The sequence below is a fragment of the Coptis chinensis genome, chromosome 1 (genome assembly GCF_015680905.1).
Source record: "Coptis chinensis isolate HL-2020 chromosome 1, ASM1568090v1, whole genome shotgun sequence".
In the NCBI taxonomy this organism is placed as follows: domain Eukaryota; kingdom Viridiplantae; phylum Streptophyta; class Magnoliopsida; order Ranunculales; family Ranunculaceae; genus Coptis; species Coptis chinensis.
In genome coordinates, this window is record NC_141456.1 from 26,182,026 (window position 1) to 26,326,204 (window position 144,179).

The following is a 144,179-nucleotide window of genomic DNA, read 5'->3' on the forward strand; positions in this document are numbered from 1 at the left end:
TTCTGTAGAAACCTAACTTTTCCAAAACCAAGAAAGAGAGAGATTATAAGAGAGCAATTCTATGTGAGTTGAGTGTTCATTCTTTGTGAGTGAATTGAGAGACTTGTAATCTGTTACTCCGGACATCTAGTAAAGCTTGGAACTCACAGTGTGGAAGTAGACAAATTGCTGAACCACGATATATCTCGTCTTGTGGTTTGTTCTTCTTTTACATTAATTGTTTTACTTTATATGTTTGTTATTTGATATTGAAAAGTGTTGGGATATTGCTTGGAGGGTGTTGAAGTCTTGTCTATTGAGAATGATCGATCCTTGTGTTGGATTGATCCGTTTGTTGTGGATAACGTTGTTTCCGCAGTTATTTATTCACAACAATTGGTATCAGAGCATAGGTATACAACCAATGATTTTGAGTTTAGTGCTCGAAATTTGTGTAGACAAGGTGTTCGATTAAATTCCGAAGTGAATTGTTTTTTGTTTTGGGTTATTGTGTGTAACTTGAAAGATGGCTCCCAAGATGTCAAACGCAAGGTTTGAAGTAGAGAAGTTTAATGGAAAGAATAACTTTGGGATTTGGCAAGTCCAAGTAAAGGACATCCTCATCCAACAAGGTTTGTACAAGGCTTTAAAGGGGATTAAATCTAAGGCGGCGAATATGAGTAATGATGATTGGGAAGAGTTCGATCTTCAGGTTTGTTCATCAATCCGGTTATGTCTTGCTAATGAGGTCATGTATAGTACGTGTGATGGGAGAAAATACCGTTGCCGATATTTGGCTTAAACTAGAGTCTATGTATATGACCAAGAGCATGACAAACAAGATGTACCTTAAGAAGCATCTTTATCGGTACATGATGGTCGATGGTTCAACGATGCAAGAGCACGTTAGTGAGTTCCGTCAACGTCTAACAGATTATTTGAATATTGGTATGAAGATGGATGATGAGAATCAAGCAGCATGTTTAATATTCTCCTTGCCAGAAAGCTATGAGCATCTAATGACTACATTTATGAACAGAGAAGTCGTCGATCTTGACAAAGTTCAGAGTGCACTTCTTTCTTATAAGTTGATAAAGAAGACACGTGTAGAGAATAGCATTGATGCAGGTCAGAGGCTAGTGGCAAGAGGAAATTCGTATGAACAGAATTCTACAAGTAATGAGAATTCTATGTCCAAGTCAAAGAAGCCTTTAAAACATGTACAGTGCTACAATTGCAATAAAAATGGACATTGCGCAAGTAATTGTCCTCACCCGAAGAAAGAGAACAAGAGAGATGGTCAGAATAAAGGTAATGCAAAAATTGAGGCAAGTTATGCTTCAGGCTCTGAAGAGGATGAGTTCAGTCTCTGTGTGTCCACACAAGACTATATGACCGAAAGGTGGATTCTTGATTCCGGATGTTCTTATCATATGTGCCCGAATAGAAAGTGGTTTACTTCTTATGAGAGCATTGATGGTGGTTCTGTTTTGATGAGTAATGATGTTGCTTGTAAGACGGTAGGAATTGGAACTATACGGGTCAAGATGTATGATGGTGTAGTAAGGACTTTAACCGATGTGAGACATGTTCTTGAGCTAAAGAAAAGTCTTATTTCTCTGGGTACCTTGGATTCCAAAGGCCACAAGTTTGTGGGCGAAGGTGGAGTCATAAATATTGTTAATGGATCTTTAGTTGTTATGAAGGGTCAAAAACATGGAACCTTGTATACTCTAATAGGTAGTACGGTGATAGGCGATGTAACAGCGGGTGCATGTAGTAATGATTATGAGTGCACTAAGATATGACATATGCATTTAGGGCATATGAGTGAAAAGGGTTTGTCTGAGTTGTGCAAGCGAGGGTTCTTGAAGAATTTGAAGAAGCCAAGTATGGGGTTCTATGAGCATTGCGTCTATGGGAAGTAGTGCAGGGTCAAGTTCAAGTCAAGCAAGCACACGACAAGCATCCTTGACTATGTGCATACGGATGTTTGGGGACCCTCCAGGGTGGCTTCAAAGGGAGGTAACAACTATTATGTCTCATTCATTGATGATCATACTCACTATGTGTGGGTGTATATGATGAAATCGAAAGATGAAGTGTTTGAGACATTTAAGAAGTGGAAGGCAAGGGTTGAGAATCACACAGATAGGAAGGTAAAGACATTACGATCTGACAATGATACTGAGTATACCTATGGACCTTTCCAAGAGCTTTGTGCGCAATAGGGAATTGCTAGACACTGGACAGTCAGGGGCACGCCACAACAGAATGGAATGGCAGAGAGGATGAATAGAACCTTGCTTGAAAGAGCGAGATGTTTTTGTCTAATGCCAGTCTAGGCAAAGAGTATTGGGCAAATGAAGTGTCCATGGCGTGTTACCTGTACAATAGGTCACCAGTACCAGCTATAGATTGCAGGACACCTTATGAGGTGTGGTCAGGTAACCCAGCTAATTATAGTATTTTGCGAGTGTTTGGATCGACAGCTTACTACTATGTGAGGGAAAGCAAGCTAGATCCTAGAGCTAAGAAGGCCATATTCTTAGGCTTCGCAAATGGGGTAAAGAGATACAAATTGTGGTGTCTAGAAGACCACAAGTTCCTGGTCAGTAGAGATATTACCTTTGATGAGACTTCCATGTTATCTTTCAGTAAACCGGAAGTAGCTGGGCAGAATGGTGAGTCTATAGAAGTTCAAGCTACTGAGCTTGAGTTGTCTGATGCAGCAGATGATTGGTTAGATCATGATGAGGTACCAAATCATGAAACCACACAAAGAACAGGAAGAAGTGCAAGAGCATCCGCGAACTTGTAGTAGTCGACCCAGGCCAAAGAGACAAGTTAAAGAAGTACACAAGTATGGGCACGAGAAGCCGGTGAAACACTATGGTCAAGTGGATTTAGTGGCATATGCACTGAATATCGAAGATGATGAGCCAGATAGCTTCAAGGAAGCTGTTAGAGATGTTCATTACAGATATTGGTTGGTAGCTATGCAAGCAGAGATGGAATCTCTTGATAAAAATCACACATAGGACCTAGTTTTATTGCCAAAGGGCAAAAGGACTATCAGTAGTAAATAGGTATTCAGAAAGAAAGAGGTCATTCCTGAGTCCGACAGTACTGGGTACAAGGCAAAAGTGGTAGCAAAGGGTTTTTCACAGAAGGAAGGAGTCGACTACAATATAATGAGGTATTTTCCCCGGTGGTCAAACATACGTCCATTCGTGTGTTATTGAGTTTAGTTGCTCACTTCGACTTGGAGTTAGAGCAATTTGATGTGAAAACTGCTTTCTTGCATGGGGACTTGGAGGAAGAGATCTATATGAGACAACCTGAAGGGTTTGTTGTTGCTGAGAAAGAAGATCATGTATGCAAATTGAATCGGTCACTGTACAGGTTAAAGCAATCGCCCAGGCAATGGTACAAGCGCTTTGACACGTTCATGATGCAACATGAGTACACCCGAAGTAAGTATGACTGTTGTGCCTATTTTAGAAGGCTTCGTGGTAATGACTTCATTTATCTCCTGCTTTATGTGGATGACATGCTTATTGCTTCCAAAAGCATAGTGGAGATAGACAAGTTGAAATCTCAACTTAGTTCTGAGTTTAAGATGAAAGACTTAGGTGGAGCCAAGAAGATATTGGGCATGAAGATTGACAGAGATAGGCAGAATCGACGGATAGTTGTATCTCAGAAGAAATACCTTCAGAAAGTACTTTCGTGTTTTGGTATGGAGAATACAAAGTCGGTTTCTACACCTTTGGCTGGGCATTTTCGGCTTTCAGCTAAGTTCTCTCCTAGTTCGGTGGATGAACAAAAGCATATGGCACATGTTCCTTATGCTAATGCAGTGGGCAGTTTGATGTATGTTATGGTGTGCACACTCCCAGACATTTCACAGGCAGTTAGTGCTGTAAGTAGGTATATGGCTAATCCTGGGAAGCAACATTGGGAGACAGTGAAATGGGTATTAAGGTACTCGAAGGGTACCTTGGATGTGGGATTAGTTTATGGTGGAAGAACTTGTTATGTCAGTGGATATGTGGATTCCGATTATGCAAGTGATATAGATAGAGTACGATGATCGACTACTAGTTATGTGTTTATGATGCATGGTGCACCAGTTAGTTGGAGATCGATGTTACAGCTCTGATTGCTCTATCTACTCTTTCGAAGCGAGTATATGGCGATGGCGAGGCGATGAAAGAGGCATTATAGCTTCGAGGTCTTCTGGATGATATGGGTATTGAGCATAATAGTGTTGCTTTGCATTGTGATAGTCAGAGTGCTATTCATTTGGCGAAAAACCAGGTTTATCATGCTCGGACCAAGCATATTGATGTCCGTTATCACTTTATACGGGATGTCGTTGAGGATGGTGATGTAGCACTTGAGAAAGTGGACACCCATGACAATCCTGCTGATATATTGACTAAGGTTGTCACCAGAGTTAAGTTCCAGCACTGTTTGGATTTGCTCCAAATCCTACATGCTTGATAGAGCCCTTTGTGGGCATGGCCTTTAGGGGCGGATGGACTGCGAGTTTCTGGATGGATGTGTTCTTGCTGGATGTGTTCGGCTCGGTTTTATGTGTTAAAACCTCACCGAGGTGGAGAATTGTAAAGAAAAAGACGTTTTTTTTTTTCCATTTTGGTGTGAAGGGAGCGACCCACGCTCCATTTACACCTGGGCAAGGTGCGACCCGCGCTCATGCTTTGGTGACCTCCAGTGATTTAAGCGCGACCCGTGCTCCACCTTATTTCAGCACGAATTTGCCCTTTTTCGGAAGTTTTCTGAAATAGTATAAATATAGGTTTTTTCTGTAGAAACCTAATTTTTCCAAAACCAAGAAAGAAAGATTATAAGAGAGCAATTCTTTGTGAGTTGAGTGTTCATTCTTTGTGAGTAAATTGAGAGACTTGTAATCTGTTATTCCGAACATCTAGTAAAGCTTGGAACTCGCAGTGTGGAAGTAGGCAAATTGTCGAACCACGATATATCTAATCTTGTGGTTTGTTCTTCTTTTACATTAATTGTTTTACTTTATATGCTTGTTATTTAATATTAAGAAGTGTTGGGATATTGCTTGGAGGGTGTTGAAGTTTTGTCTATTGAGAAGGATCGATCCTTGTGTTGAATTGATCCGTTTGTTGTGGGTAACGTTGTTTCCGTAGTTATTTATTCACAACAAAGACGTTGGTGATTGTGAAAATTTCGGCCATCTAGAAATAATCTAGGTGGTGGTGGAAGAGTAGCATACCTGTTTTCGTTGCTGTGTTTGGCGGTGGAACGGTGAACGTGGTTCCATTGGATCAGATCTCTCTATTTATTTTTTGAGGAAGATTTTTTTTCGGTTAACTAATTTTGCAACGGTCAAAATTTATAAGTAATTGTATTATAGTCAAAATTGACAACGGTCAAAATTTGAAATTAGTTTACTTTGTTTGCCAAATCATCAAATACATATAAATACTTAATAGCGTACATAACGAGTACCCATATTAGTAATATTTGAAATATATGGTACTCTATTTTGCAAAAAAAATAATACAGTACCCATAATGTAAAATCCACTATAGTTCGGTACCCGGCCAAGTCAATAATTTTTTCTAAAGCTAATGTTGCGTCTTCTCTCATGTTTTGGTTTTTTTTTCCTGTCTCCTTGTTTCTCTTATTCAAGAATTTCAGTTTTAGGTCCGGATAAACAAAAATTTCGGTTTTAGGACAAAAATTGCCTGAAATGAGCAGCTATCATTAATAATTTCGGTTTTAGGTTTTAGGACATTTTTGAGTTAACGTAAGTAATTTATTTTTGTTTAATACCAATTATGACATTCTTCTCCATCTAGCAAAAAAAATTCAAACTATAAACTTGTAAAAAAAATTGAGATCTACTTGTTTCCATTTTAAGTTAGTTGATTTGTGTGTTATGATTAGTGATTTAAACTATAAGAAAACATCTTATTCTCTCATGACAAACACTCTTCTCACTTAATTTAATTTGCATGCAACCTAATTTTCACTTTTCAATTATAGATTATTGATAATTGAAGAATAATTTGGTAGATTTCGGCACCGGTTCAACAAGCAATTAAACAACAATTAAATTTCTTTTTTCAAATCCTCGAATCTTGTATGATTTATCTCGATTTCGATATTGTTATCGTCGATGATATTTTAAGTTTGGAGTAGTAATCCGATAAACATGCAAACACGACTATGTATGTGTACAACACACATATATACAAACACCACGATGCATGTATATACAAACATGCACACACCATTATGTTGTATATGTGTATAACACATATGCAAACATCACTATGCATGTGTGCAACAAACATGTACACACCACTAAGTATGTGTACAACACTATGGCTGTCAATGGATCGATTTGGGTCGGGTTCTGAAAAATCCGAACTCGAACCGATAAGAAAGTTAGGAACCCGAAACCAAACTGAACCAATAAGAAAGTTGGGAACCTGAAACCGAACCGAACCGAACTGATAAGAAATATTGCAAACTGAACTTGAACCGACCCGAACCAAAAACTATAAAATCAATTAAATCTTAAATTAAATCAATTAATTTCAACCACACAATTGATAAACATATACAAAATTAATTATAAATATTACTAAAATGTCATCTTATCGGTTTGGGTTCATAACGGTTTGGTGGAGGGCAAACCCAAAACCAAACCAATATCTTATCAGTTCGGTTCAGTTTCGGGTCGGTGGAAAGTAAATCAAATTACCAAAACCCAAACCGTTTTTTATCGGTTTGGTTATCAGGTTATTGAAACCCATTGACAGCCCTATACAACACACATGCAAACACCACTATGCATGTGTGCAACAAACATGCACACCACTAAGCATGTGTACAACACATGCAAATACCACTATACATGTGTGCAACAAACATGCACACACCACTAAGCATGTGTACAACAAACATGCAAACACCACTATGCATGTGTGCAACACACATGCAAACACCACGATACATGCATATATGAACATGCAAACACTACGATCCATGTGTATACGAACATGCACACACAATTATGCATGTATCTAACACATTTGCAAACACCACTAAGCATGTGTACATACAACACACATGCAAATATCATGTACAACACAAAGAGAAAAGATAGGAAAGGAGAGGAGAGAGAGAGCGAGAGAGAGAGAGGAGAGAGTGAGAGTCAGAGTCAGAGTCAGAGTGAGAGAAAGAGTGGCTACGTATGTCATTTTTTTTGTTTTAAATTAAAACACTTAAAGGGGCAAAACTATCTTTTTACATTTTTGTCCTAAAATCATAATTCCCAGCCGCACTTGTCTAGAGACATAATTCTCACCCAATTCTGTGTTATGGGCCCGATTTCTGATAAGATAAACGAGTGTGTGTTTGATTTTCAACTTGGAGTTGTATTCTTGTTTTTCTATTGGTTTAGGTGGTTCCATAAATATTAGGCCCAAAGTCTAAATCCAGAACATTATACCCATGGTCTAAATCCATACCAAATCCTTATCCCCCTCACCTTCTGTATGCAAATTTGTTCATAGTTCAACGTATCGATTCCGACGAGAATAACACTTGATATTGCTCTATATCAACTGACACCAAAAAGACGAAAAATGTCGACACAGGTGGTATCAGGCTGTCGGCACTGTGTATCAATCCAACATTCGACAGACACAGGGTCGACCAACTAGAGCCAACAGGGCTAGCTAGTTGGTCAAATTTTGGGCCCCCAAGTATAATTTTATACCCATTAGGCCACATGTAAATGTTGTTCAGTCTAGTCAAATTATGTGTAGTTCAATGACTTCGGTCCACTCAAACATTGGGCCACAACCCTTTGTATAAAAGACTTGTTTTTTTTCTCAATAATATAGACCCATTTTAAGAAACTCGCCTTGGCCCTCAAAGTTCAGGGCCGGCCCGGACAGACATTGTGATATATTTTATAATACTTCATGGCAAGTCTTTTGGGCCAAGGTGGGGGATAATCTTCTTAGCTTCTCGGATCATATTGTTATTGACTATTGATCAAGATTTCAGTCCGTATTGGTTTGGGCCGGATTTTTCTTAAGATTAACAATGGTGAGTTTGTGACAATATTTTGAATAGAGAGACTCATTTTTAGGGAATAGGTAATTGAATCTAACAGATTTGATTCAACTTTCAGATAAATTTAATGTCTCATAAACCTTTAATGCTTTATTTTCCAACTTCAGCATTTCCAAAGCATATGTTCCATTCTTTTTTCTTTACTTTCAACGGCATAGCAGTCCCTACAAATCAAATGGCAACTTAGTATGTACTATCTAGAACCGTTACAATCTTCTTGTGGTCTTGGGACAATCAATCTCGTTCTTGCTTTGTTTTCAGGTTAGGAAACACACCGCGTTAAAGCGGACAGAGTGAACTCGGTGTTGTTTTCCAACAAGGACTTCTGTGTTTGTGCCTTTCAGGACCATCAGTGCCAGAAGATTTTACTGCAAAACTCGGCCAAACCCCAAAGACGTGAGTATGGAGTATGGAGTATGAAGACACTTATATTTTCCTTTCATTATAAATTTATAGTCATACTTTTTAATGATATATATATAACACGTAGGAGCATTTTTCATGAATTCGTTCATGAATTCGGTAGCATAGGGACATTTAATTGGGTTTGCTAATGAAAAGGGGATTTTTTTTTTGATAAAATGAAAAGGGGATTCGGAATGCCTATTTCCACTGAAAAAATCAGCTTGGTTCGTGGCCCAAATTAAAATCTGGTCCCAGAACTGCAGGTTGCAATGTTGCGTACCTACATTGTTATATGTTGACACTTAACATAATCTTGTTTTATTAAGGAAATGGGGTGCTTGAAAAAAAAAACTTTGAGGAGATAATTTGATGAAAGGGTAATTGCCTGAATCGGCTATAATAAATACACATTGTTCTCCAACCGGCCATGCCATTCAATTTTGACTAATTCAACGGGTTTTTTACCCTTTTGCCCTTCCGTACAACATTCTCTCTCCTCATGCCACACTTTCTCTTTTGCAACATACTCTCTCTCCTCTTGTACTTTTGATGTTGACATGCATAGTCATATCTATCCGTTAGATTCTCTTAGCGATACGTACCAGCGATTAATGACCGTTGGATTTCAACCCAGCAAAAATAAAAACGGGCTTTAGCTATTGTGGGATCACTTTAACGAACCAGCAACTTATGGATCTACTATCAACAACTTTCTGGCTTGTTTTTGTTGTACGGACATGAGACAACGTTCACCTCGATTTTTGTGCCAAACTATAAAAGTGTTTTCAAACCTCCAAAGCTTCCAGTTGTTTTACTTCATCTTCTTGGTTATCCTGTCCTTCGTGATTTTGGTAAGGTTTTTCATGGAAAACAAGAACACAAATCTTGATAATGGATTTTTCTAAGGTTCATCTTCTTGATTATCCTCTCCTTCTATGGTTCTCATTGTTTATTGAAATATTTTGAGCTTTGGTTTGTTGTCTTTAGTGTTGGTTTCTTTCTAGGTCGTCTTGGGTTTGTTTTTACGTAGTAGTATATAGAGTTTTTTAAGATTTTCATAGTTGTGTTTACTATTTCCATGTTGATTTTGTTCTACCTTTGTTCTTGTTGCATGGAGTGAAGAAGTATGTAACAGGTGAGGTGAAATTGAGAGTGTTTGATGTGTATATTTTCTTAGAAGGATTCATGTGTCTAGTGGAAAGTTTGTTGATGTACTTGATGAACAAGTCCCTTTCTAGATCGATGAAAAAATGGATTGAATACTTGAATATGATTCAAGGATTCAAGGCATGATTCAAAAGCAGAAGAAAACAACTGAGCAGTCATTGTGGTGAGCTTGGATTGCCTTTTCAGTCGGGGTTCTGCCAGGTTTTAACAATGAAGACTCTTTGGATGCCACCATAAGCGACACTTACATGTACCGTCAGCAACTTGGGTTTGTTTTTACGTAGTTGTGTATAGAGTTTTTTTTTAAGGTTTCCATAGTTGTGTTTACTATTTCCATGTTGATTTTCTTTTTGCATGGAGTGAAGAAGTATGTAACAGGTGAGGTGAAATTGAGAGTGTTTGATGTGTATATTTTCTTAGAAGGATTCATGTGTTTTGTGGAAGGTTTGTTGATGTATTTGATGAACAAGTCCCTTTCTAGATCGATGAAAAAATGGATTGACTACTTGAATATGATTCAAGGCATGATTCAAAAGCAGAAGAAAACAACTGAGCAGTCATTGTGGTGGGTTTGGATTGCCTTTGCAGTCGCAGTTCCGCTAGGTTTTAGCAATGAAGACTCTCTGGATGCCACCATAAGCGAAACTTACATGTACCGTCAGCAACTTGGGTTTGTTTTTACGTAGTAGTGTATAGAGTTTGTTTAAAGTTTCCATAGTTGTGTTTACTATTTCCATGTTGATTTCGTTCTTTTTGCATGGAGTGAAAAAGTATGTAACAGGTGAGGTGAAATTAAGAGTGTTTGATGTGTATATTTTCTTAGAAGGTTTCATGTGTCTTGTAGAAGGTTTGTCCAAGCGCATGAAATTGAGTTTTTGCCTTATCGGTCCGCGAGTTTAGCCGAGTGTTTAGCAAGCAAAGACTCTGTGGATGTAACCATAAGCGACACTTACATATACCACCAGGTTTCGGCAACTTGGGTTCCTTTTGAAATCTCACTTCCACTTCACTTCACAGATCACCTTATGGAGTTTTGGAAATGTTTCACTGTATAGGTTTGGGCTTGAATCGATGTAATGGTATTTTGTGGTTTGTGAAACGGTCGGTTCATCAGGCTTGAGTGTCGACCGAGATGGTATTAATGTTCATATGTTTTGTTTGTGATTATATCAGGTGTACCCTTATATCATTGTTGTTGTTTATAAGGAGATAATGATACCCTAATAGAAAGCAATCTGTATGGAAACTCAATAAGAAGAAAAAAGAAAAAATGCATTTAGCATTCACAAAATTGGGCTGGACGTGTTATTTGAAACGGAGGTAATTGGCAGCGTTTTATGTATGATATATCAGTAACTGAAGCCATAAACAAGAACATAATTGAGACTATCAGGTTGACTTTAATATACACCTATATCTTACGTACAAAATATTATTATCCAATAACAAGTTAAACAAAAGTTAACTTTGATAAGTTTATTCAACCCTTTATTCAATATCAAGTAAAGCAAAAGTGTAGCATTTAATAACATATACTGAAGTTGAGAAGTAGCATCTCAGTGCCATATTTCACCATTGTTCACACCCAACTCAGTTACAAGCTTGTCCGTAGTTTAATCTTTAAAAAAAATTCTTATACAAATAGCCAAAATGTTAGGAAGCTAGTCCCACCCTTTGTAAAATGACCAGACTCAACGATTCGATAGTTAGAACGCATCAATAATATGTCTGTACTAAGATAAACTGGTGATATGAAGAATCTAGTTAGGGCGGGAAAAATCTTTGACACGTGTTAGGAACGATACGATAGCATTAATTATTCGCCGAACAGTTGAAAAAATGATGGTTTTTTAACCTTTAACTGGCACGTGTCGGTAGTAATATGTTTGAGCTATAAGGATTGTTCAGTGTTCATTTCCAGACCAAAAAAACCGCCCAAATTGAATACCTTGAATCCCTAATTTTCCGACCATTTCCAATCTTTCAAAAATGAGAAAGCTTAATTTGACTGTTCGTATGTCACTCGATAAAATGCATAAATTGTTCAAGACATTCACTACTGAAGAGGGGGAAGATTTTGAGAAGTCTTGCTTCGGTAAGTTTTTAAACATTAACGAGAGAATGCACACCACTACTACGCTAGTGTATGCTGTTTTGGGACACCAAGTAGGTAAACTTTGCTACCGAATCGGTAAGAAGGATTTGGTGTTTAAGAAAAGTGATGTTGCTCTTATAATGGGTCTTAGTGTGAAGCGGTTTCTAATTCATTCTACACGGCAGACATCAAGATCCCATCCCAATTTCGTGCAAGGTTTTTTAAAGGAACCACGGTTTTTGAAACAGAAATATTGGAAGCTAGAAACTTGGCAAAATCAAGTGTTGGTGAAGAAAGTCAGAATGATGTGTTTAGGCTGAATAGGTTGTATATACTATTGCAAGTTGTGCTTCCAGGATCTGCTAGGACAATTGATGGGAGGTATATTGATCTAGCTGAGAATTTAAATGCATTTAACAACTTTCCTTGGGGCACACCTCTGTTTGAAATGTTGGAAGAGTCTTTGGAAGACATGTCTAACCTGGTGAGTGTTAGAAAGGATTCTTTCGCAGTTTATGGTTGTTTAATTTGTTTTGTTATTTGGGTATATCTTCACATCCCATCTCTTAGGGCTCGGAGACAAGTTGATGGTAGGTTCCCCAGAATACTAGATTGGGTAGACCTGCCTTCCAGAAACATACATCTACATACTTATCAGAAAAGCTTCAGCCTCTTAAAGGGAAGGCAGTGGTGTTGGAAAGTCTAGATCTTTTTGAAGGAGAACTGAATGAAGAAGTGCTAAAGGATGCTTTGGGGCAAACAACCCATGCAAAGTGGTGCAGCAGTTTCAGGGACATACAATAATGAGGAACTTTTTCAAAGACAGGCAAAAGTAATTAAAGGCCTTGTAAGTAACTTGTTTTCTTTTGACATTTCAAGTACTCACATAATCTTATAATGTTATAGAAGTTGTAATATGATAATGGAATTACAAATGTTGTTAGGACCCATGTTGTTAATGAAGCACTGATAATGTGTTGTTATTAAACTGCATGTTGCAGCATTGTTTCATATATGAGGCAGTAATATGTTATTGTACCATGAGTGAGCTATAGTGAAACTATATACGTCAGTAACTACAATGTATAAATAGTGAAATGGGATCTTGCATGTTAAACCCAGAATGATAATAGGGTACCCATGATAATATATGGGTAACTAGTTTGACATGGCTACCCTTTTGACATTTGAAGTACTCATATAATCATATTTAAAAGTTATAGAAAGTTGTAATATGATATGGGTGCCCTATTATATAGTCTTGAATTGGAATTGCAAATGTTGTTAGGACCCATGTTCTTATATGAAGCACTGAGAATGTGTTGTTCTGGAACTGCATGTTGCTGCATTGTTTCATATATGAGTGAGCTATTGGGAAACATGATATGTCAGCCACTACAATGTATCTGTAGTGGTTTACAAATAGTGAAGTGGGATCTTGCATGTTGATCCCAGAATGATAATAGGGTACCCATGATATGGGTAACCAGTTTTTGACATTTGAAGTACTCATATAATCTTATTTAAAATGTTATAGAAAGTTGTAATATGATATGGGTACCCTATTATATAGTCTTGAATTGAAATTGCAAATATTGTTAGGACCCATATTGTTATATGAAACACTGATAATGTGTTGTTATGGAACTGCATGTTGCAGCATTGTTTCATATATGAGGCAATAATATGTTAATGTATCATGAGTGAGCTATTGCTAAATATGATATGTCAGCCACTACAATGTATTTGTAGTGGTTTACAAATATTGAAGTGGGATCTTACTTATATTCTTTGTTATGTGCTCTGATTAATCTAAAACAGGTCAGTAAGGAGGTTAGGGTTGTTGGGGATATACTCCAGAGTGAAATAAAGACTGGCATGGAAAAAATAATTCAAGAGATTGCTCATGGTGGGTTGAAAGGTGGTATGGAAAGTTCAGAGGTTGAGGTTGTGAAAGGGCCGGAACAAGGGGTAGAACAAGGAGTAGGAGTAGAACAAGGAGCAGAAGTTTAAAGGTTAAGGTTATGAAAGGTGCTAATGCTAGAACAAGGAGTAGAACTAGAAACCCAAGCCCAAAGAAGCCAAGCAATCTAGGCTCTGATGCTAAACTGAAAACACCAACAAGGTCTTCCCAGAAGAAGTCTACCCCGAAGAAGTCTTCCCAGAAGAAGGTTCACTCAGAACCTAAGAAAGGGAGTTCATCTGTTTCTAAGAAAGTTACCTTTGAGGTTTCTCCTAGTTCCTCAAATAAAAGAAAAAGAGCATTGGACAAGGATCAAAGCCTTGAAGTTGTGGGAGATACTTCAGTACCTGCTCAGTATGAAATAAAGAAAATGAAAGTGGTCAAAGTTTGTGGTACTCAAGTTCAGCCATCTACGGCAAGCAAAAATGAGGCTATAAAGGCTAGTGAGAGGCAAAATTTGAAGAAAAAATATCAAATCAGTGAGAGAACAAGGGAAAGGGAGCTGAAGCTTAAGGAAGCTGAGACACCAAAACAAAGAAGGAAGTTGATCCAGGCTAAATCAGACGAAGATGAAGATGTTGCACAACAACAAAGAGGGCAAAATGATTTGGAGTCAGTTGCTGCAAGTGCTTTGCACAAGATTAGTGAGGTCATACCTAGAGGGACATACCAAGAACATAGTGTGGAGCTGGAGGAGGTCCTGATGGGGGTACAGACTGCTATAATACGTTATGTTGAATCTTCAATGCTTGATCATGTTCCCTTTTACTCTTCTTTGTCATCTGGGGATCTTGATGGGGTATTATATCCTTTGGCATCTGTTTTAGTCCATCCTCCTGGTGATCTTGTTGGGGAAGCAGTCCTAAATAGAGAAATGGAAAAATTCAATTTTGTTTCTCTATTGGCTGGAAGTGTAGAACTCTCTGACATAACTGAATTGCCAGCCCTATCACCATCAGAAGGAGTAAGCACTGAACATGATGTGGCAGCTGTAGATGATGATGATCGAAATCGATGATCGGCATGATGATTTGGTGATGTGGAGGACCCTGATGTGGTACTCATTCACACTCAAATGGAGAAGAAAATGGATAAGAAAAGTGTAGAGAGTGGCCGTAGAAGAAGGAGGAGGGAGAAAAAACTGGGAAAAAAAAGTACTAGTTTATGGGAAGAGAAGATGGGAAAGGACTGTGACTCATTAATCAAGGTTGCTCTGTTATCAACCTTTTACAAGAAAACAACTACACAAAGGTGAGGTAAATGTTGTCAATTATTCTTGGAGAAAGTCACGATGGGAAGAAGAATCAACAGAACTCTCCAGATATGAGAGTTTTTGGGTATGATCAAGTTATTTTAGTGCATAATTTTAATTCGTTACATGGAAGACAATGGGTGGATGGTGAGATAATGAATCTACCATTAGTAATTTGCTCTAAAACTATCAGCAACTTGGTATTAAAGTGCAAAGTAAACTACTATAGAAAGTTAATTGTTACTAATTCCTATTTGATTATTTTATAGGTTCTCAAACTTATATGTCAAGCTATTGATAAGGTGGTATAAAAGACCTTGTAAAAGAATATGCCATTTAGGAAGATGAAGTGTATCTTGTTGTGGAGGATGTTTACTTTCTTTGTGAGTTCTCTATACTTTAATACTAAGTTTCATTTGAAGCTTACTCACTAATCTTACTTAAGTTTGATAAGCTTAATCATCACTTTGTGGATGTAGAAATTCATGATAAGAGAGTATGGGATATTCAAGAATAAGCTACAAGACCCAAGTTTTCGATGCGCAAGCCCGAGAGGAAAGAGTGGTTAATGGTTTGTACCATACAAATGAAATTGTGAAAGAGTATTTGGACCCGTTGACGGAAGAATTAGAAATCAACCGCACCCAAGGGGTAAAGGGAGTAATTATACCTCTTCAAGTTCATGGTAGTCACTTTGGATTGTTGATGTCTTTAACTTTAAAGAGATGAAAGTGTGCACCTATGATTCTCTTGGTGCAAAGCAAATTTTGATGAACAACTAGCTTTGGAGAGAATGATTCCTTATGTGCTCAGGTGTGTTGATCCAAGCTCCACTGTTGATTTGAACACACTATGGGCTTGTGAATTTGTTAGTGTCACACAACAACCAGATTCCAACAGCTGTGGGTTATATTGCCTTGCCTTTATTGATAGTCTTCTTAGAGGTGTTCCTGAGAGGGTAAACAATATTGACATGCAACCATTTAGAATGCGGCTGGGGATTGGAATTGACATTATATCCTGTGGATTAAATCCAGATGAAGTGGCTAAGAAGATAACATAATTTGAAAAGAGGTTGACAGAAGAAAGTCAACACCTAGCAGTAAGGGTGGAATTCGAGCTAAACAAGCCGAGCTTTACCATGCTCAAGCTCGGCTCGCTAATTACACGAGCTTTAAATTGAGCTCGAGCTCGGCTCATATAGTTAAACGAGTGAGCTCGAGCCGAGCTTAAACGAGTCAAGCCCAAGCCGAGCTCCGAGCCCTCGGTTATTTTACACTATAAATATGCTATTTGAACTAAACGAGCCGAGCTTCATCAAGCTCATTTGTTACACGAGCTTTTATTTGAGCTCGAGCTCGGCTCATATAGTAAATGAGCGAGCTCGAGCCGAGCTTAAACGAGCCAAGCCCAAGCCGAGCTCCGAGCCTTCGGCTCAAATTCCACCCTTACCTAGCAGCTACTGGGACAGAGGTACTGAAGCATGTGTCCAAGGATGTAGCAGCTACTGGGACAGAGGTACTGAAGCATGTTTCCAAGGATGTAGCAACTACTGGGACAGAGGTACTAAAGCAAGTTGACATTGGCCTAGAGCTAGAGAGTGAAGCAGATTCAGCTATAATTGACAATGAGCTCAAGGATCTTTGGGCACTCTTGAGATAAAGGATGATAAAAATTTGGTGAGCAAGTGGACAAAGATGTTGAACCTGCTACTCTGAACCAAGTAGAGATGTAGCAATGCCAGCAAAGTGAAGCAGATGCAGCTACAAGTGAGGAAGTGCAGGAGGATGTTGAACCTGCTACTAAGTGGGTCCAAGTGGGGACCGAGCGGTGCCCACAAAGTGAAAAGGCCCACAAAGTGTGTGAGAAGGAGGATGTTGAACCTGCTGCTGAGGAGGATGTTGAACCTGCTGCTGAGAAGGATGTTGAACCTGCTACTAAGGAGGTTGTTGAACCTGCTGCTGAGTTGGTCCAAGTGGAGGCTAACCAATGCCAACAGAGTGAAGCAGATGCAAAAGCTGGAATTGAGCAAGTGAAGGAGGATGCAAAAGCTACTACTGAGGACCAACTCAACATTGAACCCGATGAAGTGAATCATGATGAAACAACTGGAATACAGGTACAGTTGTAGGATGCCAAAAACAACAAAGGTAAAGATGTTGAAGATGGGTCTGCTGACCAGCAGGAGGACATAGCTGAAGATAAGAACTAGGGGACATCGAAATGCTTTCATTTTCAAATGTTTGTTCTTATTTTGTTATTATTTTGGGGGTTAGATAGACTTACCCCCCCCCCCCCATTACTAGTTGTCAATTAGTGTTACCCCCCCATTTTCAAAAATATTAGTGATACCCCCCCCCCCCATTTGTAAGATCCAACGGTCAGATTTCTTCATCTGAAAAAAAAAACATCTCGTAGCCATTGGATCTTGCAATTGGGGGGCTATCACTAATATTTTTGAAAATGGGGGTAAGTCTAACTAACCCTTATTTTGGAACTTATGTGTCTAATTTCGCAGTGCTCTGTTATGATAAACATAATATTTTGAAGTCAGTGGTTTGTTAAGATAATGTATCTAAACAATAGACAAAACACCAGAATTTAGTATTTGTTTAGATAATTTTCAAGTTACAATCCTAAGTGTTTCAATTGAGGCGTTAATTTTATAGTATTTTTTATAGTATTTGTTTTTTTTTTTTGCTACCATACATATTGATAACTTCAATAGACAAAACACCTGCAAGTATAAACAACAAAATACCATTACATTGATTTCCAAATAACTTACATAGTCATTGAAAGGCAAAAGAAAATCCAAATAACATTATTTTGAAGGGGTTTGAACTCAGTAGTTTGTTTAGATAACGACCCTAGAAAATGTCTCTAATTTTCAAGTTACAATCCTAAGTGTTTCAATTGTAGCGTTAATTTTAACCCTTAATTTTATAGTATTTGTTTTTTTTGCCTACATATTGATAACTTCAATAGACAGAACACCTGCAAGTATACCCAACAACAAAATATCATTACATTGATTCCCAAATAACTTACATAGTCATTGAAAGGCCCAAGAAAATCCAAATAACATTATAAGATTAGTTGCTGATAGTACTTATATTCGTCGCTGATGGTTAACTTAAATGTTGTCTTCGTTGGTAAAATCAGTCGGAACCCTAGCTGAAAAGTCAATCCAAGCAGCATCATCTATCGCATTAGGGCAGGTTGCTTTGTTGTGTCCAAGGGCATCACAACGGCTGCACCTTCTCCTTTGCACTGGCACACCCTCTCCTTTAGAACGTTTCCTCTTTTTTTGGGGCACGCGGACATTACCTCCTCATCGTGGGAGGACGAACCATGATGTTGTAACTTCCCCAATGCCACTGTTCTTTGCCTTTCTTCGGTGTCCAATTCTCTTAATAGGTATCCATCATCGTTTCCTTTGAGTAGCACGGCAGGCAGAAGTCATATACATAAAACCGACCATCGTCAATGGCCTTCATTGCATGGCTGCAAGGAATACCAACTTGTTGAAAAAAAAACCACATGTACAACATTTTTTTAGTAGGTCAATTGTATCCGTGCGCCCTATGCTGGTAACCGAGTATACGTACTCACTAGCCCTTATTGTAGTGAACGGCCGACTAACATAACAAGAGGAAATGATTACATCCTCAGCTGATTTCGTCAGTTTTGTCTTCAGCTTCGAAGCCATGACCCGATAATCATAAAAGTGCCTCATAATGTTCATTCGAATACCATTTAGTAGAGATGTAATTGGCATAGCTCGCTCAGGCATAATCATCTTATTCCAACTCTCGATATGATATATATAACAAATTCCATACCTTCTCATTTCAGCATAGGCAAATGACCACTGTTCCTTCGAAATCTTTATTATTTTTGCGTAACCTTTACTATCACTACACCAAATGCGACACATAATTCTCACAAAGTCACCTTTATCATAAGTTTCTGCAGCGGCCTTAACTCTCCCTTTGGTGTCTTCTTTGCTAACATTGTTGGAGATATGTTGTGCACAAAAGCAATAGTACGCATTTGGAAAAAAAATTGGCACTGCTTGGAGAATGCTTGTATGCCTATCTGATAATAAAACAAACTTATCTGTAGGACCAACTACAACATCTCTGAGTTTTTGAAGAAACCAATCTTAATGTTTATTATTCTCTTTTAGGACTACACCAACTGCAATTGGAAAGCAATGACTATCTCCATCAACAGAAAGAGCAGTTAAGATGACAAACTTATATCTGCCCTTCATGAAAGTTCCATCGATAATAATCAACGGACGAAGGCACCTTCTGTAGGCACGAACAGTTACGCCATCACTCAAAAACAAACGGTCAAACATGTGCTCGCTTGTTGTTATTATATCAGTGTGGCAATTTGGATCAATTTTCTTCAGTTCTTTAAAATAAACTGGCACCATCTGGTATGATTGACTGAAGCTGCCCCTTATCTACATCGAAACAAAATACACCAGCTCAGGTTACATATGCCTAATAATTACACGCCATGACAAATACAAGTTAATCGAAAAGATGATACATGTTCTTCATAGCATACTATAAAGAATAATTTGGTGTACATAGTATACCCTAAACAGAGAATTCTACTAAGACGTTATATATTGCTACTAGTTATCCTCATAGTTGATGACAGTTACAACAGTACTCTGACCTTTTTCTAACGCAATTTCTCTGGCCCTCTACGCAACTTTATATGTCACATTAGTTAGTTGTGACTGTTTCACCTCCAACTGAAGGTTCTTTGCAGTCAGTTCTTCATTGTCCTTAGGCTTGGACATAACAATTTCTGAAACCCACTTTGTGTCTGCTTGTGAATTTTTTGAAACATCCTTATGTTGTGCACAAGTGTGTGCATCTCTAAAAGTTATAACCACCCACATATCAGACCCAGTTGTAGGTTTTGCATACAAATGAAATGGACAGTTAGTTGTCTTGCACTTGATTACCAACTTTCGGGAGGTAGTATTGCAACGACGTAAATCAAACATGTGTGCAATTGCATAAGATTTCATGTCTTTCACAAGATCATCTCGAGTGGCGTAGTGCTGACCTACTTTAGGGGGTACAAACTTCAACCCCTCATTACAAGGATTTACAACCTCACTTTGGTTCGTAGTGGTTTTTGGACGATGAGAACCACACAAAGGATCATATCCTTGATGTAGGTCTTCAGAATTCAGATCTTTAGCACCAATAACCCTAGCATCAACCATTTCCTCCAATTCTAAATCAATCTCACCTTCCTCATCGCCATCATTCACAACTATCTTAGGTGTGTCCCCCCACAAATACTCTTGACTTCGATTCGGAGTCGACCATATATCGCCATCATCACGATCGTATTCTTCAACTTGATCATCTTTATCATCTTCAACTACCACAACTTCACCCGCAGCAGCATCTTCATATTCATTTTGAAATTCAACATCCTCATTACTTTGAGAACTGCCGATTATGTTTTCTTGAGGAATGTCAGCTATATCAACTAAATCATTTAGTATTTGAACTTCATTTTCATATTCATTTTGAAATTCAACCTCTTCATTACTTCAATAACTGCCGATTATGTTTTCTTTAGGAATGTCAGCTGTATCAAATAAATCATTTAGTATTTGAACTTCATCTTCATTTTCATTTTGAAATTCAACCTCCTCATTACTTCAAGGACTGGCAATTATGTATTCTTCAGGAATGTCAGCTGTATCTCCATATGGATTTTGAGAATCAAACTCTTCATAGTCTGGTTGATCAGTGTTTCGACCAAATATAATCAAAACACTAAGTGGTGACGAAAGAGATGAAGAACGTAGAAAAATAGTTAGAAAAGTGATGGTGATCGGGGGAATGATGAGACTGTACCTTGCGGTTGCCTACGTACCCAAATTATCAGTGGGATCAAGTCTCAAGAACGTAGTTCTTTATGAAAAATAGTTTGGTATTTATATAGGTAGAGTAGAAAATCCTTGTAACTCAAGTATTCTTGTAGCTTGAGTAATTGTGATAGAATATAAATCTCAACTGATAATTATCTCTTTGATAAGAAACGAATCTGGACATAAATCAACGTACATTCATGGCAAGCCATGTAGCTAAGGTTCAACCTTAGACACATGAGTTAATGGGCATGTACATTGATCCATGATATTGCGAATTGGGCTTTAGCCCTGTCGATTAAACAAATAAAATGGAGACTCCTACCAATGGACGTTTGCCATGTAGGTGGGGGTCGAAACAATCAGCATCTTCAATACCAGTGGGATCATCCTCTGCATTATAATAGGTCAACCATTAGTGCACGGACTATCAGCGACTCAAACTATAATTATCCCCTGTAATGTTTATACTGCCCACCTTTAATGACAATTGGAAGAGGTATCCTTTCTTCTATTGATTTGCAACTACCAACTGCACTTGAGCTTCCCTTTGGGAACAAATCTAAAATGGTTACTAAATGTGAGTAATTGAAAAGACATTTATGCGTAACTAACATATTTACAGGTGTACTACTTGTTCCCCATCCCTCACCTGCTATGACCTTTTCGAACGTCTCCAAGCTGTGTGGGACATTTTCAACGACATTTTCATTTTCCACATCTTGCAATTGACGAGTTGCAGTTGAAGGTTGTTCTAGCGGACTGTCTGGGGAACACAGTGTTTATAACCGTTAGCAACCAAACCATTTACTGGAACTAAGAATAACTAAAATAAAATTAGTGATTTACCTATTGGTTCGTCCACAAGTTTAAATTGATTGAAAGAATGTTTCTATCGAGCTAACACTTTTTCTTTCAAAAAAGATTGTTTCCTTAGAGAATCAGTAATTGGAATTTCTTCATTGAGTTTCTTCTTAATACAATGTTCTCCACCACTTGATCCAGGATAAGCACTCTTTGGCAGCAGAGAAGGTTTAAACGGCTCACTACAAACTTGTTTCTTCTTCGTACTAGGAATTCCATAACTTGATCTAGGCCGGACTTGCACTTCTAACAATTTCTTGTTTAAATAGCTCACTACGAACCGGTTTATTCTTCACTCTTGGTTGTCCACCACCTTTTCCAGGAGTAACAATATCTGTTTTAAACAGCTCAATACGAACTTTTTTGTTCTTCACAGTAGGTTGTCCAGGACTTGATATTCTAATTTGTCCCGCTCCCATACCACATGGTGTAATGACGATTGCTTCATTGATAACCCAAACTTTCATTGCTTTTGTTGGAGTCTTCTTCTGCTTCTTAATCATGTTCAAGTAATCGGTTTCTTCATCGATTCTACAACGGGACTTGTTCATCAAATACCTAACAGAAAAACCCAATCTTATGTGTGGTGACACAGCTTCAACAAGACACATGAATCCTTCAAAGGGAGTATCCACATCAAACACTCTCAATTTCACCTCACCCCCTAGATACTTCACACACCATGTTTGTCAGATTTCATCTCGCCATCATAATAAATAAGCATATCGAATGAACCTGAAAAAATACAAATTTAGCACAATAAAAAGTATGAGCTTTTAATAAAACGACAGTAAAGCTCTTTCATTTATTGTTCTACATTTATGACATTGTATAACCCTTGTATAAATACCATAACTATGACAACAAAATCAACTTGGAAATGGTAAACCACCATGGAAACCTTATAAAAAAACACTCACACTTCTACGTAAAACTACAAAGAAGCAAACCGAAACATAAACCTACATAGAAACAAACCAACACTAAAGACAACTAAACAAACATCAAAATTGACCATTATCGAGGTTTGAGTTCTTTTCATCCATCACAATCCTTAGAAAAATTGAAAATAAGAAGACAGAGTAGAAGATCAAAAAAGAAGAACCCAAAGTAAAAAGTGTAGCTTTGGAGCTTTGTAAAAACTTTTTGAGGTTGGCACAAAAAACGAGGTAAATATTGTCTCGACTTTGAATTACAAAAACAAGCCAGAAAGTTGCTGATAGTAGATCCATAAGTTACTGGTTCGTGATCCCACAATAGCTAAAGTCCGTTTTTATTTTTGCAGGGTTGAAATCCAACGGTCATTAATTGCTGGTACGTATCGCTAAGAGAATCTAATGGATAGATATAACTGTGCATGTCAACATCAGAAGTACAAGAGGAGAGAGAGTGTGTTGCAGAGGAGAGAGAGTGTGGCAGGAGGAGAGAGAATGTTGTATGGAAGGGCAAAAGGATAAAAAACCCGTTGAATTGGTCAAAATTGAATGGCATGGCCGGTTGGAGAACAATGTGTATTTATTATGGCCGATTCAGGCAATTACCCTTGATGAAATGTCCCTTCTTCCGAGCAAATTGACCCTAGCTACAATTACAATCATAAACGAATAGTATACACTCATAGACAAGCTTTGAACACTAGACACTATATTTGCATACGCACCATATACTAGTAGAGTTATTATACATAAAAGTTAATCTGATAGACCAATTCCTCAGGTTAACCCGACTTTCTTTTAGATAAAAAAAAATGTTTTGTGGCTGCGGGAGTGGATGTGGTGTTAAGGGTGGATGAAGAAGATATTTTTGTACTATGATGGTGGTCTTTGCCCTGTATGCAAAAAGAGTAGATTAGATGCTTATAGGGACCATGCAGTACATTATAGACATTTCTCGGGTTTTAAATACCGACATTATCATGTTAGAGACATTTTGTGTGATATATTTTGGAGGGCTGGAGTACAAGTGAAGAAAGAAACTCCTGTTAACTTTCTCACTGATCCGAATGAAGGCAGATCAACACTTCGTCCTGCGAATGTCTTGATCTACAGTTGGTCTGAAAGAAAACATGCATGTGTTAATGTAATTGGAGACCCTCCGTTAGTAGGGTTGGGTAATGGTGGCTTTGAGGTAGGAGAAGCAGCTAAGATAGCAGTGATAAGGAAGATAGAGAAGCATAAAGAAGCTTGCAGAGCTAACCAACATTTTTTTATTTCGTTTAGTTTCGACACTTTCGGTTTCTTGGAACAACTAACAGTCTGTTGAGCTCCTCAAACAACTTCAGAAAGTTATGGACAATAACGTTATGACAGTTGGTTCTAACGAGTTTGTTTTTAAAATGATAGGATTTGCTATTCAAAAAAGACTTACGGCACAACTTATTGCACATTTTTCCTAATTATTTGTAAAATTCGTTATCATATATGAGTGAGCTATTGGGAAACATGATATGTCAGCCACTACAATGTATCTATAGTGGTTTACAAATAGTGAAGTGGGATCTTGCATGTTGATCCCAGAATGATAATAGGGTACCCATGATATGGGTAACCAGTTTTTGACATTTGAAGTACTCATATAATCTTATTTAAAATGTTATAGAAAGTTGTAATATGATATGGGTACCCTATTATATAGTCTTGAATTGAAATTGCAAATATTGTTAGGACCCATATTGTTATATGAAACACTGATAATGTGTTGTTATGGAACTGCATGTTGCAGCATTGTTTCATATATGAGGCAATAATATGTTAATGTATCATGAGTGAGCTATTGCTAAATATGATATGTCAGCCACTACAATGTATTTGTAGTGGTTTACAAATATTGAAGTGGGATCTTACTTATATTCTTTGTTATGTGCTTCGATTAATCTAAAAGCAGTCGATTAAGGAGGTTAGGGTTGTTGGGGATATACTCCAGAGTGAAATAAAGACTGGCATGGAAAAAATAATTCAAGAGATTGCTCATGGTGGGTTGAAAGGTGGTATGGAAAGTTCAGAGGTTGAGGTTGTGACAGGGCCTGGAACAAGGGGTAGAACAAAGAGTAGGAGTAGAACAAGGAGCAGAAGTTTAAAGGTTAAGGTTATGAAAGGTGATGATGCTAGAACAAGGAGTAGAACTAGAAACCCAAGCCCAAAGAAGCCAAGCAATCTAGGCTCTGATGCTAAACTGAAAACACCAACAAGGTCTTCCCAGAAGAAGTCTACCCCGAAGAAGTCTTCCCAGAAGAAGGTTCACTCAGAACCTAAGAAAGGGAGTTCATCTGTTTCTAAGAAAGTTACCTTTGAGGTTTCTCCTAGTTCCTCAAATAAAAGAAAAAGAGCATTGGACAAAGATCAAAACCTTGAAGTTGTGGGAGATACGATTGCACTTTCCAAGATGAAATAAAGAAAATGAAAGTGGTCAAAGTTTGTGGTACTTTCGAAGTTCAGCCATCTACGGCAAGCAAAAATGAGGCTATAAAGGCTAGTGAGAGGCAAAATTTGAAGAAAAAATATCAAATCGGTGAGAGAACAAGGGAAAGGGAGTGAAGCTTAGGAGCCTGAGACACCAAAACAAAGAAGGAAGTTGATCCAGGCTGAATCAGATGAAGATGAAGATGTTGCACAACAACAAAGAGGGCAAAATGATTTGGAGTCAGTTGCTGCAAGTGCTTTGCAGAAGATTAGTGAGGTCATACCTAGAGGGACATACCAAGAACATAGTTGGAATTTGGAGGAGGACGATGGGGGTCTGATCTGTTATAATACCTTATGTTGAATCTTCAATGCTTGATCATGTTCCCTTTTACTCTTCTTTGTCATCTCGGGATCTTGATGGGGTATTATATACTTTGGCATCTGTTTTAGTCCTTCCTCCTGGTGATCTTGATGGGAAGCGATCTAAAGAGAAATGGAAAAATTCAGTTTTGTTTCTCTATTGGCGGAAGTGTAGAGCTCTCGACATAAACTGAATTGCCCGACTCTATCACCATCGGAAGGAGTAAAGCAGCGAACATGATGTGGCAATTTGTAAATGATGATCGAACATCGATGGTCGACATGATCTTTGGTGATGTGGAGGACCCTGATGAGGTACTCATTCACACTCAAATGGAGAAGAAAATGGATAAGAAAAGTGTAGAGAGTGGTCGTAGAAGAAGGAGGAGGGAGAAAAAACTGGGAAAAGAAAGTACTAGTTTATGGGAAAAGAAGATGGGAAAGGACTGTGACTCATTAATCAAGGTTGCTCTGTTATCAACCTTTTACAAGAAAACAACTACCACAGGTGAGGTAAATGTTGTCAATTATTACTGGAGAAAGTGCAGTAGGAAGAAAAATCAACAGAACTCTCCAGATATGAGAGTTTTTGGGTATGATCAAGTTATTTTAGTGCATAATTTTCATTCGTTACATGGAAGACAATGGGTGGTTGGTGAGGTAATGAATCTACCATTAGTAATTTGCTCTAAAACTATCAGAAACTTGGTATTAAAGTGCAAAGTAAACTACTATAGAAAGTTAATTGTTACTAATTCCTATTTGATTATTTTATAGGTTCTCAGCTTATATGTCAAGCTATTGATAAGGTGGTATAAGCAGCACTGTAAGGAATATGCCATTTCGGAAGATGAAGTGTATACTGTTGTGGAGGATGTTTACTTTGCTGTGAGTTCTCTATACTTTAATACTAAGTTTCTGTTGAAGCTTACTCACTAATCTTACTTAAGTTTGATAAGCTTAATCATCACTTTGTGGATGTAGAAATTCATGATAAGAGAGTATGGGATATTCAAGAATAAGCTACAAGACCCAAGTTTTCGAGCTGCAAGCCCAGAGGAAAGAGTGGTTAATGGTTTGTACCATACAAATGAAATTGTGAAAGAGTATTTGGACCCCGTTGACGGAAGAATTAGAAATCAACCGCACCCAGTACAGGGTAAGGGAGTAATTGTACCTCTTCAAGTTCATGGTAGTCACTGGATTGTTGATGTCTTTAACTTTAAAGAGATGAAAGTGTGCACCTATGATTCTCTTGGTGGAAATCAAATTTCTGATGAACAACTAGCTTTGGAGAGAATGATTCCTTATGTGCTCAGGTGTGTTTATCCAAGCTCCACTGTTGATTTGAACACACCATGGGCTCGTGAATTTGTTAGTGTCACACAACAACCAGATTCCAACAGATGTGGGTTATATTGCCTTGCCTTTATTGATAGTCTTCTTAGAGGTGTTCCTGAGAGGGTCAACAATATTGACATGCAACCATTTAGAATGCGGCTGGGGATTGGAATTGACATTATATCCTGTGGATTAAATCCAGATGAAGTGGCTAAGAAGAGAACATAATTTGAAAAGAGGTTGACAGAAGAAAGTCAGCACCTGGCAGTAAGGGTGGAATTCGAGCTAAACAAGCCGAGCTTTACCATGCTCAAGCTCGGCTCGCTAATTACACGAGCTTTAAATTGAGCTCGAGCTCGGCTCATATAGTTAAACGAGTGAGCTCGAGCCGAGCTTAAACGAGCCAAGCCCAAGCCGAGCTCCGAGCCCTCGATTATTTTACACTATAAATATGCTATTTGAACTAAACGAGCCGAGCTTCATCAAGCTCATTTGTTACACGAGCTTTTATTTGGGCTCGAGCTCGGCTCATATAGTAAACGAGCGAGCTCGAGCCGAGCTTAAACGAGCCAAGCCCAAGCCGAGCTCCGAGCCCTCGGCTCAAATTCCACCCTTACCTAGCAGCTACTGGGACAGAGGTACTGAAGCATGTGTCCAAGGATGTAGCAGCTACTGGGACAGAGGTATTGAAACATGTGTCCAAGGATGTAGCAACTACTGGGACAGAGGTACTAAAGCAAGTTGACATTGGCCTAGAGCTAGAGAGTGAAGCAAATTCAACTATAATTGACAATGAGCTCAAGGATGCTGAAGCAGCTACTGAGATAAAAGATGATGAAGCTGGAAGTGAGCAAGTGGACAAAGATGTTGAACCTGCTACTCTAAACCAAGTAGAGATGTAGCAATGCCAGCAAAGTGAAGCAGATGCAGCTACAAGTGAGGAAGTGCAGGAGGATGTTGAACCTTCTACTAAGTGGGTCCAAGTGGGGACGGAGCAGTGCCCACAAAGTGAAGCAGATGCAGCTGTATGTGAGAAGGAGGATGTTGAACCTGCTGCTGAGGAGGATGTTGAACCTGCTACTAAGGAGGCTGTTGAACCTGCTGCTGAGAAGGATGTTGAACCTGCTGCTGCGAAGGATGTTGAACCTGCTACTAAGGAGGCTGTTGAACCTGTTGCTGAGTTGGTCCAAGTGGAGGCTAACCAATGCCAACAGAGTGAAGCAGATGCAACAGCTGGAATTGAGCAAGTGAAGGAGGATGCAGAAGCTACTACTGAGGACCAACTCAACATTGAACCCGATGAAGTGAATCATGATGAAACAACAAAGGTAAAGATGTTGAAGATGGGTCTGCTGACCAGCAGGAGAATATAGTTGAAGATAAGAACTAGGGGACATCGAAATGCTTTCATTTTCAAATGTTTGTTATTATTTTGGGGGTTAGATAGACTTACCCCCCCCCCCCATTACTAGTTGTCAATTAGTGTTACCCCATTTGTAAGATCCAACGGTCAGATTTCTTCATCTGAAAAAAAAAACATCTCGTAGCCATTGGATCTTGCAATTGGGGGGCTATCACTAATATTTTTGAAAATGGGTAAGTCTAACTAACCCTTATTTTGGAACTTATGTGTCTAATTTCGCAGTGCTCTGTTATGATAAACATAATATTTTGAAGTCAGTGGTTTGTTAAGATAATGTATCTAAACAATAGACAAAACACCTGAATTTAGTATTTGTTTAGATAATTTTCAAGTTACAATCCTAAGTGTTTCAATTGAGGCATTAATTTTATAGTATTTTTTATAGTATTTGTTTTTTTGCTACCATACATATTGATAACTTCAATAGACAAAACACATGCAAGTATAAACAACAAAATACCATTACATTGATTCCCAAATAACTTACATAGTCATTGAAAGGCAAAAGAAAATCCAAATAACATTATTTTGAAGGGGTTTGAACTCAGTAGTTTGTTTAGATAACGACCCTAGATAATGTCTCTAATTTTCAAGTTACAATCCTAAGTGTTTCAATTGTAGTGTTAATTTTAACCCTTAATTTTATAGTATTTGTTTTTTTTGCCTACATATTGATAACTTCAATAGACAGAACACCTGCAAGTATACCCAACAACAAAATATCATTACATTGATTCCCAAATAACTTACATAATCATTGAAAGGCCCAAGAAAATCCAAATAATATTATAAGATTAGTTGCGGATAGTACTTATATTCATCGCTGATGGTTAACTTAAATGTTGTCTTCGTTGGTAAAAACAGTCGAAACCCTAGCTGAAAAGTCAATCCAAGCAGCATCATCTGTCGCATTAGGGCAGGTTGCTTTGTTGTGTCCAAGGGCATCACAACGGCTGCACCTTCTCCTTTGCACTGGCACACCCTCTCCTTTAGAACGTTTCCTCTTTTTTTGGGGCCTGCCAGACATTACCTCATCTGTGGGAGGACGAACCATGATGTTGTAACTTCCCCAATGCCACTGTTCTTTGCCTTTCATCGGTGTCCAATTCTCTTAATAGGTATCCATCATCGTTTCCTTTGAGTAGCACGGCAGGCAGAAGTCATATACACAAAACCGACCATCGTCAATGGCCTTCATTGCATGGCTGCAAGGAATACCAACTTGTTGAAAAAAAAACCACATGTACAACATTTTTTTAGTAGGTCAATTGTATCCGTGCACCCTATGCTGGTAACCGAGTATACATACTCACTAGCCCTTATTGTAGTGAACGGCCGACTAACATAACAAGAGGAAATGATTACATCCTCAGCTGATTTCGTCAGTTTTGTCTTCAGCTTCGAAGCCATGACCCGATAATCATAAAAGTGCCTCATAATGTTCATTCGAATACCATTTAGTAGAGAAGCAATTGGCATAGCTCGCTCAGGCATAATCATCTTATTCCAACTCTCGATATGATATATATAACAAATTCCATACCTTCTCATTTCAGCATAGGCAAATGACCACTGTTCCTTCGAAATCTTTATTATTTTTGCGTAACCTTTACTATCACTACACCAAATGCGACACATAATTCTCACAAAGTCAGCTTTATCATAAGTTTCTGCAGCGGCCTTAACTCTCCCTTTGGTGTCTTCTTTGCTAACATTGTTGGAGATATGTTGTGCACAAAAACAATAGTACGCATTTGGAAGAATTTTTGGCACTGCTTGGAGAATGCTTGTATGCATATCTAATAATAGAACAAACTTATCTGTAGGACCAACTACAACATCTCTGAGTTTTTGAAGAAACCAATCCCAAAGTTTATTATTCTCTTTTAGGACTACACCAACTGCAATTGGAAAGCAATGACTATCTCCATCAACAGAAAGAGCAGTTAAGATGACAAACTTATATCTGCCCTTCATGAAAGTTCCACCGATCATAATCAACGGACGAAGGCACCTTCTGTAGGCACGAATAATTACGCCATAACTCACAAACAAACGGTCAAACATGTGCTCGCTTGTTGTTATTATATCAATGTGGCAATTTGGATCAACTTTCTTCAGTTCTTTAAAATAAACTGGCACCATCTGGTATGATTGACTGAAGCTGCCCCTTATCTACATCGAAACAAAATACACCAGCTCAGGTTACATATGCCTAATAGTTACACGCCATGACAGATACAAGTTAATCGAAAAGATGATACATGTTCTTCATAGCATACTATAAAGAATAATTTGGTGTACATAGTATACCCTAAACAGAGAATTTTACTAAGACGTTATATATTGCTACTAGTTATCCTCAAAGTTGATGACAGTTACAACAGTACTCTGACTTTTTTCTAACGCAATTTCTCTGGCCCTCTACGCAACTTTATATGTCACATCAGTTAGTTGTGACTGTTTCACCTCCAAATGAAGGTTCTTTGCAGTCAGTTCTTCATTGTCCTTAAGCTTGGACATAACAATTTCTGAAACCCACTTTGCGTCTGCTTGTGAATTTTAAAAACATCATTATCTTGTGCACAAATGTGTGCATCTCTAAAAGTTATAACCACCCACATATCAGACCCAATTGTAGGTTTTGCATACAAATGAAATGGACAGTTAGTTATCTTGCACTTGATTACCAACTTTTGGGAGGTAGTATTGCAACGACGTAAATCAAACATGTGTGCAATTGCATAAGATTTCATGTCTTTCACAAGATCATCTCGAGTGGCGTAGTGCTGACCTACTTTAGGGGGTACAAACTTCAACCCCTCATTACAAGGATTTACAACCTCACTTTGGTTCGTAGTGGTTTTTGGACGATGAGAACCACACAAAGGATCATATCCTTGATGTAGGTCTTCAGAATTCAGATCTTTAGCACCAATAACCCTAGCATCAACCATTTCCTCCAATTCTAAATCAATCTCACCTTCCTCATCGCTATCATTCACAACTATCATAGGTGTGTCCCCCCACAAATACTCTTGACTTCGATTCGGAGTCGACCATATATCGCCATCATCACGATCGTATTCTTCAACTTGATCATCTTTATCATCTTCAACTACCACAACTTCACCCGCAGCAGCATCTTCATATTCATTTTGAAATTCAACATCCTCATTACTTTGAGAACTGCCGATTATATTTTCTTGAGGAATGTCAGCTGTATCAACTAAATCATTTAGTATTTGAACTTCATTTTCATATTCATTTTGAAATTCAACTATTTCATTACTTCGAGAACTGCCGATTATATTTTCTTTAGGAATGTCAGTTGTATCAACTAAATCATTTAGTATTTGAACTTCATCTTCATTTTCATTTTGAAATTCAACCTCCTCATTACTTCGAGGACTGGCAAATATGTATTCTTCAGGAATGTCAGCTATATCTCCATATGGATTTTGAGAATCAAACTCTTCATAGTCTGGTTGATCAGTGTTTCGACTAAATATAATCAAAACACTAAGTGGTGACGAAAGAGACGAAGAACGTAGAAAAATAGTTAGAAAAGTGATGGTGATCGGGGGAATGATGAGACTGTACCTTGCGGTTGCCTACGTACCCAAATTATCAGTGGGATCAAGTCTCAAGAACGTAGTTCTTTATGAAAAATAGTTTGGTATTTATATAGGTAGAGTAGATAATCCTTGTAGCTCAAGTATTCTTGTAGCTTGAGTAATTGTGATAGAATATAAATCTCAACTGATAATTATCTCTTTGATAAGAAACGAATCTGGACATAAATCAACGTACATTCGTGGCAAGCCATGTAGCTAAGGTTCAGCCTTAGACACATGAGTTAATGGGCCTGTACATTGATCCATGATATTGCAAATTGGGCTTTAGCCCTGTCGATTAAACGAATAAAGTGGAGACTCCTACCAATGGACGTTTGCCATGTAGGTGGGGGTCGAAATAATCAGCATCTTCAATACCAGTGGGATCATCCTCTTCATTATAATAGGTCAACCATTAGTGCACGGACTATCAGCGACTCTAACTATAATTATCCCCTGTAATGTTTATACTGCCCACCTTTAATGACAATTGGAAGAGGTATCCTTTCTTCTATTGATTTGCAACTACCAACTGCACTTGAGCTTCCCTTTGGGAACAAATCTAAAATGGTTACTAAATGTGAGTAATTGAAAAGACATTTATGTGTAACTAACATATTTACAGGTGTACTAGTTGTTCCCCATCCCTCACCTGCCATGACCTTTTCGAACGTCTCCAAGCTGTGTGGGACATTTTTAACGACATTTTCATTTTCCACATCTTGCAATTGATGAGTTGCAGTTGAAGGTTGTTCTAGCGGACTGTCTGGGGAACACAGTATTTATAACCGTTAGCAACAAAACCATTTACTGGAACTAAGAATAACTAAAATAAAATTAGTGATTTACCTATTAGTTCGTCCAAAAGTTTAAATTGATTGAAAGAATATTTCTGTCGAGCTAACACTTTTTCTTTCAAAAAAGATTGTTTCCTTGGAGAATCAGTAATTGGAATTTCTTCATTGAGTTTCTTCTTAATACAATGTTCTCCACCACTTGATCCAGGATAAGCACTCTTTGGCAGCAGAGAAGGTTTAAACGGCTCACTACAAACTTGTTTCTTCTTCGTACTAGGAATTCCATAACTTGATCTAGGACTTGCACTTCTAACAATTTCTTGTTTAAATAGCTCACTACGAACCGGTTTATTCTTCACTCTTGGTTGTCCACCACTTTTTCCAGGAGTAACAATATCTATTTTAAACAGCTCAATACGAACTTTTTTGTTCTTCACAGTAGGTTGTCCAGGACTTGATATTCTAATTTGTCCTTCTCCCATACCACATGGTGTGATGACGATTGCTTCATTGATAACCCAAACTTTCATTGCTTTTGTTGGAGTCTTCTTCTGCTTCTTAATCATGTTCAAGTAATCGGTTTCTTCATCGATTCTACAAGGGGACTTGTTCATCAAATACCTAACAGAAAAACCCAATCTTATGTGCGATGACACAGCTTCAACAAGACACATGAATCCTTCAAAGGGAGTATCCACATCAAACACTCTCAATTTCACCTCACCCCCTAGATACTTCACACACCATGTTTGTCAGATTTCATCTCGCCATCATAATAAATAAGCATATCGAATGAACCTGAAAAAATACAAAGTTAGCACAATAAAAAGTAGGAGCTTTTAATAAAACGACAGTAAAGCTCTTTCATTTATTGTTCTACATTTATGACATTGTATAACCCTTGTATACATACCATAACTATGACAACAAAATCAACTTGGAAATGGTAAACCACCATGGAAACCTTATAAAAAAACACTCACACTTCTACGTAAAACTACAAAGAAGCAAACCGAAATATAAACCTACATAGAAACAAACCAACACTAAAGACAACTAAACAAACATCAAAACTGACCATTATCGAGGTTTGAGTTCTTTTCATCCATCACAATCCTTGGAAAAATTGAAAATAAGAAGACAGAGTAGAAGATCAAAAAAGAAGAACCCAAAGTAAAAAATGTAGCTTTGGAGCTTTGTAAAAACTTTTTGAGGTTGGCACAAAAAACGAGATAAATATTGTCTCGACTTTGAATTACAAAAACAAGCCAGAAAGTTGCTGATAGTAGATCCATAAGTTACTGGTTTGTGATCCCACAATAGCTAAAGTCCGTTTTTATTTTTGCCGGGTTGAAATCCAACGGTCATTAATTGCTGGTACGTATCGCTAAGAGAATCTAACGGATAGATATGACTGTGCATGTCAACATCAGAAGTACAAGAGGAGAGAGAGTGTGTTGCAGAGGAGAGAGAGTGTGGCAGGAGGAGAGAGAATGTTGTATGGAAGGGCAAAAGGATAAAAAAACCCGTTGAATTGGTCAAAATTGAATAGCATGGCCGGTTGGAGAACAATGTGTATTTATTATGGCCGATTCAGGCAATTACCCTTGATGAAATGTCCCTTCTTCCGAGCAAATTGACCCTAGCTACAATTACAATCATAAATGAATAGTATACACTCCTAAACAAGCTTTGAACACTAGACACTATATTTGCATATGCACCATATACTAGTAGAGTTATTATACATAAAAGTTAATCTGAGTGACCAATTCCTCAGGTTAACCCGACTTTCTTCTAGATAAAAAAAAATGTTTTGTGGCTGCGGGAGTGGATGTGGTGTTAAGGGTGGATGAAGAAGATATTTTTGTACTTTGATGGTGGTCTTTGCCCTGTATGCAAAAAGAGTAGATTAGATGCTTATAGGGACCATGCAGTACATTATAGACATTTCCCGGGTTTTAAATACCGACATTATCATGTTAGAGACATTTTGTGTGATATATTTTGGAGGGCTGGAGTATAAGTGAAGAAAGAAACTCCTGTTAACTTTCTCACTGATCCGAATGAGGGCAGATCAACACTTCGTCCTGCGAATGTCTTGATCTACAGTTGGTCTGAGAGAAAACATGCATGTGTTGATGTAATGGAGTCTCTCCGTTGGTAGGGTTGGGGAATGGTGGCTTTGAGGTAGGAGAAGCAGCTAAGATAGCAGTGATAAGGAAGATAGAGAAGCATAAAGAAGCTTGCAGAGCTAACCAACATTTTTTCATTTCGTTTAGTTTCGACACTTTCGGTTTCTTGGAACAACTAACAGTCTGTTGAGCTCCTCAAACAACTTCAGAAAGTTATGGACAGTAACGTTATGACAGTTGGTTCTAACGAGTTTGTTTTTAAAATGATAGGATTTGCTATTCAAAAAAGACTTACGGCACAACTTATTGCACATTTTTCCTAATTATTTGTAAAATTCGTTATCATTATGAATAAAACTTTCACTTATTAAAAATTAAAAAAGAAAAAAAAACCCAATTTTGCACGCTATCAACCGCATAGTGTATGCTAACAGTGACAATACCTCTCTTTCGATGCTGCTTGTAGATTTCCAGAATGCTTTCAACATGGTTAATCGGACTACCATGTTGAGAGAGGTTCAGATTGATTCGTTTGACTATTGCCCCTTGGGTTGAGTACTTGTATTGTCAACCTGCGAGGTTATATATGGGGGATGGCTACATATGGTCTGCTACTAGGATCCAGCAAGGCGACCCTTTGGGTCCCCTTCTATTTACACTGGTGTTGCATCCTCTGATTATGCGGATCCAGTCCAGTTGTCAATTGTTGCTACATGCTTGGTATCTAGATGATGGGACTCTGATCGAAGATACAGAATAGGTGGCGACAGCTTTGGGTATGATTCAGGAAGAAGGACCTTCTTACGGGCTGGTTCTTAATGTGGCTAAAACTGAGATATTTTGACCATCACTGGATCCACGTCGCTCCACTCCTGGTCTCTTTCCTTCAGATTTGTCCCGTCTTCAGCAGGGAGTCAGGTTGCTTGGAGGTGCGGTCAGCACTGATTCATCCTTTGTCATGGACCTTGCTCGCAAGCGTGTTGAAAAGGTTGTGACTTTGATGGATCGTTTAACTATATTGGAAGATCCACAGTGTGAGTTAGCTCTCTTACGTGCTCGTGCTGGGCTCTCTAAGTTGGTCTTTGCGATTCGTACTTGTCCACCTTCCCTATTTAGAGAGGCAACTAAGCCTTTTGATCGGCATCTCTGCAGTGTTCTCCAGGGTATTATGGTTTCTGATGGTCCTAACTTCGGTGATTTGCAGTGGCGTTTATCGACACTCCCATTACGTCTTGGTGGGTTAGGTATTTATTGTTGGTCTTTGCGATTCGTACTTGTCCACCTTCCCTATTTAGAGAGGCAACTAAGCCTTTTGATCGGCATCTCTACAGTGTTCTCCAGGGTATTATGGTTTCTGATGGTCCTAACTTCGGTGATTTGCAGTGGCGTTTATCGACACTCCCATTACGTCTTGGTGGGTTAGGTATTTATTGTGCCACTGATGTCTCTACTTTTGCTTTTGTGGCCTCCCACTGTCAGACTTCTGAGCTTCAGAACCACATTCTTAGGAGTTGTGGGCTAGTGCCTTTGGATGAGATTCTTGATGTTGCTAGCAGTGCATTGAATTTTTGTCTACCCAATTTTGACCTCAGTTTTATGGCTGTGAATGCTACCGTCCCCTCAAAACCACAAAAAGTTTTGGCGGAAGCGTTCTATGGTAAGATTGTTGCTGGTCTTGAGAGGGAGTTTGTGTTATCGCTTTCGTCGAAAGCGGTCATTGGATGCTTACAGTCAGAACACGCAAAGGATTTCCTACTTGCTATTCCGATAGAGGGACTGGGACAGCGTATGTCGTCGGTGGAGTATCGTTCTATTCTCCGGTACCGTCTCATGATTCCTTTGTACTCTGATGGTGGTTTATGCCCTGTTTGCAAAAGGAGTAGACTAGATGCTTCCGGGGATCATGCAACACATTGTAGATATTTTTCAGGTTTCAAATACCGAAATGATCATGTCAGAGATATTTTATGTAATGCATTTTGGAGGGATGGGGTATAAGTTAAGAAGGAGCCTCCCATGAATTTTCTCACTGATCCAAATGAGGGAAGATCTACACTTCGGCTTGCGGATGTATTGATATACAATTGGTCTGAGGGGAGACATGCATGCGTTGATATAACTGGAGCCTCTCCGTTGGTAGGGCTTGGGAATGGAGTCTTTGAGGTGGGAGAAGCAGCTAAGAGAGCAGCGACAAGGAAGATGGAGAAGCATGAGGAAGCTTGCACGACTAACCAGCATTGTTTCATTCCATTTAGTTTCGACACTTTCGGGTTCTTGGAACAACAATCTGTCGAGCTTCTTAAGAGACTTCAGAAAGTTATGGACAGTAACGTTATGACAGCTGGTTCTAACGAGTTTGTTTTTAGAAGAATATGGTTTGCTATTCAGAAAGGACTTACGGCGCAGCTTGTTACACGATTGTCCTAATTATTTGTAAAATTCCTTATCAGTATCAATAAAATTTCCACTTACTAAAAAAAAAGGATATTTTGGTTAGATTTTATATTTTGGTCAAATAAATATCTAAATGTATCAAATCATACACGAGCCCGTTATATGAACTCCAAATGAACTCCACCACCAAAAGTGGATTATAAAATGAATTGAGGGCTGATTTTTTGTGAAGATAGTCTTCTCATAATAGAGAATCTTTCTATAAAAAAATTAGCCTAAACGAAAATGTTTAACCTTGTCAAAAGTTGTTTTGAAATTTGAAAATTTTGGACTGTTAAATAATTTTATAACACTGTAAGCAAATTTTGATACGTCTAGACATCTTCAAATGTATTAATTTTTTCTAAGGATGATTTATATTGTGGGAAGAACATCTCCACCAAAAATCAGCTTCTAATTCATTGTTTTTCATGGTAGAGTTTCTTTGAAGTTCGTATAAGTGGAGTTCATATAACGGGCAGGAATCATAAATAATTAAAAATTCATGGTACTCACCGTTATGGAAACCAAACAGATTGAGACAGCAAGGGAACTAAGATACTCAATTGACGCAAATTGAGAGTACATAGTACTAATAGATGAGGGGAAAAAATCCATATACCATTTAGAAAAAAAGAATGAAAATTCGTAGTACTAAATAGTTATAAACTCTAATTCTAAAATTCTAATTCAAAAACAACATTTAAGTCCAACAAACTCAAAAACTCTTGTATTCAATTAAACTCACAAACCAAAATTACTCATTTAGAATTCACCTTCATGAAAACCCATAAATTTCTCAACTCTCTGGAAATTTGTTTGAAATTTCAGAATAAATTTGTGGACAAGCAACTGTTTGCTGTCCACAAGACCTCAGTTTTTTATTGGTGGAGTGGCTGCCCAAAAAAACTGTGCCTACTGCCCAAAAAAACTGTTAAACTGACCGAAAAAACTATTAACCAATAGAATTGTGTTGTTTGTGGACAAGTCTATCCACAAATTCGGACTCTTGAAATTTTTATTTGAAGTTGAATTTGAAGTTTGAACTTCAACATTTTTTAAGAAGGTAAACTGGGTTTTAATAATGTTGAAATGGCTAGTGTTTGAAGAGCTTTGCTCTATGAATTGTGTTCTTAAATTGCTTATCAACTGCTCTCCAATTGCAATTGTAAGAGATCTCTATATTGTGAGAAGAACTGAAGAATACATATAGGTTGTTGATAACTTGATACATTTGAATGAAGGGAGAGAAAATTTTGGGTAATAGTATAAAACAGATAGGAAGAAGTATGTACCAGAGACGTTCAAGGATTTTACTGTTTGTTCCTTTAGTCCTTTTTTCTTGAGTACATGATTTTATTTTATGTGGCCAGCTGGGAATCCAACTCAGCATTTAGTTGCCTGGATTTTAAGATGACAGCCATTGATTTTTTGGCCTGAGGAATTTTTTGGCCAACCTTTCTGTATAAATGTATAATAATTCAATCTAGTAAACTACCTCCGAGGAAGCTTAAAGACCAAGTATCTGCGAGGTACAAATTGACCACTATTTAATTATGGTGGGCCGTGGACTACACACAATTTTGACCATCTTGACATCTTCATTTGTCACTACCAAGATTAATTCAAAAAGTGCTTTACAAGTGGAAGAACAGTAAAATCCAAAAGAAGACCACTAAGAAAGGGAACACTGTTTTTGTAGTTTTGACTTTTTGGCGAACAGATGTGAGATGTCTAAGTTGATCGTTTTTATTAATAAATTTATATATAAGATTTTATTAGTAAAGTTGATCGATTGTTAATAGGTGGATTAATAATTTGTTCGGTTAAATTTGTTAATTACTTTCATGGAGGTGCCTAATTATGGGTCAATAATTGAGAATGGTGGAAGGCAAGTGGAATCTTTGCTTTTCAACTAACATATTACATATCTGATATCCCTCGGGACTTGTTCAACTAAGCTTCTTTGCCAAACTGTTGAGACTTAAGATTTCCTAAATATCAAATCAAATTGTACTAATAGAACCTGATAATTTAGTGATTATAGTGTCCAATTTTATACTTCGTTTTTATTATTCCCTATAGAATTGTTTTTTTTGTTTAAGGCGCTCGCTAACTCACGTGCTTCCTTTGACTTAAAAAAATGCATGTGGTTCTGTACTTCTGTGCATGCTTGATGCCAAGCGGAAGTTGCATATTAATTTAACCGGCATTCCAGTTCAGCCCCATGCCCCCATGACAACATCTAGTCAACCTGGAACAGCTACGACAACTAGGCAAGGGAGCCACACTAATTTATTTCCTTTGTTCTCTTCTAAAACTTTTATTTCCTTATATTCTAACTTTTTTTTTTTCATATAATCCAAATTTATCATATTTTATACCTACTAAGAGCAAGTCCAATAGAGAGCAGCTATAATGGGCTGCTAAAAGGTGTTATATAGGCCATTTAGCAGCCCCAGTCAAATTTGGCATCCCAAATTCGAAAAACTAGTCCAATGAAAACTTTTAGCAGCTGTTAAGTTCGGGATACGAACGACATAATTTCTGCCGTCTGTAAGTTAAATTGCAACGGACAGCATAAACTCTGCCGTCTGTCTAGTCCAGACATCCCAACGGCTAGAAAGGGTTAGTTTTTCTGAAATTGCAAATTTATAGCAACTACTTCATATAACTCTCTCACCATTTGCTCCCAATTCTCATACAATTTCTATCTACTTCAACAACAACAATCACTACTCCAAGTATAACAATGGATCCAAATGAACATGCAACCACATCAAAAAGAAAAAAAATATACAAGGTCCGCCAATTTTTCAATTCAAGAAGACGAAACTCTTTGCAAAGCGTGGATATATGTTAATGAAGATCCAATTGTTAGTGCGGGGCAACGAGTCACACACTATTGTGAGAGAATATTAGAGAAATTTCGAGAGAGAGTTGGCGAAAACAACAAGAGAAACAAGGATTCGGTGTCCACTCGATTTGGACACATCCAAAAAACTTACAACCGGTGGGCGGAAATTATCTCATTTTCGGAAAGAACCGCAAGAAGTGGCACAACGATCCAAGATCGGTTAGCCGAGGCAGAAACAGCATATATATTGGCTCATAACACACACTTTCAATTTGAGCATTGTTGGGCCCTCCTCAAGGATAGCCCAAAATAGAATGAAGAATTGGAGAGTCGGTCCACAACTACATCGAGAAGACGAACCAACGTCATTCTCGATGTAGATGACGAAATCGTGCCTTTAACACCCACAACGCCATCAGCAACTCTTGGTGGCGTTCCAATTGATCTGTTTCCTACACAAGTTGGGGATAGAAGTGGAAGTGGGGGTAGAAATAGAAGTGGAACCAAGAAAAAACGACCACCGGGAACAAGGGGTGAGAAAGAAAATATGAAGAAAGAATGAGAGAATTACAAGATTATGGAAAAGTATTTGGCACAAATGACGAATCCCGCCACCGATAGGATGAAGATGATGGAGCTCAAGAAGTGGAAAAAATACAACAAAATATTAGCACAAGATACTTCTACTCTTGAGTCGGAAGTTGTCAAATACCTCAAGACGATGAAAATAAAGATAATTCGCCAAAGGAGAGAGAGTGGAACGTTTGGAACTCCAAGTGGTGCTTCTAGTGGTGGTGGTGTTTCTACTACTTAGATTAATTTTAATGTTGTTTTAGTTATTTCATTTCCATTGTTGTTGATAGTTCATTTCCAATATTATAATTTCAATTTTAATTTGAATTTAATTTGAATTGTCTTGAAATAGCATAAAGTCAAACATAGATAATACTTCAACTATAGAACAAATATAGATAATACTCAAACTACAAACATAGAAATACTCATACTACATTCTGTGATCCACACAAAATTGCCAAAGGTGATTGGTGAGGTCAACTCTTAGTTGAACATTAGTTTCTCTGCTTTGAATGTGACGAAGTGTGTTGAGTCTTCTTGTAATTTCCTCATTTCGATTCCCGACAACATGCAATGCCACTGGTGGCTCCTAATCCATGTCAATTTGCCAATTTTCGATATCAATCTCTCGTTCATCCTTGACAATCATATTATGTAAAATTATACACGTCTTCATTATCCGATTAATATCATCCCTACTCCATATTCGTGCTGGCCTCTTGATTATCCCCCATCTAGCTTGTAAGACACCAAATGCACGCTCCACATCTTTGCGACACGCTTCTTGCATCTTAGCAAAGAATCCCTCTATTTGAGTTGTTGGGTGAGGGATTGTTTGTACAAGTGTAGCCCATTTAGGATAAATCTCATTGGTTATATAGTAACCCATTTTGTATTGGCGATCATTCACGGTGTAATTGCAATGAGGAGCATCACCACGCATAAGATTGTCAAAGAGGTGAGAATGTTGAAGCACGTTGACGTCGTTGTTCGAACCCGCCATACCAAAAAAATTGTGACAAATCCACAGGTCTTGATTGGCAACGGCTTCCAAAATGATTGTAGATTTCTTCTTATGTTCTACATGTGTACCTTATCATGCCGTATGACACATTTCATATTGTCAATGCATACAATCCAAACTTCCAAGCATACCCTGGAAGCCACGATATTCACCTTGTGCAAGTAGACGTTGAATGTCTTCTTCGTTTGGAGCCTTCAAATATTCTTCTTCAAAGACCGCCAACATGACATCACAAAAATGCCTCAAGCTTTCGAAAAGGGTTCTCTTTGCGATTTAAACGTATTCATCCCACGCATCCGCACCACACCCATATGCAAGCAAACGGATGCAAGCAACCACCTTTTGCATACCCGTCAAACATGGTTTTCCAATGCCATAAACCTTGTATGTGAAATACTTGTCATGGTCGGAGACGGCTTTCAAGATTCAGAGGAAAAGATGGCGGTGCATCCTATACTTCCTACGGAAAATATCAAGGGGATAATTCGGGTATTGCACGAAATAATCCCTCATAATTCTATTGTGAGCGTCAATTTGATCACGATAAATGTACTTTCTACATGGGACCGAGCCTCGATGATCACGAGTAGCTTCGTGCATGTCTTGCAACAATAAGAAAATAGGTACGAACATGTTCTCATCGTCATTCATCATGTTCTCATCTTCAAATGAGGAGCTTGATTCAACATAGCGAGAAGAATAAGCCATTTTGAATGTGAGAAAAAAAGTTATAAAGTTGAGAATGAATGTGAGAAGAAAGGTTGCAAAGTTGATAATAGTAATGCAAAAAGTGTGAGTGAAGGCAAAGTTGAGAAATTTGTGGTATATAAAGTTGACACAAGAAATGAGGTTGGTGGTTGAAGAGTTAATGGTTGAGGGTTGAGGCTTTGATGACAAGTAAATGCATGTGAGTGAAAAATTAGTTAAATTTAGCTAAGTCTTAATCGTGTTGTGTGTCTGGAAGGTACGGACAGCACAGTGTCTGCCGTCCGTCCATTTAATTAAAACTAAAGACGCATAAACATAGTTTCGTAGATGCATGCGTAAAAACCAATGACGGGTAAAACAATATCGTCCGTCTCCCGAAACTTATTATAGCAGCTGCTAGCAAAAGTCTTAACTTTGGCTGGGTTTTTAACTCCTTTCAAATTTAAAACCCTTTTAGCAGTCTTATTAGAATGACATTTTTTGTGATTGGAGTGCTGTATTTGTATTTAACATTCCATATAACCCCATTTGACTTGTAGAGTTATAGTCTTGTAGAGTGGTATGGGCGTATAGCATATGGATTACTGCCATTACCTCATTTGTGAAGCGAAAAGACAAAGGATTACCTCATCTTCATAAATAAAAAAAGAAACAAAACAAACAAATTGACCTAGCTCTCAACATTTTGTGTTTAAACCAAAACAGCTTACATTTTCAGCTTAAACTCTAAACCAAAGAGAAGAATTTGTGGGCATACAACAAAATCCAGTCTACGGGACAGAAGAACCTAATTGGTCCACTCAACACCACCACCACTTGGACCAGTCACTTAATACTTCCTTTTGACAAAAGAAAAAGTTTAACAAAAATCAGTAATATACACTTTTTTTCTATTCTTAAATACAGTCAAATGAACTATTCATCTCCTCCATGATGAGCTTGAATCCTAATTTTTCTCAACGCAAACAAGAATTTCTTTCTCTTATACACCTGTACATAAAATACAAGTTGGATTTGTTCCAAATGTGGAAGATGTTTTTCGTCTGAAAATTTTCATCAATTTCTAGGATAAATGAATGGTGTCATGGAAATCAAAGACCAAACCTACAAAAGTATACTTGAAATTGATGAAAAAAAGAGAGAATATATAAACAAAATTGAACTATTTAAATAGATTTGGTTAAGATTGGAGCATATATTCAACAAAACCAGCAAACCGCAATTCGAAAAATCAACTTCATAATAATTGTGAAGCTATTGGGACAAACAAACAAGATAGAGTCATAGAGATACGAAATTTCCATGAAAAATATCTAATTTTACTAGAGAGAAAAATGCGGTGACCCCCTTGATAAATGATGATGAGTAATTTAGTGCTTAACCCCCATTAGTAATTTAGTATCATCATGTTTGTATAGTCCAATAATACAAAAGTCAATTTTGGAAAAATTAAAAAGCTATCATCCTAGGATTCCTAAGTCAGGGATTTGGTAAGTAGGCTTTCTCTTTCTTTCTTTTTTGTTTTCAGGCAGCACAAATTTTAGCTCGCAACACTTGGTGAGGCCGTGAGACAAGATCACGAAAAGCTCTGGTGCTGGAACAAGACCAAACTGAGAGACGGTGTAAATGTGTATTCCAAAGTTCCCAAGAAGTTGCATTGCGTAGATGGTTGTTTCATTTGTGCATAGACATAACCATAGCCTTGTTGGACTCATAATTCTTGACCGATTTAAAAATGAAAAAAAAAAAATCAGTGATTTTGAAAGAAATTTTCACTCAAAAATAGGTGTGGGACCAATTTCTTGAAAAATATGTGGGTTTAAGAGTGATTTTTTACTGTGTTTTTTGTCCGTGAGAGTTACTCTCCGTTTCACAAGGGCTTTAGAAACAGATTAACAGACTTAGAAAAACCAATTTTGTAAATATATTGAAAAACAAGGTAAATATCAACATTTCATCAGCATTCAGCATATCTAAACTTGAGCTGCAGACGACTTAGTCTTCTACCCTTCTTTCTCTCCACTGTGCAACAGCATCAGCTCACCTTTACCTTTCCAAACCAAAAAAAAAGATTGTGAAAAAACACAAACAAGATGGGCAGTGGTGGGAAAAAAAGATGGAAATTCTCATTCCATAGAACACCATCATCAAACACTTCAAAACCAGAAACAGAACAAGCACCTAAAGAATTCATATGTTCAATATCAGGCTCAATGATGGCTGATCCAGTTATAGTTACCTCAGGCCAAACATTCGAGGGGAACTGTGTACACGTTTGTAAAAATCTGGGGTTTACTCCATTACTCTCAGATGGTACTAGACCAGATTTGACTTCTCTAATACCAAATATAGCTTTCAAATCAACGATACTTAATTGGTGTGACACTCATCGTGTCGATAGGCCAGTACCTATTGCTGTTAATGTAGCGGAGAAGCTTGTTATGGACTTAATGGAGGTACAGAAAGAAAGGGTAGTCATTAAAGATAAGGAGTTTGTTAAATCGGTTACTGAGTTGACTCGGTCTCATTTTTATTCTAGTTCTGAAGAATCGGTTATTACTACCCCATTACCGTTTTCGACTCGGCCGGCTTGTTATTCGTCTTCATCTTCAATTTCATCTTCGGAAATAGTTTCTTCAGATGAGTCATGTTCTGAAGAGGAAGAGATAGTTATGAAACTTAAGAGCACACAGGTTTTTGAACAAGAAGAAGGGGTGGTGTCATTAAGAAAGTTGACAAGAATGAGAGAAGAGCTCAGGGTTTTGTTATGTACACCCCGGTTACTTTCAGCCCTTCGATCGCTTATGGTGTCCAGATATGTCGTTGTGCAGGTAAATTCAGTTGCTGCTTTGGTTAATATTTCGTTAGAGAAGAGTAATAAGGTTAAGATTGTTAGGTGTGGAATTGTTCCTGTGTTAATTGATGTGCTGAAAGGTGGATTTAATGAAGCGCAGGAGCATGCGGCTGGGGCCCTTTTTAGTCTAGCTCTTGATGATGATAATAAAATGGCTATTGGTGTTTTAGGTGCATTGGAACCTTTGGTTCATATGCTTAGATGTGATAGTGAGCGTGCTAGGAATGATTCGGCACTTGCATTGTATCATTTGTCATTGGTGAATAGTAATAGGGTTAAACTTGTTAAGCTTGGAGCAGTGAGTGTGTTGTTGAGTTTGGTGAAAGTAGGGGAATTAGCGAGTCGAGCGTTGCTTATTTTGTGTAATTTAGCTGTTTGTGATGAAGGGAGATCCGTTATGTTGGATGAAAATGCTGTTGAGTGTTTTTTTGGAATGTTGAAGGATGGGGATTTGAAGTCCGCATCGTCGGTTAGGGAGAATTGTGTGGCGGCATTGTATTCGTTGAGTTTGGGAAGTTTGAGGTTTAAATCTTTGGCAAAAGATGCTGGAGCGAGGGAAGTGTTGGTGGAGGTTGCAGAGAAAGGAAGTGATAGGGCGAAGGAAAAAGCAAAGAAAATGTTATTGATGCTGAAAGAGAGGACCGGAAGAGAAGGAGATGAAGAGATTGATTGGGAAAGTGTAATGAATTCAGGTGTGGTGAGTCGAATTCATCAGTATCGGCTTGGGGTTGGGGATTGTGCTAATTCAACTGGGTTTTGATGTTTGATTGTTTGTGATATATAAGTTATCCTGATTCCAAGACTAGTTTACTCCAACATTTGAGCTGATTGCAACTTTGTGTATTACTACTGTGCCTCATTCCAGATATTGGAATCATGTACATAACATTGTGTAGGAATTGTGTTTATTGCTGAAATCAAGCAGAATGAGCTTTTATTACTTTTTGGTCTTCCTTTATTTAATGGATTAGTGGCACAAAAGAGCAGTATCTAATGCAGTAGTTTAAAAGATTAGAACATTTAGTCTCTAGCAGGCCGGGTCTGGATTCTCTGGCATGGGTGCTTGAAGCCTTGAACAAGATTAAGAGATGCCTGCGCGGTTGCGCTCCTCGGCATGAATGAAGTGCATCTCCATTGTAGATCTATTCAGATCTTAACTGAGTTGGTCTTGGTGGTTCATTTCCATGTCCCAAAACATGTTTGCCGATTCTGTAGTTGAATGGTGTAAGATCTCAATTGTTCATCGTCCTATTTTCCTCTTGACAGACTTCCTGTTACTTTGAATGAATCAGTTTGGTAATCGATATGAGAACTGTGATATTCCCAGAGCCTTATTGATTTTTTGGCTCAAGGGTCCTATGAAGCTATGACATTAGAATCATTTTTCATGTGCATGTAACAAAAGGTTGGACAGAACTTATCAGCATCTTTCAGTGCGCAAAGGCTAAAGAAAGTGGCAAACTGGAAACTACTTTCACAAACTAAGGAAATGGGTATCGAAATAGGGCGCTAGAGGAGTAGAGCATCAAAGTATGACATGAAATCGGTGATGGTCCATTTTTCAGATGACGTTCAGGCATTCAGCCCATGAGGGAACATTTGTGTAACTCTCTTGATTTCTTTAATAATTTATTATCATCTTCTCTACTGAATGTTTTGCATTTTGTATATTCTTCGTGGCATCACTGAACCCCTTTGGAATTGGATTTTAGCCTAAGCCCTAATGTAGTAGTCTTTGGGAGATTTGGTTTTAGCACAAGTTTTAATCCCCATTAAAGCTGTCTACCAACTCCAGAAACTAATCATTTTCAGAGATACTTTAGATGGACCTCAACTTCCATACGACTAACTCCAACCGTAGCAGTACTTGGATGGTATTCCCCAAATTTATGCAAATACCCCTTAACAATATTTACCAATATACCCTTATGAAAATGGTCCACTAACTAAAGTGTAACCGACACGTGTCTTAATCAAAACGGTCCAGATCATAACAATCGAACGAATACAATTTAATCTAAGGAAATACACTTGATTTCATCTGGACTGTCCTTCTAACCCAATCTAACCACTCCTGCTCTCCCTTAATTAATCACTATTCATCTTCATCCTCCAAGTAATACAGGCTATACATTTCTCAACAGTTTAGAATTACAACCTCACCAAAATGAATACTTGACACAAAATGATCAACACTTTTGAACTATGCACATAGCCACATAGTAGTTGATGTTACAAAATAAGTGCCAGTGCCATTGCAATACATGGAATCCCAAATCCGAGACCCCAGTTCAAGTTATCCTGGATGTATTTCAAGACAAAGATTGTAACGGCTGTACCACCACATAAACCAAAATACCATCAGTTGAAAAATGAGCTCTTGGACTTGCTCTCAACTAAGTGTCGTCTGTCAAATTGATCAGCTCCAAAAGCCTGTACACATGGTTTATGCCCTGACTGTGCAATTGCTACTAGATACAAAGATGAAAAGAAAAAGAAGACTTGGAAAGAATAAGGGGATGCACAGGAGGTGTTGCTGCTGCCACTGTCCAAGCAGTCAGGTGAGCTTTGTTTGGGAAGAATAGCTGATAGTGTTAACAATGCAAGACCCTGTCACTCATGCAAGGTTTAAAACAATTGAGTAAAATTATACAGTTACCTACTTACTTTAAGCCTTTAGTAGATATAGATGCAACCTACAATGCAAGTTAACTCTACAAGTAAGAAAACCAACTAAATTTTACATATTATTCTTTTTTCATTGCCTATTATTTGTTTAGCATGTTGCTATAACCCAAAATCTTAAGTGATAAAACTGAACCCAACACACAAAACCACCCACTTATAGGTGTTGCCTATTACTAGTAATCAACCCAGGCGGCGGTGGACTTCACAATAGTAATCAACCCAGTTGATGTTATCCATTTCGGATGGATAGTAGACTTGACACAGTAGTAGACAAGAAGAAGATGAATAGTAACCATAGAAATAATAGAATTTCGAAATCGAAATGTAATGGAATTTCAAATCAAAATGAAACAATAGAATATTTTGTTACAATTTCACGTGCAAGTCACAAGAAGGGTAAAGTTGTCATTTTGAAAAATACATACGGTGGAGTTAAAGTTGACTGATTTAACTAACAGAACTGGGGCCAAAAACGAATTTAGGAACTTAGGAGAGCCAAACGCTAATATCCATATATAAAGTGGGGCCAAAAGCTAAATAACCCTACAGATAACTATATAGCAATTTGGTCTCCAACACTCCAAGTCATGTAGAGTGTGGGACTGCGACCAGTTTGCTATATTGCCAAAACTGGCCATATATTTGACAACCGCATACATGGCAATTAGATGCTCCGTTGGAGTTGGTCTAAGACTCTAAGTTCAAGTCCCCTTCCGATGTATAACTCAATCCAAATTCTAGCCACCTACCTACCCAGCCAGATTTAGTTCAAATCCCATCTAACGCACATCATGAAACGTACAGAGTTACAGACCGATGGGGGTGAGTAATGATAATAGGCTCCATCACTCCTTCAGAGTAGTGCATCCTACTACTCAGCTAAGAAACAAATTCATGTGCTAGTGTCTCACTCAAAGAAATTAAGAATCTAGATTTTGTTCCTTCAGATATTGGTCTTTTTATCCCTAATAAAAAAAACGTGCCCTTCAGTGGGCCGAAATCACTAGTAAATAAATAGTGGCCCAAACTTGGGTAGTGCAAACTACGAATGAAGCCCAATTAAACTTGTGAACGTAAATAGGCATTTTGCATGTTAGCAACTTGGCAAGTTTGGTTGGAGAGAATTTTTCCAGCAAAGATTTCTCCTCGTCCTCTTAACCGACTTTTCATATTATTATTCTCCAGTCTCCACTGCACATTACCCATTTCAATCAAATCCTAGAACGTGGGTTTTCTGGAGTTGCATCAGTGAAGCCTTACTTGCCACCCCGTCCGCTTCATTATATTCCAAGGTATTTTTTGCTGCTTGTCTTGAATATGTAAGTTCAGTTTCTTTATGCAGCTCAATTATTTTGAAAACAGGTTTTTATTTAAAAGTGGGATTGAGTGCAGGGAAGGAGGAGGGCATGACACAATGTGCTTGATGTCGAGCTTTTAAAAGGAATGGACCTATTTTCTGAACATGGTATTTACTCTAATACTCTTATTCATCCATGTGTGTTCTAAATTTACTTGTTTCATATTATTGTTATTACTCGTGTGGCCTTCATTTGTGCATATTCTTAATAGTGATATACTGATATGGATTTTTTATGTAATATATATGGTTTCAGTTTAGCCAGATGCTGCAGCTTTGGGTTTCTTTTGTTTTTTTGGTAAATATAAATATTTGTACTTGGGTAGAAAGGGGTATGCAGGATTAATTTGCTGTCAAACTTTGAACTGCCATGTTTGCTTTACTTGCAAACTGTGGAAACCTTTTTAGTTCTTTGCGTAAAATGAAGTATCTAATTACTGGTCATGGATTGCGTATCAATCATTAGGCAGCTGAAACTTAATTATATGCTATATTTACTTTCATTAGCCTAGGAAGATAAGGCCCTGTATAGATAACTGTGAAACATGTGGATGTTTTACTCTATCCAATATTTGTCAAATCATTACCTACTTGATCGTATATTTTCTATATTATAAGTTCATATGGCTATTTTATTGAATACATGCATGCACGAAATTGCATATGTTTCTAGAATCTCAAATGTCAGGCACCGATAAGGTATCCAAGACACAACTACACGACATACAAGTTTAGAATATTCAAAATGCCAGTGTGCGAATAGAACATATGCCCATATTTGGGTGGAGAACAAACAGGATAAACAAGTAAAATGTTCAAGTAGTGTGCTGAACCTAGAAGTGATAGTTTATATATATGTCTAATCAAGTTTAATAGCAACTACGAACTGAAGTGTCCAAATGTAACTTGAGGCTTCTGAGGAAATTTTCTTGATCTCTTTAACGTTAAATGTTGCATATTCTTTGTGCAGTCTAGTATCTAAAAGTGGTGTTACGGTCTTCAATGTTGAACTGCTGCAGGTTTTTCGTGCTTTAGGAAGTGAGTCACTGAGTTGTAAATATCTCTTAGGAAGTTGCTTAACAGTGGAAATGTGGAAGAGATTGTTGCCTGGTAAGATGGCACAAATGCACAGCGTCAAAATAATTGTGTGTCAGTGGTTTAAAAGATATATACTAGATTTCTGAATGTTTTCACAGATTTTTATGTTCTATGGATGGAGTTAAGAGCTATTGAGGTATATGAGCTGTTTGCCCTGGACATTTCGTCAGTTAGAAGTTAGAACAACACCCACGCGGAAATAAACTCACTACAGGTTATCATTAAGTGTAGCATTATATGCTTGTCTCCAACATAATTCTCTTCAGTGAACACATTATTTTTTAAGCGCATTTAGGACAAGTTATCTGAGATCACATATATTCCTTGATATACATTTGGATTTAAAAGAAAGCATTCAAGGACCTTTGAAGTCTTTCATTTTTTTATTATTATTATTTTTTTGTAGTACTATTGAACATAAACTAGAATTTCAGGTTAGAGACACATCACTACAAAGACACTTAGTAGAAAACGAGAGGACCGTACATGCATACAGTATGTTGATCAACTAAACTAACCCACCCCCACGCTATGTTCGTATCAAATTATGTTTTCCCACCTAAATATAAAATCTTCAAGTCTAATTTCTTCGAACTCCCCTAAGTAGTGTTAAATCCCTGTTGTCACTTTCGTTCCATATCTCCACCAAAATAACTGCAGCGACTCCTCCCAAAGCCTAGCTTCGCCAGGGAAGAAAGCCTCATTAATCTGTGTACTAGGCCTAAATAATCGGCAAAAAAAGACCCCTAAGAAAGTGCTTGGTACATTTACTAAAAGATGGACAAGGAATTCAATCCAGCCCGCAATGTCCTCATCACCTTAGCTGGAGCACCTGAAATTTTCATGGGAGCCTTTGTTCATATGAGTTTAGGTTCCCTTCATTTTGAATTTAGGTTCCCATCATTTAGACCTCCTGATCATGCCTGAAAATATCTATCATGACATCCAGCCTTGTATGCAACTATGATCTATCTTTTATGTATTACTGGAAAAAATAATAACAAAGAAAATAGAACCATATTCTCTAATCAATCATAACAATGGTAGCTTCCAGCACCACTGGGGCTGACTGTCGAAGACAAAAAACAGGAAAGAAATAACTTCATGATTACTTATATCCCCCCTCCCACAGATTCATTTTTTTTTTTCTCAGTAAGCAAAATTTTTGTATTGAAGAAAGTGGGGTAAGGGGGATGGAGTACCTAAGTACAGGGGATACTTACAGCCTACACATCACTGTAGCACCATAAAAAATTAACAAAACCTATAATAAACATGCTCTGGAACCTCCCATTTGGTTATCCATGGGGGTTTTACAAGAAAGCTAACTTGAACATTGTCTTGAATATTGACTGCGTACATTGCCAATTGGTCTACTGTAAAATTAACTTCTCTCCAAACTGGAGTCAATTTGCAGTAATCTAGGTGTTCTATGCATCTCTTCCATCACTGCTTCATACACAGATTCCTTGTCTTCTTGAAGAAGCAGTGAAATACACACGATGAAATAACTTCGGAAAATTGTTGTGTTGTGTGAGGCATGTTATAGTTCTCTTCTAAAAGATCTGTTGCTATGGCTGCTACTCTGCTTATTTCTGTGGTGATGCATATTAATACCTCCTGCGATTGATTAATATATATATAATATAAATTTGAACACGTAATGCGAGATACAACTTTGTAGATAGCTCTTTTATGTGCCTAAGAAGTAGGTACAACCTAGTATCTCTGCCCTTAAAATTATATATCATAGTTCCATTTCCACATATTTGGCTAGGATACTGAAAAACCGGTTTTGAACAATAATTAAATATCGACTCGGTGGGTGAACACTTTAGCTCTTATACATAGAATTCATGCGACCACCGATCCAGCCTTCTGGCTGGTAATATCAGTCGACGGTAGACACATTGGATTCCTTTGTTGTGCTTTATCGGGAAGTTTCTATGAGTCTCTTTGGATCCGCCTTTTACTTAGCTACCTGATAATTTCAAGACTAAATTGAAGATAGAATTTTCAATTTTGGCATGGATGATTGGTAACCTTTCCTTTTGCTGACAATGACATTAGACGTGAATTGTTCGGCAAGTTTTTTTTTTTTTTTTTATTTCTTCTTGGTTTGCTTGTATTTAACTTGGTCAATCTTGTACGTCCTTCTGTCTTTTTACTGCTTGCAGAAGCCTAGATAGGTTGTAAATGTTGATATTCTGTTGTGATAATCATGGTTCCACTCTTGATAGCTAAGTTTATGAAAATTTATAATATCTTTCGTATGTTATTTGTTTTTAGTCATTCTCACTTTATATTGTTCTTCGAATTGCGTAGGATGTCATCATTGTTAGAATGGATTCAAGGTGATTTTGTTCTTGTTGTCCACATTCAACGACACAATTTTCAGGTGAATATATGAATAATCAGAACCATTATCACATGAGATGTTTGTCAAATAAACTAATAGTGGGATTCAACATATTTGTATAGGTATTTCAAATTACAAATGCCATCTAATGGAAACCCAGGGAAGCTGACAGGAAAGGTACTTTCGTCTCAATGAAGACATCCTTTAACATTTTAGTTTCCATCTGAAATGTTTGCTTGTTATTATTTATTTATGAGAACTTCCATGGATGTACACCAAGAAAAGGAATAACCTGTGAGTAAGATAATACAATTACGGCCATATAAAATTCGTGCCGCACTTACATATATTAAACAACTGTTGTATCCAATCTAATTGGCACATAAAGTCAAGATTATCATTCTTAGATTTTTATTTGTAAATGGGACTATCTAGACTACTGGAAAAAAAAATATGGATGAGAAAAGATTTGGGGTGACTCATTGATAGGGCCACTATTAGATGCTCTTATCTCGAAATGAATTTAGATGAAATATATCAATCAGCAAACCAACCCACCCATCACCATATACCAATTCTTTTTTTACTATGTTACTTAAGATAATGAATGGTTGATGACTAGCACGCCTTCTTAGAATTTTTCCTTATACAATAGAAAGCAAGAAAATAAATTACAAAGACAAACAAAGTGGGAGTTGATGAGAATGAGAGAAGGCTATTGGTGAGAAAGAAATCTACCAATAACGGATCTAGTGAGACAATGAAATAATAACACAATCCCAGTGTTTCTATCATGTTCCAAAGCTATGCACAGTGGGGTCCAATTAGAACAACTGTCTAACACAAATGCTGCTTATTTATTCAATAATAGGAGCTGATGACTTCATTCGGCTTTAAACCTATGCTTTTGGGTATAAATAATGAGTTTCCAAGCTCTAAGAAGATATGCCAAGATCTTGTTTAAGACCTTAATAAGTTTAAATGCTGACATCATACCACTTCTAATATTCCATCAGGCAACTACCCCCTTTTTTTAAGTTAAATAGCATCCTCAAACATTAGTCTAAAAATTGACAGTTTTTAGTTTTTTTTTAGATGCTTGTGATTAAAGATGTTACATAGAAACTTCATAATGTGCTAGATCACCACAAGGCTACAGAAATTGAATGTGTTAAGATATTTTTTGTATCCATAATTGTGGATGGGACTTGGCACCAACAGCCAACATGCATGGCGTCTATCGTTATATATATATATATATATATATATATATATATATATATATATTATACGACAAGCTAAGCTAAGGAAGATACATTAAGCCAATATATATATATCACAGTAAATGGTCAAACAAAATATTATTAAAAACTCGATTAAGTACAGTGGAAGATATATCACAAAGTCTAATTGCCTTCCTTCATGGTTATTGCATTCCTACCTCATTTGACTTTATGGATTATCCTTAATCTAATATCATGCTTTCCTCTTCAAGTGTGAATTATGTTCTTAAAGGCCAAAGTGGTGCTAATACAGTTGCTTGAATTGTGAACATAGATCATAAAGTACTAATATAAATGTATTTCTCATAATAAAACAAGGCTGAATCCTCTGTGACAGAAAAGTTGATGCGTATCTAGTATAATATACAAAAGTTTAAACCAATATCACACGACGACTATTTGGTGCGACTATTTTTCTACTTTTATTGACTCATTCGGTATGTTTAGATGCTATTCATAGTTTTTAAACCAATGCAGTTGAGGTGCAATGCATTGTTGGCCTGAGTGAGTCATCTATAAAAGGCAGAGGGGTCAAACAACTAAGGTACATCAGTTCTTTAGGACATCATAATCCACCCCTTTAGTGATGGAAAAAGGAGGTTGTGATAGAACTAATATGGTTTCTCACAGTTGGGATGGTGATAATATCCTCAATGTCAAAACACATGTAGCGGAGAAGAAGCTCCGGTTGTTTGGTTTTGAGTTGAATCCTCACTCAAAAGAAACCGAAGAAGGAGATGAAAGCGTGAATTCCTCAAACACGGTATTATCTCTGAGGGAGAAACCTGTCAAAGAGAAAAGCCCAGTGATTGGTATCGAAGATAAGAAATATGAATGTCAGTTCTGTTACAAGGAATTCGCAAACTCACAAGCTTTAGGAGGGCATCAGAATGCTCACAAAAAGGAAAGGCTGAAGAAAAAAAGGCAGCAACTTCAAGCAAGAAAGGCGACTATCCATCAATATCTTCAGCCTCTCCAGAACCCGAATGCTTTCAGTTACTACGGATCGCCAGCTTGGTTTTATGAACCTTCTTCCTACAGTTCAGAGTTCACATTCATTGACGAATCTCAGATTAGTTTTAACCCTTATGATCAAAGTGCAAACGCTAACAGGTCCCTCCATTCACAGTCATATTCATTACCTACACATCTTCCAGACCAACAAACTTGTAAGTTTAGCCTTCTACAAGCACACGGCTCACATGAGAACAGACCAGCTATCATCAGACCGTCCCCTTCTCTTCCCAAGAAAAGCTGTAAAACTTTGGATCTTCACTTAGGCCTTGATACATTATAGCGTAACAGACTCCACAAAAGATGAGAAAATGGTAAGATAGATGTTGTGATAAACAGCTGCCAGGAAGCCACAAAAATAGCAATCTTCTCTCATTAGAGACGATACCCTGGGACCAGTTCGAGGCTCTGACTTCCACGATTATTATGGGAAATGCAATGACCTCCGTAAAACTGATTGTGAAAATATATCGTACAAGGATGTAACCATTTTTTCGTAACCAGACCACATACCAGATGAAGAGTTAACTATTGAGTCTGTGAAGCAGGATTGCCGCCAGTGCAGACAGAATTTGCGGTCATTTCTTTTGGTGTAGCCAGATGTTAAGTTGTTTCTTGTTTTGTTGCAAGTTACCTATTTTATTAATTGAATTAGATTAAAGCTAAAATGGGACGTCCATAGTGTAACCATGACCATATAATAAAAACATGACAGACAAAACTACCTATATTTTTCTTATTGTTTCTTTATTTTATGAAAAGGTTTATGCCAAGGTTGGTGTACATTAGCTCTTCATACAATGTTACATAATGTTAAATCTACTTGGAGAACTGAGAATAATAGACAGGCCTGCAAAAAAATCAACTGTACATCAAGGCAAAACTCATACTGAACCCAAGAAAAGCTGTTGTTGATCTACTTCATAGCCTTCTAAGGTTCGGCATCTCATACCGGGCTGTGATCATAAGCCCCTAGACTTTGTTCTTTGTATCAAAAGTGAAAAGAATTCAGCTCATCTCCTTCACTTGAAATGCATCATAAGGTCGTGTTAACCTATGTGTCATCAAATTATATTCCCTCCATAGTTCCATAAGCTCTTCATTTTTACTTCATAACTCTATCCTTGCCAAGGGTGTACGTGGAAAAAACCCTAGTGCTCCCCCAACTGGATAGCACTCCACCCTGCGAGGTTTTCCTATCATCCGTCTTGTTTTTTCAGTCTCAAGTAATGAAGAAGCAATAGCAAGTGTGCAAGATTTTATCACGATGGGTATATACAAAAGAAAAAAAATCAAATCAAAGAAATCATGCTTTACATGCAACTTAATTATACACGATATGGCGGCATGGCGCCCTTTTTTTATAAAGAAAAGTTGCTAAAAAATTACCACGATGTTCATTTTAAGTTTTTACAACCATTCCTACAAATTACAATAATTTGATATCCAACTATTTGATAGATTATTTGTTGAGTTTAACTTCGAAATAACAACTGCAGAAGAATGGTTTTGCAAAGCCTGAAACACTTTGACAGTCTTCACATATCTGCATGACCTTTTTTTGGGTGCAAGTAAGGCTTTTATTAATTGATAAAAAGAATGATGCAGAGTATCTACATGACACCCAACTACCCAAGTTGTCAATGAAGGAACTAAAAGGCGCTCCAAGTACTCATTGAAATATATTGAGTGTGGAGGTGAAGATTGTTTCATCATTTATTAGAGTTTGGGACCACAATTTTAATGGGGTAAAAAAAGGATACTGAGAATCAGGCATCGCAACATCAATGACCATGTAGACTATAGACTATAGAGCCATTTAATATGTAGAGATGTATCTCTTTTTGTCTAAATTCCGTAAACGTTCCTTGTCACGATCAATTTTTAAAGCTGTGTTGCAAGTTGGAACCCTGTGATACTAAGCAGACTCTGTTTTTGTTTGTCAATTCAGAAGTGAAGTATTATCTTATTCCCACTACATAGAAAATTATGCAGAGAAAATGATCGTAGGGTATAAAGGAAGGTGCATAAGGATCATTCAACAGAACTCCCCGGTCTGTTCAATGGACTGTCAACTTCATACAGAGCACAGAGGATTGGTGATTAACATACTGAAAGCCATTTCAAGTAGGAAGTACAACCATGCTAACCATCTTTGTAAAGGCTAAAAAGACCCTAAATCTGCCGGAGCAGATCCACAAAGGTGACAAAGATAATAATTATAAGCATTTGCTATACTGAAACGGAAGATAAAGATAACAGTCAATGGACGGAAAGAAACACGCCATGTAAAGTTAGCATGAAAAGATATTCTGAAAGCAATCTCTTGCTGATTATTCTTGTTTCAGGCAAAACAAATATTAAGTTACAAATGACTCATCAGTACAATCACACTTAAGTTACATTACATGCTAAGGAGTAAGGCCTCAGGTTCTGAACTGACCATCAGGCATCACAACTTGAATTGTCGAGGAAGCCGACCACTGCGACTCTGCGCTCTTAAAATCTCCTTTGCAAATGCTTGATTTCCAGTCAGTAAAAGCCCATTCAAAACTCGATTGAAAGTAAATCTCCGAGGCATGAACCCTCTATCCACCATCTCCACCAATAACTTCCCTGCCAACACCAAATCATCCACTTTCTTTCTCACAAACATTGCGCTTATAAGGATGTTATAAGTATCCAAATTAGGCAAGCAATCCCCACTGCACATCTTCTCAAAAATCTCTAAAGCCTTCTCAAGATCCCCTGCATCAATAAAATACCGAATCACAACATTATAAATCTGTAGATTCGCCTCACACCCATCATCTTTCATTCTCTCCATAAACTCCATTGCCCTATTCATATCACCAGCATGGCACAAACCTCTAATGACCACAGCATAAGTCGTAACATTAGGTACATACCCTTTTCTCAACATCTCCTCAAAAACAACAATAGCATTCTCAACATTGTCCTTCTTACACAAAACTTGAATAAAAGCAGTATAAGTCACCACAGAAGGTAAACACCCCTCCTTAATCATCCCATTAAACACCTTCCTCGCCTTAGCAATCTCCCCCACAACACCAAACCCATGAACAAGAGTAGTATAAGTAACAACATCAATCACACAACCCCTTTTCTTCATTTGCAAGAAAAACTCCCAAGCTTCTTTAATCTGTCCAGCTCTAAAAAACCCTTTAAGCAATATATTATAAGTGGAAACACTCGGTTCATTTCCTCTTTCCACCATTTCCTTCAATATCTCCAACGCCCTCGGCGTCCTCTTGACTAAACACCACCCATTAGCAATTATATTATAACTAATAGTATCCGCTCTAAACCTGTTTCTAAACACTTTAAAAAACGAGTACGCCATTTCAACTCGTCTAGACTTACACAACACATCTAATAACGTATTAAAAGAAGGCAAATCTTGAACACACCCATGTTCATGCATCGATAAAAATACCTTAACCGCTCTATCCGGCTTCCCTACGGACACATACCGTTCGATAATTACAGCAAAGGTTTTAGGTGTGGGGCCAATGCGGAGGGAGCGCATTCTAGATACTAAGTACCATAACGTCTTGTAATCACGCAACCGAGCGGATAGGTCGATGGCGTGATCGTAAGAGGTTGGGCAATGTGTGTAAGTAGGGTGGTGCGTGTCTAAGTGTTTGAAGAAATGCAATGCTTTGGGTCCATCGTTCCATAGGTGTTTGAGGATATGGTTAACTAAGGGTGGTGACCATTGTGGGTTTAGGGAGTCTAGGGTTTGGGTTAGGGTTTTGTGGTTTTGGGTTTTGAGGATTAGATTGATTATTGAGGAATGAGGTGAGGTGGGTTTTGGTGTTGGGGTTTGAGTGTGGAGTGTCAGATGTTGGGGTTTCAGGAATTGGTCTATAAAGGGGAGGGAACATTTCATATTTGAATGCATTTTATCAAGGCAAAAATTGAGTTCAATGAGTTCAATCCAATTAACCTGATTTCAAGATTTCGGTACTTATTTCGGGAAATTTTATGTTTTTTCTATTCACCTAGAAATATAATATGTACAGGAACTATCCAATGTACGATCACTTAAATGATCAAGGCAAAAACGTGATGATGGACCCGTAATGAACAGGTTAAGTGATGATTGAATAAGGCATGAGTTAGGCACTTAAGTGGAAAAAGACCTTAATTTAAATATGTCAATTTTCAGATTTTTTTTTTTTTCCGATAACAACCACCCTATCTATGTATTTAATCTCAATTATAGAGTTGGAAATACTAAGGGCATCTTCAATATAGGGTGTAAAGCGTATAATGTGTGAAATTTACACCTCCACTTTAAAAAAACTCTTTCGAATGGAGGGTGCAAACTGTATGCAATAGTTATTAGTTGTTAAAATTTGGTGGAAGTTCCCCTCCCAGTTTATTAGTTAATAAGAAACACGGACGTAACTTTAAATATTGTTGGTGGGTTTTTACAGTTCGGACGTCGCTTCAACAGATGTGGTACTTAAAATATTTCATTTGTAACATGACTGTTGCTACTCTTGTTTCCAGATTTTTAGAATACGGACGAGAGTTAAAGTGACATGCGTTCTCCCCTTAATTTTTTTTTTTGCAAACTTGCAACGGTTAACGTATGTCGTTTTACTCTTTATTTCCACACCACCACTGGAAGAGCCATGAGGTATATATTTATTACTTTAGAAATAAGGGTGTAAAATCCTATTGGCGCCTACATGGAGCCTATGTGGAGGTATAGATTTACACACTCCATTGGAGATGCTCTAAGGGGAAGTTGAGTCCATGAGGCTCTTTTTATAGTCCAGGAAGCAATCTCATGTGCCAATTTAATTCCCAGATCGCTTGATCCAACAAAATTTGCAGTCAATATGTCAATTTCTAGGTGAGGCATTAATTCTTGTATCTTAGAGCTTGTGGGAAGCAAATAATCATAGCAAGACAAATAGGTATTCTGTCTCTCTCCAATCTACAATCCCAAGTGTATGTATATATATATAAAAGCACATATACTAGAGGATAAAAATGAACTACTCCGACAGCTTAGTTGCTTACAAAAAAATACAACTGGCTAATTTAAAGGGAATTTATATCCAGTAGTATTTAGTGGGGTGCCAATGGGTACCCGATTATTCGGAACCGAAACCGAATATTTCAGTTTTGGGTCTTAAAAAGTTAGACCTATTTAAAATTGGGTCATTAAGAACCGTATCGATAAATAACTGAATAGTAAAAAACTCGTGGGTACCAGAACCAATTATTATGATTTTGATATATAAATTTTAGTACTATATTATATTTAAGATAATCAAACTCATACATTATAACATAAAATATATTTGTTACATGTAAAAGTCTATTAAATATATATAACATAATAATGAATGTGTGTTGTTAAATATATATTTTATAACTATATGTTAAACAAGTGTATCATAGATGTTAATAATAATGTCAATGTATATATTATGAATTAAATAATATATTTTATATTTATTAATTTATGCATATATATATTTAAATATGATATACATGTTTGATATATTGTGGTACACACACTTATTATAAACCAATATATAGTGTTCATGTTAAAAATTAGTGATAAGATGTAATTGTAATATGCATGTACTCACATGTTCGATTTAAAATGCGAGTTATAATACACGTGTACAAATACATGTGTATGTACATAAAATATATCAAGATAACAAAGTAAATATATGTGATTGCACGTATACACAATCGAGTTAATACAATAAAACAAATGTATGTATATGCACGTAAAAAAAATTAAATTTTTAGGGTTATGATATTTGATTATTTTAATTTCTACGTGTAAAAGTCTATTAAATATATATAACATAATAGCGAATGTGTGTCGTTAAATGTATATTTTATAACGTTACGTTAAACAAGCGTATCATGTATGTTTTTTTTTTTATGCAACTCATACTACTATATATTAACCAAAATCAAACGACCAAAGGGCAGCAGTTTGAGGCCACTATACAACTTGAAAGATCTGAGCTTCCTAACTGCTTTTGGATCCATGCAGCTAGCAAGTCAGCATCCCCATTAAAGTTCCTACTGATCCAACTAAACTCATAAGATTTACTACCAGATAACAAGGAGATTATAGAAGTTTTTACAGCCTCACATTCCCATCTGCAAGAGCTTTGTTGTAAAGCTCAAATAACTTCCAAGTTATCCCCTTGGATCACAAAAGCTTGGCTTCCCAGATGCTTTGCCAGAATGGCTGCCACTTCTGCTCCTTCCAATTCAGCCGCTGCTACCTTCAAAGCCTTGAACCTCCTAACAGCAGCCCCCACTATACATCCTTCCTCATTTGTTGCAATTGCTCCTGCTCCAGCCCATCCAATTTGCCTGCAGAAATATGCATCAAACCTTATTATTATGCTGTCATTTGGTATGTTGTGAAAAACTTCCTCAAGCTGAATAATATCTATATTTGGAATAGATTTAGGGTTAAGGAATTCTTCTCTGTATGCCAAGTAGCATTTTTCAGCTCCCCCTCTGCTCTTCCTGATCATCCCTTCTCGATTTGCCTTTTTTTTTCTCAAACTTGATTTCATTCCTGGTTTGCCATATTTGTTGGAGCATGAACATGAAGTGGGTACCAGCCAACCTTTTCTCATTGTTCTTATTGCAACACCACCTCACTGCCTGATCCAATCTATCTCTGACTGACATCTTTTGCTCCTTGTGGATTCTCATCCCTACTTGTGCACCAAACCAGACAGTTCTTACCCATTCACAATTAAAGAATATGTGCTATGTAGTTTCCAGTTCCTTGAGGCAAAAGGGACAAGAGAACTCTCCTATCATGTGCCTCTCAGCAAGGGTAGCTCCCATAGGTAGCACATGCATATACATTTTCCATAGGAATAGCTGTATGTGTGCTGGGACAGGGGCTTTCCAGATATGCCTTAGAGTGATAGGATTGCAACTGAAACTTTGTCCCACTTCTTCCTTAGAATGGAGAAAATGGTAGGCAGATTTCACAGTGAAACTGCCATATCTGTCTTTTGCCCATCTTAGCTTATCAGCTGACTCCACTTGTGGCCTGATATTAACCTCCAGGATCTTTTTACATATAATAGGATCCAGGTGTTGACTAATCTTAGTCTCATCCCAGCCCCTCTTGTCTATACAAAACAGATCAGAGACCACTTGGTCTTGCCAAGCTGGTACCTCCACCCCTAACTCCTCCAATGTCATAGGAGTACCATTACATATAAGCCATGGGTCCTTCATAATAGAGATGGAATTCCCATCACCAATGGCCCAGATGAGCCCACCACTTATCTCATTAAAGGTTTTATGGATGCCCTTCCAAAAATATGATGCCTTGTCAGGGGGTTTTTTCACATCCCCTATCCAGCCTTTCCCATAAATACTGAACATTGTCCTCATCCAGAGAGAGTTCACATCAGTGACAGCTTTCCATGGCAGCTTAGCCAACATTGCCTTATTCATATCTCTAGCTTTTCTCAAACCCAAGCCTCCAGAGCTTTTTGGTTGGCATATATGCTTCCACCCTATGGTGTGAGCACCTTTTGTTTGATCCTTTCCAGACCACCAGAAATCTCTACATGCCTTATCAATCTTCTTGCATGATGCCACAGGAAGCAGATAAGTTGACATGGCATATAGAGGGGTGGCATGGATCACAGCTTGGATTAGAGTTGTTCTCCTAGCCTGTGATAGGACTTTGGCCTTCCACCCTCTAATCTTATTATTGATTTTATCTATCAGATAATCAAAGTCCTCTGACTTTTTCCTAGTCAGCATGATAGGTACCCCAGGGTACTTTTCTTTAGTGGCAAAGTTTCTAACCTTCCAAAATCTTTTAATCCTTATCTTTTGTCTGTAGGAGACATTTCTACTAAAAAAGATATTGGATTTCTCATAGTTAATTTTTTGACCTGAGGCCTCACAATAATCATCTAGAATCCTTTTAAGATTCCCACTTTCAGCTATGCTAGCTTTAGTAAACAGGATAAGGTCATCAGCATATAACAAATGAGTTAGAGCAGGAGAGTTCCTTTTTATCTTTATACCATGTATCTCCTCCCCTTGCTCAGCTCTAGCCACCATCCTAGATAAAGCTTCAGAAACAAAGATGAATATATAAGGGGATAAGGGATCCCCTTGTCTGACCCCTCTTTCAGGGCTAAACCTATCCAAAGGGGACCCATTCAACATGACTTGAAAGGACACAGTAGATACACATTGATGTATCATATGCCTCCACTTTTGGTTAAAACCCATCTCAAAAATACCATCAATAAAGGACCATTCCACCCTATCATAAGCCTTGGCCATATTTAGCTTGAGAGCAATCCACCCTTCATTCTTATTTCTCATATTTTTCATGTTGTGGACGACCTCACAAGCTAGGCCCATATTATCTCCTATACTTTTGCATTTGATAAAAGGCCCCTTGGAAAGGGGAAACAATTCTATTTATCATACCTTTAAGTCTATTGGCCAGAAGCTTGGAGATGATTTTGTACCCAAAGTTACAAAGACTTATGGGTCTGAACTTTGGAGCATGATCAGGATTCTCTATCTTAGGAATCAGCGTGAGGTGAGTCTCATTCATACCAAGATTCAGAATTCCTTGGATGAAGAAGTCCTAAACAAAGGCAATCACAGCAGGCCCTATGATGTCCCAGCATTTTTGATAGAAAATGCTTTGGAACCCATCAGGCCCAGGAGCCTTATGACTCCCCATCTTCCTAACCACATCCCAGATGTCCCCACTACTGGGTATAGCTGTGAGAATCTCATTTTCCTTATCTGTCACACAAGGCTGGAACAGCTCAAGGATATGCTCATTCCTCTCAGGGTGATCTGAGGTGAAAATGTCTCTGAAATATTGATTTAAAGAAGCTCCCACCTCAATCCTACCTTCTGTCCACTCCCCTTCATTATTCCTGATCTTAGTAATGGTATTCTTTCTCCTTCTATAGATGGTAGAGAGGTGGAAATATTTGGTATTCCTGGCCCCATCTTTTAGCCAGGAATTGGAAGACTTTTGTTTCCAGTAAACCTCCTATTTATTATACCACTCAAGAAGATCATCTTTAAGCCTTTTTGCTTTAGTATAATTATCAATGCTGAAAGGCTTAGTGAGCACATTATCAAGCTTAGCTTGGGTAGCTTTGATATTAGTAAAAATATTATCAAAAACATGTTTATTCCACATAGATAAGTCTAGCTTAGTCTTACCCAGTTTTTTCACGAGATTCCTGTCAGGGAGATCATGCTTAATAGAATTTCAAGCTTTCTCAATGACCTCCAGACAGGTCTCATGCTGAAGCCACATATCAAAGAATTTAAAAGGTCTAGAGAGTTTTTCTTCTTGTTTCTCAAGATTTATGAATAAGAAAATATGATCTGAAATAGCATTGGCCAAAGTTCTGATCTGGGCATTAGGAAATGCCACAAGCCATTCAGGGGTTGCCATAGCTCTATCCAGCCTTTCCATTATATGATCTTTTGGCTTTCTATTATTACTCCAAGTATATTTGGGGCCTTTAAAACCTAAGTCTACTAGGCCCAAATCATTTATGAAACCATTGAAGTCATGCATGCTCTTAGTGATTCTGCATTTCCTTCCAATTTTTTCATCCAGACTTGAGATAGCATTAAAGTCCCCAAACATACACCAGGGGCCTGGAACTAAAGGGGCTACCTCCCTCAGTTCATCCCACACCTTGTTTCTGTTATTAGCAATCGGTTCTCCATACACAAAAATAAAATACCAAGGATCATTATGAAAATAATTTGCAAGTTTACCTGTCACTTGATTGTGAGATGCTCCCAAAATGTCCAGCTCCACACCTTCCTTCCATAGAATAGCTAGACCCCCACTTAAACCTCTGGTTGGCACCGCAAAAACTCCACTAAACTTCAACTGCTTTCCTATCTTTACTATGTACTCCTTAGTGGCCTTAGTTTCTGATAAGCACACTATATCAACATCAAACTTCCCTATTAGGTCCTTTAGTTGTTGAACTGCCGTGGTGGTACCTATCCCCCGACAATTCCAAGCGTGTATCGTCATGGATACCAAGATAGCTGTGATGGGACAGCCACCGCGAACCCTGGGGGAGACATGCACAGACCCCCACTGCTAGATGCTTCCTCCTTGCTTTCTCCACTCATATCTCTTCCATGGGTATTTTCCCCTTGCTTTCCTTTGCTGCTGACCTCTTTTTCTGAAAACTCCTCCTCTGAGCTCCCATCCCCATTGTATCCACTTGAGTTACTTATGCCCCTTATCTTGTTTCCATTATAATCATCTTGTTCTCCTTTACTCATTTTTTCCCTTATAACTGTAGAATCATCCATGGCCAGCGGTGTTGGTTGCTCCATACAACTTCGAGATACTCTCCTTTCAGCTTCATACCCACTCCCATATGGACTTCCATGAGTCAAGTCCAGAGGAGCATTCCCACTGAGACCTCGTCTTGGGAATCTGCATTGAACACCACCATATCCATATCTTCTTCTTCTGTTGGCTCATCCTCGTCTTCATCTGTGAAAGCATCGGATGGGATGTCCTCCTCCGATATTTCTGGACCCCATCCTTCTTCTGATTGTCCACTAGAGCTCAAAGAATTATTTGAAATATTTGGTTCCACTGACTCCCTTGAGTCACGAGATATATCTATGATCGGAGTTTCTTCTGGAATCAGCAAATGTCCTAACCCTTTTTCTCTCAAGTCATCTGCCTCTCTATTGGCCCTTTTTGAGTGTCTAGCCGCCACTCTTAAGCTGTGCCTTCGCCATTCCTCATCATCCATCCTTGCCACAGATTTTTCCAGCTCACCACACACTTTCCTCTTACTTCCCACACTAAACCCTTCCACTTCTCTCACTCTTCTCTTAGATTTTCCTTTGCTCTGTCATTTTGAAACAAGAGTTTTATATCCCCTCCCACGTTTTGGTGACCCAATAAAGATGAAGTTTGGTTTCCCATAACCTGTTGGTGCAGACACGTGATCTCTCCTATCAGCTTCACACTTCTCTATATTGGGAATGATTGTTTGGGGAAGGGGGGAGCCCAAAAACGGAGAGGCATGATCCACTAAGAGATTTTCTCTTTTTCCCACATAGACACCCTTCATAGCTGGCCTCCCTAGCACGACAGCTTGGCTACTCACCTTTTCCTTTTCCTTATTGCAACCCTCCATCTGATCTCCTTTTCCCAACAAACCCGATACAAAGGCTATTTCCTTATGGCTAATATCTAGGTCCATTTCCGCAGCCCCAGATGCTGGGCTCCACACCACCACAGCTCCCCTATGGGTATCAGACCCACTTAACTGCTCTGGGCTAAGGCATTTTTTTTCCTTTTCCTGGGCTTGGGTCTGTCCTACTTGTTTTTGACCTTCAGTTTGCATCAAAAGGCCTCCATAATTTAAACCTGCCCCTCCAACGGTAACTAACCCTTCCACCTCAGCTTCTAAACTAGCCGTTCTATTCTCTCGTACTTCATGCTCTCTGACCTCCGTACTCCTGCCCCTGACATCCGATGCACTTTCCACTGTTCCCATTGATAGTGGTGATGTCAACACTCCTCCTCCATACCATAGCATTTTCCCCGGTAAACTTCTATTTCTGGGCGGAATTTGATCTGGTCTTGGTTTTCTTGGGGTTCCAGATATAGTAACAGAAACTGGCCCTGTGCTAGCCTCACCATTGAAGAAGACATTGGCTCTCAACATGAAAGAGAAGTTATTTTTAATATCTCTGGGGGATCCTCCTTGTTTGCGCATCTCTATGCTATATGTCTCTTTTTTATTGCAGTAGTGAATATCATGCCCTATGCATCCGCAAAAATAGCATAATATCTCCAATTTTTCATATTTGAAGGTCAATGGGATCACTTCCCCCTTCTCTGTTCGCAGATCTATGCCTTTCATCAACCTTTCCTTTATATTCATGCGTACCCTTACCCTTGCTACCGGAGTCCGAAACTCCTTTTGGCAGCCTAGATCCATAGCCTTTACTTTGCCAAGTATGTCTCCCATCCTTCGAACATTTTCTTCTGTTATTCGCTCTCTTGGGATTCCATAGATCTGGATCCAGAAATCCACCAAATCAAACTTCTTTGCACTTGCCACCTCGTCGATATGAATCCCTTTATTAACTGAAAATATGAACCATTGTATCAACCAAGGGCCATTTTCCTTAACATGGTCCAATTCCTTTTCTTCTTCAAACTCCATCTTGTAGTATCCTTTTGCTATCAGCTCTATCTTTGTAGGCCCCTTTATTTGCCAACATTGATGTAGCTCATCTGCAAGATCTTGTAAAGAGATAGCTTTGCCTCCATACAGCTTACCCATCAATGTGCGCTGTTCAGCGGTGTTATCGTCGTTATTCTTACTTACAATCTCTACTATTCGTTTTTCTTTTGAACAGAAGAGATTACCCATCTCCACTTGGAGTTTCTCTATCTTGGCTCTAGCCAGCCCATCTTGTTCAAACATATCAACCATATCTTCTACAAGATTTTCTCTTAACATCTTAGTTTCTCAGAACCCAGTGAAAAAAACCACTTTTAACTACACTTAGTCCCCAGAAAAACACCCCTATGCGGGTATTATCGGAGACAAGACTTGTTACCAAGCTTGTGAGAACCTCTAGTCCCTCGAAAGGACCAAGAGAAAGGTAAAGGTGGGAATCAATGGGGAAGGGGAAACAAAGGATAGGGGAGCTGCTTTTAGCTGCAGGAGAGCTCTTTGTACTTTAAAAAAAGAAAAGTACTCATAATGTCAATGTGTATATTATGAATTAAATAATATATTTTATATTTATTAACTTATGCACGTGTATATTTAAATATGATACACTTGTTTGATATATTGTGGTACACACACTTATTATAAACCAATATATAGTGTTTACGTTAAAAATTAGTGATAAGATGTAATTGTAATACACATGTACTCACATGTTCGATTTAAAATGGCGAGTTAATACACATGTACAAATATATGTGTATGCACATAAAATATATCAAGATAACAAATATATGTGATTGCACGTGTACACAATCAAGTTAATACAAGGAAACAAATATATGTGTATGCACGTAAAATAAAAATAAAAATTAGGGTTAGGATATTTGATTATTTTAATTTATATATTAAAACTTGAAATTATCACATGAATGGTAAATATTTTAACGTGTATAATTGATATATGTTCATATATTGATGTAAATATGATTGTTGATACATCACTAATTATACATAAAATATTATCATGTAGTAAAAGAAAAAAATAAAAATAAAAACAAGTTTTAGAATAATTGAAATTATTTAATAATCATAATAAATAATAAAGATCCGAATCCGTTGGTTTTTATAGTTTTGAATTGGATTTTATAATTCTCATACTAAATTGGTGAGAACCGAACCCGATAGAAGCATAAATAATAAAATTCAAACCAAAACTATTAAAACCCAAATATAGCATATGTTTTGTTCCCATTTATAGATCTATCCGGTTCGGTGTTAGTGCAAACCTGCGAAAATAAAAAAAGACAGTTTTGCGTGTAAAAAAGACCAAAAGCATCGATGCGTACTACGCACCTCATTTGAAATTTCCCCATCCATTTTCTCTGTTCTTGTTGGATGAAATGAGAGTAGGAATTGTTTGGTTGTAGGTCTGAAATAAAGGTGAAAATGCCGGGGCATGGGTTTGGTTCCAAGAAGAATAGTACTAGTAGTACTAGTGAAGCTGCCAAAGTAGAAAGAAAAGATCCATATCAAGTTCTTTCTGTTTCTAGAAACTCTACTGACCAAGAAATCAAATCCGCTTATCGCAAATTAGCTCTCAGGTTACTTTTTCTTCTTAAAGTTTCAATCTTTTCTTCAATTTGTTAGTTTTATTAGTGATTTAAGTGATGTTGTGTGTTCATTTATTCAGGTACCATCCTGATAAAACAGGAAATGATTCTGAAGCAGCTGATATGTTTAAGGAAGCCACATTTTCTTACAATATTTTGTCTGATCCGGATAAACGCCGTCAGTATGATACAGCTGGCTTTGAGGTAATACTACATTTCATTTTTAATCCTTTTCGTCATGGGCAATTTTTTTTTACTCTCTAATTACTGTCACATAGTAGAAATGACAATGAATGGAGTTTGCATAGATAAGTAAATAAGGCCATAGGACTCATGAGTTAGTTGCTTGCTTGAGTGTAATTTCCGGATTAAAAGTGTGTTGATATAGGGGTTATCCTAATACCCCATTTTCTATCAAAATAGGCTTATATTTGGCCTTGATTTATCAATGGCATGTTGATTCAGAGTTGCTTCCGCATTTCAATTCACATCAATATTGGACAAGGTGATCCCCCGATCTATAATGATTTAGAAATGAAGAATGGATCTCCTGCCCACTACAGTAGAGTTTATGATTCAAAAAAATAACATTTAAAAAAAAAAAATGAAATTCTGAAGATTAGTTCATGTTGTGAAGGATTCTAAATGTCATTCCATATTCCTTCTTAGACTATGCAAAAGGAATTTGTTTGTAGGTCTATGAAAGTACTACATTTTCTCATAGTGTGCATCAGAGTAAATTGTTGTCTTTGTCTGTCATGACAGAATTCTTGTCATTAGCAAGGAGATCTGTTAGAACATACATCTTAGTTTAGTTCATTAATTTAAGTTTCATAATCCATGACGACGATAAAAAGGTAGAATGGAGTGGTGATGTTGGAGCTTCAACTAGGGTGCGGTGGCAACAGGTGGTGGCGAGGTGCAAGGAAGGGAACGGACTGGTGGAGGAGGTCAAATGATCAGGATCCATTGGCAATACTGGAGTTTCCAGTAAGGAGGGCTTCAACGGAAGTGCCGACTTCAATTCGGATTGGGTCAAGGGCGCGTGGATAGGTTCCATAGTTGATAAGGAGGCAGTTGAGTTAATGAGATAAGATGGGGTGTAATGGTGTATAAGATTGGTTGTATTGGGGGTATGATATTGGGTGCATTGGGGCGTGGAATTTGGTGTAGGGGAAATGGGACCTTACACCTTCAGCTTCTTGCTGATGTAATCTTTTGGTCATCTCATCTCCATAAACTTACCTTTTAGGACTAAACATATCAACGGTTGTGAAATTAGTTACATATTTATATTTTGTGTTGTTTTGTTCTATGAATAGTAGATCTCCATCATGTTCAGAATAGTTTGTGGTTTGGAGGAAAAAAATGAAAGAAAGCTTGTTTCTCTTAAATTTATGTAGCCAAGTACTCTAAATGTCATTTCCGTGATCCTTCTCAGACTATGCATTTGATGATACAAAAATATGATTTTTTTAGAATTATGCTTCTACTTTGTTCGTCTATGAGTTTATGACATGTTCCCGCTTTGTTCGTCAAAGTTAATGGTTATCATTTGCTTGTCGGGAAAAATACTTTTTGATTTGTAAGGAGGTCTTTTAACGTATATAGTAGGGGTGTGCATAAATCCGATATACCCGACGAAACCGACCGACCGACCGACCCGACCCGTACCGTAGGGTCAGTTAGTTGTTTAAGATCGGTTCGGATCAGTTAAATATATGGTGTAACCGACTAGGTCGGTTTGGTACTCAGTTTGTATTTGTGAAAACTGAAAATAACCGACCCGACCCGCAATATACTAGTATGTTAGAATATAAATATTCAATTTAATGTAAAAGTATATATACTAGAAGAAGCTAACACCCTAACCTAATAACTTATGTTTACACTTCATTTACAAGGGCTAGCCGCCACCCCCTCCAAACCAAACCTCCATTTCTTTGTATTCTCATTATTTTGTTTTTTGATATTTGATTGACTCTTGCCCATTTGATCTAATGGTTCTTTGATTTATTCACTATTTGATTATTTATTGGAATGATACTTTTTCGAAAACCTATTATTTGTTTTTCCTGGATTTGATTTAATGGGCTTGAATCAATATATGTTTCTTTCCGAAATTTGGTATTCAAAAGACCCTTTCTTTGCCCTTTAATCCTCTGATTGTTTTCTTTAAAATGGATCTGATGAACTTTTTTATTTAGTTTCTGTGATGAATTTTCTTGAGAAAATTTCAGTAGACTTTAAGCATTGTTTGGATTTTTTTAAGTTCTAATAATCGTTTGGATGCTTTTAAGGATTTGGGGTTTCCTTGTTTCTTGTTTCTAGAACATTAATGGGTTGCAGGCAAGAAGATGTTGAGTTGGCAAGAATGTAGCCAAAGCTGGCACAAATTCATAAACAGTCGTATAGCAGTTGAGATATCGAGTCGGTTAAGATTGGTTAAATCGTAACACAGTCGGTTTCGGATCGGATATCGGTTGTGTGGGAAATTGGTCGGATCGGTTAAGTCTAGGTTATTGGTTCGGTTCGGTTACTGATACACACGAACCGACGGGGTTGGTTTGGTGGTCGGTTTTAACCCTAACCCGACCCGAACCGACCTGTGCACACCCCTAGTATATAGTGTATATTTTGTTGTCACATATATCTACACGCGGAAGTATCTTTTAGCGTTTTTGGCTAAGTTACATTGACACGGACACGTGTGTCCAAATCCGACATGGATACGGAGTGTCTGACACAGCGAAATATCAAAAACTAAGGTATATCACACACAATATGTGTCCGTGTGTGTCCGATACGGATACGTGGATACGTATCCGACACGGATTATTTTTGAAATATGGTGTGTCCATGTAACAATCAGTGACACAGATTATTTCTAATCAACTAGTGAATTTTTAAATTTGAAAAAAAGTATTTCCAAAACTTGACGAATCTTACTAGACAACCAGTTTTCCAGTGTGGATGAAATCAATGAAAAGATTTATTGGCTGAATACTGTTCTATGATCCACTGCGATATGGCAAAATGTCTTTTAAGTTATTAAGTAATTTTAGTATGTGTATAGATTGGTTTTATTGCATAGATATCAATAATTGATGAAAATACTAATTTGAAAGATCTTGCCAGGCTATTGAAGCAGAAAGTCAAGAATTGGAGCTAGACCTATCGAGTTTGGGAACTGTCAACACCATGTTCGCTGCACTTTTTAGGTGAGGTTATTCTTTACTGACTGTTGTGCACATTAGGTTGTGGTGAGTCTCATATGTCCGAACCATCTGGGATGCAAAACAATTAACTGATTTCAGTTTTCACATTCAAAAAATGGCAGTAAGCTAGGTGTGGCAATAAAGACTACTGTATCAGCAACGGTGTTGGAGGAAGCACTGAATGGTGCGGTGACTGTTCATCCACTTCAGCTGGGACAATCTTGTTCTAAGAAGGTTGGTCTTTAATCGTGTGATATATCATATGTCTTGCTTTAGGTCTAATGAAATTAAATGCCTCAATGCTAGCAGATGCACCTAAACATTGCCTTCTTTTTCACAGGTTGAGAAACAGTGTGCTCACTTTTATTCTGTCAACATAACCGAACAAGAAGCACAAGCAGGCCTTGTTTGTCGAGTCCAATCATCGGACAAGAGCAAGTTTAAGGTTTGTATATTAATGGTATTCAAATATGTTTAATTAAAGATTATTCTCTTTTGCTTTTGTGCTACTTATATTTCCTCATGAATAGTTGGAATATGGATTATATACAACAAATTTGGCGTTAATTTTTACCGTTAAGTTAGAAAAATATGCTTGTTCGATCAGTTAAATAAACTAGACTCAATTACTTGGTTTCGTTTTTCCTTTTTTTATTGACTAGGTTTAAATTGAGATGCGAGGAAATTGTTTTTCAAGATATGTATTAAATTCATATTGTTTTTATTGATAAATGTTAAACTTTCAAAGCATCCAACTCAACCATTTGGTGATGAGTGTAAAGGCCCAATAACTTACTGATTGTCACATATGAGCAAGATATGACTTTGAAACCGAATTCCAAGGCCTATGTCAATTTATGGGTTCAACAATCTTGTTCCCTACGAAGAACACAAAGAAATGATCTGAGAAAACCTCAACCAACAGGACCTTGATTCGATGGGTTGGTGCCCCGAAAAGAAAGAGATCTTTTCTACCAAGTCGTTCTACTTTGCTCTTCGTTCTTGGTATCCCCCAAGCAATGTGATTGGTTCCATTCCCCATATTCCAAGTTCATGAATTTGGGGTTCCAAAATCCCTATGAGAATTGCTTTCTTTGTTTGGTCTGTCGCTTTAGAGCGTATTCTTACTGTTGATAATCTCAATAAAAAAAAAATTGCCCATTATGTTCAATGGTTGAGGAGGTGGTTAATCATGTGCTTTTGTGGTGTTCTTTTTCTTGGATGGTTTGATCTTTCTTTCATTGCGAGTTTGGGTTGGTTTAGGTATGTCCTGGTCGGGTGGTTGATCTCCTTACTCAGTGGCATACAGGTTCATTTTCATCTAGAAGGCAAAGGATATGGAACATGCTACTGTTTGCGATTATATGGGGTATTTGGTTGGAACGTAATAGACGCATCTTTGAGAGTACAACTATGGTGATCCAAAAAGTCATACTAGTCATCAAAGGGTTTCTTTGTTATTGGAGTAAAATTTATGTGAACCTAAGAAACATTCGCTTTGAACAATTTGTTATTATGTATAGAGAGTCTTGAGTAGGGCGATTGTTTTACTTTTGGGTTGTTTTCATTTTTATTCTATGTAATTGTAGGTTATCTCGACCTATGTTTTTTTTTATCTAATAAAATTTCGATCAATTATCTAATAAAATTTAGATGGTACCGACTAACAAAGTCGGTAAAACCTTTGGGTGATGATACTAGAGGTCTGGGGCTCGAATCCTGCCAGCATCAAAGAATTACTGATCTCATTTAAAACAAACTTACCAATCAAAAAAAAAATCTAATAAAATTTAGCCTTTACCGATAAAAAAAAAGAAGAGAAAACCTTTCTTTAAACTCCTAAAATTTTATTAAGCTACAACTCTATTTGTAGACCCAAGCAACAATTGAATTTTGAAGTTGGACTTTTAATTCAATTAGGAAACTAAAAATAACAAATTTTCAGGATGAAAATTCAACCTAAAAATAACATATGCTAAAACATCAAAATAGCAATCAAACATGCTTCTAAAAATCTCCAATAATACATAGAGTCATAGACCATTATAGGAATAAAATCAAGGGTTAAAACCCTGGATGCATCACTTATATCCTACACTACACTACAAGGCTTTAAGCATCCCATGTGGGATTATAATAAACACTCAACACGCCCTCGCACATGTGGCGTTATTCGAGCGTAATACGTGGACAACATAACTTGGGTGACGTGGGACTATGCTAAACATCTAAGCTGTAAATTAAGTGAGGATGGTGTGAGATAAAGATATGAGTTCTACCATTGTGTCGTGGCTCCTCTCCCATTAAATATTCCGAAACCCCCAATATATGAAGTCAAAGTTGTTTGAGTATTCAGCTCTTGTAATTTAGAAGTTAGAACTAGTTGCCAAACTACATTGTTTGTCAATGAGCAAATTTAATTCTAAAGGTTACTCTTGAGAGCAGAGCTTTAAACAGTTTCATGTATGGTCTGCCACTACAAGTCTACAAGCAAATTTCAGAAGTCTCTGTACTTAAAAACAATGCTTCCTATTTTGATGGGGTCGTGCCATACGTTTTTACTGCATGGTCTGTGTAAGACAACAAAGACCCAAGTATGCACTTATGCACCTATTTGAAAATCAAGATAGGTAAGCAAAATGTTTTTCGAGTGCAACCCAAGCAGAAAATGTGATTGCTTCTTTCAAGCTTATCAGTTCTACCTCTAAAGCATTGTTTAGCGTGCCCGTATTGCAGAAGTACTAAGTTTCTCAAGTATTTGACTAATGTCTGTTTGATGATTGTCTCAAGAAACTTGCAATTGTATTTTGATCTGATGTATTCACCTTTATCTTGTCATTAACATTCCCATGCAGCTATTGTATTTTGAACCGGAGGATAACGGTGGATTGAGCCTGGCATTGCAGGTAATTAACAATTATAGGGTTGTCATTTTGAGTATTGTTTTTTGCTCAAGATGCTGTCCTCATCCCCTGGGAAGCATTGTTTTGTGTGTTTCTGCTTTTTGTTTTTTCTATAGTAGGAATTGATTCATTCAATAGGACTTGGGTGCTTTCTGAAAATAATCAAATCGATAGTACTACTGACAATTTGCAATGTTAAAATGTCATTTGTGATACAAACAAGCATGTCTAAACTGCACTCAATTACTTGATGGTTATATGCATTTATGTGATTAGCGGATATATATATACGGGTCGGCTACGTTGACATACTATTCTAACATACTATCTTGACATATCCAGCCGACTCTCAGATCAAACAAAATCTAATGGCCAGATCTACTTCTAGAAAACCAAGTAAATAAAAGAAAATGGGCCACAAATAATGGGGGCAAAAATGTCATTTTCTTTTAGGAAAAAAAGAATAACCATTTCTTCCTCTTCATTCACGTTGCTTTTTCATGGCACCTATACTATACCCGATCAAAAAGGGAAAAATCCTAAAATTCTCCTTTTTAAGGAGGCTCCAACTCTAAATCATCCAATCCTGAACTCAGCTAAGAGTTGTTGTGTATTTGTACGGTTGTGCACTTGTGCCTAGCAAGACGGTTTTAGTACCACAAAATGGCCCATTTATGTAGTATTTGTCTTTTCTCTTGAGATTACAGCTTGTGAGTGTAGCTTCCTCAATTTCAATAAATTCTCAAATATAGATTAAAGGGGAGAGATAATTTATCCACTCTCTCGCTCAATCAGTCCATTATTCAAAGATTTAAAATCCATGTTGAGCACTTGAACATGTATATAGTTCTGTGGGTTAAAGAAGTTAATTAGACTTTACAAAATTATCATACAATTGGCGATCATAATACAACAAAGGTGTCTGCTAATAATAAGACAAAGCCTTATCTATTAAACCTGTGGGGATAGGTTCATTGGCAAGACCCCATCTGTATTATTTCAGAATTACAGTACTCAACTTGAGCATTTTGTCCTCACGGCAAAACAGGTCACTCAATATATAGCATTTCCCCACCGTCTCCATTTAACCACCATAGCTTAGCAGATTGTCGCATCTCCCAAAATATCAAACTGCTAGTGCTACACAATAACAAGCTTGGACTTTCCTAGAATAAAAGAGCTCAGGAACAATATTTCAACCTACGAGGATGAAGTACCCTACCATGATGAAGTGTATCAACCATATGGGATCCTTGACACGCAAGATGGGAGGTTTTATTTCTTGCACTGAATGCAAGAGAAAAGGTGAATTCTAGCCGCCATCTGCACATGAGTAATTCTTATGAACAAGACAAGTGAGCCACGTTCATATGGTTCCTTGGCTTATTTCTAGAAACAAAGGTGTCTGCTAATAAGACAAAGCCTTATCTATTAAACCTGTGGGTTTTTGCGAAAAAGCAACGTGAGTGAATGAAGAAGAAGAAAGGGTTTTTCTTTTTTTCTAAAAGAAAATGATATTTCTGCCCCCGTTATTTGTGGCCAATTTTATTTATTTGTTTGGTTTTCTAGAAGTATATCTGGCCATTAGATTTTGTTTGATCTGAGGGTTGGCTGGGTATGTCAAGATAGTATGTTAGAATAGTATGTCGACGTAGCCGGCCCGATATATATATATATATATATATATATATATATATATATATATATATATATATATATATAGCCTGACTCCTAAAAGGACCTTAAATAAGTACCAAATCTAAAAAAACCACAACTTCACCTACAAAATGATTTAAAACCTAATATTTTGTGCATATGATCTACTAACTATAAAGAACATCTCTACAAAAATTCAACTTGTTTGACAATTTTTAACATTGGCAAAAGATGATTGCAAAAACTAGACATTTATGGACCGTTAGATATTTTTACAAAAGTGGACAACAATTTTTATCTAAGTTAGAGGATATTAAACGAGTTGAATATTTGTAGAGATGTTCTTTATAGTTCGTAGATCATATGCACAAAAGATTAGGTTTTAAATCATTTTGTAGGTGAAGTTGTAGTTGTTTTAGATTTGATACTTATTTAAGGTGTTTTTAGGAGCCGGGCTGTATATATATGCATTTCTGTAAAGATGCGTGTACAAAGTTATGAAACATGTTGTTCGTTATTTTCTTTGATGTTACCTGGTGTTATAGTATATCCGTATCCTATGCATGTTGACTTGTTGAGCTATCTCTTATTAAATAGACTGGTCGTCAGGATGCATGCCGTAACAGATTGCTAGATACTCAGTTACGGCCTAAGGGGTTAGCATAGTCAGTTTGGTTTCCGGTTTTACTTCAAATTGTTTAGTAAATTATATATGATTTTTTTATCTGGTCACTGGTTTTACTTGTGACAAAATACCTGAAAACGTAACACAGTTCTATGAAACTAATCTTGAAGCTCAAGTCAGATAGTCTCTGTCCCTTGATGGCAGCAGAGTGCTTCTGCATTAAATTATATTCTTGGTGCTTTGGATTTATTGAGGTTGCATAGTTGAACTTTGATTACTTCTACCGGACATCTAAATATCTAATCATTGATAACCTTAAGGTTTTTTTCCGGTCTATCTATTTAAATTATAATGTGCTTGTGACTACTGTTGAAGCATCAAAGTTGGTCTACATATTAGTTGTCATAGTTTGACAAAATACTTGAAATATTTTCTTATATACCTATTGGATGTATTATTAACTATTCAATATCTTGGTAGGTGCTGCCTGAAACACTGAGTCCATTCATCCTGATCTTTGTAGTTTATAAGTTTATTATACATGTTCCTTTTGCGTACTTGGTGTCGGAAATGTGAACTTTACAGAAGTGAACTACGTGCATCATTCAGTCACGTAAGTCGTTCAATCTGTAACATTATTTCTTTTGATGTAGGAGGAGAGTGCAAAAACAGGAAAATGTACCTCAGCTGGGATGTATTTTCTTGGTTTTCCTGTTTACCGGTTGGATCAAGCAGTCAATTCGGTAGGATAGCATCATTCTATTTCTGTACAAGTTAACATCTAGCTTAAAAAATTTATATATGTGTATATTGCTTACTTTTCTACATGCCTTATAAAACCCGGTGGGTCCAGGTGGCAGCAGCAAAGGATCCTGATACTGCTTTCTTTAAAAATTGGACGGATTTCAGCCATGTGAAATATCTGAGCTAAAAGCAGGCACCCATGTATTTTCTGTTTATGGTCAGTTCTGCTTACTTGATCTTTGGGAAATGGTACTTTTTGGATTGAGCAGTGTCTGTATTCTTAGCCTTTCGGCCGTTTTCTTAATCTTTTTGGAATGGTATCTGAAATCTTCGGTCCTTATTACTGTACAGGTGACAACTTCTTTAAAAGTGCAAGCTACGTAATAGAAGTTCTTTGTGCTGGACCTTTTTCAGAAGAAAAGGATAAACTCAGGGCTGTGGAAGCTCGAATCTTGACTAAAAGGGTGGAACTATCCAAGTTTGAAACCGAGTATAGAGAGGTTAAATTTTTTGCGTAGGCACTCCTTCTATCCTGTATAGATAAGTTCATTCTCACATTTGTTCTGCATAGCAGGTGTTGGCACAATTCACAGAGATGACCAGTAGATATGCACAGGAAATGCAAGCTGTGAGTTTACCTTCACTCTTTGTCTTGGATTTCATAGTCTTATGAATTGTTCCACATCATTGACTATTGAACTGGAGCAATTTTTACTTATATAGATTGATGAACTACTGAAACAAAGAAACACAATCCATGCCTCCTACTCAACTGCTCCTCCTCTGAAACGAAGTTCGAGTAGTAGCAAAAGCAGTGATTCCTTCAAAGAATCCAAGAAGGAAGAAGAACGCCAAACCAGTCGTAAAAAACATTGGGCAAAGGATAGGCCGAAGAAAAGCAAATGGTTCAACGTTCGCTTGAAAATGGATAAGGACAAGCCTTGCTGAATTGGAGTATATGATTTACCTTCCTAATGGGTCTTCATGTGTACCGAAGGTCCGATTCTGTCATCTTCTTGGGTTGTACACTATCTGAATCTGAACAATTGTTGAATGACTTCCCAGCAACTTAAGGGTGATCTGCTCTTTGTACTCGACATTTTTTGCAGCAGTTGTGCATTCGCTCAACTACAACCTTGGTCTGGCATTTTGCTCTCCTATTCCTCCCACAGCCATGAATTGATGGCTTAGTGAAGGAGATGATGTTCCTGGTACAATATTTGCGTAATCTTGCATGTATAGGATAAATGCTGCGGTTGTAAAATTCATGCAATTTATTATTGCTTCTCTTGTTATTCAATTTATAAGCATTTTGCTTGTTCCATGCCTAAATCATTCTTACGTGTGGAAAAGTTGGAATTGATTTATTGTGTTCTGTTCTTGGGTCCATATGTTTTCATTTCTGATGAATCTTGGGTCTACACGTTTGTATGTTACTACACAACACACTTGCACAGGAGGTGGCTTACAAGGTTTTAGGCTAAACATGTAAGTAATATTGAAAAGAAAAAAGGCTAAACATGTAAGACATACGCATTGTAGTTGTGGACTTGTGGTCACAAGATGTCAAGATTCACAGTTTAATATCTACGTTCTAATTATTAGATCCAAAAAGCCTCTTCGGCTCACTGACAGTAGGCGGCAGTAGGCTCACTGACAGTACTGTTAGTAGTTACAGTTGCATTTTCTGAGTCCAACTGTTGAAGAGATGCCATAAGGCTGAGGCCAACGGTCTGATACCCCTCGTCTTTAGAAATTAGAACAGCAAAGAATAGTAGTAGATAAGAAGTGTTTTGTTTTTTTTGGTAAAGAGATAAGATTGAAGTGTTGAACTACAGTGTTTGGATGTTCACTGGAATAGGCATGGGTGAAAGAATCAAGAACTCTTTAAAAGACATTATATTTCTCGGACAGCTCAACCCCAGTCACCCAGTGTGCTCTTCTTCTTCAGTACCATCACTACCTTCTTCACTTTAAACCAATTTTCCTCCATTCTCCATCCTAAATTTGGCAAGTTTGTAATCCTTTATTTTTTATGGGTTTTTCTTATTTGATTCATGAAACATTTTTGTTAGAAATTTGGATGAAACATTTTTAATTTTCTTTTCTTTATTGGTTAGATTTTTTTTTTTTTTTAATTTGTTTGTTTATAAAGTTGTTATAAATTCCGTAGTCTGCGTAGGCGCGCTAGAAATATTTGAAATTTGTGTAATATTTGTTGAACATTGTTCATCCAGTTCCAGCTGACCAACATGGACAGCTCCTCACAAGCTTCGGTAAATGATTCTCAAGTGCAAAGAAGTCGTTCGTCAACAATAAAGCCGGACGGGAGAGACAAATCGAAACGCAAGATGAGAGCTGAAACAGATAATGCATCTACTCTAAGAAAACTTGTGGATTATTCTCGAAGACTGACAGAAGCCCTTGAGGAGTCACTTGAACATGGTAAAAAACTCAATGAAGTTTTCGAAGCCGGTAAAAAGAATGCAAGAGATCCTTTAAAACGTAAACTTGCAAAAGAGGAAGAGTTGCTCAAGACACTGAAGTGGGAGGAAGAGATCATGAGCACGGATACTTCAAATATGACACCACAAGGGAAAAAGTGGTATAGGATAACAAAATGTCAAATTTTGAGGGACTTAGAGCATCATCAACGCATTGCTATTTGCAATTGTGACACATCAGCATTTTAAGGAATCAAAAAAGTCAAAAATGAATCAAGTACCAACGCGAAATAAGAAAAATTCTTGTTTTCATTTCGCACGGCTAAAGTTGTCCCGTGCAAACATTAATCTTTTATAAACGGCACAAGTTGTCCCGTCCATCAATTCCCCCCATTTTTATGGCGCCAATCCATATTGGCGCCCATTGTTTCCCTCCACTTTCTACGTTATATATCACATATGAATCACAGTTGAAGCATCCATCATTTCTTCATCTCCTCTCATCAATCAAACTTTTTATATTTTGTCATGGGTTCTAGTAGTCATAATAGCAATTGGTGCGAAAGAGTAAGTGAACTAATTTTCGACGATGATGATGAAAATACCGTAATCGTTCAACAAATGCAAAGTGATGCAGTTGTAGTGGCGTCAATGATTCCGGCTTTCAACGCTTTATCTGTACCAAAATGGGGTGGATCTGTTGATGGTAGAGAATACACTAACCGCGATCGTGTTGGTGCGCATGAACGGTTGGTAGGCGATTATTTTTGTCGATAGACCAACTTATAAAGCAGGTAAGTTTCGTCGTAGGTTTCGTATGAGAAGACCACTTTTTAACAATATATTGAAAGTTGTCACTAATTTTGATTCATATTTTAAGCCTTCTTGTGATGCTCTTGGTTTGCACGGGGTTTGGGTTTGGTAAAATGGCGGTACCGCAATCTGGATGCTTGCTTATGGTTGTCCGGTGATTCAATGGATCACTGGATAAAACTTCCGAGAGTACGCCCGAGAATCACTTCATCATTTCTGCAATGCGGTTGTCAAACTGTTTTTGAAGAACAATACCGAGAAGCCCAATGAGAAGAAGATGTAACACGTTTGCTTGCGATGAAGTGAAGAACGCTGTTGGTTGGTGTATGTTGGGTAGTTTAGATTTGTATGCCTTTGGGTATGGAAAAATTGTCCAACCGCGTGGCATGGAACTCATTTAGGCCATGCTAGAAAAGTTTAATCGTGATTTTGGAAGCGGTTGTAGACCGAGAGCTATGGTTTTGGCACGCATACTTTGGAATGGTGGATCGTGTAATGATCTTAATGTGTTAGATAATTCTCATTTATTTGATAATTTAGTCGAGGAACGACTCCGACTTGTGTTTATCAAGTTAATAACAATCCTTACAATATGGGCTACTACCTGGCGATGGAATATATCGACCATGGGCTACTAATCGATTCAAACAATCCCATCTCCCCGCTACTCCTATGGATACTAATTTTGCAAAAGCGCAAGAAGCAAACTTCGTAAAGATGTGGAGCGTGGTTTTGGTGTTTTCTGAGCTAGATTTGCAATTGTTAGCGAGGGCACGCTTTCGTCCGATTGGGGACGGAGGAGCTCTATCCCGTGATAATGAAGACATGTATTATACTTCACAACATGATTGTTGAGAATGAACGTAATGTACAACTTCCAAAGTGGAAACCACCTTCAGATGAACGGTTGCGGCATGAAGTTGAGATGCAGAGTAATGACCATCTGTTTGTGCAAAACATGGTAGCTAGGACATTAAGTATTCGTTGTGGAGCTACTAATCAACAATTGAAGAATGATCTGGTTGAACATCATTGGGCACATTATGGTGCACGCCACAACCAAAGGAACAACTAATAAGTTTGTTTAAGTTTGTTAACTGTGTTTTTTAAGTGTGCTTTATGTATTTTCTATTAACTGTACTTTCATCATGTTTGTTTAAGTTTGATTTGTCATAGTTGAATTTTCTGTTAACTGTACTTTCATCAAGTTTTGGTGCTTTCTGTATTTTCTGTTAAGTGTAATTTTATCAAGTTTGTTTTGTTTAAATAAGATTGTGATTTGTTGAATAAGATTTGCACATAGTTGAAATTAAAAACGTTACAACATACTTGAAATTAAAAACGTTACAATATAATTGGAATTTAAAACGTTACAACATACTTGAAATTAAAAACGTTACAACATATTTGGAATTAAAAACGTTACAACATACTTGGAATTAAAAACGTTACAACATATTTGGAATTAAAAACGTTACAACATACTTGAAATTAAAAACGTTACAACATATTTGGAATTAAAAACGTTACAACATACTTGAAATTAAAAACGTTACAACATATTTGGAATTAAAAACGTTACAACATATTTGGAATTAAAAACGTTACAACATATTTGGAATTAAAAACGTTACAACATACTTGAAATTAAAAACGTTATAACTAAAAATCATCATCTTCGTATTCTTCATTTTCATCCCTCAGAAATGGATTGGGAGAGCGTGGTTGCGTACCACGAGACTGACTAGCACTGTTTGTTGATCCAGAAGAAGAAAAAGACCCAAACTGTTGAGAATAATGAGTTGGAATGTTTGGACTAGGAGGGGTTGGAATGTATGGACTAGGAGGGGTTGGAATGTATGGAGTAGAAGAGGTTGGATAATTAGGAATAGAAGGAGCAGCAGGAATACCTTGTTCTTGTTCAACCCACTTACGATAGATAGCTGCTTGCTTAGCTTCCCAAAATGTCAGTTGAATACCGCTAAACTTGCTTAGATCAAGCATCATGATATCTTGTTCTTCTCGTGCTTCAAGCCTCAATATTTCGTCTTCTTTTCCTTTTTCATTGAGAGGAACATTTGTCGCTTTAGCTCTGTTTGTTCTTGCGGATATTTTGCGGTTGTAAGTTGATTGTCTCGACCTCCTCCGAGTTTGTGCCATTTGGTGTGCAACTTCATCAAAGCATCTCTTTTCTTAAACTTTCTTTCCTTTGGACGCGTTTTTCGATCGGGGCACTTCCCTCGATGGTTGACTTTCTTCATCTAACGAAATATTGGCTATTCCAATATTGTTAGCGGTTGATCCACCACCGATGCCACCACTAACATCACTACTAGAAGTGGTTTCTGTTTTTTGAACTACTATCACTTCTAGCTTGATATAAATGATTCCATTTTGGACTTAATATTAAAATCCAATAACAATGCTCAAATTTAAAATGTTCCTTTTGAGCGCTTAAAAATATAGTACGAGCTTCGTGACATTGTATCATCCGCATTAGTACCACTAGCATTCATTCTCAATTGTTGATCATAATAACCTTGAAATAAACTTACCGAATGTTGGATGATGTGAAAACGCGCTTGAACCGATCCACCAGTTCGTGGTTGCCTGCATGACCAAAGCCGGCTCATACGCTTGTTCATTTCATCGGCAATTTTCAAAAAAAAAAACATGCCTATTTTGGCCCGCTCCAACAACTGCATCTTCTCAAATAAAAATCCAACTATGACATAAAATTTCATCTTCAACAGGTTGTGAAATTTTTGAGCGACTTTGAACATAGGTATGTTGGCTGTTTTATTGGTTTTGGTTTTCACTATTTCTACCACCTCTGTTTCCTCTACCTCTAGATCTTTGTGAAGACATTTTGTGATTTTGGTGAAGAATAAAAGAAGAAAGAAGAAGATGAAGTGAATTAGTGAAAAATGAGTTAAGCATATATGGAATATATATAGGCCCAGTCCAACGGAACTAAATATAGTCGTTAATATAGCCGTTAATTCCAACGGTACAAAATCGAACCGTTTTAATTTTTTATTAAAAAAAAAAAAAAAATTCGGGACTGGCTAAAAAGTAGACCCGTGCACACATTTCTACTCTCGGACGGGTCTAGTTTTCCCGTGCGTAATCTTGGACGGGTCTAGTTTTACCGGGCGAACCATTTCTATTTTCTTAACCAATTTGGCTCCACTTTTGACAATTCTTAAAATAAAAACGATCATTTGACAACGCGTTGGTGACGGAAATTGCTAAAAAAATTGTCAACTGTCACATTGAAAATCAAAAATAACAACGCGTTGATGATGCTCTTAGAAGATCGTCAATCCAAAACATCAAGGAGCTTGAACTTCGCAGACGACGACTAAGAAATCTTATGTGTTGTGTTTCTTTGTAATTCATCTTTTTTTCTTGTTTTTTAAAAATTTATCTCTTATTATGTATTGTTGTTTCCAATTTTATGAATGAAGCATTATATAAAACAAAATTATCGTATTTGTGTGAAATGAAGATAAAGTAATGTATAATGATATGGATAATGGGTTACAATTCGTTGTCACTTTTTCCTTCTCTTTTAATGGCATGGTGCACCATTGCCCATTGGACTCAGCTTAGTAACTTTGTCTCCAGTTTGTGCTATCATGGATTCATGGCTACGCTTCAGCCGTTCAGGACTTAACAGTGGTTCTGCCGACAAAATAGAACCACAGCACCTCAAGACGAGTAGGGTCTGATATGTTTTGCCTGCAATTTGCTCCTCAATCCTTTTATGTTTTTATGAAACAGGCTGCAAGAATATCATGGAAGGATCTTCTATTTTTTGTGTGTAAATTGTTTATCCCAAAAGCTCATTAAAGCAACCTGGATTTGGTAATGATTGATGAGAATCTGGTTGTCCATGTTAACTGGAAGTTTGGAACAGACTTTCATTGTAATCACTTCCCAAACTAACTTGAGAGAATTGTTTCTTAGCTACGGACTACGGCAACAAGTGCACTAGATTAATTGCCAAAAAAAAAAAAGAGTGCATCAGAGTAGCATGCCTGTCAGTTATCATGAAAGCTCTAAAGTAGCTCACAATTTAGAAGTGTGGGTTCACTTCACTCTATAAAATTCAACGCGCATGTCATGTGATTTGCTCCGTCAATACCGCTCAAGAATTCAATCAGAACATAAAACAACTCACTTCAAACCTCAAACCAGAACACACCCACTACACAAAACTATTGTTTAATCATATACAGATTCGAAATCCCACATTCCAAGTTCACTCAGCAAATTAATAGTTTCTAGGACTGACGTACGCTATCAGGCAGAAAATTTGCAAAATAAAACTCCTAACGTGAATATAGCAACAATGCACAAATAAGTGTGCTACGAAACTGTAGTAGTATACCCACCTCTATTAGTATCAGACTATCAGGCTATTAAGTGTGCTACAAAACACATGTCAATTATAGAATTCACACAACTTCGGTCCAAGTTTGTAGTACGCGTTTGGTCGTTTTGGAGCAACATCATTGTGAACAGAAAAAAAAAAAATTCTTTCATTGCAAACCTAACATCCCTCCTTGTTTCATGTGGCCTACCCCGTTCATATATATGGGATTAAGACAAAGATGATGATGATCACTCACTCTTTCCATGTCGCGACTTCCCAGTTCCCACATGCACCGAAAACCAAACCCCCCACTCCCAACAATAATAATCTTTTGTTTTTTGATAAAACCTTTTCGTACATTATATTAAAATAGGTAAAATATCCCTATGACAGTACAAATAAAACTGTTTCGGACCATCAGAACTAGCCCACTCTGCTAGCTTTATAGCCCAATTATTTCCTGTTACAGAAGTGTACCTAAACGAAAATTCTATCATATCTGTCAGCTTCATGTTCATCTCTTCTACTACGATCTCTATTTGAGTTCCTTGATGGATTAGTTATGATTTTGATCACTTGTTGATCAGTTCCTTCAAAGATCGCATTCACCACTCTCTTTTGTCTGACGAGATCAACGGCAAATTCTGCGGCAAGAAGGCTAGCTTCAGTGCGAGAGAGCTTAGATTTCATAAACAAACCATAGTAGTTCACTTTGAACTGACCAAAAGGAGGAGCAATCCATTCCCCCTCACTTTCAGAAAGTTCCATCTGTTGTGAAAAGATAGCCAAGGGGCTATCCACAGTAGTCCTGCCAATCAGCCAAAGCCTTGACAAGAACTTGTTCATGGTTAGGTCGAATAAACCTAAACCGACAGTCATTTCTATGCCACCAAAGGTGGTACAACAAAGCAAAAGCATATAGGGAAACATTGTGAGAAGGACTATCTCTGCCTTGAAAAAAGTTAAACCATGTTTGAGACATAATAGTCAATACTCAATACATGATCAACACTTTAGAAAGACATTAAAATAGTGATTGAGATTTGAGAGAAGTTAGTGAATTGAAAATTTGAAATACAACAACATGTCAACATCAGTTGTTATCTACTTATCCCAATGGTAATGTTCTACACATTCTTTTATTTATTTTTTTCGCTTAATGTTCTACACATTCAACCAAAACATCCATTACAATTGTATAACTTAACTTGGTACAAATATATATTTGGTATTTCATAATAAAAAAGAATTTAAGTAAATTATGAAAACACACTCAATTCAGATTTCATTCATCAATCCATCAAAATGATCCACTAAGTCTTGATATTGTTAAAAGCATCACATCTATGCCTAACTTCACCCCACCTTCCTTGTTTCACACCAAGAAAACTAAGCTTCTCCATTGCTCTAGCAAAATCTTCAAAAAATGTAGTTTGATTATTAGCATACATCATTGCAAAAGGCCTAGTCCTCGAATCTTCAATCATCGCTCGATCGGTCGCCAATAGTCCTAATCCCCTCGGCAAATTTTGATAGTACATATTATCAAACTTATTCGGAGTCATCAAATCGTTAAATACCGACATTGTAGGCTTGGACTGAAAATTAGCACAAGCATTTTTCAACCCTTGAGCAAACCTTGGGTTCAAAGTAGGATCAACTGAAGAATACTTACTAAAATTGAAGATTCTAGTTGCAAACTCTTTACAATGAGAAAAACCAATAGTATGTGCACCACTTAAAGCAACTGTTTCTTGAATTGTGAACCCCTTGGAAGTAAACAAAGTAATGATTTCAGACATACCCATTGTGGGTTTCGGTACATTTAGTTCAACTCTTGAAGCTTTTGAGACATACCCATCTTTTCTACCCAGCCATACTTGATAAAAAGGACCACCAACCATTGAAACAAGATCACGAGTAGCAAGTGCTAGTATATCTGAACAAGAAACAGTACCTGGACATTCAAGTTCAATAGCTGTTTTAGCACGAACTATAACATCAAAAGCGTCACCAGGTAAAGATAAGTTGATATCAGCGTCACGTTCGGCTTTGTTAAAAATATTTGATGATATCAAAACTGATGCATCACATCCTTCTACCATACAGTCATGGAAAAATAAACGTAGTGTACCTGCTGCTGTTGTTGGGCTAGTTATTTGTTTACTGGTTATAATGTCTAGAACTATTTGTTGAGCTCTGGGGCATGTTTTGGAGTAGTATGTTGTAGAGAGACTTGATTCAGCTGGAACTGAAGTGAGTGAAAAAATGATGACAAGTATGAATGGAAGTAAAAGTAGAGACATTGTGAATGAATGTGTTTGGAGAAGATAGCTAGATCTTGTTTTAGATTGTTTTTGGGCACTAGGAAAAAGGAGAGGAGAGAGTGGGTTTGTTTTGTCACTCTCTTTATTTCTTTTTTGACATAAATTTTGGGTGGTTTTAAGGGAGGTGGTGGGGTATAGGAGGAGAAAAGAAAGGGTTGTAACTGAACTGGCATGGGGCACATGGTGGCATGCAATTTTAGTTTCGTTTTTAGAAGACAAAAAAGCTGTGCAGGTATTGTATCTCTTTGGTTGTACATAACATAGGTCAGTACGTTACTGTTGTTGAGACTTGAGACATTTGGCATAAGCAATCAACGACCGACGTGGCTGACGGAGTACACCAACACTTAGCGATCTTCGCTATGCTGTTGCAAGCTAAATGGATTTAACTAAAGAAAAACAATCGAAAAATAGAGTGTATAACAGTTAACAAACATGAAAAAAATGTATTAGTTTCATGTCTTGTCAATTTTTTTCAGTGTTTAGACTTTTAGCGTTAAGAGTGTAGACATATATATATATATGAACCTTGAGACTTTGAGAGTAAATGTGACAGATAGGTGGCACTAAATATCAATATATGCAGATTTTAAAGCTTGGGACACAGAAATACAAAAGTTAGAATTTAAGACGGGCAGCCCAATTATGATCTTTTGTTTCCCAAAAGTTGCAACTGAAAATAATAATAGTGGCAGTCACGAGTGAGAGTGATTAACGGCATGAAAAAAGGCAAGTGAATGAACTGGCCCGCCAAATGAGAATTCTGAGCGCCCAATCTGATACTTAATTACTGCATACATATACATACATAGAGTATTTATATTCTCAGCAAGTTAGTAATATTATCTATTATAATAAAACAAAATAGGAGGACGGTGGGATTGCATGGGAATCTGCATTAGATTAGATGGAGAGCAGATGTGCAATGGGGATCGTTTTGAAACACCTATGAGTAGTCTTTTAATGGACATCTACTATCACCTCTCTCTATATTAAAGTAGAAAACATTTTATGTGACAATCTCTTTCCTAGGTGGCGCATTCTTGAGACATAGGTATACCACGTGGACACTCTTAATTAATCATAAGAAGTTTTCTAATACAACATGAACTCTTAATCTTAAGAAGTTTCCTAATACATCACAACTCTAATAATTCAATCAACATCTGACAAATTTTTTTTATTTATAGGACTCCAATAAAAAAATATTGCTAAATCAACTCCAAAAACTTATACTAATAATTATCAGTTATTGAATTCCTCACAAAAATTTAGGGGATGTGAATTTTAGAAATGATTTCAGCCATATGGCCGAGTCTAAAACCTTGTCTATATACTAAAATAGAGACTTCTAAGGGAGATTTTTCTCTCTCCTAAGTAGCACTCTAATATGAAAGATATATTTTTCTCTCTCGGCTCTCTAATAATAAAGTTTTTGAATCCATTATGCCACGTGTAATTAAAACTTAGTATAATTAAAACTCTTCTTACTATTTGAGTGCGAGTGTGAGTAAGTGCGAGTTAAATAGTTTCCTATTACAATTACGACTCTATTAGAAATAGTTTTCTCTATTATGATACCTCTATATGCTCGGTATCTATAAGACTGCCCAAATAATCAAGTAAACATGTTATTGAGTTCTAGGGCATACAAATAAAATATATTGAATTTCAGGGCATACAATAAAATATTATTTTGATCTTTTATAGAATGTTGTTTTGATAATTTTATTTCAGGGCATACTACGTATAAATTAGGCATTACCTCAATACATATCTACTGCTATGATGTGAAGAAAATATCAATTTATCATCTTTTCCCACCTATAGATAATAGAAACTAGATAGTTTAGAGTTTAGAAAATATAGTCTGCTTGGGATTTTCTTACAGATGCTCATTCAAATGCCTTTTGTCATTATATGTTTTTCATACAAGCTTTATAACTTTAAAGTCACAGGGTGCTTTGAGCTAGATTTGATTCATGTTTTAGCTCTCCCAAAAAGCTTCAATTATAGTAATTCACTGTTCTGTATTGACAGAAGATCAACTACAAAATGATTATTGTAGTTTTGGAGAAAAATCGATCTAGAGTGGATTTAAGGGAGTAGTGACCACGGGTCAGGTCACCTGAGCATGGCTGGAAAGTGATTAACGAACAATTGTTCATGATGAGAGGTCATTGAGGATTTTTGTTTAGATCGCTTAGACCAATTTGTTGAATTGAAGTGATAGGGATTCAAACCCAACGAAAAAATAAATGATTAAGAGTACGTGGAGCGGAAAAAAATGTATCAAAATGGAAACAATATATGAGAAGTTTGTTGCTATATATTGATGTATCCTAGAGGCGTATGTATGGTATTTAGGTATTGGGACGGAGAGGTTGTCGATTTAGTGTATCCTCGATTGTCTAAACACTACGTTCTCTGTCTAGGTTCCATCTCTACATAGAATCATATCCATTAACTAATTTTTGTTTAACATGTTATTATTCTACCAGGTCTAATATTACATGAATCAATCACATTATCAAAGTGATACTTGAGGGTATATCACCCACAGTGCTCTAGACAAAGAGATCGTTCTGATGGAGCAAATAAATGCTTCTTCATTTACCAACCATATAATTCTAAAAGATGAAAAAAAAAAAATGTATTGTTATGCTATGAACTTATATAAAGTGATGTTAGTAGAAGAGTAAGTAGATTTTCAAGTGATGTTAGAAAATTTAGTAGTGGGTCATTGGCCAGGTTAGTAACTTATACTTAAAAGAGTCGTCTCCATGAAACCCCACAAAAATTTATTTATCCAAGTGATTAATTAGTAATGGTTTCTCAACGACAAGACATGAACTATAATCAAGTTGGTTTGATTTGATTGATTTAATGAAAATTGATCTTTCTGTAAAACAGCGGTCGGGTTTGTCATTACGTTCACATTTCAATAAAATTACAAAATGTTATTTATAAACAAAACTAATTTGATCACGGGAATTTGTGAAAATGGATTTAGGTGAGAAAATGATGAAAGTAAAAGAAAATAGACTTTGATTTCGAAGATAGAAAATCCGTTTGTGCGAATCATATCTCCGTTAAAAGAGTTAGTCTCGATTTTTTATCCCTAATAACAACTCTTCATCTTTGAACGAGCCTTATAAGCGCATGGAATCGATTTAGAACCCCATCTCTGGGTGAACTTACTCGATTTCTAATCGTTATAATTATCGAAACACCCTCTCTAATGGAGATAATCATCACTCGGGCAGAGTTTCTACTCCGAGATCACAGAACTAAAGTGTTATTCTAATTAATATAAAATAAAATTGAATTAAAAACATTTTAATTAAAAACTGAAAATTAAATTCTTCATTACACTAGAAAAGCAGTAAACTACTCTAAATCCTATGATTGAATGCTAACAATTCAATGAGAAAAACTAAAACTAGACCCTTGTATTTATAGTTGAATGGACGGTCGTGATCGAATCTAAAAAATCTTATCCAACGACTGAGATTTGATCACTATTCAACTTTTTGACTTTGAGGAATAGTAATCAATATTTGACACTATTCAACATTATTCATCTTTTGACTTTACAAAAAGTTAAATAATAAAAAATCTAAAATATCTACGTCGTCTTCGATAAATAGTGACGTGCTTGGCTTTATCTCTGATTTCAAACCATACGTCCATTTTATAGAAGCAATATACCATTGCGTAGAGTTTTCTGCGTTGATCATTTTGACAGGTCATATGCTTCAATCGGAGTTAGGAGACGGAAGATGTCACTGTTTGAACTTTCTCTTGATTTTCGGACTGTTACAGGTCAGTTTGATCAAGTTTTGACCCAAACATGACTCCTTTGGCTGGCTCAGGGGCTTAGGTTTGTTCTTTTGACTTGTTTCATGACTCTTTCTATAGTAGGGCCCATTCCTATGGTGGGACCCATAACTTTTACCAGTGAGACCCGAAAGTCGACTTTTTGGCACTATTGACCTATTCTAGCCGGTTGAGTCTATGAGCTTTATTTTGGCATCTGTGAGTTTTAAACGGCTGAGACGGAAGATTTCAAGACCAAACTTTATTCAACCGTATTAAGTGCTAAAACGCAACTTTTGTGTGTATTTTATCATTGATTGTCGAAACCTGTGAAAACATGAAAATACAATTAATTTACATTTATTAAATACATAATTGACCCAAATGTAATGTCTCTATGGGGTTTAAAACACAGTTTTTGCTACTTATAAAAAAATGCAACAAGAATTCGATCAGGTGAAGTGCTGGACCAAAACCTTAAGTGGAAATGGGGCTTGAACGACAGTTGAACTTCAGAGGGGATTGGGAATGGAACACATAGGAATATGAGATAGGTTGATAGAGTACGCAATCAAGTTGAATATTAAGGTAGAGTTAAATTAAAAGAAAATAGATTTAATGCTTTGAATTATATTGTTTGCTACAATTTGTGCCTCCATAGATTATTTGTGATGTAGTTGACGTGTTCATGTGTGGGTGTTCGGAATTTTGCTACCAAATGTGTAGTTAAGACCTTTTGTACCTCCAATGAAGGATTTTCTCTCTCATATATGTGGCATCTTCTAATGTAGTTGTGGTGACACGGATATCTACTTGATTGGCAAGCTCAAATGAGACTATGAGAGTCCATCAATTGCAAACGTTGATTATCTTTAAATTAATAGCAATTATCTTTAAATAAGAAAGATCTCACAATTACCCCACAAATTCATAAGGAAACCTCTTTCAATTTGGAATCTATAGTTATTATTTCCTAAAAAAATAGGAAAGATTATTGCAATTATTTCCTAAAAAATAGGAAATTAAGATCTTATAATCACGGCTTTTATGATGGTGGATAGATTAAAGGATGTAATAAAAAAAATTGAACTTTTAGTTTGGGCGTATATATAATGTAGAGAACTATCTTATCGATCATTTCATTGTGCGTATATATACTAACTATTGTATTTGATAACAAGAATAAACATACACAATGACATGGTACTGAACATAGGCAACACAATGATAAAAGGTAAACATTTAGATCTGAAGCAAACAATAGATAAAGAGGCAATGAATTGGTGAATGGTGATGTTGTTATCTTGATGTTTCGTGGCTGTCCTTTGCCGAAATCAGATAATTAACATCCTTATTGCTGGTGGAAAGTTAGTATTCGATAATCAAGAGAGCGACTCTTGAAGGAATAAATGTTATATCACTAGCGTGATTCTATTTTCCATTTAGAGCACATAATTTCTAAGGTTGGAAAAAACGACTCCATAATCAATGGAGCAGTTGTGATGGGAGAGAATGAATAGCTAGAGGTTAGCATATGAGGCCATGATCACCAGAGGCACACTCAACTGATTCGCCATGGACTCCTTGAAATTGCTTTAGAGCATATATCCTTTTTAGTTATTCAAATCGGCCTTTGTAATATATGGTTCGCACTCACGAATAAACTAACGGATAAATGTTGCTTCTTGATTGTTCGTGGTTTCAATAAAATGCAACTACTGGAGATACATAAGTAGAAAGTTTGCTTAAAAAATTAGAGAAAAGCAACTATGTTAACAACTTATGATACACAAAAATTGAATGAACAGGGGTCCTGAAAATATTGAAAGACAACAATAATATACGAGAAGTCACGACATTCCTGTGTGAAGTTCTCATAATAGGTTTGTGAAGTCATGACATTATCAAAGCGATATACTGGAACACCCAAGCAATGGCTCTAAACATTGTGCAAGATGAACTTATACTCTTAGGAGAATTACGTGAAAGAGCCATATAACTTACATATTCTCCATCAAACCACACAAAAATTGATTTATCCAAGTGAGTAGTGTTGGTGTCTCAGCATCAAGATATGAACTATAATCAAGTTGGTGTTATTTGATTGAATTAATGATCATTCACCAAGAATTCCATCATGTGAAAGTGCTAGCTTGAATGACACCTCAACTTCAAAAGTGCTTCGAAAGGGGGCATATGCTAGATTGCTAGAGTACGCATTGAAGTATAGAACACACTTGATCTTAATAAATACATAAATGTGCTGTGTGGTTTTCTAATAGAAGAAAGTTCAATCTGCTCTGCGCTGCCTACCTGGCACATGAGAAGGAAACATGGTTTTGGAGTCTAACTATAAGAAAAACTTTTTTTTTTCAAAGAGTTGTGCATATATTGTTTATTTAGTAGAAGTGTTTTAGTACATAAACAATGTTCGGATATTGCAATTTTAATACGCAAAATACCTAAAAGATCCCGAGCGTATGCCCAAGTCCAAAATCTAGTCTATATATTAATATTAAAGCTCCCACAAATGTATTTTTCGAGCTACCTTAAAATTCCACGTCACTAACCTAAATCTGGATTTAAGAAACCAACTTAAAACGGGAATCTAACTCCTATTAAAATAGGAAATCCTTATTTCTATTTGAAAGGAAAGTCTGTAACTTCTAATTAAAATGGGAATCACACTTTTAAATTAAGTCAACTTTTATAATATAATATCTCTCATAATTAAAAACAGGTGTTTTAAAGAACAATTAAAACGATTTGTTAGGAAATTCAACTATGACATACGATTTTCTTTTAAAATTCCATGTCATCGCCTATTAAAACGGGAATTACTTTCCCTATTGAAAAAGAAATTCAAGCAATTCTAAACTAAAACGGGAATTACTTTCCCTATTGAAAAAGGAAATTCTAGCAATTCTAAACTAAAACGAGAATCCTTCATACTAAAATTAGAAACATAATTCTAAATTAGGTCAACTATTACAACGAGATCTCTCCCCAATTAAAAACGGGTTTTTAAAGGACAATTAAAATGGTCTTCTTAAGAAATTGTATATGTTCTTAAGTAAGTTTTGCGTATGCACGGGCCTACAAGCTAGTTAATATGTAAAAATGCCAAAATTAAAAGTTGGAATAAAAGCCATAAAATAATGCTTAATTGTTGGGTTTAATTCGTTAAATGTAACTGTTGTATTAATGGGACCAAAGCACAATTTGTGAGTTAGGCACGTTAGAGCATCTCTAGGTGGTGGTAGTATACTCTTCAAATTTGAAGAAATTTTTTGGAGAATCTGGTCGCAAATTTCGACAAACTCTAGGTGGTCGCAGATATCGACCGCAAAATTGATTGTAGACCCCACCACACGCGCCATTAGTAATGTCGCGCGCCAGTACCACTGTCGCTCGCCATTGGTACTATCGCGTGCTACCGAGTAGAAAGTCGGGAATTTCACAAATTGCTTCATTCTCACCCAACACTCCAAAACTATCTCCACAACCATTTCATTTTACCATGACTTCTTCTTCATCATTGTAAAAAACTAGCCAACATACTGATGTTGGCGAATCAACTCAACAATCATGTTATTTTGATACTGTACTCACAAAAATGTGTACTTAGAGCATCTTTAGGAGTGATATCAACCTAGCATCAAACACTAAATTTCCAACAATTTGGTATTTTTTCAACTTCAGGAGAGTCACATGTTGATGAAAACACAAAAAAAACACTAAATCGGCCAATATTTGGTTCCAGGTTTGATGCTGTATTAAATCACTCACGCGGTTTTAGCAAAACCGCTCGGTTTTTCCAACACCGCGTGGGCTTGGGCTGCTAAATGGGTTTCTATGGCGCGGTTTTGCCAATACCGCGTGGGCTTGGGCTTCTATAGGCGCAGTTTTGCCAACACCGCGTGCGTTTTTTTTGAAAATTAGAGTTGTGGTGCTTAGAACTTGACAAATTATGAATTGTGCATAGAAGTTGAGAAATTTATAATTGTGCAATTGAAGAAATTAAGAATTGTAATTCAAAATCGAAAAAATTAAAGAAATTATAAACCTATGATTATGATTATGATTATGATTATGCAGTCCAAAATCTATGATTATGATATAATCATATAATATCCAAAATGATCCAAAACCTATCATATTACATCAAATTTATTTAGCTCTCTTCTTACGCCCCTTACCACTCGATCCCTCTCCTCTCTCTATTTGGATATTCCTAAGCTGCTCCTCTAAGTTCCTAACCTGAGAATCAAGATCTTCTCTGTCTGCACGAAGGTTAACTACCTCAGCCTGAAGTTCCTCATATCCCTGATGTTGTTGCGTGTACACCTGCTAAATATCCTCATACGCTTTTCGAGTCTCGTTATATGCACGCTGGGATTGCTGATATGTCTGAGAATATGCCTCCTCCCTTTCTTGGCTATAATAATACACGGTAGTCCTCATCCTATCAAACATACAAATTTGGTTCTCATATCTTTCCTAAATCTCAGCCTAAAATACATTGTGAGTACATATTATATATATAATGAATAAGAAAAATAAAATAACTAAAGTCACCGTGGTATACTGATCAATCTGCGACTCTAACTCATGACAACGAGCACGAGGCACCTCAGGAATGGAAATGTAAGTAGCCTTTCCATCAGGACTACACACGGCAAACATCTGAGGATTACTGGCAGACACAGGAGCTGGATGATATGCATTCAAAGGTTGTGGGTTGTAAACAGATTGTGGCGGATGAGGAATACGTAGCTCACATCTCATCCCTTCCAGGCCCACAAACTCGAAGTTGCTAGCCCGACCAACAGGAGGCAACAACGGACCCATGAAGACACGGTTCTACCATCTATAATACTGATCAGCAGTCTGCTCAACAACAAAAGAAGACGCATCTGGCGAAGGACCACCACTAGCATGAACTTCATGAACTTGAATTCTACCCCACGACTTCGCATCACTAACATCTGGCATGGGAGCACATGGAACTTCATAACGTCCAGTCATCTGCCTCCAACATCTATCACCACAGTACCAAACCATACAGTCACGTGCGGCAAACACAACTCTGTGACGTGACAACACACAAGCATGCTTCACAACAGGATCGTCAAAGGCAGTAGTCTAACGCCAAGGTCTCCACTCAATAGATCACAATGATCTAATATCAATCTGAGCACGAGCCATACAGACATTATTTCTAATATGCCCCCTGTTACGAGTCAAGTGAGGCCCTGACCAACTAACAAATCTAGGGCGAGTATCAGCAATCATGTCTATGTTAGGGCAAAGAGTTCGAAAGTACTCATAAAACCAAATCTATAAAAGTCCTGTGAATCCTGCAATTTGAGGACTTCTACTTCCGAATGTCTGTGAAGCTTTATCTAACGCCACTATCAATGTGGCATATACTGAGCTACCCAGGTCATAATCTCTCATACCATGCAAATCAGATACATAAGCATAATATCCCATTCGTAGTGTAGAATGACCATTGGGAAACAGAACATGCCCAATAAAAAACATAAAAAAAGCCCTAACATATACATCAACACCCTTACTACCAGGTAGAATAGTCAAAGCTAACTCCGCTCGTGTATCAGGATCTAAGAGGGGTTCCATATATGCAGTCTTAATATGAGATAGCTTAATACCAGAAGAATCATAAGCATTCGCATCTAAGCGAGGAAAACTTATAAGCATACTATCCATATTCTCATAATTTGTATGAAAAGGTATCGGTTGGCCTATACTGATACTCAACCCAGAAATCATAGTGAAGTCTAGTGGTGTGAACCCTAGCTCCGTACAAGGGAAATGAAATGTATGAGTTCTACTCCACCATCTTTCTACTAAAGCTATGACCACTGCCCAATCAGCCTTCTTATAATCCACATCAACCAAAAGACCCAAAGGTGTATACAAAATACTATCTCTAATATGTACAAACTCATCCAAACTCTTAATAACCTTCCACCACTCTCTAACACCATGTAAAGCCGATCTAACTTGGTAGTCAATAACATGCTGATATTATGAAAAAAAATAATGCGTATAAGATAAATAATTAATTGGTCCAACTTAACTAATTAATATTCAAAATATTTAATCAAAACTAATTAATTACCTGAGTATTACCCATCGCTTTTCGACCGTGTTTTGTATCACATGTAGAAAAAACAACTTCCATATCAAGTGCTTCACTGGGTGCAAATTGCCAATCGAAGTCGTTCATCTGATACTCCAATACATAGGGATGTCTATCAGTCGGCGCGACATCCTCGGGTTCTTCTCCCCCACCGTATTCTACTTCCTCGGGTTCTTCTCCTTTATCGCCAATGTCGTTTATGTACTGCCAATCATCACCGTCGAAAGGTTCAAAAGGATCCATTCAAGAGTTTAGGTAGGTTTTTGGTTTTTTTTTAACTAAAGAGAGGGTTTATAATTGAGAGAAAAGTTTAAAGTGATTGAACCACGCGGCTTTGGTCCTGATTATATAGAAGTAGCACGCGGTGTTCTGAAAACCGCGTGGGCTTGGGCATGTCAGTTGGGCTTCTATGGTGCGGTGTTGGAAAAACCGCGTGGGCTATATGGCGCGGTTTATCCAAAACCGCGTAGTTTGATGTCGAAAATTTGATGTTGCTCCTAAAGTTGCATAATGTTTTTTTGGTTCAAAATTTTGGTGTTTTTTTGGTAGCTCTCCTAAAGATGCTCTTAGGTCTATGCAATTGATTTTAGAGTCGCCACTAATTTTATTAAGAAAAAGTTGAGTAAAACCTATGTGAAGGACTAGCCCTCGAAACTAGATGATTATTAGGTTCGGGAGTCAAGGTACGATGTGGGAAGGTGTTAGGCACCCACACTCGTCTGGTAAAAACCAGCCTTACTTCTATTGAGGTGTAATGTATTAAGATAGGTGAATGAATAAAGTTTGAAATTTTATTACCAAATTGGATGATCTTCACTAAATTATTTAAAATCAAATGACTATATGCTATAGTAAAACTAAAAAAAAAAAAAAAATCCTAATATGCAATACTAATTAAAATAAAAGAGAAAAGAAAGATGTCACCTTGTTTGGAATGTTGCCTCATACTTGATTGTAGATTGATCGATTGATTGATGATAAACTTGATCTTGAATTGACAACTGTGATTTTTGGATTGAAAAAGGTGATTTGAGGAAAAAATAACTTTTGGTGAAAAGAAGTTTCTACTAAAGATCGACGAGAAGAAAAGAAGGCTAAAATGAAGAACTAGAAAGAAAAAATGAAGAACACTGAAGAAAAGAAGGCTATTAGCTCTGAATAACTAGGTCCAGATTATTAACTCCGAATTTCTAGCTCCAGATTATTTTTGTGGGTGAATGAGACCCATATTTATAGCATTTGGGCGTGGATTCAAATATGGTAATGAGTTTGATTCAAAGGCTGAGTGTTGATGAAGAAAAATTTAATGGCTTGATATCTTTCTGGATGCACCTCCTAAATCTGGCCCTTGATTCAAGAGGTGGGATAAGGGGTACGATCTTGGCCCTTGGTTTTTGGATCTTTTAGATGTATTAGGGCAAATAATCAAACCCTACACGTCCTTAATGAGCCCATAATCCAAGATTTCCAAACTTGGCTCCAAAATGGCATATTCTCTAGAATATTCTTGATTTTAGGGATCAAATCAAACAATTAAGGAAAGTTCTCTAGGTTTTTGGAGGCTTGAAAATGGGCTAGAAAACCTAATGAAAAGGTCTTACTCGATCTGGATCCACAGCCCATGAGCATATGTCCAAATCCAACCAAAAATGCCCCTTCTGACCATTTTATGAACACTACAAATTTCCTTTGACCGGGTCAAAATTAGGCAAACTCTTCTTCACAAAAATTGTTCATGAATCCATTAGGAAGGCTCATGAACTCTTGAAAATACCCTTAGGTCGAAATCTTACTCCAATAATGTATTGCACTGAACAACGCGCACAACGGGCAGAAACGGGATAGGGCAAGATTAAGGTTTCTGAAATCCAAAAGGAACCTAGGCAAGCTTGTACTCATTTTGAAGGATTTTTCAAATGGAATTCAAATATGAAACAATCTCATCCAAAGAAAGAGTGGAAAAAACGAGATTTGGGCTCCAAAGGGTTATAGAGGCATTTTGGTCATTCTCAACTCAAAACTCAGAAAGCAATGAAACTTCAGCCATAGCTAGAACATGATGAGGAGAGTCTAAAGACGCTAAAAGAAGATTGATGTAGAAATGAAAACTCTAGAAAGCAAATCACCTTATATGATCAAATTTAATTCAAGGCAAAATCGTGAATGAATTATGCCTGGGGTGCCAAAATGGGGTGTCTACAGTTGCTCCTCCTTGGCGGAGGTTGCTTGCAACTGAATGGAAAAGCCATGGAGACAAACCATTTTTGCCAAGCTCCAGCCAAAAGATCTCATGCAATTTTTTAAATCATTTGAAAAATATTTTTGAAATAGGGCATTTCCCTGGATATTTGAAATCCTTAAATTTTTTTTCAAGTTGTTTGTGAAAGCACAGTTGAAATTGGTTGTCACTCAAGAGAGGATGGTATCGTACCTTACAAATGTGTGTTTTACGCCTTACATTTTTCAGTACTCAACCAAAGTATCACACCTTCTAATGTGTGTATTTTACGTCTTATATTACATCAGTGTGTACTAGGATAGTGACACTCAGGCCAAAAAATGGTGATGGATAAGGATTAACAACTTTTTGAAATTAAGTGACAAATTTTTTGTAATCTAATATTTTTCAAATTCATTTTAGAAAACTGGTGAAATTAAATTGATAGATCAATTCATTCTTGATTTTGACTTCGATTAAAGATTCTCATATAATGGTGATAACCAAACACTGACGAAAGACTCACCGGGGAGAGCAAGAAGATCCACGGGGGATGGGAGATTCTAAAGAAGATGAACGAAGACATAGACAAACACTGCTAGGGAAGATAAGAGATGTGTTGGAGATGAAAGATGGATGCTGGGGATGATGATATTCAAGTTCAATCAATCAATCAATCAATTACGTTCAAGTATACTTGGATTGGAAAAGAATGCCACTGTAAGTTCAGGCTGATCCATCCGTGAGGCTGTCAGTAAAAACTGACATTGTTCTCGCGAATAATTTTAATGTTATACAAATGGAGTTACCGAAATGATATTAATGATCAAATGTTTGCCAATAGTGCGATGGAAAACAAAATTTGATGAATATTTTCTCATACTGGAGGGTAAGAACCCTATGGTACTAATATTCATCATTTTTTTATTATTTATTTATTTATTTATTTTATTGGTCAACTGTCAAACTAGTCAAAACCGGGTCCAACAGGTGAAAACCCAGTCAACTGGACCATCCGGGTCAATCTGGGCCAAACATGTTAAACTAGACCAAACCGGGTGAGAAGTAGGGGTGGGAATTTGGCCCTAACGACCCTAACCCGGCCCTGACCGACCCGACCCTAAGCCCTATAAAGCCCTCACAGAGTTTAGGGCCGGGCCAGCCCGGCCCTAATGCCTTCTAGGGCAGGGCTAGGGCTAAGATTCTAAAACATAGGCCCGACCCTAACCAGCCCTAACCAAGCCCTAACCGGCCCTGTTTCACACTTTCACTATAAATACACATACTATAATTGTCCAACTCTTTGTTAAATATTTTCAATTAAAATAACATTGTCCTTTGTAATTTATCACTTACACCCAAGGGTACTTTCAATAACTTGTCTTATATAACAAAAACTTGTCAACTTAACAGCCATGAAGAACAATGAGCACTAGCCTAATAAAAAATAAGACTTTATTCCTTTGATCATCAAGTCAAAGTCCATAACTTATTATTCTCAATTTCTTTTCTCACTTATTTTTTATAAATTATATTTTTATTCACATCCAAGCCAAGTCTAAAACTAAAGATTTCCTTCCACACCATTAAAGCAAAATACAGAGCAGACATTTGTAACATAGAAACCAAAAAACAACCTTTGTCAGAAAAATGACATTTGTAATCTCAAACCTTTCTCCATCACTTGTTCAAAAGCCAATATTTTCATTTCCATATACAAAGCTTGAATCACTTTTAAATTAGAAGAAAGATAATATTATATTTGTTTGAATCTATTATAGAAATAATTTATGATATTACAAATAGTTTAACAACTTCCATGACCCTTAACCAAAACTATTATGTTTCTTCTTTATATCTATTACTTCTTCTTTTAAAATGATAATATAATTATTTGTCTATGTATTTCAATTTAAAATGTAATTTTAGTGAGGTTTGAGTACAAAGAAGAACAAATTCCGAACTCTCGATGTACTTGAGTTCATTAGATTGTGGATGTGCATTTTAAATTTTGGACTTATACGGGATTATTACTAGATTGGTTGGACTTTGAGTTTGTAGATTATTGTACATTTTGTAATATAAATGAGTTTTAAAACTGATGTAGAAAAAAAAAAAGAAAATATATAGGCCCGGCCCTAAAGCCTTTAAAGAAGGCTTAGGGTAGGGTAAGGGCTTGAGGTTTAGACTTGTGACCCGACTCGACCCGACCCTATGCTGACTTTAGGACCGGGCCGACCCGACCCTAATATTTGAAGGGCTTTAAATGTTTAGGGCCGGGCTAGCCCGACCCGGCCCATTGCCCACCCCTAGTGAGAAGCATGTGGTGCACCGAAATTCCATTTCTGGTGCTTGCACCGTATCACTTTACAAAAACAGATATTTTATTTTGAGAGAAAGGAATCTTTGAACGGTCAACGTCCAAACAAACTTCTTTATTTCTTTTCGGTGCCTTTTCTATTTTTGTCTTTTTCCAAATATAAGTACCGCCAACGAGACGATCCTTTGTATTCTTTCCAAACTCTAGATTAATGCATGCAAACATTCCTATTCTTTCCAACGGCCGTTTTTTGCCTGTTGGAGCATGCGACAGTACCACTAGCGCGTGGTGCTGATCAAAGTAAAAAAAAAAATTGGAGCTACATTTGCAATGGCGTGCGACATTACCAATGTCGCTCTTCCTCAGCATCCAAATTGTCAAATTTGCGAACAAGAATGCAAACGAACAGGTGATGCGACCGAATTTGAGGCCACTTAGAGTTGGAATTCCGGGAAATTCCGAAATATTTCTTCAAATTTGAAGATTTTGACGGGTTATACTACCACCTAAAGATGCTCTTAAAACATTATTAAAGAGTTTGTGGGTTTGGGCCTCTAATACAGCCAACGTTTAAGGGCATTAACTTCCATGGGCTATTCTCATAAATTTTCACACTTATGAGTTGCGTTATTAAACCCTTCAACTTCTTCTCCTGAGAATAGGAAGATATAAAACACCACCTCTCCAGTCAATCTAGTGTCTCCTACTATTTTTCAGTTTTTCTTACAATTTCCATTTGGTATGGATTTTCTCCAAGCTTTAGATATGATTACAACTATCATTGAGAAGAAAGAGGTACATACTTTACCTTCTTCAAGGTACAAATTTATCTATATCTACATGTTGATTTTATTTTTATTCTTTCGTGCTTATTTTTTCACTATTTCAACAAATATTCAGTGCACTGAAAGATTAGGGGATTGGTTTTCAGGTTACTAATTCTCTTGAAATTGTGTTTTGAGCGTTCGGTTCAACGTATGACAAATTCTAAAGTTGATTCCACGACCAATGTCCGGTGAGTTATTCTAAAATAAAGAGTTATTGTAAGATTATATTACAATCAATAATTGTACTTTGCAGCTGTTGCATTTTATTTCATTTGCATTCACAGTAGAAGTAAGGAATCATTTATTTTCTTGATTTCTCAGTTTCATCACAGAAACTACAAATAACACAAATAATAAAAATTAAACACGGACTTTAACTATCATTTAATTTACAAATTTTCAACATGTATCTATTTGCCAATCTATTTTATGTTTTATTTATCATTATCTGTCAACAAGTAGATTATTTTAATAATTTTGTCTTATAAAATAGGGCACTCAAAGGACCACCACAACCACCTAATGGTCACCTCATCTCTTCCAAAAAATCACATGTAGTTGGTGTATACACTTCTCACTCTACTCAAGGTTCTTTTGTTCTTGACTATTTTCTTCCTGTAAACTAAATCAAGGGTTTGTGTCATAAACTCATAACTGTTGAATTGTATTTTAATAGGGTTAAAAATGGTCAAAGATTGAGTCTTTCGCCCCCTCCTTATCTGGAACAATCACCAACTAGGATTTTTTTTTCCTTTTATTTTCTTTTTCTTTTTAAGTAAAGAAAAATAATAATAATTACAAAAGAATGGTTAGAATTGCTCTTTGCAAAAGACCGAGAAAATACATGGTTAGGGTCTCATCAGTGGTTGTCTATGCCCACATTAGTAATAATGGAAATGAGTTAAGTGTTACTAAATAAGTATATGTTGGAAGAGCCACCGTTCCCTCCTTCCCCATGCCTCGACCTGACTGTGAACTAGGCATTGGTAGAAAGTGTAATTTGTAATCTAGGTGGTGTAAAAGTAGCTGGTGGGGGGCTTGGGAATTTAGGAGTGCTGATGGTCTGTAGAAATAGTTGACTCTTCCTATTTTGCGTCATGAATGTTGAGGGTAGTGATGCACTTATTGTTGCTGAGCTATCTCTAATTACCTCGGGTTTTTTTCTCTCTGTTTGTTGGAGTGAGTTTTATTTAGTGCATGTTTGTATTGGTTGTTGAGGGAAGTTGACATTTTCTATATAGCTGATTGTTGTTTCCTAATCAACACAATTCTAATTATAATCTATCTTCTATAGTAAAAGAACATGGAACACCCTTTCGGCTATCGTCATCTCCTTTTTCAAAATAAAGTTGGAGTTTACTATACATTGTCTAGTTGTGATTAAATGGTTAGACCACTTTGGAGAGGCCATGCTCCCACATCATACTCTCACATGATACCCTGTTAATAGCCCACTATTAGTCGGTTTCCAATGGGGAAGCTCCACCATTCAACTTGGGTTGCAATTGTCTCAATTAAAACCCATGATCCCATCTCGTAAATACTTCCTACATAGAAGTTAAGAAACCAAAAGGGCAATTATGGCAAAATATGTATGTACTCTATAACACTCTCTGCGACTCTCCTAGTGTTACACGATTTACAACTCTATCTTGCACTACCTTATCAAATGTGTGTTCATATTTTCTTTCTTTTGCATACAAGTAGGTGTGAATTCGTTATTCGTTTCTGCATGAAATAGTTCATTAACTATATTTTTCATTTTAAGTTATTGATTTGAAATTTACCATGTTTCAATGATTTTGCTATTGTTAACTATATATACATGCTATGTCATTTGAAGTCCAACATTATTAATTGGCTTGGCTATATTTCTTCAATCTGCTATGGTGTTTCATGGGATAATCTGAATTGTGCCTTCATTGTATTGGTTTTGGCGTTCTTCACTTTTACTTGATTTTATAATGATTGGTTGGTTTCTTGGTGCTATCATAACGGTAGGTATTGTCGCTAACTTCTCTTACATGTCTATTTCTTTTTCTAGAGCTCTAATTACTTAGTAGAGTCAAAAGAGACTTCATCAGTAGAGAGACTGAGTGAGTTAGCCGCCAATTTTAGCAAGGCTTCTTTGACTTAAATCATAATCTTCTGCCTTAGGATTCAACCTGCTCTGAATCTTCATCTTTGTAATGTGGTTTTTAGATCCCATTGCAACACCAGGGATAAACATTCTATGGTAAATTTTATCCCGTTTTATCAAGCTATTTTTTGTGGCTTATTTGGTTAGTTTGTGAACTGATGAAGATATTACGTATGAGCATAATGTTGTAGCTCCTTTTAGCTTGGTTTCAAAGTGCTAAAATATTGTTATGGGTTGTATAACAAGTGTTGGAGAAGTGCCATGGCCAAATTATATTTCTCCTGCAGGGTTGAGCTTTAATTGAATGAAAAAAGTTTAGACTGCATATTGTTTTGATTTCGTGGAGTTGGAAAAACAGTTGAAATAGACTATTAAGTTTCAAAAACAGTCAACCGGTAGAAAGAGTAGTTTACATGTATTGTTATTTACTATATTAAGTGTTGTTTTCTTTGTAAGGGAGTCAACTTGTTGTATATGAAGTGTTTTTTTTTTCCTCAATAATCTGTGTGAAATTTTTTCCCGCTCAGGCTCAGCAGCTACGATGTTGAAATTGATAGCAAAATGGTTGAAAGAGACTTACAATGAATGGTGTGGAGGTAAATATTGTTTTTGTGCCAATTGTTAGGGTTACTCTTCATTTTTCTTTTTGTTGTTAATATGACCATGTGTGTCATCTCTTTTTGTTTCCTTTCAACAGCAATCAACTATGAAGAGTCTAAGTTGTTGTAATGGTTTAGTTAAAAAGAACTTATTACTTCCGTTTGGATTCGCAGTTTGGTGTACAACTATAAAAAGAAAATGAATATCAACAAGTAAAATGTTACCATCGGAATTGACAACATGCATGGTGGGGTTTAATGACAATTTGTAGTTGTGCTTTATACTTTCTCTATTGTGTATTTCATTATTAATTTAATCTAATAGAGCAAAGAATACACTAGGACTTTGGAACTCATTATAAACCAATCTCATTTACATGATGAGGTCAACCCTTCCACCATGCAAGTATCTAGAACCACTATGTCTATACTCTATAGTAATAAGTTGTGTATCTTGGATTCCAAATTAGTCTACATGTATAACACGTGACCTTCGACAGGATTATACTTATACAAACCAACTAATAAAGGAAAAGGACTACGGTTCACCATTACAATGGTTGTTAGAACTTCATAGGAAAAACATTTCGTTGTATTGTGCTTAGTCTAGGTAGAAAGTAAAGTAGACAGTGAGGACACAAAATACATTGGGCACACTATCACTGCATTTTTGGCATCTCATAGGAAACCAAAGACGGAGACATCAAACTCTTACTCAAAAGCGTGTTGTCTAATACTACTTTATATGGTTAAAGGAAATTGCTAGGTGAATTAATTTATAACTTATTTTCTTTGAGGGTGGTATATATTTTTGTATTTCCTTAAGTACCTAAGGACGCTCAACGTGTTGTCAGCAGTCTCCTGGGTGAATAAAATTCCAAAGAAAAGTTTGATATGTTGTTACGAGTATATATATTATATTTTAAAACCTTATTCATTACTTTAATTTCTTTTAGGTTTTTTATTCTTTTTGCTGGAAGTAGTTCCGTATTTTTCTGATTAAGTACAATTGAAATTGCAATTACATAGGAAGCCATGACTGATTGATTGCATGATACGACATGTCCACTTTCCCAAAAAAGACGAACTGACACCTCAATCTCCCCTCTCTTTCCATTGCTGCAATAGTTTTAATATTCTCTCCCCAAACAGGTTCGACTTCTTCACTAGACCTCTTATTTTGGTCTTCCACCTTGACTCTCTATTTCCTTTATTGAACATATGGTTAATCACTTCGACACTACCTGCCTACTTTTGTTGGTCAATCTATGTTTACGTGTTCATCGTTTTGTTGATTTTTCAATTTTCAGCGGGTGTCCTTTCATCATTTTCCTGAAATTTCAATTTGTTAGTTTAATTTGCTCCATTTATGAACATTCATTTTTTAAGTTGCTTGATTTTTTTTTTTTATATTACTTCTTTGTCCACTAGATATCACATCCTTTATGATATCATACCCTTTAGAATTTTTTCTTTGGGTTTTTGTTTAGTGTTAACACGACATTATTTTGTAGTTTTTGATAGTCTCCTTATGGACATCCCCATTTTAGTTGATTCGAGTTAGAGACAAGTAGTTAGTTCATGTCGTGGTTTGAAGTTTTGAAACCCATTATTTTGTTTTATAAGTACAGGTTGGTTGATACTTGATGGCGTTGTTACTTCTAGCTAATTGAAGACTGATTTGAAAAGACCAGGCTAGGGTTCAAACAATGAAAGGACTACTACTGACGTTGTTGTTTCAAGTTACCAACATAAAAGAAACTAATTGGAGGAAGATCTAATGGAACAAGGTTGCTATAAGAGAGTATGTTGTGTACCTCGCCAACTATTTAGACACGTATATTCGCAACAATTGTTAATGCCACGAGCATTTTTTTCATCACCAACTTCAGTAATTTTATGTTATCTCATATTCTCACTCTTCATTCATAAGTGTAAATTTCTACATTCATGGTTCTAAGGCTTAAAAATAGAGGTTTCCTCCCTTTTTGGGGTTACTAGCTAGACCAAGACCTGTAAAACCATTTATTACCTTGCATAATTATTTGACCTTAGTTCAATTTCTGTATTGTTACATTTTCCAACAGTGAAGACAATCTACACCATGTTCATAAATTGGGTTAGGTGCAATCACTCGAAGTCAAACTTGGCACATATTTAGTGCAAGTTTATTAGCATAAAAATAGAAATCGAGACATATCAAGGACATTTCGTGCCAAAGATCCATAATTAATTATATTGTTATTCGGCGGCTCCCTTTTTCTCTGTTATTTAATTTGCAGCTATAGCCAATTGATAAAAGACGCAATGATCACATAGATGGAGCTTAAGGGAGGGGTAAAGAAAATGAAAGAGATGATTGGTGTTACGCAACACAAAGCTATACTCGAGAAAACCATATGTTAGGAGACAACTAAAGTCTGAAGAGTCGGGTGAAATAAATTTCCTTCAACATCATGGGATTCTTCCCCATTTTCCTAATTTGTTGTCACTCCCACAGTCCCACCTCCACACAATCAATATATAACATCTAATGAACATTTTCCTAACTTCACTTTCTTAACGAATTGAACATTAATTTCTAACTAAATCCTCCTCTAAAGTTACTCCCACACCGTTAGATTCTTCTCCTTCTTTATGTTTTTGTGTCATTCTTAGCTCTATAAATTTAATTATTTCACCAAGCATGCCTATCAGGTTTCACTCTACTCTCAATAAATTTATTTCACCCCTATTTGTCTCCACCCATGCATACAAACAAACCCATCTATAAATAGTAACGTTAATAGTTTCGGCAAGCAAAACCAAGATTATCTTTGTACTTTGTTATATTGACTGGTGGTGAATTTTTTTTGTCAAGGTAAAGATATTTTGTTGTGATGATAATATAAAATCAGGTCAACGGTGATAATGGATTTGACTAGAACCTGGGGGTTATGTGCCAAACAAAGATGGAACATTGCCGATCAATGACTGTGGATATGGAGATCTCATCAAGAACTCAAGAATGTGGATAATGGATATGGCTGTGATAATGGATATAAAGATTGTGGGACTCCACTAATTTGAAAAATAAAAAACAACTCCTGGGCTTCGAACTTCTTCTGTTTGTTTTTTTTTTTTTTTTTTTTTTTTTTTTTGGATTCGAAGGTAGGCACTATTCAGGTTTCATACTTTTTTTTTTTTGCATCACTATATTTTTTTCCAATGGGTAAGGCAGAAAATCTCGACCTCATTCGAGATCTCGGACCACCCAAAAACTGAGATGTCTCGTTCATCTCGAAAATCTCCAATTTGGTATAAACTGTAAAAAATATCAGAAATCTCGGGAATATAAAAAATTTCAGAAATCTTGGAAATCTCAAAAATTTGGTTAAAAAGTGGTCAACAAGTCAAATGAGATATTTGTACATCTCATTCATCTTGGAAATTTGGTTAAAAAGTGGTGAACAACTTGTAACGCCCGTATTTTTAAATACGTATTTTTCTATTTATTAATTGATTATTTATTTATTTTCAAAATTCGTCGGATTGGACTCGGGATATGTGGGCCTGGTTTTGGGCCTGAGTCGATGTTGGGCTTGGGTTTCGGACCCAAGTATATAAACATTTTTTTTTCTAGAAAATAGGGTTAAGAGAATAATAAAATATTAAAAATGGAGGCAGAGATGAAAGTTGGATTTCTGGAGGGTGGAGCGCGACGGCTCGGACTCGGAGAAATTAAGTAGGAATTTATTCATCTGGTGAGTAGCTATTTTGCTATTTCACCGAAAGTTATAGTTTTCGTATATCGGTGTATAGGTTTCTGTTTCTATATTTTGGTTAAACTGTAATACTGTTATAATGTTGAACTGTTTGAACTGTTGGGACTCGGAAGTCGTCAATGGCGGATTCGCGAGTCCAACAGCAAGGAATCGTCCCATATTTTCATGTTAACGTTTATGATTATGTCTACTGTATTGTGGGGTGGGTTATTAAGTGAGTATTATTTCAACTATTTTGTCTTTTGTCGACAACCTTTTCGGGCGTTTCATAGTTCTCTTTAGGGACCATTGGGGTTCTGATATGTATTCATGTAGATAGTGGGTATGCTTCAAGTACTTTAGGATGCTGTTTTTGTTTGTCAACAAGGAAATAAAAGAAACTGGGTTTATAGCATTAATGAACATTTGTATATTAAACAACCTCTGTTGTAGGCTTGCTGATGTTTTTCATTGTGATTAAGTTCTTATCCAGTTTGGAGGTTAGATTTCCTGTGTTTCGAACTGATGGGGCGCGACTGTTGGTTTCTTTGGGAACGTTAGAAGCTTTGAACCACTGTGTTAATGGCGGCTTTAAATCTTGATTTGTTGTTTAGGTTTTGGTTGGTATTTGAATGGGTTGTGGATGATGGGGTTGAAGTGTTGAGGTATATTGGGTTGTGTAGTGCGTGATGTCCGGCGATGAAGCTTGGAGCGTCAACGGCCGGTCATCGCATTTTTCTTGGGTTTAATTGGTTGTTGAGTTTTGTGGATGAATGGGTTGATGTTTGGTTGTGAGGGGGTGTGTTTGAGGTTTTGTGAGGTACATTTGAGTGGGTCATTTGGAAGCTTGAGGCCAGCCATTAATGGCGGCAGTAAAAATCTTGTAGATCTAGTTTTGGGGTGAGGGTTGGATTGTAGGATTTGGGGTTTTTGTGTTAACAAATGTTGTTTGGTTTTGGTTTTAGTGTAAAACCGATTGGATAAAGTTTGGAATAGTGGTGGCCGGCGATTTGGTGGTGGTGGAGGAGAGAAATGGGTGAATGTGATGAACAGTAATTTCGATTTCGGGTTTGGGCCGGACCAGTTTGGTTCAGTTCAATGGGCCGGTTTATTTTGGTTTTGTTTGGGCCGCTTTTGTTTGGGCCAGTTCTATTATTTCATTTTGGGGCTGAAATCTAATTTAAGTGGTTGGGCCTTAGCTAGATTAGATTGTTTTGTTTGGGCCCGATTTCGTTAAGATTGGTGGACCAGTTCATATTACAATTTTTGGACTGAACCACTTAACTGTTTGGGGCCAGTTTCTAATATTGCTTGGGGCCAGTCCATAGGACTTAAAATAGACTTTTTTGGGTTTTTCTATGTTTAAACTTTCGGGTTCTAAGGTTTGGGCTTGGCCAGTTGGGTCCGGACTATGACCTTGGTCATGAGCCCATGAGCCATGCACCTTTGACCTTAGCCATGAACCATGGCTATGACCCTGAACCTGTCGAACACGGAAACGACAGTTTGACTTTGACAATGATGAATTGACTTTGACCATCGACCGTTGACTTTGACTTTGACCAGGACATGTTGACTTTGACTTTGACCATGACATGTTGAGTTTGACCTTGACCATGATGTGTTGACTTTGACCGTTGACTGTTGACCGTTGACTTTGACTGGGAATGTTGACTTTTCCAGTTTTTCACATATTTGATTATATGGATAAATATAGTAATAAAATATTGTTGAGATTGTATAACTTGGTTGGTCATTATCTAATTTAGATTTGATGTGAGTAGTGTGTAAAGCATATATATATTAGGCTTTGATTGTGGACTGTGGACTGTTTATTTGTACTACGTTTTATGTGTATATTATATGGACACATATAGTAATAAAATGCTGTGGAAGCTTGTATAATTTGGTGGTCATTATCTAAGAAAGATTTGACCTTGATGTTGTGTATTTTTGACACGTGACGATATTGAGATGTTAGGAGACATTATATTCCTAATATGCTATCAAAATGTATGTGATACGTTGAAGCATTGTGACATGATATAATATGTTGGGATATATATATATTAATGCAATATCTTGGAGAAATGTATATACGCTCCATTATTATATATGTGAGATGCTACTATGAGGTAGCATAGTATTGGTGAATGTTTGCCCACGGGAGTGTGGCGTAGTGCAATAATATATTGGCACGTGAAAGAATGAATTTTGGTTATGAGATATAATTGAGATGTTTCTAAATATTATGGCTTAGTGCAATAAGGTAATTGACCTGCACGTGATATAGTGGAATGTTTATGAGTCATTAACGTATTTTTTGAATAAATTACGAACGAAAATCCTAGAACGACTACCACAACTCATGTGATTGGCCCTCTGGCGTAGCGAATAGTGGCTTGATTATTCCGTAAAAAAATAGAGCGATGATGCGCAATATTTTATGCCGAATAGTGGCGGTGCTTACATAGATTTGGCTTCCGTATGAGGATTTACGGTGTCGCGGCATCCATTTCGGGGGTGGTTACGCACGGAGTGGCTCATTATGTAAAGGGAGGCATGTGGATGTACATGTTCGTTGGGTTCGCGATTGTGGTAGCTAGGGAAACTAGGTAAGACATAGATCTGACGTGATTTTAGGGACACACAAAGAAAGCCCTGAAATAATCTAATTATGGTAATATGTTAGTTAATGATGTATCTTTAGATAGATGATTATATATGCCGGGTTATAGTTTAGTTAGAACCCTAAAGCCTCGATGGAGGAACTACATGCCTTATTTATTATGAGTATAGGTTGTTTGTGGGTTTAGTGGGAAGTTAAAAGGCTACTCGGTGGAGGAACTACTGCCTTAGTTATTGAACTTAAGGATGTTGTATTAGTCGTTGAAAGTTAAAAGGCCTCGATGGAGGAACTAACTGCATTATGGATTGTGTATGTATATGTATAATTATATGTTGTATTTTAGGGCTACTCACACCAAGCATTTTTATAATGTCAACCGATTGCATGTTTGTTTATCGGGTGTGTTCATTAAATGAACATAGTTGATAAGTCTCTTGACGGGGTTTAGTGTTGAAGAAGGTTGGCTGCTGCTTGTGGTTTGCATTAGCGTTACATCTCCGGATACGTTTTGTTTTTACCTTGAGGTGATATAACTTTTCAGTCTAGACAATGTTTTTGTATTTTCATTTGTAAATTTTATTAAAGAGTTATTGAAAGGAGAGTTGTAACCTAATCTTATTTGTGAATCTTTGTCATGAAGAAGACTTTTGTTTAAGTTAAAATTTTTATTGGTTTTTATTATCCGCATATTTAAACTGTTTATGGGTTTTTGGGAGTTGAGAGTGCGTCACACCTCGGAGATCGAAGAGTCGGGGACAAATAATGTTTTTTCCGAATTCTGTCGAAATTCGGGGTGTGACACAACTCAAATGAGATATCTCGTTCATCTCATAAATCTCGAAAATCTTGTCGAGATCAAAATTCATCTCGAAAATTGCGAGATATCTCGGAAAAAAATACGTTGAATATTCGGTTGAGATATTTTGGATATCTCGATCTCAGACCCTTGAAATATCGAGATATCTCATTGAGATTTTGGAAATCTCATCGAGATTTTCTACCTTGCCGACATGCAACTAATATATTTGTCGAAATCTTCATCACAGACAATGTACTCATGTCCTTGGAGTTTTACTGGATAAATATTTTTCAGAATTCAAAAGTGTATTAGAGAACAATATATTGCCGATCAATGGGTGTGGATATGGAGGTCTCATCAGGAACTCAGGACACGCTCAATGCTTATCCTGACAACTCTAGCAATTAGTCAGTTGTGTTCTAGGATTTGCAAGCACTAGCTAAATGACTGCAACAAGTATCCGCTATGGGTATATGACATTGTGGTCAAAATTGAGCAGTTAACACCAACAACAAGATAGACAAGCCACACTGGTATGTAGTGTACGTAGTGTAATTCTACCTCTACTATATTTTAAAGTAAATTGTGGATGAGTACTTGAGACTATAATTTTATGCAGCTTGGGTGGGGCAGCCAAAACCTTTGTCTATTTTCAAATAATAATAATAAATTAATTAATAAATAAATAATAACTGGTAGATAGATGCTTTGACCGGCAGTGGCGGAGCCAGGATTTTGAGTGAGGGTGAGCCGCAAAAAGGGAAACATTTGAGGCCTTGTCTGGTACAAAAGTAAGAGATTGCATTGCATACAATTATTTTGGTGTATGTTAAGACACTAATGTTTTAGTTTGATCTAGTTCTGTTTTTGCTCCAATTATATGTCACCAAAGAGATATCGATTTCAATTCTTACAAAAGATATGTTGTAACAGTTTTGATGGACATACACCTCTATCATTTGATGAGAAAGGGAAGTCAAATTGTATTCTCTAATAAAACTTGTGTATAAAATATTACATTCCCACATCTTTTGTTTTGAATTTTTTGCTTTACACCAAACTGAGACTATTGCTAGTTGCTACTACTTTGGGATGGACTCAATGCGTACAGAAGATATTTCCTCAATATTTAGATGGTTGGTCCATAGGGAAAGGAGCTACTATGAGTTTATGTGGTTTTTTATGAATATAATATAAATTGATCCAACTTAGAAATTAAAACACCGAAAAGAAGTATAAACTGAAAAGAGAGGAACAACTTATCAGTACTTTGCTATACACAAAAAAGCTATAATGGAATTTGCTTGCCGAGGCACAAATTTGGCACTGACGAAGTATCTGAATAAGTCAAAATTCATGTTCTTTGCACAGTTTGGCTGTTGTACAACCCTCTATATGTCTTGAAGAATTGTCTAAAAGCTTCCTAGAACTTCTAACAGATCTTAGGGCTAGGTGCAAACTTTCTCCGTCAAAACAGTATATTATTTTATACTAAACACAGTGTATACTAAATTTAGAAATAAATTAGAGGTGATATACTCTTCATACGAGGAAGAGTGCATCCTATGATCCTAAATTCCTAATACATACGGACAAACCAACCCACGTAGAGTGAGTTATACCTACTTCCATGACTACTAAAACAGAACTACATGAGAAAGGTAATGCAACATTTAGAATTTTAGATACAATTTTTTTTCAGTATATAGGCAGGGAGGGAGGAGAGAGAAGTCAAGAAGGTTGAGAGTAGAGAGAATGTGAGGGATTTTTGGGTTTCTTTTTCTTTTTGTACGGGTCGTGGTTTTGTTTTGTGCGTGTTAATTATATTTTTTGTTTTTTTTTGAGAAATCTGAGGGTGAGCCAGGGCGTACCCTGGGCCCCCTGGCTCTGCCACTCCCGACCGACAGATGTGTTGATTTATAATTGGTTTAAGGGTAAGCATACATGTGTTAATGTTACTAGAGTGTTTCCAATGATCGGGTTTGGGAATGAAGATTTATGTGTAGGAGAAGTAGCTAATAGCTAGTGCAACTGCAACAAAAATGGAGAAACACGAAAGACCATGTGTTGCTAACCAATACTGTTTCGTTCTATTTGCTTTTGATACATTTGATTTTTTAGTGTCAGAAGCAGTTTAGTTGTTTAGGAGGGTGCAGAAAGTAATGGACAACAATGTGATGATTGTTGGTACCAATGAATATGTGTCTAGAAGTAGGATTAGTTTTGCCATTCAAAAAGGTCTTCCAGCTCAATTTGTTGCATGTTTGACCTCTAAATCTTTTGTATGATTTATTTTCAAAATCTAATTAAATATATTCTTTTGTCAAAAAAAGAAAAAGAAAAAGAAAAACAATAACAACAACAACTTGCGTGCTAAAATATCTAAATAAAAATATGTGTCGACCACAAAAGCACAGAGTAATATAATTGAAAGAAAGAAATTGTATGTTAAAATTTACGTGTCTTAGGAATATATGTTTTTTTTTTCCGTGAACACTGATATTTAGTGAATATTGAAGTATGACCTTTCTTTTTATAACAACAAAATGCCATCAAGAAATGTGCATACAAGTGTGGCGAATGCACGGGTTATACCTAGTTTTCAATAAAATATGTGTTGACAGGTTTGTAAGTAAACAATAGAGACTTGCTTGATCATCTGGAAAAAAAAAACATAGACTTGATAAGGTATTTTTCTTATTTGTTATCATGGCTGTCTAAGTTTCTACTTCTCCATGGCAAGAGTTGCCGCCGCAACATAGTCCATGGAATGTAGTGGACATCTGTTGATACGTCGCGATTTGTAAGCTTTGATGACGTGGGATGGTTCCCAACCAGGACAATAGGAAGACGGACATTGATTTTTTAGCTGAGTAGCAATTGAGACAGTATTTGGATCGACTTTTGTGATTGAATGTCAATCGGTAGAAAACTTTGTGAGATTTTAGGTGGACTGAAGAGACATAGCAGATGGTCTTTATAGGACGAAATGCAAAAGAAGTTGAAAATCATTAGATTGGAGCAAATAATGGGCTCATGGGCCGGGCCGACCAAGTTGGTAATGCATTTCTTTTTTCATTATTTTTCTCGAACTCATCATCAAATCTCTCAAAAAGAGAACCATGTTGCACTCCAAATCACGGGTTCTTGTCATTTTTATAACTCTTCTCACTATCTCTAACGTTGTTATGTCTGAGGTTGATATACGCGAAGCAGCTAAGAAAAGAAACATGAAAGAAAAAGTCAGGAAAATGTAAGTTGAAATTTATTGATTGTTTATATATTTTGAAGTTTCTGTGATTTGGTATTGTTTGGTTTTGAATGTTTGATCAGTTTCTAGTTTGTTTTGTTCATGTTAAAATTTATAACTTGGTAATTTTATGAATGTTTGGGATAAAGGGGTGGTGTAATTTTGCTTGGATTTGTTCCATTTTGGTATATTTTGTGTCTGTTACAATAGTTTTGATCTAATAACTTGGTTTTATGTCTTTGTTAATGTTTCAAGACACTTGGTCATTGGAAATTATAGTTTTGTTGATTTTGACAGGCTATTGTTTAATTCTATTATCTTCGATATACTTTGTAGAGAGACACAATTTTTCATCTCAATTCAGTTGTTTTTCCTCCTATCAGGTTTTACCATGCTTACAACAACTACATGACACACGCTTTTCCGGTTAGTTTCGAATTCATTTCATTATGATATTTGCTATCCTTTGGAACAATTCCAGTCTCTGTTCACTATTTTCGGGAGAAGTAGAATGAGGGGTTTGTTTTTAATATGCCTTGTTTTATGTGTAATTTATTTAAATGTGTTTCAGCACGATGAGCTAAAACCACTTACAAAGACTTTTACCGACTCTCTAAGTGAGCTTGGAAATCTTAAGGTAATAATTCTTTTATTTGATTATGTAGCAGACACTCTGTGAAAGTAATTAAGCCATACTCTCTTTACTCCCAAATTTTTTCTGTTTCGTTAGCTATAATAAAATTTTACTATCATATTATGAATTATTTAATTTTTCAAACGAGTGTTCTGTTAACAGAAATTTATCTCAATGTTAGCTCGAACGTTTACCTCAGAACTACAATGGCTCAGCCTTGACACTAATTGAATCATTGTCCAGGTATATAATACATTCTTCTTTGGGTACAGTGTGTGCATATTACCTAGTATATCATGTTAGCATGTGCTGTTATTACAATTTGGGCAATAGATGGGATTTTGGTGCTATGAGAAGCACCTGACTGGATCACTAATCTCATCGGGACCAAGAGTTAGTCACCTAGTCCTCATCGAGATAAGTTATCTCATCTAGACTACATTGCCTCCGAATGATTGTCAAGAGAGCTAAAGCTAGACCTTCAGTGCTGGGATTTTGACATGGTCATTTGGGCCCAATAAAATTGTTTAATTACTTAGTCAATGTAGTAATTTGAAGGTTGGAATAGTGGTAAGTATCAAACATCAATTAATATAATAATTTCATGGTCTGGTTAACGATAACAAAGAATCTCTTTCACACACATCAGTTCGATTAGTTAATCTTTATATGGTTCAGTTCGTTTTATATTTTCTTGAAATTCCTCTGGGTCACAATTTTTCATGCCTTGGGTTCTATCATTCTTTTCTTATAGCTGTGGTTAGAAGTACTATGTGTGCTGTTCTTTCATGATACTGCTTGCCAAATTTACCTTATAGAATTACGTAGTCAAAGTTGTACTTGAAAGCTGTGGTTTGCATCTTTCAGGTTTTTTGTTTATTTTCGAATTGAGGACGTAAAATTTGGATGAGATAGATTGGGTATGAACCGCGTATAGCATAGTGTGTTGGCGGAAGCACTGAATGGTGCACAGTCAACTATCTTCAATTTTGACTGTTTTCTTTTTCAGTCTTGTTATCTTGGGCAACACCACAGAATTCGGAAGAGCTGTCCTCTGGCTTTCTGGAAATCTGTCTTTTGATGTTGATGCAAGGATAAATCTGTTTGAGGTATTGGATAAAATTCTTCTACTTAGTTTCAATTTAACCTTCCTAAAAGTTAAGTGAGATTAGAATTATATGAGTATTATCTTGTCAAAAAGAGGAAAAGACAAAAAAATATATGAGGACTAACTTGAAAGCAACTCAGATAACCTGTGATGTAATGGTGTTATTTTCCTTTCTGTCAATTTTGTAGTGCAACATAAGGGTTCTTGGAGGGCTTGTTTCGGCTCATATTCTTGCAACTGATTCTAGAAATAGGTTAGCTCCAGGAGCATACGATAACCAATTACTAAATTTGGCGGAAGATCTAGGGCAACGATTCTTGCATGCATTTGATACCCCCACTGGATTGCCTTATGCGTGGATCAATCTAAAGGTGCCATCCAAAAACATGCTTCATAGCGGTCATTTTACCTTTTAAGTTTTAAGAGACATCATCTTTTTAAGGTACCTGCAGTAATCTTGACAGAATGTGCCAGTGCCTCTGCTCTACCTTCAGTGTGCATGAACTTGGTGGCTCTCTCTTTTTTTTTAGCAAAAATTGTTTTGAAAGTTTGTTTTCATGGTTAATGTAAATCTGATTCTAAATGGGGTTACTAATATAAACATTTACAATTATACCTGATAAACTGTATTTCTAGTTTTCTATCAAGGTGAAGGTTTCTGATATAAGTGGATTCCAGCAGTGAAAATGGAGATGCACATCGTTTTGGTAATTAAGCTTAGGGGTAAACTAAGTTGGAAGTTAGAAATTAAAAGAATACAATTACATGTATGGGGTAACTTTCTTTATAGAATGACACTATCATTGACTAGCTGAAGTACTGGAGATAATATTGAGATCATTGGTGAAAAGATTAGAAATGATGGAAATAAGGGAACCATAGGCGTATCTTTATTAAGGATACATGGGCAACCAGCTGATGTGTTATGGGTAGGTATTGCAAAGACTAATTGCAGCACTCGTGAGGAGGAGGATACAGATGCTAGATAGAATGGTAGACTTAAATTACCGACATCAGATGTTATGGGCCTCAAATAGTTGTTGTAAGGAAGTAGTGCTGATGGGTATAATTACTTCACCGCTGCTAATAATCCAAGTATTTTTCCGAGTAGGGTAGCGACAAATTGATGAAATGAGAAGGTCCTTGGTGGCAAATAAGAAAATTCGATCCAACTATCTCCATTCCCGTACCTTTGCAAGAATATGGATAGGGATAGTCTAACTACTTTCATCTAAGATCTCATGGACCGCGAACATGTTCCTGTAGCCGTTATTTGACCATTTGGAAAGAAAAGAGTGAAGTCTTCAACATTGTGGAAAACGAGTTGCAACTTACGTTTGTTTGGGGTGAAGATACTTTATTTTATTGGGTAGTTGAAGTACTTTCTTCCAAAACTTTAGGTTTCATGATTCTGTATTCCGCTGGGACTTACTGTTTCTCTCTTGCCCACTTAGGATTAGCGCCATGGATTTTAGCTGCTCGCTAAGTGGTCAAGCTCTTTCACCTAGAGTTCCCTTGCTCTAACCTAATAGTGTTCAACCCACATCTTGGCTAGCCATAGCATTGGTTCTGGAAAGTGGAACGACGAATTGCAGATTTGAATGGTGATAGGGAGTAGGCTTTTTGAAGCACATCTCGTCACTTATTGCTTCGTGTTTTGCATAAGTTTCAATTTACCCGTTAAAAGAAAAAGAAAAAGATGTTCTCCATGGCATAATGCTTAAGTATTTGAATAATATCTGCTCATGCAATTGAAGCACTAACATCTGAGGTCACACAACGAGTTTACTTTCAAAAAGCCGTGGAGCTGATAATCCGTTAGATGACAACGTCACTTGTTATTTTTAAAAGAGGATGCATCTTGGATAATCTATATTTTCTGGGCTATAATGTTAGTGATTATATTTTATGAAGATAAGTTAGTTATTTTAAATTTCATAAAACTGTTAATGTTTCCTGCTGGTTGGTTATAATAAGATTTTATGATCACGTCAATGAAAAATTCTTTGATGGGCAGTATGGAGTGATGAAGGACGAAACTACAGAAACAAGCACATCAGGGTGTGGTGAGTGGCTTAGCATTTGCAGTCTAAGTTTAAGTAAATCAAACTGCAAGTCCTGCATTTTATGTAATACTTTTTTCTCGACTTAGGTTCCCTCATCCTTGAAATGGGAGCACTTTCTCGGTTAACTGGTGACTCCAGGTATGAAGCCGCAGCTTTGCGTGCTCTTCGTAAATTATGGAGCATGAGAAGTCCTTTAAATCTCGTTGGCACTACGCTGGATGTGGTCACGGGCGAATGGATAGAGTACTCATCTGGCATTGGGGCAGGTGCAATTTCTTGTGCTTTCAGTTTCATGTCATAGCGTCCCTCACTAGTAAATCTTTTGGTTTTGTTTTAAAATTTTTTCTTTTAGAGTAATTGGTTGAGTATTTCCATTTGGCTGGGTTATTGCATTGCTCGCCAGTGATATGTGTGGTTGAACTTGGTCATTGCCACCCGCAAGCAATGTCTGTTACTTCTGATTTTCTGTTATTTGCCACCTCTTGTAGGAGTCGACTCATTCTACGAATATCTAATGAAAGCCTACATTCTTTTTGGAAGGGAGGAGTTCTGGGATATGTTCCATCCTGCTTATATTGCTGTTCAAAAATACTTTCGACATGGCCCATGGTACAGAACTGTGCATTTCTGTTCTTATTTTGATGATTGGGTTGTGGTTTTTCTAGTTATTCACTTTATGTGCAAACCTTCTTAAAGAACCGATCTGTACACACGACCTTAATTATTCTCAAGAATAAAGCTTTTTTGATTTTTCATAGTGTTCTCTTCCCTTTTAATTTTGTACAATATAGGATTTAGTGAACTGCCAAAGAAAAAGAAAGCCCTACCCTCCTAACAAGAATCGTATGTGGGTTAATGGAAATGTCAACCAAACGCAAAGGAATGACAACTAGCTCTTAGGTTGTTACCTATCAAAATCTTCTTTTTTTTTACTATATGGTTCTTAAGTTATACTGATGCCATTGGGATCATGTTGGACTAAAGTCACATTGACACGGGTACGTGTGCCAATGTTGACATGAATACGGAGTGTCCGACACGGTGACCTATGTGTTGAAAGACATGGGGACACAGCTAATAGAAAAGAAAACTATTACTATTCTTTAGTTACATTACTAATTCTTGGGCTCAAGACCTTACAAAGCATGTCCTTACAAATAAATTACTATGAAAGTGGCTTATCATGGAGTTGTAACTATGTTAATATGTTATGTTCTTAGTCTTTTAGGTTTTAAAAGAAAGCCTTAGTTTGAAATTGTATACACAATGTGTCCGTGCGTCTGACACGAGTGTCTTTGTGTCCATGTGTGGGACACAGATTCTCTTAAGAATATGAAGTGTCCATGTTACTTTGTTATTGAGAGAACTATTTTTCGTTCAAAAGATACGGAATTATTGTTGACTAAATGATTCTATTGAAAGAAACACTAATCCTAGGATTTTAGTCAGGGGTACTAGTTGAACACTTGAACCATCCTCCAACTATTTACATCATTTACGTTTCATCTTTGTACATCACCCAAAAACATCTGGCTTAATATGATGCCACCTAGTGAGAGTATGTTAGGTGGATTGACTGAAAACCTGACTGGCACTGTAGCCAGATCACTGGGTGCACTAGTGCCAGAGGAGACAAATACCAGCAGGAGAGACCTGCTTGTGAGAACATGCTTGTATGGCAGGTCTGCCAGTTCACTATTTTGTTTGTAGGCAGCCGATGCCCCATGGTATATGTGTCTGCCAGGGGCAACAACGACCATGAAGGTCTATAAAACAGACCCTAAATTGGGCCAACTATAAGGTCATTCTATCGCCTGCACATTCAATCTCAGCCATCCACAGAAGCACTAATCCAAACATAGGTTCAGAGCTACTAATCTTTGGCATTTTGTCTTTTTGCAAAAAATGTTTCATCTCCCTGCAGTTTGTCTGCTTCTACATGTTTACTAGTCAGTGTTTCTTACTTTGGAACTTCATAGTCATCTTGTTACTGAAGAAATGATGAAGAACAAATATATCTAGTGTGACAAATTCTCAAGTGTCTTTACTGTGGTCCAGGTACCATGATGCTGATATGAGGACAGGTACGGCAACCTATTGGCAACTTACAAGCCTTCAAGCATTTTGGCCTGGTCTACAGGCAAGTACTTGATGACCTTTACATTTTGGCTGGGGATTGTTTGATGCCTAAAACAGCTTTTGAATGATGTTGCTGACTGAGTTCTGTTGTAATAAAATACTAGGTTCTTGTTGGAGATGTTGCTGCTGCTAACGCATCACATCGTGAATTTTTCAGTGTATGGGAGAAGTTTGGGGTGTTGCCAGAAAGGTAAGCATGTTTTTCATAATGTTAATACCTTTGAACATCTTACATCTATTTTGATGTTGATGGGACGTAAGTTTTGACATGTATGTTCTCTTCTGTTACTCTTAGTTGCTTTTCTTTCTACTGGTTGACTATGTTGATAAAACTTGCACCCTTGAATGATTTTTAAAGTTCAAGTTAGCTTTTGTCTGTTATGAGTTTGATTATTGAACATCTCAATGTTTTTTAGCTTGTGGTAAGTAGCACATATTTACAACTCATCTGTAGCTTGTGACCTTGGTTCATGTACTTCCATAAATTTCTCATTTTCTGTTAATAATTATAGTGTCAGTTAAATATGCATAATTGGAACTTCACATTTTGCGCAGGTATTTGCTGGATCGTGATATGTTGCATCCTACAGAGAAATATTATCCTTTACGCCCAGAATTAGCAGAATCGACATTTTACCTTTATCAAGCAACCAAAGGTCAGGAATTAACTTCATGTGTGTTAGAGTTCTAACAGGACATCTCCCGAATATTTTAGAAAGTTTCTATTATTTTGAACTCTTATTTTTCATATAAATATTGAAGTGATACAAGGGCGTATCCTCTTTTTCTCTTTCCTCTCCAAACTTCCTCTCCATTAACAACAATACAATTTTACTATGTAGTTAATATTCTCTTAGATTGACAACAAAAGGGGATATAGTCTTTAAGAATGTTGCAGTAAAAGGTGTTGACTCAGACAAAGTATAAGATAGCTTGTTACAATAAAAAATATGCCATGAAATCAAATCAAATATACAAGTGATCTGGGAATTAGCTTTTGCATTGAGAGCTATTTAATTTTTAGTTTTTGCAGATTTATTAACACTCATCTTTGCATAATAGACCCTTGGTACTTGAAGGTGGGTGAATCAATCGTGAACTCTCTTAACCGTTACACCAAAGTGGAAGGCGGATATGCAAGCATCAAGGATGTAGCTACAATGAAACTAGAGGATCATCAGCACAGTTTCTTTCTTGCGGAAACGTGAGCCCCTCTATTCCTCTGTAGGAGAAAAGCATATCTTTCAGATATAGTGTATCCTTCCGTTCTTAAACTTGATATTAAAAATGCTTACCTCTTGTTTTTGCAGGTGCAAATATCTTTACCTTTTGTTTGATGATTCATTTTTGCTTGATCAAAATTACGTATTCACAACCGAGGGTCATCCTCTTCCAGTAAAGTGTGCTTGGCATGAGAGGCTTCCAGACGCCTATATACCAACTAACTGGACATCTTTCATGGTACTGCTTCTAATCTGTCTTTATGCTTCCAAGTTATGTATCCCAATTCCCATGAGCTACTAAAGTCTTAAGTTGACAATGGAAAATTAATAAATTATTGAGTTATTCCACATCATTTCTAGGTATGCCCCATCTATTCTTAAATCTGAACATCCTCCTCATAAATAAAAAATATGCCCTCTCTACAAGTTCAAGCTTTTGGGTTAGTCAGCAATTTGGCATGGTATAAGAGCTTTAGTTATAAGAGATCTAGGATTTAAGTCTGTCCAGGTGCAGTTGCACAAAGTTTGCCCACCTGTGGTATTTCGAACGTGTTTACACTGAAGTGGAGTGTTGAGATTTTTCCACCCTAATCTTTGATGTGCCCAACCTATGTTGTATCCTTGTTCCTCTTCTTGGTATACGCAAAAATTTGCCCTCTCTGGAAGGTTAAGCTTTTAGAGTAACTGGCAAATTGACAAACTTTGAAATTCAATTTAGACTAAGTTTTGTTCATTGCGTCTTCATTTGAATGTTGATTTGTTCATTCCCTTGACACTCCCCACTGAAAAGGATAAAATTCCACCTGTAAGGCCTTGAATAGTCTGGTTCCTCACCTCTATAAATTCTTTCGTATTGCTTCTTTATCACGTGTATATTCATTGTTATTTGGCTGGTCGAAGTAGATTTCAATAGCTTGAAGGTTTGAAATTATGTTTCATTTTCCCCATCCATGAGGTGATACTATTAATCTTACACTAAATGAAATTAGTGAGCATCCTTCACTTTCTTCCTTCCTTACACTTAGGTCAGCAATATGTTCATAAGCTATGCTACTTTCTCTTGTTAATTAATCATCCGAAAAGCATCAACATAAAAATGGAAGTGTCTGGGTGCAAGCACTTGCCCCATGAGAGGGGGTGGCGTAGTAATCCAAGGGTGCAACTAATTCATGGTGCCCAATTTGATCTGTGTGATGGGTGAATGCTAGCATTTGGATTTCCTTTTGCTTCAATTACCTCTCTGATTATCAATTCAACGTATATGTTTTATGCCAAATTGTGACATCCATGGTCAATTCTTTTGGGTCCAGACTCCAGAGTGTGAACCCTGTGTTGCTATTCACTTCTAGTAGTAGCTATACTGTTTTCCAAGGCGTATAATGAAATTAAAACTTTGCCTCTTTTCGGCCTTTCTGAATTCTTCAATTGTGATGATGACCAAATTGTCCAATTGATTCTTCTTCACCCATTTTATATAAGCTGGTATCATTTGTTCAGACTGTCGTGTTAATAGGGAAATGAAGAGAACTAAGAAATACTTTCTTCCGTGTAGGCTTCAAAGTATGGAACAAGGCGTGCAAGTGCAATGTCTTTGCAAGTTTGTCCAAGTACTACTTTAACTTCAGAAGGATTTTATAGTCATCTAGTTGAGAGTGCTTGCCATATTCCCGACCTCCATGTTGACCACAGATGTATAACTGGTGAAGATTGTGGTATAGACTCGACTTCTTGTAAGAGAAGAACATGCAGCATGGCTGGCTATTGTGGACTTTGGCTGTTCACAACTTGATTTGATTCTCTGCTAATTTATATTTTGTTCGACAGTACATGACCATTCTTTTTCGACATGGAAGTAGATGCATATCTGATGAAAGAGGAAGCCTATAAGGGTTTGTGTACTGATGGCTGGAGTGTAACTCGACATCGAGTCACCGTGTGAAAGGACGACTGTAAAGATTCTTTATATGGGTAATCCCAGTGAGATATGATACATTTTGTATATAAAGCACTTTTGAACTTTATATGTTATGGGTTTCACCCTATATTTTGTAACAACTTGTTCATCTTTTAAAGTCCCTAAATTCCTACTGAGATTGGCGCATCTTGATAGTTTGTAAACATGGTTCTCAAATTCTGAATGCTAAATGAATCATTTCAAAGTAATTACTTTCAGGGCTGTCCATTGTTCACAAGGTAACAGATTTATTACGTACTTTCTCTGGCCTGTCTATGTGTCTAGTCAGGCTGTCATATTCATCAGGGTACGGCGGAGTAGAGAACACCCAACTCTTGTTTTCACAAACATTATAGCTGCTCAGATATTTTATTTTGTTTGATTAGAACTGTGGATTGTGGAACACATATGAACATTAACCGATCATATCAAATCAAAATCTTTAGTACGTGCACTAGAAAGTAAAGGCTGGCTTTGCGTTAAACATTCAACAGTGCATAGTATGGTCTCATGGGACCAAAGCTTTAACGCTGATGGTACGAGCACCCTCCGTGTACCATTTATGAATTATGATCTGCCATTTAACACGCAAACAACATTTTTTAGGAAAATTACCTAGAAACAGTGTGTTCAAATATAGACCATACATGACAAATATATGGTATTTTCTACCCAGATAAAAGAAGTAGAAAAAGAAGAAGAATTTTCAGACTGTAGGGCAGAGTCCTAACTCCTAACTACCATATTCTCCAATTTTTGTTATAGTGAAAGATTCAAAGAGTGTATGGATGTATCGAATTCGTACACATCTTAGAAGCATTTCATATCACACGTATATGACATTGTCTCAACGGATTGTGGGAATTTTCTACAAATATTTCGGTTTTCTAAAAAACAAAACGGCATTGAAATATTAAGGTCTATGTTGCTTGTAGGCCCGTGCATACGCACTGGATCTTTTGAAAACATTTATATTTTTTTTAGAAAATTGGGACTACCATTTTAGTCGCTAATTTATTTTAATTTTCCAATAAATTGTTTTAAATGAAGTTTTAATTATATTTAAAAAAAAAACCCGTTTTTTCAATTGGGAGAGATCCTGTTTTAATAGGAGAATAATTCCCGTTTTAATTAGATATGCTAGATTTTCTCTTTTCAATAGGGGAGGAATTCCCATTTTAATAGGAGAATGATTTCCGCTTTAATTAGAAGTGTTCAAATTTGTTTTAATATGACATGAATTCCCGTTATAATAGGAGAGGAATTCCTGTTGTAAAAAAAATATTATTGTTTTTCAAATAGGAGAGAAATTCCCGTTTTAATAGGAGATGATGTTGAATTTTAATAGAGCTTGAAAAATACCCTTGTGGGAGCTTTAATATTAAAACTAGCTTGTAGGCCCGTGCATACGCACCGGCTCTTTTGAAAACTTACTCAAGAAACATATACAATTTCTTAAGAAAACCATTTTAATTGTCCTTTAATTGGGGAGAGATCTCGTTGTAATAGTTGACCTAATTTAGAATTATGTTTCTAATTTTAGTATGAAGGATTCCTGTTTTAGTTTAGAATTGCTAGAATTTCCTTTTTCAATAGGGAAAGTAATTCCCGTTTTAATAGGCGATGACGACGTGGAATTAAAAAAAAAAATCGTATGTCTTAGTTGAATTTTCTAACAAATCGTTTTAATTGTTCTTTAAAACACCCGTTTTTAATTAGGAGAGATATTATATAGGGTCCTGTTATTGACAGACCCCATTTTGTGTTGGGCAGACCCCACCCCAATTTGGGGTTTGTATTTATGTTAGGCGCAACAGAGAGTTTTGGGCAAACCCCGTGACCAAACCCAAACAAAAAGAAACCCGAGATAACCAGTTACCCTTCGTCTCTGCGAATTCATGTCAATCTCTTTTAAGTAAACAAAGAAGATTCGAATACTACCTATATATAATCCAAACCACCGAAATTGAATCACAACCCTCTCTCTCCACATCTCTATATAAAGTTCAAACTGATAATTATTAAATGTGTACTACAGTTGTTCCATAGTATCATCTTTAAAACTCAAAAACCACTTTTAAGTCTGTACAAAGTTTGTTCTAGGAATGAAGCTACTTGATACCAAGAACTGCTGCATACAATCACCATTATTTGTCAAGAAACCTCGGACGTGAAGGTGCTTTTTTAAAGAACATGCCACTGCAGCAGCTGAATATTCCGCTTAATAAAAAAAGGAGACCTTTGTCTTTGGAATTCATTCCCCATCTAGAGCGGAGATTGTCCGAAGGTATGATTCCGATCCTCGATTCGACGAGTTTGATCTTTTCTTTCGAGGGTTGAGGACAAGGGAAGAGTAGGGGCAATCAAAGCCAATGCCACGGGGAAGGGTGACACGAACCGATTCAACAACAAAGGAAATAACAGCCTATTCCAAGGAGGTGGGAAGGGCTTTCAGCCCAGACTAATTCTTCTAGGTTTCAATTCTTTTCCTCCATAGAAGGGTTGGGTCTGTCTAGGATCACTTGACCTTGAAACAACCATTTTTCTAAATAGAAATAGGTTCCTTATGCAAAATGAGATCTTTTTTTCCAAAGGTGGTTGGTTCGGGAGGGAATTCGATGAATATGAAGCAACAGATACCAAAACAACAAATGAAAGAAAGGGAACGAGTGGAGTATACGAAGCGAAAAAGGGAAGATGGGAGGGTAATTGTCAGAGTTTCAAATGGTCTAGCTATGCTGTGTATATTGGTCTCGAACGACACCACGAGGTTGTTCCAATGTGCAAGGTTTCAAACGGTCTAGCCATGCCGTGTATATTGGTCTCGAACGACACCACGAGGCCGTTCCAATGTGCAAGTTTTCAAACGGTCTAGCCATGCCATGTATATTGGTCTCGAACGACACCAAGAGGTTGTTTGAAGAGCATCCATATTTAAAACGCTTGTTTTTCAAATACACGTACAAAGTTTGATCAAAATTACATTAAATGAAAAATACAAACAAAAAATTGATTTCATTACATGGGATAATTATTATATTGACCCTTAATTTCATTACTTCAGCCAACATTTTTTAAAATATATATATGGTGTAGTGGAGGTTGCAACCCGTGTTTTTTTTTTTTTGGAAGTACCCTATTGCCTTTTAGGGTATTGATGTAGGTGGGGGGTGCCCAACATAAATTACAATGTTTTTTGTCAATGGCAAATTTGTAAAATAATTTTTTTGGGGTCCGCCCAACACAAAATGGGTTGTGCCTGTAGTGAGTATCTTATATTATAAAAGTTGTCTTAATTTAAAAGTGTGATTCCCATTTTAATTAGAAGTTATATAATTTTCCTTTCAAATAGAAATAAGGAATTCCTATTTTAATAGGAGTTAGATTCCTGTTTTAAGTTGGTTTCTTAAATCCAGTTTTAGGTTGGTGACATGGAATTTTATGGAAGCTCGAAAAATACTTTTGTGGGAGCTTTAATATTAAGACTAGAAAATAGACTCATGCATACGCACCAGCTCTTTTAAAAACTTGCTCAACAATCGTATATATAGTTTCTAACAAATCATGATTCATGTTTTCGTCGCTAACTGGTTTTAATTTATCAACAAATTATTTTAATTAAGTTTTAAAAACCCGTTTTTTAACTGGGGTAGAGATACCGTTTTAATAAGAGAATGATTCGTGTTTTAATCAGAAGTGTTAGAATTTCTTTTTTCTAATAGACGAAGAATTTCCGTTTTAATAGGAGAATGATTTCTGTTTTAATTAGAAGTGCCTAAAAAAAATCAATATGAGAGAAATTCATGTTTTAATAGGAGATGACGATGTGGAATTTTAATAGAGCTTGCAAATTACCCCATGTAGAAGCTTTAATATTAAGACTAGCTTGTAGGCACGTGCATACGCACCGGCTCTTTTAAAAATATTTAGATTTTTTTTAGAAAATTGGGACTACCGTTTTAGTCACTAACCCGTTTTAATTTTCTAACAAATTGTTTTAAATAAAGTTTTAATTAAGTTCTAAAAACCCATTTTTTCAATTGGGAGAGAGGTCATGTTTTAATAGGAGAATAATTTCCATTTTAATTAGATATACTAGATTTTCCCTTTTCAATAGGGGAGGAATTCCCATTTTAATAGGAAAATAATTCCCGCTTTAATTAGAAGTGCTAGAATTTGTTTTAATAGGAAAGGAATTCCCGTTGTAAAAAAAGATTCCCGTTTTTCAAATATGAGAGAAATTCCCGTTTTAATAGGAGATGTCGTGAAATTTTAATAGAGCTCAAAAAATACCCTTGTGAGAGCTTTAATATTAAGACTAGAAAGTAGACCCATGCATACGCACCGGCTCTTTTAAAAAATTTCTCAACAATCCTAACAAATCGTGATTCCTGTTTTCGTCGCTAACTTGTTTTAATTTCCTAACAAATTGTTTTAATTAAGTCTTAAAAACCCGTTTTAATTTCTTAACAAATTATTTTAATTAAGTTTTAAAAACCCGTGTTTTTTAATTGGGGGAGGAATCCCATTTTAATTTGGAAATAAAGAGTTTTTATGCTACTATTTGAGTTTTGGTTTTAAAAGGAAAGAAGATTCCCGTTTGAAGTTGGATTCTAAAAAGAAAAGAGTTTCTCATTTTAAGTTAACTATTAAGTTGATGACATGGAATTTTAATAGAGCTCGAAAAATACCCCTTGTAGGAGCTTTAATATTAAGACTAGCTTGTAGGCCCCGTGTATACGCACCAGCTCTTTTGAAAACATTTATATTTTTTTTAGAAAATTGGGACTACTGTTTTAGTCGCTAACCCGTTTTAATTTTCTAACAAATTGTTTTAAATTAAGTTTTAAAAACCCGTTTTTTCAATTGGGAGAAAGATTATGTTTTAATAGGAGAATGGTTCCCGTTTTAATTTGATACACGCTAGATTTTCATTTAATTTTCAATAGGGAAGAAATTCTCATTTTAATAGGAGAAAGATTTCTGCTTTAATTAAAAGTGTTAGAATTTGTTTTAATAGGAGAAGAAAATAGAAGAGAAATTCTCGTTTTTAAATTAGGAGAGAAATTCTCGTTTTAATAGGAGATGACGTGGAATTTTAATAGACCTCGAAAAATACCCTTTGTGGGAGCTTTAATATTAAGATATAGATATAGATATAGGTATAGATATATATTAAATAATATAACATTATAAACTAATTCATGGGTATTTTCAGTGAAAAAAGGGCTTCAATACAACTTATGATTGGTCAGTTTTATAAATTGAATGGCCCAACTTATAACAGCCCAACTAACTAAAATAATGCGCCCAAGTTACAATATACAAAGCAAGCCCATATTGGTGTGCTAATAAGTTAGAAATCCTAACTCTCTAATGGTGTAACCAATATATGTTGGGCATATGAGTATAGGAGGAATGTATTTCTTCTTATGGCAGCGAGCAATTCTTCTAACGGGAGTGTTCCAAGACCACCAAAGTTTGAGATCTCTTTTATTCAAGCTTAAAGTAGATGGAGAAGGACAGTTCAAGCTATTATCTTATTTTTGCTTTTCTTCCATTATCTTTTTTCTCTAGTGGTTTTGACCGCGTCTTATATGCGTCCAACTGCATTCACCACATCTTGACCATGTTGACTGCAAAGACGCGTTCGAGCCACATCTAGTCCGACGCGGACACAATACTTTTATAGGTGCATCCATACTTTAGAGATTAAGGTAGGTGTAAAGAAGCGTTTTAGTTTCCTTCGCATATAAGGGAGGAAGGAGAATGAAATTGGAATTGGACGTGGGAAAGGGTTTAGACCGAGTTCGTTGTTGAGCGAACTGCCTACGTATCTTCTCTTGATTCTTGGGGGAGAGAAGAATCAGGTCTCACGTAGTTCATATAGGTGGTATTTATAGGCCTTGGAAGGTCTAGATTTCTGAGACACGTGTACTGACATGTACATATGTAGGGTGGAGATTGAGTATGAGTGTTGGGTTAGTTTTGGTAGGAATTGTGTGATGATTGGGAGTGGGTGCAGTAGTTCATATATTATGGTGATTGGAAGTACATGTACGGCTACGGTGATGATTGCATTTGGATAAGAGATGTTGTCATCACTCGAAGCGTTCTGCTTGAGGTCGCCTATCCGATTCGATGTATTCTGGTGCGATCTGAAGTGTACCACCTACATAAAGCTAGTTGCTCACGAATTGATCTTGGAGGTCGATGATATGAGTTCGCTACGATCTCTGCTTATGCTTAACGCCTGCTTAATATTCCTTAATGAGAATATTACTCCCTTACATAGCCCCTTCTCAGTAGATTGTGTTGTACATTAAAGCAATCTGCTGAGAGAAAATGGTAGTATGTGTTGAGCATGAGTGGAAGAGTGGCTGGTGAGAATGGAACTGGATATCGTATTGTGGAGGTCGATTCGTACTGTGTGACGACTTGATGCGAGGTGAAAGGTGGCACGTGACAAAATCGTAGCAGTTGTTGAGGAAACGTGTTACCGCATTTTTCGGAATCTTGAAAAGACAGGTCCTTGAGACACGTGTGCGGGCTAGGGCGTAGGTTGTAATCATAACTTCTTGGGAACTGAACGGGCGGTTACACAAAATCAAATTTGGGGGAACTGAAAAGCTATTTTCTGTTTTCTTCTACAGCAAAACTGCAAGCTAGGGTTTCTTAGGTGATGGTTCTCACTACCGCTGTTTTTCCATTTTTAGTTTTCTTTCTGCTTGGGCAAGTGTTGTGTGTCTTATAAGTAGGTCAGCGTCAGGTTTTGTTGTTTTAGGTTTGGTTATTCGATAAGAAGAAAACACAAAAATGTCTAACTCTGACGATACACGATTGGAAGAGGTTCAGGAAGTATCTTTAAGTTGTGGTGAATATGAGGAAGATATCGAAAAGTCAATGAGTCTTGAAAGTCGTTCTGAGTATGGTGAGATTAAAGTTAGGGAAGATGAGGGTGGTATATGATCTGGCTCCGTGTTGTGGCTAGCACGTCAGGTCGTGATGAGGGGTCGTCCTCAAGTGGGTTGCCCCCTAGGACGGTAGATCGGCTTGCAGCGAGTGCGTTCCCCGAATTGAGGGCAGCTTACGGGATAGATATACCTGACCTGGAGATATACGAACCAGGGTCGAGTGAAAATGTGCGGAGTGAGGAATACAACCCGCAGAATGGTGGGGTGATAATCTGTGAGGGTCAGCTGAGAGCGCATATGCAACTACCATTTTCAAAGCTGGTTTGTGACTTTTTAGCTCATTGTTGGAAATCCCCTTGTCAGTTTGTTGGTAACACTTGGCGGCTGTTTAAGGTGTTCGATCTACTGAATGTGAGTGGTGAATACCACATAGGGGTATCTGATATTACTGAGCACTTTGTTGTAAGACGATCTGGTAATTTCAATTTTAGCTTGCAAACTATGACGACGCGTTCCAATGTGATTGACAGTGTAAGCAACGAGGCTTGGACAAAGAGGCCATTACTGCTAGTTGGCAACTACTATGCTAGCGGATGTAGGTTGCAAACTAGGATTTGCAATATCTCCGGTGGGTGGGAGTGTCTTGCTCATGTCGTTTCGATGGGTGAGTTATTGTTATGTTAACTGACCTGTGTTTTTGTTCTGCTTGTAGATTTTTCTATAAAAATACGAACTGATCGGCAAGAGATAGAGAGGTTCGCATGGTTAACTCGAGCTCAGAAACAAGCAAAACTGCCAGAAGTAGCTCATTTCTTTGTAGAAACGGGAGGTCCAGCGATCAGGGAGAAAAAAAGAGTTCAGAAAGATAGGGCTCGAGGTCAAGCTAGGAAAGGGGTGATGGAGAGACGAACAAGCGACCTAGTAACTAGGGAAGATAGGAACCGAGGTCGTGGTAGTTCTAGACTACCTTCTGGAGGTGCTGGTGCCTTGGGGGCGGGTGGGTCGGGCTTGTGACCTGAAGGGGGGTTGATTGACGTGCCGGTGGAACTAGAGAGGGTGATCTTCAACCCTCGTGCACGGAGCAGTTCGCTGAAGAGGAAAGCGGACGTGTCGGAGCAGGACGCTGCCAAGGCTTCCAAAGCTGCGAAACATGCACTTGGGGAGAGTTCCAGTACGGGGGCCGGTTCTGGTGGTGGTTGAGCTGATGGTAAAGCCACTCGCATTACTCGGTCGAGACCAGAACAGGTTATGGATCTGGTAACTTTTAGAGCTAGACCAAGCTCGTCTCCTGTGTTACGAGAGCCTACCCCGTTGGCGAAGGCGAAGGGTCCAAGTAAGGCTAGTGGGAAGTCACCTGTGACTGCTGAGGACTTGGAGTCGGCAATGGTGTACTTGGACGACCAGGGGGTGCAGTGGACTGTGAGGCGAACTGATTGCAGCTTCAGGTCGAGTAAGGTATCGACTTGTTTGCTTGAACATATAGCTATGGATGGCAACCGTAAGGAGCTGGATGTTAAGGGGCTGGCTGATAACCTGAGGCGGATGGAGATCGCGCAATGTCTGGTACGTGAAATTGTCTAGATTTGGTTTGTTTGTTCGCTTATGAAAATTGCTGCGAATTGATTGCTATTATATGTGCACGATTGCAGCTTGTAACTGGATTTCAAAAGTTGAAAGAGATTGCCCATTTCGCTGAGTCAGATAGAGAGGTTGTGGTGAAGTTGAAAGACAAGCTGAAGGATGTTCAGGATGCGTATAGCATAGATCGCCATGAGCTTGAAGTGGTGAAGAAGGAGTACCAAGAGCTTAAGTTGGCGAAGCTGCTGAGGAACACAGAGGTGGACGAATTGAAGCTAAAACTACAGGCTAGGGAAAAGAACGTTCACGCTGCTATTGTAGAAATTGGTAGGCTGAATGAGTACGCCCTACACTGCAAGGGAGTTGCTCAGGACGCTACCAGGGCTTATGACATTCTTGATGCCGACTTCGTTGAACTGGAAGCCGATTATAAGGCTTTGAAAGAGGAGCATGAACGCGGGGCTCCTCGTACCTCCGTGGTACAGGTACAGGGAGATGCGAGTGATGCTGCTACTCCTACGGTCGTTGCACAAGAGATTGCTGAGCCTCGAACTGAAGCTGTTATGTCAAATGTGTTTGTGAACTTAGATGTGGATGGTGTGTCAGTTGTGATTGAGGGGAGGGATGCTGAAGTTGAGGACTCGCTGGCGGCTGCCAATTTGGTTGTTCTACCTGGGGCGGGTGAGTTGTAAAAGTATATTGCTGATGTTGATCTTTGTAAGCTATGATACAATAGAGCTGGTTTCCCGGGATAACCTGGGCAGTTCGCTTTTTCTTGTTCTTGTTTGTTAAAATACTGAACGATCTGGTGCCCCGTATCGGTCTGGGGTGCCAATATGATGATGAATGGTGGTTAGCCGAGCTGGATTTCTTGAGTAGACTCACCAGTTCAACTTTTTACTTATATGCTATGTTTGTTGTTTGCTTCTCTATTTTGTTTACCTCTTGCATGGTTGAATGTATGAGTAGTGATATTGCTATATCTGTTTGGTTGCGTAGATGACTCCTTGTAAAAGTAGGTGAGTTTAGGTAACCGGTGGTCCTGAGTGAGTGTCCTGTCCTTTATTTGTCCATAACATTGTAGGTCGCGCTAGATGAGAGTTAGTGACTCTGTACGAACTGCGGATATAGTAGGACGCATGTCGTGCTCTTTATTCTGGAGAGCTGAGATATTTCTGCACGTGCGTGACACGTGTAGAAATATGGATGGTTAAAAATATGAAATGATGGCTGCCAGGTGGCCTGACGTTTGGCGTCTCGATGTAATTATGACGTGCCTAGGGAAAATACGTTATTTCAGAATAAGTAGAACTGTTCCTAGAATACCGAAAACATTTGTTGTTTTTCTCGCTGCATTTCCTCTTCTCCAAACCGTTGTGCGCCATTTTTGTTGTTGTTTACTCAGGTATGTTTGTTTCCATATTTGGCTATACCTTTCGAACAGAAACCTGTGTGTGGGTTGCTAACTCGCTTAATGTTAATCTTGCTTGTAGATTTCAGTATGGCCAGGTGTCGCAAATACACTGAGGGGATGGAAGTTTGAGGGAAACCTCCCCTCTTATAATGCAAGAAATGGAGTTCCAACCTCATGTGCATGGTGATCGTGGTAAGAGAAAAGTTGTTGCGTCAGAAGCTAAGGGCAATAAGCGACCCAGGAGTTCAGGTCGCTCGACTGGTGGCATTGTATTCAGGTCTCCTCGGCAGATGGATGAGGTCGATCTGGCTGCTGAGGAGCGTAATGACCAGGGTCAAGGCCACTACATTGCTAGTGAGAGTTTGCCCCAGCGTCTCGGAGACGTGGGGAGTGAATTCTACTATGTGGGGAAGACGGGGAAGAAGCGTGCTGTGAAACGTTCTGACTGCAGCTTCCACTCAGCACCCATAGCGACCAGTCTTCTGAAAGGCATCGTGTTGGATGGTGATAAGGCTGAGGTTGAGGACGAAAATATGGAGACGCTGTTGGGGACCATGGATATGGCTACTTATTTGGTGAGCTTGTCATTTGTTATGTTTTTCTTTTTATTTCCTGGGCGACTTTAACTTTGGTATTGTATTTGTAGTTTCTTGCGGGTGCGACGAAAAAGTCGAAGAACGCTTATGCACCATACCGGTAATCGATGTTAACTTCGCGACGCCGGTGGGATGTATGTGAGCTACGTTGGAAGTTAACAAGAAAAAACTGGAAGTGATGACCAAAAAGTATCGGGATGCTGCTGATGAGAATTTTGTGCTTGTTAAGGCGATGACTAATCTGCAAGGGAAGCTAGCTGAAGTCACCGAGTATGCCAAGCAATGTCAGGGGGTTCCACGCAAAGCGCAAGATGCGTACACCATGGCCTATGCCCAATATGCCGAACTGGATGAGAAATATTTCCAGCTGAAAAAGGCGTGTGGTAGTGGGGATCAGGGTACGGGTATGCGCGTGGTGCTGAGAGCTGCAAGGCACACCCCCTCGACCAGTGTTGCCCCGAAGGATAAACATGTTGTTGCTGCTCCTTGATGGTGATTTCCGTTTTTGTCTTTGTCATTATTGAAAATTTGTAAGTATTTTGTCTATTCTCCTCTTTGTATGAGAGTTAAACAATAAAGCTGAGTTTTCAGGCTTGCCTGATCAGTTCACCTTTTTGGTACTGAGACACCGTGAACTGGTTTCCACGAAAGTGGCAGTTCGATATTTTGCTAAATTGTAAGAAACACCGATCTAGATTTCCTGGGTAGACCCAGCAAATCGGTGGAACTGGTTCTCTGGCGTTGGCCAAGCAGTTCTATTGAATGTGTATGAAATGCATGTTTTTTCTTGATTGCTTGTAGCTAGTATTCTGTTTATAATGCTTATGGTGTAAAATGGCTGAGGAGCCCTTAAGGAAGCGTTTCGCTTGTAACTATTGTTCTCCTTTGTGGGCTGACCACAAATTAAGACGGTATAGGCAGGTTAGTAACATGTTGATATGTGAGTTGCCCACATGTAATAACCATATAGACTGTGAAGCCTGGTAGCGTAGGCGAGCGTGCCAGCTTGCTATGGCGTAAGGCTCGTTGAGAGCGTTCTTGTTGATCTGACCCTAAAGTTAAGGGTTTTCAACTAGGTGAATTGGAGAGGCGTTGGAGCATATTAGCTCGAGAGAGCGTGCTGCTCATGAAGAGCGTGTTAGCTTATGAAAGCGTATCGCTCACTGAGAGCGTTCTCATTGAGTTGATCATAGAAATATAGGTCCTCAACTAGCGAGACTCGGAGACGCTATGGAGCCTGTAAGCTCAAGAGAGCATGTTGCTCATGGAGAGCGTGCTAGCTTATGAAAGTGTATTGCTCACTGAGAGCGTTTTCACTGAGTTGATCCTAGAGATATAGGTCCTAAACTAGCGAGACTCGGAGAGGCTATGGAGCCTGTAAGCTCAAGAGAGTGTGTTGCTCATGGAGAGCGTGTTAGCTTATGAAAGCGTATTGCTCACTGAGAGCGTTCTCACTGAGTTGATCCTAGAAATATAGGTCCTCAACTAGCAAGACTCGGAGAGGCTATGGAGCATGTTAGCTCATGAGAGCGTGTTGCTCACGAAGAGCGCAGTAGCTTATGAAAGCGTATTGCTCACTGAGAGCGTTCTTACTGAGTTGATCCTAGAAATATAGGTCCTCAACTAGCAAGACTCGGAGAGGCTATACAGCTTGTTAGCTCATGAGAGTGTGTCGCTCACGGAGAGCGTGGTAGCTTATGAAAGCGTATTGCTCAATGAGAGTGTTCTTACTGAGTTGATTCTAGAAATATAGGTCCTCAACTAGCAAGACTCGGAGAGGTTATGGAGCCTGTTAGGTCATGAGAGTGTGCGTCTCACAGAGTGCGTGTTAGCTTATGAAAGCGTACTGCTCCCTGAGAATGTTGAGACTTCAGAAAGTGTCGACAGTGTATGTGTACTGGTGGTGCTTGCGGTGCAGATTGCGTGGCTTGACGATGGAGTAGATTGTAATAACAAACATAAGTAAACTAAACTTGAATTTACAGTAAATGAAAACATAGAATATACAACAATATAATTTTATTGATAAAACTTCTTTAACAAATAAGTGTTCCAAGGGCGTGGCAATAATTTCCCTTCTTGGGTCTTGATCCAGTATGCTCCATTGCCGACAACTCATTCCACTATGTACGATCCTTCCCATGTTGGTGCTAGTTTGGAGTCATCTTGAGTCTTTTTCAGAACTAGATCACCAGGTTGAAAAGATCGAGGGTGTACTCGCTTGTTGTAGGACTTCTTCAGAGTTTGTTGATAAGATGCTACTCTGATGGCGGCTAGGTCGCGCCGTTCTTCTAGCAAATCGACCTATCATGCTAGGACAGAGTCATTGTGTCCAGACTCGACAAGTTCTGATCGAGTCGTAGTGACGGTCAGCTCGGTGGGGATAACGGCTTCTGTGCCATAGCATAGGGAGAATGGTGATTCGCCTATGCTGGAGCGAGCTGTGGGTGTGATAAGCCCACAATATATTTTCTAATTGATTTGGCCACTGGCTCTTGTTCTTTTCAATCTTTTTCTTTAGATTTTCTAAGATTGTTTTGTTGCTGGTCTCTGCTTGGCCATTACTTTGGGCGTACTGAGGAGTGGAGAACGCATGAACGATCTTCCACTTGGCTAGAAACTCCTTGCCTGTTTTTCCCTTGAATTAGGAACCATTGTCCATCACCAATGTGTGTGGCAAGCCGAATCTGGTAATGATATGAGTCCAGATGAAGTTTATGACATGTGACTCTTTGACATGTGCTAATGGAATTGTTTCAACTCACTTAGTGAAATAGTCGGTTGCAGCTAAGACGAAGCGGAAGCCGGTGCTTTTATGGGGAATGAATGGTCCCGGGATCTCCATGCCCCACATGTGAAATGGCCATGGGATCGCGATGTTGATCAACTTATGAGCTGGTTGTATGATGTTGTGGCCGAAAGTCTGACATTTGATGCACTTGAGTACATATGTTTTGGCGTCGATCTGCATTCGAGGCCAAAAGTATCCTTGGGAGATCGCTTTGTGAGCCAAAGAGCAGCCTCCAGTATGGTTTCCACATTCTCCGTCATGAATCTCAGTAAAAATCAATTGACCTTGTTCTGGGTTTATGTACCTCAAGTGAGGGCCGCTAGCGGATTTTCTAAACAACTTGTTATTGACCAAGCAGTAACGGCGCACCTGATATGGGATTTGCCTGGCTTTGGTACGCTCTTCTGGGAGCGTGCCGTGTTGGATGTACTCTATGATGGGCTGCATCCATGTTTGACTCATCTGATTTCTAGAGAGTGGGCGTAAGTCGTTGATTTCTAAGACGCGTGCGGTCAACCACTTGGTAGGGGCGCAGTCGGTTCAACTACCTCAATGTTCCCGAGTAATTGTATAGGGGCTTTCTTGAAAGAAGGTGTTTAATTAACCAAATAAGCGGTCAACTACCTCAATGAGTAATTGTCTAGGGACGCAGTTCGGTGTTTGAGTAGCCAAATAAGCTAAACTGTCTGCGTGACGGTTCTCGTCACGCAAGAAGTGGTGTATAGTGGCTTTCTTGAAAGAAGGAAGTAATTAATTAACGACTTGAAGGTATTTAGAAAGGTTACCTTCATGGGTAGTGTACTCTTTTGCAATCTGGCGAACAACCAGTTGCGAGTCACTAAAGACCTGAAGTTCCTTTACGCCGAGTTGCAGTGCCATGCGAAGCCCCATAATTAATGCCTCGTACTCCGCTTCGTTGTTGGAGGTCGCAAAGTCGATGCGAACTGATTTCTCCATCATTGTTCCATCTGGCGATACTAGGACAACTCTGATTCCACTTCCTCCAGGATTGCTAGATCCATCTACAAAGAGAGACCAGACGGTCTTGTCATTCTTCTTTGTGGATGGAATATCAGTTTCTGGTTCCCAATTTAGGTCATCGACAAGGAAGTCTGCTAAGAAATCTGCAACGACTTGTCCTTTCTGTGAGGTATGTGGGACGAACTCGATGTGGTGCTCCCTGAGCTCTTCGGCCCATACTGCCATGCGAGTTGTTTTGTTCTCCTTATGAAGGATTTTCTTCAACGGGAGGTCGGTGAGTACTTTGATTGGATGTGCTTGAAAATAAGGTCTGAACTTTTGTGCAGAATATAACAATGCTAGTACTGCTCTTTCGATGTAAGAGTAATTCTTTTCAGCTGGACTGAGTGTCTTACTTGTAAAATAGATCGGCTTCTCTGAGTTATTTTTCTCTTTGAAGAGAACCGAACTGATGACAAAGTATGATATTGCTAGATGAAATTTCAAATAAGCCATCCGCCATCCGGGCTTTGCCGGGGACGGGAGGAGTAGTCAGGTACTCTTTGAGGGTGGAAAACGCTTGGTGGCACTTGTCGTTCCACGAGAACTGCTCACCTTTTTTAAGAAGTTGCAAGAAAGGTCGACATTTGTCGGACGCTCTGGATATGAATCGGTTTAGTGCTGCAACCATGCCTGATAGCTTATGTATTTGCTTCTTCGTCTGTGGATCGGGCATGTCCAAGAACTCTCGGATTTGGTCTGGATTAGCTTCGATCCCTCTTTGTGATACTTGGTATCCAAGGAACTTCCCGGAGGACGCTCAAAAGAGGCACTTCTTTGGGTTAAGCTTCATTCGAGTTCGGCGCAACCTGGAGAATGCTCTCTTGAGATGAGTAAGGTGGTCTTCCGCTTTCTTACTTTTGACGACCATGTCATCGATGTAGACTTCCATGGTGTCACCCAACATGTCTTGGAGCATGTCAATAACGAGATGCTGATAAGTTGCGCTAGCATTTTTAAGGCCGAACGGGAGAACGTTGTAACAATAGATTTTGTTGCTCTGTGATGAATGATGTTTTCTCTTGATCTTCTTCAGTTAGTGGGATTTGGTTGTATCCACTGTACGCATCCATGAAGGAGAGGAGCTCATGGCCACAGGTCTGGTCCATAAGTCGGTCGATGCGAGGTAAATGGAAGCTATCCTTTGGCGTTTCCTGATTGACGTTCATGAAGTTGACGCAGAGGCGAACTATGTCATTCTTTTTTGGAACTGCAACGATGTTGGCGATCCAGTCTGGATAGTCTACTTTTCTGATGAAACCGACTTGCTTGAGTTTGTCGACCTCATCATTGATGGCTTTCTGGAATCGCAGGGATAATCGGCGAGGTCGTTGAAGAACTGGTCTAGCATTAGGGTTCATATTTAGTCTATGACACGCAACATTAGGATCTATTCCAGGCACATCGACATACGACCAAGAGAAAACATCTTTATTCATGGCTAAAAAGTTTACAAGCTGGGCCTTGAGTGTGGGTCGTCTTCTATTCCTAGGTTCACTCGCTCTCTGTCTGCAGGTTGAGATGTTGTCTTTGACGCTGATACTTCCTCAGTTGGACTAATCTCTAGAGATACTTTGTCGATCTGAGGGAGAGTGGAACTGGCAGCAGGATCTGGAGCGACCTCTGTGGCGACGACAATGGGGGTTGAGGTGGCCTCTGTGGTCATGACAACAGGGGCTGGAGTGACCTTTGGAATCAGTGCTGGTTGTGCGACACATGATGGTGTAACCTCTGGGGTCCTGACTGGTGGGGCAACAACAACTGAAGCGACCTCTGTGGTCCTGACTGGTGGAGTAACAATGGTTTAAGTGACTTCTGGGGTTTGAACAGACGAATAGACCTTCTTGTTGGAGCCCCCAGCGTTCTGTGTTGGTGCTTTGGCTCTGACCTCAGCGACCAGGTCCTTGGCCATTGCGTAGCTGGTGGGCTCATTCATTGTGCTGAAGGGTGGATCGGCGGTCTTGTTCGCTGAGAGGATTTGGTTACAATGATAAGCCTCGAGCTGATTGCTTCGAAGCTCCATCATGCCCCTAGGGCCTGGGAAGCGGAGAACTTGATGCAATGTGGATGGTATAGCTTGCATTTGATGAATCCACCATCGTCCTAGGATGGCATTGTAAGACTGGGAGTATAATATCACCAATTGGGTCGGCTCTGGAGCCATTGAACCCGTAAAGAAGAGCGATGGGGTCTATGAAGACTGACTTGGGCAAATTCATCTTTTGAATGGTATGGTAGAACATAATGTCACATGAACTACCAGGGTCAATCAAAACGCGCTTGACGGTCCAGTCACTGATTTTGACGTGGACTACTAGTGCTTACTAGTGCATCAGTGTGGGGGAGGAAAACCTTGTTGAGGTCGGCCTCCGTAAAAGTGATCTCGCCTGAACTGCGACCGGAACTGCGTGGGGCAGGTGCGGCCTGGGAAGAAAAATGATAAACTTATTGAAGGGCGCCTAAGCGCCGTCTTTTCTCTCTGGACAATGTTACTGAATCATCAAGAAACGTTATCATGTGAATGGTCCTATCATTGTCTCGATCTGATGAGTGCTGATGACGCTCGTGGCGAGAGCGATCTCTGGACCACCCTCTGTTGCGGGAGTGAGCTTGGACATTGTGACGTTCATGGCGAGGTGGAGATCGACTGCGCACTCTGCAAGCCATGAGCTTAATATGATCGCCATCGGCAATGTTGGTATCGCTTGATATGTCCCGCCGATGAGGTCCCGGCGGAATGTTTTAGCCCCCAGCACGCATCGGTCTCGTGACATTTGGCTCTGTGAAAGGCACAATAAGGTCTGCTTGATTGATTTTCAGGTTGTCGTACTGTAGGTCGGTAATAGGTAGCTTTCTTGATTTTCTCTAATATGTAACTGGGAGATCGTGTGAGAACAGCGAACTCACGGTCATTGTTCATTTTGTTTGCCGACTTTCATTCTTGTTGTCGGGGTCGCTTTTTGGAGATTAGGGGGTCGTTGGATATTGCTGTGACCTCCTCTTCTTCTGTTAGGCCTTGGCGCTTCAGGCCTTCCTGTAGCTTAATGTACTTGTCGACTCAAGCGTATAGCTCAGATAAAGTCTCAGGGAGTTCTTTTATCGATGATTCGGCGAAAGTGCCGGTTGTTGCATTACGCCGGCAGCGTTGGAGAATGCCAGGGTGGCGAAGGACTCTTTCAGACCTGTTTCCATACACAGTAGTTCGGCTTTGAACCGACCTAGAAATTTGTGAATTGTTTCGTCTTCGCCAAGTGAGAGTTGGAACAGCGAATCCAGATCAGTTTTCTTACGCCTGTTATGGACGTACTGACTAGCAAATGAATCGGTAAGCTGCTCAAAGGTCTTTATCGAGTCTGGCTCGAGTGAGAAAAACCAATCGAGTGCGCCATCTTTGAGACTGGCGGGAAACAAACGACACTAGAGATGATCGAACTCTGGTGCACTATATAGTGCCAGGCTTTGAATATAACGAGCCACGTGTTAACCAGGGCACGTGCTGCCATTGTACATCGGAAAACGTGGCTGAACAAAATCTTGAGGAGAGGGTTTTTTGAGTACCTCAGTAGTGAACGGCGATGCGCGATACGTCTTAAGCAGTTTTTGAACGATCTGGGTCGCGTCTTTTCTTACTGCACTCTGGCCAATCCTTTGCGACAGTTCGTTAATCTGTTGATTAACTTCGTTGATGCCATTCTCAGCGACGTTCCCAACTGATTGTTGTTGTGCGTCTACTTGTGCACGTAGAGCAGCATTTTCCTGCCTAAGCAAGGAAATGCTCTCATTCGTTAAACCTAGCTGGTTTGCGAGGCTTTGAACTTGAGCTTCGAGGCTTGCCATGCTTCGTGGGCTTGAGATTTTTTATTTTTGGTTTTTGATTTGTGGGAAAGTGGTTTCCCAAGTAATTGAGACCACAAACGACGCCAATGTAAAGGAGTGTTTTAGTTTTCTTCACATATAAGGGAGGAAGGAGAATGGAATTGGAATTGGACGTGGGAAAAGGTTTATACCGAGTTCGTTGTTGAGCGAACTGCCTACGTATCTTCTCTTGATTCTGGGGGGAGAGAAGAATCAGGTCTCACGTAGTTCATATAGGTGGTATT

At 37.6% G+C, this 144,179-nt stretch overlaps 8 protein-coding genes and 1 long non-coding RNA gene across 14 annotated transcripts; 5 read left to right on the forward strand and 4 right to left on the reverse strand.

Moving 5' to 3' along the window:
* Nucleotides 1–41,328: 41,328 nt before the first annotated feature.
* On the reverse strand, nt 41,329–41,742 carry LOC147523168 (uncharacterized). Its single transcript, XM_086569677.1, has one exon. The coding sequence runs from the start codon at nt 41,740–41,742 to the stop codon at nt 41,329–41,331; it is 414 nt and encodes a 137-aa protein (XP_086425803.1).
* A 2,638-nt stretch (nt 41,743–44,380) lies between these two features.
* Nucleotides 44,381–46,265, forward strand: LOC147523169 (U-box domain-containing protein 40-like). The gene has a single exon (XM_086597672.1). It carries the CDS (start codon nt 44,565–44,567, stop codon nt 46,083–46,085), a length of 1,521 nt encoding a protein of 506 aa, XP_086453798.1. The 5' UTR covers nt 44,381–44,564; the 3' UTR covers nt 46,086–46,265.
* A 2,851-nt stretch (nt 46,266–49,116) lies between these two features.
* LOC147523170 (zinc finger protein GIS2-like) lies at nt 49,117–55,854 on the forward strand. 2 transcript variants are annotated; one of them, XR_015215938.1, is made up of 6 exons: nt 49,120–49,305; nt 49,406–49,478; nt 50,390–50,480; nt 52,794–52,866; nt 52,950–53,004; nt 54,588–55,854. XR_015215938.1 is itself a non-coding variant. In XM_086597676.1 (5 exons), the coding sequence occupies exon 5, from the start codon at nt 54,697–54,699 to the stop codon at nt 55,405–55,407; it is 711 nt and encodes a 236-aa protein (XP_086453802.1). In that variant the 5' UTR covers nt 49,117–49,305; nt 49,406–49,478; nt 52,794–52,866; nt 52,950–53,004; nt 54,588–54,696; the 3' UTR covers nt 55,408–55,627. The 2 variants fall into 2 exon arrangements, 1 of the variants encoding a protein (XP_086453802.1); XM_086597676.1 differs by lacking the exon at nt 50,390–50,480 and having other exon boundaries at nt 49,117–49,305; nt 54,588–55,627.
* A 1,578-nt stretch (nt 55,855–57,432) lies between these two features.
* Nucleotides 57,433–59,137, reverse strand: OTP43 (Pentatricopeptide repeat (PPR) superfamily protein). The gene has a single exon (XM_086561552.1). It carries the CDS (start codon nt 59,047–59,049, stop codon nt 57,577–57,579), a length of 1,473 nt encoding a protein of 490 aa, XP_086417678.1. The 5' UTR covers nt 59,050–59,137; the 3' UTR covers nt 57,433–57,576.
* A 5,294-nt stretch (nt 59,138–64,431) lies between these two features.
* Nucleotides 64,432–65,220, reverse strand: LOC147523172 (uncharacterized). The gene has a single exon (XM_086569686.1). It carries the CDS (start codon nt 65,218–65,220, stop codon nt 64,432–64,434), a length of 789 nt encoding a protein of 262 aa, XP_086425812.1.
* Nucleotides 65,221–68,541: 3,321 nt separating this feature from the next.
* Nucleotides 68,542–79,496, forward strand: LOC147523173 (chaperone protein dnaJ 16-like). Its single transcript, XM_086597683.1, is given in 12 exon segments — nt 68,542–69,009; nt 69,099–69,222; nt 72,157–72,239; nt 72,359–72,470; nt 72,577–72,681; nt 75,092–75,142; nt 78,074–78,163; nt 78,274–78,310; nt 78,313–78,381; nt 78,516–78,664; nt 78,739–78,792; nt 78,888–79,496. Coding segments are annotated over 12 exon segments (1,254 nt in total). The 5' UTR covers nt 68,542–68,854; the 3' UTR covers nt 79,113–79,496.
* A 320-nt stretch (nt 79,497–79,816) lies between these two features.
* Nucleotides 79,817–80,509, forward strand: LOC147523174 (uncharacterized). Its single transcript, XR_015215939.1, has 2 exons — nt 79,817–80,174; nt 80,402–80,509. It is a non-coding gene; the product is annotated as an uncharacterized LOC147523174 (long non-coding RNA).
* Nucleotides 80,510–86,899: 6,390 nt separating this feature from the next.
* Nucleotides 86,900–88,225, reverse strand: LOC147523175 (peroxidase 31-like). 2 transcript variants are annotated; one of them, XM_086597693.1, is made up of 2 exons: nt 87,937–88,225; nt 86,900–87,759 (listed from the first exon to the last, which is right to left on the reverse strand). In XM_086597693.1, the coding sequence occupies exons 1-2, from the start codon at nt 88,106–88,108 to the stop codon at nt 87,116–87,118; spliced, it is 816 nt and encodes a 271-aa protein (XP_086453819.1). In that variant the 5' UTR covers nt 88,109–88,225; the 3' UTR covers nt 86,900–87,115. The 2 variants fall into 2 exon arrangements, with proteins under 2 accessions (XP_086453819.1, XP_086453822.1); XM_086597696.1 differs by having other exon boundaries at nt 86,900–88,225.
* Nucleotides 88,226–115,889: 27,664 nt separating this feature from the next.
* On the forward strand, nt 115,890–125,984 carry LOC147523176 (Glycosyl hydrolase family 47 protein). 4 transcript variants are annotated; one of them, XM_086597701.1, is made up of 15 exons: nt 115,890–116,645; nt 117,026–117,068; nt 117,214–117,279; nt 117,458–117,519; nt 118,286–118,385; nt 118,573–118,755; nt 120,402–120,450; nt 120,537–120,716; nt 120,939–121,059; nt 122,509–122,590; nt 122,694–122,779; nt 123,145–123,245; nt 123,652–123,793; nt 123,900–124,050; nt 125,365–125,984. In XM_086597701.1, exons 1-15 carry the CDS (start codon nt 116,515–116,517, stop codon nt 125,599–125,601), a joined length of 1,734 nt encoding a protein of 577 aa, XP_086453827.1. In that variant the 5' UTR covers nt 115,890–116,514; the 3' UTR covers nt 125,602–125,984. The 4 variants fall into 4 exon arrangements, 3 of the variants coding, with proteins under 3 accessions (XP_086453827.1, XP_086453831.1, XP_086453834.1); XR_015215940.1 differs by having other exon boundaries at nt 115,934–116,645; nt 123,669–123,793; XM_086597705.1 differs by lacking the exon at nt 118,573–118,755 and having other exon boundaries at nt 115,934–116,645.
* The last annotated feature ends 18,195 nt before the right edge of the window (nt 125,985–144,179 follow it).

Bases quoted from the DNA above. Each gene is read 5' to 3' on its own strand.
- LOC147523176 (XM_086597701.1), top strand. From the start codon at position 116,515: ATGTTGCACTCCAAATCACGGGTTCTTGTCATTTTTATAACTCTTCTC. The intron at 117,280-117,457 runs GTAATAATTCTT...TCTCAATGTTAG, and splicing joins GTGAGCTTGGAAATCTTAAG to CTCGAACGTTTACCTCAGAA. The intron at 120,451-120,536 runs GTGAGTGGCTTA...TTCTCGACTTAG, and splicing joins AACAAGCACATCAGGGTGTG to GTTCCCTCATCCTTGAAATG.
- LOC147523169 (XM_086597672.1), top strand. From the start codon at position 44,565: ATGGGCAGTGGTGGGAAAAAAAGATGGAAATTCTCATTCCATAGAACA.
- LOC147523175 (XM_086597696.1), bottom strand. From the start codon at position 88,108: ATGTCTCTACTTTTACTTCCATTCATACTTGTCATCATTTTTTCACTC.
- OTP43 (XM_086561552.1), bottom strand. From the start codon at position 59,049: ATGCATTCAAATATGAAATGTTCCCTCCCCTTTATAGACCAATTCCTG.
- LOC147523168 (XM_086569677.1), bottom strand. From the start codon at position 41,742: ATGGCGGGTTCGAACAACGACGTCAACGTGCTTCAACATTCTCACCTC.
- LOC147523170 (XM_086597676.1), top strand. From the start codon at position 54,697: ATGGAAAAAGGAGGTTGTGATAGAACTAATATGGTTTCTCACAGTTGG.
- LOC147523172 (XM_086569686.1), bottom strand. From the start codon at position 65,220: ATGACGATACACGCTTGGAATTGTCGGGGGATAGGTACCACCACGGCA.